Source organism: Ambystoma mexicanum, chromosome 3q, assembly GCF_040938575.1.
Source record: "Ambystoma mexicanum isolate Mex_15411 chromosome 3q, UKY_AmexF1_1, whole genome shotgun sequence".
In the NCBI taxonomy this organism is placed as follows: Eukaryota; Metazoa; Chordata; class Amphibia; order Caudata; family Ambystomatidae; genus Ambystoma; species Ambystoma mexicanum.
The window spans coordinates 656,878,458-657,022,636 of record NC_090926.1 but is presented as its reverse complement, the minus strand read 5'-3'; positions in this window follow the sequence as shown (position 1 = coordinate 657,022,636).

The following is a 144,179-nucleotide window of genomic DNA, read 5'->3' as shown; positions in this document are numbered from 1 at the left end:
CTAACAGCCATCTTTTTATTTCATCATCAAGTCAAGACCCTTATGTTCTGACCCTCTTCCTATGGCTCTTTTTAACTGTTCTCCTCTCAGTTCATTAGGGCCATGATGCCTTGATTGGCAATTCTTTGCGCTTTATTCGTTCGGCTTAACAAGCTTAACATAAAGAGAACAACTCTCCTAGAAACAGATACGATTACACTAAACTGAAATACTCAAAGCAAAAGCAAGCAACAACCAGAAAGAGATGGTCAGCATCACCAATGAGCTAAAAAAAACAATGCAACAACACACCCATCCCTCCCAGAAACTGTGTGATGGCCTTGCAAACCATTTAAAAAATAAAATCAAAAACATCCAACAAGCCATCAAGAGTATGCCCAGGAACACCAAAGACAACTTCAACTCCACCAACCAGCCCATGCCTGATCTACCTATAAGACTTAATTACTTTACACCAATGTTTTACCAAATCATTTGTCAATCTAGTGAATCAAAGCAAGAAAGCAGGATCACCGGCAGACATTTGCCCACCAAGCAAGATCACCCTAACACAAGAGACGTCAGCAGAATACTTCTGGAACATCATTAACCATTCAGTGGCAACAGTAGCCATACCATAAGGTTTTTAAAGAGGCATGCGTTAAAACACTCCTCAAATTTTGTTTTATTTTATTGTTGTTTTTTAACATGCTTAATACCTGAGTTTGATTTCAAAGCGTTGACCTGGGATTGGAATCTCTGTTACTCTGTGTGGTCTTGCTTCCAAGACCAGCCCATTGCCCCTGTCCTATCCTTGGGAAACACAGAAGTCCTAACCAACTTCCAGTCCATTTCAAACATCCCCTCCACCAGGTGAAACTCCAAGTAACATAGTATACAAGCAAATCCTGGAACATGTAGAAAGCAACCAGATACTAGACCATGCGCACATCGGTTTCAGACTGTTGAGAGGAACAGAAACAGCATTATTATACATCTAGGAAAACCTAAAGCCAACACCAACATCACTCCCATAAATAGGGATCAGCAACAATGCCTTGTATGGTGGGTACAATCCTTTTTAATAGAAAGAATGGAGAAAAAAAAATAGCTAACCCACCCCTTTAGCTCAGCACTACACACCGCAACTTGTGGGGTTCCATAAGGCTCAACCCTTTCGCCATTACTCTTCAACATCTATATAAGCTCACTCATCAAACTCATCAAAAGACATGATGGGGCTCAATACAAGTTCGCTGGTATCCCAGAGGTATTACCAGCGGGATACTCACAAACTCTAAGTTTCCGCCACTTGGTCTGCCGGAATTACCGGCAGATACCAAGTAGCAGAAAGGCCAATAAATGCCCATTCCATGGAGTCCCATAGGATGCCATGGGGGGATTTGTTAGTATTACTGTCAGTAGGGTGGTGGATATACCTTCAGCTCAGAGCTGTAGGTAAATTGATGACCCTACCAACAAACCTGGAGGGTACAGGTGCGGTAATGTGCCGGTGTGCAGCAATACCAACACATTATTACTTCCCCGATACACTCTTAATGAGGCCCATGGTCTCCCTTCATACAACTATACAGATGACAAACAGATCACCTACAATATCAAAACCACCGGAGAAGCAGACCAAACCCTTACCAGCTGCCTCTCACAAATAAACAAAAAGATGAGCACTAACAACCTAAAACTCAATCCAGACAAAACAGAATTCGTGCTCATGGCCAACTACCCATCAAACCAGCATCCTATCCCATGGCTGTGCGAAATGAGAAATTCACCGGAACCAGCCAAAATAGTGAAAAATCTTGAACAGTAATGGACACAAACCTAACACTGGAATCAAAAGCCAGTGGAGTAGTAAAGAACTGCTTCTTACACATATGCAGAATCAAACGTTTACTGCCTTTCCTCACTTTACCACGCAGACCACAAATGGTAATCTCCATCATCAACAATGCTAAAAGCATTCTCTTTAGATTTTTAGACTACCTCGAAAATAAAAAACGACAGCAAACACAGAATGAGTCAGCACGGCTTCTCTTCAGATTCACTAAGAGAGGACACATCACACCAGCACAGAGAACCCTACACTGGCTCCAAGTAAAAAAAGAAGGATTAACATCAAAACACTCTGCATAACCCAAGAACGATTCACAACCAATGAGTAGAATGCATCCAAGAAAAAATATCCATCTACAAACCAAAACAAACGATGAGATCCTGCAATGACATTTCCTTTAAACCAAAGCAATATTCGAAACTGAAATATGGTGGATCAGCCTTTTAATGCATCTCTGCAAAACTCCTAACAACAAAAGAACACCTAAAATTTAGGAAACTCCTCCAAACCTCAATCTTTCACTGATCAATCTAAACAGAAAGTAGTATCCAGGAGGAACACCCAACACGACACAAGGAGGGCCACCACACCACAAACTGTGATACTACGAAAAGTGACTGAACTGATTTGGGCAGGCCAAACAGAAAGAAAGCTTAATATCGCCGACCACCATCCAATGGAATCGAAGCCTAAACAATTAACACACCACTCAGTCACCAAATACAACACAGGTACCTACCTCTAACACAGCACCAACTTGAAACCGCACAGAAAACTGGACACACCACCACAACACCCTAGACCTCCAACACTACACCAGAGACAAGCAACCCCATACAAACTCATGCACCAAAAACAACACAAGCCCATACCGTCTAGAATCAAATCCAACACACAGTGACTAGTTTTCCAAAACTGAAAACTCCCAACAGCACAGCAAATGCTCTGTTGTGCTCTCCCTCTCCGTCCCACTAAATAACCCTCCTTCCTTTTCTGATCCCCTTGAGCACCTGGAGAAGATACAAATGTTAGTGGTGCGTGGTATACATCTCATTAGCGTAACATAACATAACATAACATAACATAATGTGTGAAAAACCGCTAGGTGTGAATCAAGGATGTGAACTCACTGCTTGATTAGTTGCGACTAAACTTAGTATAATGTTTTTAAACATGTAATATTGTGGGTTTGTGTGGTTTACTAAATCTCCAAACAGGTGCCTCCTAGCACGGCCATCAGTGCAAAGGAGCGAACACATAGAAAAGAAAAAAAGGTAAGAATAGATTAGAAAAAGACCAATGGGGGTTTGGAGCCAATTCATCAACCGAATGCCAATAGTTCTGAAGATTTACTCTTCTTTTTAATCAATAATTATTCATAAAAAAATGAGTGAGCATCCTTGTGGGCATATATGTTCCCTGTCGATTGCAGACTTTCATTAGAAGGCGCTGGTGGAATGCCCCCAGTGACTTCATAAACCTCCACAGCCTGGACGGCCAGGCAGCCGCCTCGTCTTAGACAAAAGGCCTTGTGTCACTGAAGAAGCCCGGCAGGGGCCAGGTGGAATTCACTGGCACCAGGTAGACCAGCAGCAAGGCTGTGCAATACAGGAGCTTCCTGTCCAAGCTCAGGCCAGTTCGGGTTACAGAGATTTCAAAAGGCACAATCGCACATTAACATCAATCACCCAGGGACGTGGGGGGGTTTAAAGAGGAAGAAAGAACCTCTGATTATAAGAGACGGCCAGACCTGCGACTGACTCCTTCCCAGCCCCAGTGACCTTTTATGTGCATCAGAGATGGAGAGAAATTTCCCATTGACCCATTTTATTCCATGTAAGGAAGGAACGAACGTTAACTGGCTCAGTATATCTGACATTGGATTTGAAGTGTCCCTGTGGGAGCACAGCTGCCATTTAATACAGTCAGATAATGTGTGCCAGGAGGCGACCTCTCCAGTGACATGCTCACAGATAGATATGGTTATCTTGTCAGGCGTCCCGATGCATATGACAGGTGACCAGTCTTGGTTTCCATAGAGAATGGGAGAGAGAAACCTAACACTCCTCTTAGGTTTGACAGGAGCGAATGGGCACAAAATGCCACACGGCACTAACTAAATCCCCTGCATTGCTCGAGGAATTTTGCTCAGTTTTAAGAAAATGTTCTGACCCTTACTCTGAAACACTCATTTGAAATGGCATGCATGATGTTTTGAAGTTCTTTGATACGCTGCAATGACATGCGTGTTCTGTGGCTAGGGAAACACGTGAGCACACTATCTGTAAAAGGTGCGTGTGCATTCTGTCAATTACTGGATTATGGATTTTACTTCACGAGATACCATATCCTTCTGAAGTGCGGTAAAAACTAAGTCCATGCTCATCCGTACACACTGGAAAGACCCAACTGTTCTTGTTGGTGATTCCATTTCAGAACTCTGCCACTTTCTGGAAAGAGAATACACTGTTAATCCCCCATTCCAAGGGCTGGAACGGCAGACTGGGGTGCAACAGCCCAGGAGTTAGCGCAGCGAGAGTGGATAAAGAGGGTTTTGGGCCATTATCCCCCGTTCCAGCCATTGAAATGGGTGATTAAGGCTATTAGCACCCCAGGTTGCCAAGGCGGTATTTTTCTTTGTTCCACGGGAGGTCGCATGCGTCATGTTGAATGAAGGAAAATACTTTCCCAAGATGACTGCCATGGAAAGGGAACAAGGCGCTCTGTACGGAGCTCCCTTCACCTTCCATTGTGGCCAGCATGAACCAGAGAGAAGGAGCGGCTGCAGTGGCGGCACTTGCCGCCACAGAAATACAGTATGTGGCAGGTGGGAGGATGAGCAAAAATTGACAAAAAGGTATGGATGGAGTGGGAAGATGGCAAGGGGGAACCGGCCATCAGGTGGCATGGATCGCAGGCTTTCACCGGCAGATTAAGCCCACGCTCCTAACCACCTGATTGGCTTGCTCCCCCCATCAGGGTGCTAATTGGTATTTCAAAATGCAGATTTGTTCAAGGAAGGACAAGTGACAAAAAAAACACCCAAAACCAAACATTTATCAATCCCCTTTTCCAAGTGCTGGAATGGGGGATTAGTGCTCTTTACACCCCAGGTTGCCAAATTGGTAACCCGAGGTGCTAAAAAGAGGATTTTCCTTCGTTCAACAGGTCCTGCGCACGTCCCGTCGAACGAAGGATAATACGTTACAAAGATGGCTGCCATGGAAAGGAAGGCATGGCTCCATATGGAGGCCCTCTTCCTTTTCCATGGCGGACGTTGGGAGCAGAGCGGAGGGTGTTTTTGTGGCAGCGACTGTCGCCGCAGGTGAAATAAGTTAAGTATGGGGGAGAAAAAATATTTAAATAAATGGGGACATAGGGTGGTGGGAAGATGTTGTTGGGGGAGCCAGCTGTCAGACAGCATGAAACACAAGCTTTCACAGGCTTTCACTGGCGGTTCAAGCCAGCGTTCCCAGCCACCTTGCTGGCTGGCACCCTCCGCCAGGGTGACAATATGGCTTTCATTCGCCCTTGGAGGATGGACATGGCTGGTAACGGCCCACCAGCCCAAGCCATGGTAGGCCAGAGAGAAGCAAGTGCCTTGGCTCAGGCTTTTGCCTGTTACCAGCCATGTCCGCCCTTCCACCAGTGCATGAAATACATTTGCACACTGAGGGTCATACGGGGTGTAACTGGCTTTCTTTTAATTTCCTCTGGAGATTGGCTCCACAAGCAATGCCAATCTCTGAAGGAAAAAGAAAAAAAAAAGAAACAAAGATGGCCATCACCATAGGAAAAAGGGATTGAGCCGGAGGTGCAGTGAACCGGAACTCAAAGATTTGGCCCCGCAGGTAAGTGGGGAGGCTGGGAGAGGCACCCTGTTGCCTCCCAAATGAAAAATAAAAAATGGTGTCACCCGGGGATGGCCCTCAGGTGGCTAGCACAGCGGCCGGAAAATGTACATTCTCGCCCGCTGAGTGTGTTCACTCTTGTGAAGTGTGACTCGGAGGCGGCCCCTTTCTCTTACTCAAAAACTCGAGAGGTGCGGCTTGAGCCCTTGCAGCCCTTGCAGTCACGCGAATTACACGTACTGAGGTCCCTTCCACAAAGTTTTCCTGGGCTGCGTCTTGTGAGCCCTTGTGAGCATGCGAACCCGTGAGCCCACTGTGAGCCCTCTGTGATCTGAAAAACTCAGATATTGAAATGTTTATATTGACAGAGAGTGTCACTGTACCACTGTCCGATTGTCACAAGCGGAGAATAACAGATTACATGCGCACGTGTTACATGGGAGTGACTGTGGACATATGTATTTGAGCTCCCATGACTCATAGGGTGTTTTCACCGAATTGCTATTTATCTACCCACTTCATTACATACAGCCATACCTCATTATAGCTTTAAAAGACATTTGTTCCCCTCCCTACTGCTTACTGCCTAAAGTAGTACTGCCTAAAGTATAGGGCCTAACGATTAGGGCAAATAATCTTATTGCCTAAAGAACAGGGCAAAAGAACTAGGCAATGACCACAGTGCCATTACAGCTGTAATATAGCTGGTGGTTGCAGCCTGTAGATTATAGATAAGCCCTAGACAAGCCCTAGTGATTCTTGCTTGTTGACATAATAGCTGTAGGCCCAAGTCTGGATGAAACTTTGGGAGAGAGCATAGACATCAGTCTTGATTCGGAGCCCATTATAAACCATCCGGTAGAGGCTGAAGTTGAAGTTTATCTGCCCTAAACACTCTGGACCCCGAGAGGAACCTTGAACTGGAACAAATGATTGAAAAAATATTCCTCCAATGGGGCTAGGCCCAGAAACACTTCAAAACCAATTAACCTGATCCAGGGGTGATCATAACAGAGTCACAGGAGATTATGGGCAGTTGCCCCATGACTCATAAGGACACAAGTACCATGGGCCTTACTCAACCTTCCAAGGGGACTGCCATCACCATGGAAGAAGATGACGATTTGCCCATGGCCGTTCCACCCTGTGATATCACTTCATCCATTGATCCATCAAAACCATTGGTGCCCAAGTCTTTCAAAAACTCTAACAGAGGGGCTTCGAAGCGACAGGCATGGAAACCAAGTGGCTTAAGCTTTGGAGCCCATTTTGGGAACCTATGTTATTCGCAAAGTGAATCCCCTTTGAGATCTCTACTCACCTCGTTATCCACTGTTGAGACACATTGTTTAAGTAAAAAGGCAGGTACGCAACATTCACGGAAATGCCAAGAGGCTTTTCATAGAAAAAACAAGGCAAACTTCCATTACTCAACATATAACCATAAATAGTGCAGAGTAAACTTTGGGCAACATGGGCTTAAAAGCAGCTCCCTCAACGATTAACTCAAAGGCTCCTACTTCCCCTCCGCGAGCAGGAAAGAGAGTGAACAACGATGAAGAAGATGTAACCGAGCCCTATGGGAGGATGAAGAATATACCGGCAGTGAATCACCCAAGGCCCTCAGATTCCCAGCTTTCAGTGGGGGCAAGCTGCCCCAGAAAACATTGCAGGCTATCCACATCAGCGGAGGCCGATCTGAGAAACAACGAGTCAATATCTGACGAAAATGTATTATTGGACTTGATTATGACCCAGGTTGAGGAAAAGTCCTCATTGAGTGCAATCTTAGATGCCAATATGATTGCAGCATTCTCCGTTACCATGAGCCCTTTTATGAAATTGTATGAGAACATTGCTAACCAATTAAAAGACCAATCCACCTTGATTGCTATGGTCCATACTAAAATGATTTTTGTGGTAGGATTCTTTTTGGCACTAACTGAAAACAAACACAATCAAAAGGAACGCATCACCAACTTCTTGAAGACTATCTTGGAACATGTGATCAAATAAAAAGATAAAAGGGGGCTATCCATGTCAAGTATTATTCCAAATAGTCCCATCTTTGACGTGAACTCAAGCATTACCCAGGCAAGTCTTGGGGGAAACAATATGAATTTAGGTGCTGCACCACTTCCGCTGACCACGGGATCAGATAACATTAATGGCACTGATACATCCCGTCTGGAAGGAAATAAGACGTCCTTAAAACAATCAATGGAATCAATGGAATACGTAAGAAAGCATACCATGACATCTTTATGCACCCCCCAGGGGAATGGAGTCTTGTTGGAGTAGAGGATAACCAGGTCCCGGGGACCTCGAAGCAGATTCCCTCCAAGACACAAAATGAAGGGTGTAGTGCTGATGGGAGAACTCACAAAAAATCACAGGTGATCGGGTCTGCTACGCTCAATCCCTTGTCATCTAGAACTATGGAGGTCACTGGGGCATCTGCTGCAGTGTCTTCATCGTCCTCTAAAACCTTTGACATTTTTTATAAAAGGTGACATGGGAAACAGCTTCGGCAGAAGGTTTGGCGCCGGCTCAGGAAAGAAACTTACTCAGTTCAACAAACAAATGAAACATGTGAACTTTGCGAACAAAAATGAGAAAAGTAAACAACATCCATCTGCAATACTAAAGAACTTCAAGGATCTGGCTCACAAATAGGTCACTAAACAAGAGTCAAAACAAATACACCAACAAATGAAGACTCTTTTACAAGTGTGGACTCTGACGAAGATACTCACGAAAACAGAAAGTCTGCTATCGTCTCAAATAAGACAACTAAGCCTAAAGACGCTTCAAAGTCAGAGGACTTTGAGGACCTAATGAACCTCTCAGTATATTCTGCGGACTAGGGCGAGGTCCTCGAGATTGACACCTCGTTGGACGATCGTTTTAAAGCATTGATAACCAACGATGCTTGGGCATCTTCACCCAGCATTTTATTGGAAGCGATCAACTTTGAAGGTATCGATGGTGAATCTTCAAGTATTTTTTGACTGTGATGACTTCCAAAAATTGCCACTACACAGTATTTCTAAACCTCGATTCAAAACAAGAGTTGTATCGAGAGTCCACACAAATAGATCCTTTAGAGAGGAGACATCGCCACTGGTGGGAAGGAGATTTATGATGCTTGAACAAATTTATAGGGCTAGAGACAAGCAATCAAATTGGCCGAACAAGAACTACAACGTGGACAACATGCATCAAGAGAACAGCTCTTGGAAGGAACCTACTTCAGCTCCTATTTGCATGGAGTTAAATAGAATCCTTTGCATCAAAGATAACCTTGTTCTAAATAGAGCTAACATCTTGAGGCTCTTTCATAGCATCAACACCCTAAATACAAAAGATCTATCGCTAGTAGAGTTTCAGGATGAAGCAAATTATAAGTCATTATGTATCTTGCATCCATGGACGTGAAAAAATGTACTGCTGCAAAATAGTGACGTGCTGAAAAACATGGGGTTTTCACTAAAAGCCATAGCAACCTTGGACCTAAAAAGAAGAGACGAGGAAAAATCATATGTCCAGTTGCCCGTCAAAATTAAGCAAACCAACAGCAACAACTCAGGCCCGGGGAGTGGGAAGAATGGTAATGGTGATGGTAATCCATATGCAATGAAGGGCTGAGCAAGGGAAAATTCAGAATCACGATCAATAACCCTAAACTGTCAAAGTGTACATCTGGTGTGCCACGAGGGCCCCTGGGCAATAAGGTTGGGGACAACTGGGACTGGCTGGCCAGTTAATTGGTTCAAAGATCATAATGCCAGAGCCCAGGAAATAAACATCCCCTGCCCTTTGTCCATTTTGGCTGTTGGAACATGCGTGGCTTTAAACATCTCCTGGGAGGAGGTAGCATTCGATTTGGAGATTTATATGTCATTTGTCTCCAGGAGACATGGCTGCGTGTCCAACCAACTATTGAGGGTTTTGTCATCCTCATCAACCCAGTAACAAAAGGAGCAAAGGGTAGACCAATGGCGGGCCTACTGACTGCATTTAAGGAAAGCTACGGCCTAAGAGTAGTCTGGAGAAAGAACATTTCATCATTAATCCAGGTCAACTTGCTGAAATATCAAACTGGCAAAGAGGATGGCATGAGGCGGATCCTCTTTTATAATCTGTACTGGAACTGCAATGACCCAGCAGCCAAGAACTTCATGAACCAGTTGTTGGAAGAGGTCAACACTGCTATGATCCATGACTTCAATTTGAATGTGATCCTATGTGGGGATTTAAACATCCATTGATTTAATAATTATAATGCAAGCAAATTACAAGATGTTGAAAAGCGAGGACTGTCATTTAGGAAGGAGTTCCAGCTGAAGAACATCTCATCATTAAATGGCATAACACTGGGGGATACTCTGCCTAACCCCACTTGGAAAAGGGGGTCTGAATCCAATATTCTAGATTACTTCCTTGCCTCCGATAACCATCATTCTAGAGTAGTAGCTTTGATGGTCATGGAAACCCCACAGAGCGATCACAACATGTTGAAATTAAGCAATCAAACTGGGTTTGATTACAAAGCCTTCTCTAGATGGAGATACCCTGGAAGTACACGCAGTCGTTGGACATCTATAGTGAAAAACCTGGCCCGGAAAACACAAGGGTTTTTGCCACAAATATAACTTTGACCATGAAGTTAACACAAGAAAAAGGGAATTAAAAAAGATACAAAGAGTGCATAAGAAAAGTGTTACGAACATGACATTAAAACAACATCCAAGGGAATGGGCAACATTTTTACATCACCTATTTTTACTGGTGAAAATAAAACATAGTATCCCTGTTACTTGGACAAAATCAATCATTTTACTGATTTTCAAGAAGGGTGATAGGTCTGTAGCAACATACTACAGACCTATCACCCTCTTGGACGTTATTGGTAAGATTTTTTGGGGCCTTGATTCTGAATCACCTCACGGCCTAGAGTTGGGATTCCAAACATTGGGACAGCTGGCACACTGGTTTTGAAAAAGGAATTGGTACATCGCTGAACCTTTTTCTAATCAATTACCTGAAACTGAGAACTGCAAAAAAGAACAGCAAAAATGTATATCTCGCATCAGTGGACTTGTCACAAGCCTTCGACTCAGTCAATAGAGAGAAGCTTTGGAAGAAGTTAAAGGACTGGGGTTGCCCTGCTGACATAGACGAGGCCATGGAGGCCCTTCATAATAACACAAGTATACAGACCAAACTAAGCCAAAAGGGTGACTTATCAAACCCTATTAACACAGGAGTGGGCCTCAAGAAAGGGTGCCGACTAGCCCCAGCTGTCTTTATACTGTATATCTCTGACATGGGTGATGCCTTTACGGGCATTAGGTGTTTTCCTCCATATATTGCGGGCTTTCCAATGAACAGACTGTTGTATGCAGATGATGTCATTCTCTTGGATGAAACTCCAATTGGGCTTCAGTGCCAATTAGATGCTCTGGCTCTTTTTTTGTCTTCCAACGATCTAAGCGTTAACGCTACTAAATCCATGGTGCTCATTTTGGGGACGTCAAGGCGTAAATCCATGAAGTTCATGGGTTGGTATATAGATGGTGACCAGATTTGAGAGACAACAGAATTGTTCTACTTTGGTATACCGATCAACGCAAGCTACTGTGAAGCCCCAAGAGAAGTAGTGCTGAGGCGTAAACTGAAGATGCTAACTGCCCAAGCAAGGCTGATCAAACTCAGATATTGCAAATTTACATTGGCACCCATGCTCCGCTTTTACACTATGAAGGTAATCCCTATTGTGACCTATGGGGCTGAGTGCTCTCTCCAGTTGAGTTGGAAGACATGGAAAATTCTAGAGGGTCTATTCTGGAGAGCTGTACTTGACCTCCCTAACTGCATGCCTATGGCGGTGATAAGGAAAGAGTTTGGACTGACTTCACTCATCACCTATGTCAGCTGGAAAACCCTATCTTTTTATCGTAAATGCTTACTGCTGCCACCTGACAGCGGATTTGGGTTGTTGGGGCAGGCACTTAAAACAGAAAAAGAACCCTTACTCACTGAATGGAGCACCAAATGCTTGGGTTTGTTGAACTCGATCGACACTACTGAGAAACTACTCATTGAAAATCCAGATTTCATGAAAAAAAGGCTATATGAGTATGATTGGATCGAGTCCTCAGTGCTGGCGCAGTCATCCAAACTCTATGGTAAATACTGTGTAGCTCTAAGCAAGCGTCGATCACCTCTGCTGTATTTGAGCAAGTTTCCTTCGGCCGTGTTGCGACAGCAATTTCTAAGACTTCGCTTTAACATCTTTCCAACTAAAGAAATTCTCGAAGCCAGGAAACGGAAAAGCATGAGAGACTACAAATGCCGGCTCTGTGGTCACCCTATGGAAACACTTTGCCATCTCATCATGAGCTGTCCGGTTATTAAGGACAATCGATGTCATCTATTAGGCAGATTTTTTGTAAACAATCGAACTTTAACAAAGAAAGATGTTTGGTTACAACTGCTAAAGGGCTCAAGGCTATCTGTAACTTTTGCCTTGTTAGAGATGGTATCAATCATCTTCAAAAAGCTTGAAGGAGAAATGTAACAATGAAGTTTACCTCTGTATAATTTGACAGCAGGAGCTGCTAATTCTGTTTGGTTGCAGTCTCTTTTCCTTCTTTTGCTCTTTTCTTATCTTCCTCCTTTTTTTCTTGCTGTATTAATTGGTAGAAACGGTTGTATTGTATGCTGTTTCTTTTTCTTTTCTTCCTTCCTTTTTGATTTTTCTTTTTTGAATTTAAACTATTTAAACTGTAACTGGTAAAAAGCTTCTTTTGAAGCTAATGCTAATAAAATAATAAAACAAAATATTCTCGCCCGCTGTTCCAGCTACCGGATTGGTAATGGCCCTTCCCCGGGTGCGAATGGGGATTTCTCGATTGACACTCAATCTGAGTCAGGGGAAAACCATCAAAACAGGTGACATTGCAAACAGCACCCGTTATTACCACCTACTTAATTATGGGCCCTTTGATATTTGCATCAAGTGGCGTACAGCAGAGTACAGAATGCAGTATATTCCACATAAAGTCAAGTCAGAAATATGCTTGGAGTTTCCATACATCTTTACTTCCACCCAAAAGTCACAGGTAAAAATGTTACTCCCCTCAGCAAGTTAAAGACCTATTGTACCTCATTATGAATTTGGTGCTAATTCGGTGGGAAATCAGTGGTGTTACATTTATTCTTACTGCACAAGTCTCCATGTCATGTTCACAGGTTACAGAAGGTGGTATGGCAGTGGCCACCTTGAAACTTGAAGAGAACCATCTCCGGTTCCGGAAACACCTCAAGACCTTCCTCTTCGCTTCCACTTTTGCCTCTCTTCTCCCCTGCAGATCTGTTTTCTCTTTTGGCACCATGCACCTGGCCACCCTTCTGTCATTCGGGCAAAGGTACCTGCTTACCCTGCCACCCTCTTGCATTGCCTCCTGGCAAGCCCTTGCACTGGGGTCTGTATCTTTACCCATACAGCCCCCCTCAAACTTTTCTTCTGCACTTATCAAATATGCCCTATCTGACTAATCTAGCACTTGCCACTTGCTGGCTGCACTACCACTGCTTTTCACATTATTTATTTATTTATTTATTTTACTTCTTATTTATTTATTTTTTCTCCTCTGTTCCTGCACTTTCCACTTCTCCCCGCTTCCATGCACTTTCCCCCTTTTCCTTTTCCATGCACTTGCACATTCTTAATGTCACTGGGCCTAGTAAGATTGTTGTTTTTGTTCCTCTCCCTTTGCCTGGTCGCGCTCTGAAACACTTTTGTATGAGCACGATATAAATAAAATATCATATCATAATACATCTGCATTTTAGGGGCATTTAGGACTATAAGTGTTAATTCCATGCAATAAATCCAATGTGTTTTTGCCATGTGGAGGATTTTCATCCAGCTTCTTGCGGAGGAAAATCCTCCACTTCAAGGTTTAACTCAGAATTCGATGGTGCAGTAAAAGTTTGGGTAATTCTGCTAACACCCATAAATCGACATTAACAGAATTAACACCTCTTTTTTTCCACACTGCCTTGCTCATAATGAGACTTATCCCTTAGACAAAAGGCTGCCACAGCTCATTCTTTCCTTAGGGGACACATTTTTTTTATGTTTGGAAAAGGAAGAATTGTCTACTTATTTTAGCAGAGGGTAATAGTGCAGAAACATATAACTCTAACTAGACTAAGGGACTGGGTACAGTTGTAACAGAATATACAGGCAGCATTTTAGAAATCTCCTGTTTTTCACAAGCACCCAATTATGAAGATGTAGGCATTTATCAGACAAAGTATGTTTGAAACACTGCGTGTTGTAAATACTGCATCATAATTGGTTGAACTACAAACATCGAATGTACTACCCCATAACTGCGAAGGTAAAACCATTTTTTGAAACTGTATGTTATTTTATTGTAATTTTGTTATTATTTAACGAGCAGGCCTAGCAGTCGAACGCTGTACAGAGACACAGTTTGTCCTGTAAAGGAAGGCATTAGTTTGACACATTTCCTTCACTTTCGGCACAAAAGATGCAAAGTAGATATAAAGGGAGGTACATGTGATTGTCTCTGATGTTAACACTGTGGCGGTGGGCAAAAGGGCTATTAATGATCTTGTAGAGAAGGAGCCAAATCCCCCCACCTCAATCGACCCGCCCCTTTTATCGACAAAGAGCAGAATATGGACTCAGTCCAGCGCCAATAAAAGAGCCAGTACCTAAGAAGATCTGGGAGCCAAGGTACCCATTGTGAAAACTTTACCGGCATAAAAAGAAATATGATGGCCATCTGAATGAGATTCCTGAAGAAGCAGAACCAATAAACGGCAAGGATGAAAGGTAGTATTACTAGCCATTACCAATTATATGTCCTATGGAGCTCAAGATGAAGTACATAAAAAGATGCAGTGATCAGAGAATGCAGATATTCCATAAGGCATCAAGAAAGCAATAAGGATAAGTAACATCTTGGGCTCAAGGTGAAGAAACGTATGCCACAGAAACAGATGAAGATATTAAATCATTTTACACTTGTACAGATGCAGATGAAACGCAAGCAGCTTAAGTAATCGTGAAGCGCGCTCTAATCTTATAGTAAAATAGATTGTGGCAAGCGCCAACGTATACATACATAGGAATGAGAGAATTATGCATGTTTCCATTAAACGTATTAAAGCAGGTTGGACATTAGCAAAAAGGACTCTGTTTATGTGTCACAGTTAAAAAAGCAGATATTGACTTACAGAAGGGGAGCTTAGAAAGGGGAGGTTGGGTGAGCCCCAAGAAGCCAAGATCTTATCAAACTGTAGTGAACTGACTTTGGATACAAAATCATTGTGAAAGAACAAACCTCCTGTCGAGAAGGAGTGAACATAAGAAGGAAGACATCGGAGCTCTATTGGAATCAAATATTAAATACACAAAAAGGCTTGATTTTATGGTCTCTAGTCGCATGGAAGAAAGAAGTTGGATGACCGAGATGATCACACCTACGCATGGAAACAGACTGTGGGCCTCATTACACGGACGGCGGTAAGGGTTAACGGTCACCGTTAATGGCAACGGTGACCGTTAACCCTTACCGCCGTACTACGAGGTCCCTTTGCGGGTTGGAGGATTTAACGCCTGCTTCTTGCAGGCGTTAAAATCCAACCCGCTAAGGGACCTCGGAGCTAATTACGGCACCCACAAAATTGCGGTGCCGTAATTAGCGCCTTCCCCATTTCCATAGCGCCCTATGGGGCAGAAATGGGAATGGGGAAGGGCAATGGCGGAAAGGGGATTTACCGCCCCTCCAACCTTGGAATGGGGCGGTAAATCCCCTTTCCGCCAAGGCGGTGCCGGTATTTTACCGGCATGAGCCATGGCGCTAATAGCGCCATGGCTCACCGCCTACCGTGTAATGAGGCCCTGTGTCTTTAACTCCCTAATTATCTCAGAGCTAAGAACACTCTCAAGGATGAAGTTCAAAGGCCTAATTGACAGCAGACCAATGAGGTGATGATGGATTGATATGCTAATTGGTGGGAAGCTAACGTTAAGTCAACCTCACCAGCATCTGAATGTCCAGCCTGCAGGCTGCTAAAGTAGGTGGAAAAATACTGAAGATGGATAGAGTGCCAACCAATTGTAGAGGACCTGTGTATTCAGGGGTCCTATTGTGTGTAAACCAATGGGACGTCATGTATTTAGTGACCTTCATAGAGGTCATTTTTAGAGGAGGGCTTAGTTGCCCACCTGATGTTATGTAACCAATCACATAGTTACACTTTTTAGACTAGTATGGATCATATACTTAGATATTCACTTAGAGCCAAGCACTCCATATGTTAGGTTTCTGTAGGTTGCCATGTAGGATGACATTGGTAACATGTAGCTTAGACGTCAGTGATGACACATTTTTATTATAAACGTACAGTTTTTTTCTTCAATGCTTTGGTTTGAAGATGGAGCATTTGTGTTGATGTTCGTTATGTGCCCTGTTTTAGATAATTGACATTAAAACAGTCTTCCTTTTGTCAACTTCCTGAGCCAGCTTATTATTTGGTGTATGAGTAAGATCTGCATCCCCATCCACCTCAAGGGTAGTTGCTGCTCATCAAAGGGCTGGACTATCCAGTTCAATCTTTCTGTGTATTTCTTCAGTATGACTTTACTGCCCTGTTTGGTAATTCATGCATGTGGAATTTCTGAGAGAAATACCTCCCAACTCTTAATGATACTCACTTTTCCTTTTTGCTAAAGCCCACATACAACCTGTAAATATGCCACAAATCAGACCTCCCGGTTTCGTGATGAATCCTTTGTTCTTTCCCTCTGCATCATGGAGGCACTGATGTTTGGGCTCACCCTAACCATCTTATGGAGGTATGCAATGGATTGGTGAAATATGTGAATGTTTCTTCACACTCCGCAGATCTTTCTTTTCTTGAAATCCTACCTAGAAGCTGTGGTCTGGCTTATACATGAATTGGCATTGTTTTAGACAGTAGGGTGTCCCTGCAAGGTCTGTATGGCTGGGGCAGAGTCTGACTCGTGACAGGTTGTGTCCAAAGTCCACTCGCCCTCCAGCTGGACTGTCTGACAGGAAGTATCTCAGATGTGCCTGTCAGTCAATTCTGGAAAGGCAGGCATTTCCTCTTCTGAAGGTTCTGGAACAATTTACAAATATACAGTTGTCATTCCGAGAAATCATTTAAGTAAGTGACCGAGAACATGCTGTGCATTTCAACAGTGGCTAAATTCGGAAGAGCCTGCACATCTCTTACCTGTGAAGAAGTGGATGGTACATGTAGACTGTGCATGTGCTCAGAGGAAACTAGAGGGGTTTTTAGATTGCTTACTTATAGTAACCATAAATAATTCAAAAGCAATTCACAGAAAGCTAAATCTCTAGTAAAAATACAAACGTAACACTAAGTTGAGCCTTCCCCTGTCAAAGACCTATAATTGAAATTCAGAATCTTTGTAAAACTGATTCTATTCTTTCATGGAGATCTGTTGTTTAGTTGCATGTTTTGTTTATTTTATCTGCAAGCTTAAATGCCACTTGACAAGCAACCAGACAGTTCCCATCAACCATGTTCACAATGTTCACATATGAAGACTGTACTTCCCCAGAGAAGGGCTGCTCCAATGGGATCTTGAGCCCTCCCCCACTTGACTCCCGATCAATGCACATGTTTTCAAAAACATAATCCCAGGTACTGCTCTCCAAAGACATGTCTGTATCCAGTTCCTCGTTGTGTTCTTTATTTATTTGATGTCAGTCCATCTTCTATACAGGCACCATGTTGCCATACCTAATTCTGAATAAACTTGAATAACCTACATCCATCATCTTCTTGGAGAGAGGTATTGTATTGAAGTTCTGATTTATTTTGCACCTTTTAACATTATTATAGTCTCAATGTGCTAGTGGTGGCGACGCCCTCGGGGACCAAAGTCCAGAGTGTTGGAGATTACGGAATAGATTAGAATGCGCGTGTGCATTTGTCCAAATAAGGTTTAGCAGGGCTGGCCAGGCTCTGGTAAAAAGCAACCCATTATGTCTAATGCAAGGATTACCAGCATAGATCTGGGGTGAAGGGTGGGCGAACATTATAGGTGCAGCACAAATTACCATTCCCAGATCCATTTAATGCATACACTGGCCACCCTTCAGAACTTCAATTACTGTTTTTCGAAGAGCAATACATGTGTCAATCTAAGTTCTTCAAGTGAAATGAGACTACTAAACTACACTGTACGCATTTGCTAAACTTCAAAAGGCTTCACAATCCATCTAAGTGTATCACATTACTAGTCTGTCACAGACAATTATAACACATTTCCTACCCCAGCAAACGATCTAAGTGTAGCACAATTCTAATCCCTCACAATCTAAGTATGACACATTCCTCTGACAATCCATCTGAATGTGTAACACATTTCCTGACCCAGCAATCCATCTTAGTGTAACACATTTCATACCCTCGAAAATGATCGAAATGTAGCACATTTCCTACCCCCAATCTACTTAAATATGGCACATTTCCGACCCCCAGCAATACACAGATAACTCAATACATCTAGCATTACTAACCAGGTGGTGCAGGGTCAATCTACACACTGTTGTAACATGCTAGTGGTAGAGCAGGGTTTTAAATGTACATAATAATGACTGTGCTCACCGCCAGTAACAACCTTACATGGAAAATCACTCAGATTCAACTGTGGCAGTACTATGAAAAACCACCTAGAGTCCACTTTAGCTGTGCAATGGAAAACACTCATATTCAACATTGGGAGTACAATGAAAGAGACACTCAGGTTAAACTTTAGCACTGCAATGGAAAATCAAGCAGATTCAATATTGGCAGTACTAAGAAATACCAACTAGATTCAAATGTGGCTGTGCAATGGAAAACATTCAGATGTTACTTTGGGAGTGCAATGAAAGAAACACTCCGGTTCATCTTTAGCTGCGCAATGGAAAAACACCAAGATTCATCTTTGGCAGTGCTATGAAAAACCACTTAGATTTGTGTTGTAAAGAGCTTGGCATGAATGCTGGAACTTGGTGATGTCAGAGAGAATGTTGGGGGTGACTGAGAGAATGTGTGCAACAAAGGTTCTAATGACAGCCAGTTAGCCCCTGCCTGGGTGATGGGAGCTAGTGATGTTCTCACAGAGTTCTCTTGGTGTAACTAATATGGCTGAAATAAAGTAACTTGCTGGAACCTACCTGTTGTGCCTGAGGATCCTGCTTTACTTCACTGGCGACGATCTGGTCTTCCTTGAAGACTAGAAACGGACCTGTTTGGCAAGAACAGATGTTCAAGGTATCCAGTCTGTTGCTGGGGTGCAGATAAGGTAGAGGAGGAACCACTGCCCCTCCCCCCAAGTAAGTCTCATTACCCAGGGCGAAGAAATCTGAAGAGACATAAGATTACCCTGAGTGAAGAGAAGGGGGAGCTGCAGCCCGTCGGATAACCCAGGGCCCAAAGAGTAAAGAAGAACAAGCTCCCAAAGTCCCCAGGGCAAGAAGTGGCTGTCAGGCCAGGACTTTGTAGAAGGCAGTGGGACAGTGACCAGGCTCAAGGGAAGAGAAATGCCCTAGGCGTAGTGGATTTATGCCTCACTAGAAGACTATGAGAATGCAAAGAAACAGATGATGTTTGTCCCAAGGGCACAAGCAGTTTCTGATACATTTATATGGTATAGAGGTGGAGAAGCACTGGCAAGACCCATCAGGAAGAAGTATTGCCTGCGATTAAGTGCTGTTTACCTGGTGCAGAAGCAGCTGGATTTCATGTCGTGACATCAGTGATGCAGTGGAGGGGATGGAGAATGGCCGGAATGCCGATCACAAGGAAGTGTGTGTTCCTCTGCTCACAGATTCATTGTGGAGAGTTCCGTAAGCAGATACAAGGAAAGGACCTTGCTGCGCAACTAGGCCATGATGTTGTCACTCGGGGAGGTGGAGCAGTCATGTGCTCCATTGGGATGGTGAATCAAATTTCAAAAAAATAATGTTTATCTTTTTATTGTTTATTTATAACATGCTTAATACCAATAATTGAGTAAGATCTAGAGTGGGTTTTACCATACATATACTGTGATCTGAATAACCCTCTGTTGTGAGTTCCCCAAAGCCAGATTGTTTTCTAGTGCTATAAAAATAAAGAAACATCGTCACTTTTGTATACTAACCCCACAGTGTGATACGTTTTTAAACATGTCCTGGGGTGTCCATGAAATTTGGCAAAGAGACGACAACCATATTGCTTGTTGTAATACAAACAGTTTTTTATAAACTGGTATGAATATAAAACTGTTTTTTTAAAGGATTTCTGTCAAAGTTGCAGTGGAATTTTTCAACCATAGCACATAGCATAGCGTAACATCCCAAAGCATGGGAAAGGAAGGGGTAGCTTGTATCCTTGTTTCTGTCTTAGTGTGCCCCAAGGATCCACAATGTCATCTCTTCTATCCAACATGTAAATTAAACTTGACCTGATCAACGGATCTGGAATCACGTGCTAAAACTAGAAAATAACACACCAATAATCTACAAATCTGACAACAATTCATCAATATACATTCCAGATATGAAGACATGACTTACACATGCGGAGCCATAAGGATAGCAAGCAGACAAACACTGATTTCTTTCACAATAACAGAACAAATGCTCTGCAATCCTACATATTTTGACACCACCAGAATCTTTTGAATTGATGACATAGGTCCATGACCAGTAACATCCACACAATAAGGAATCTTGGAACCAGAATGGAAAATAATATCACACTTGAACCACATTTCAGAGCTATCATTAGAATCTGTGTTTTATAACTCTCCACTCTTTGCTGTATCATACGGTACAAAACATTTTCCCACAGAACCATGGTCGTGGTTTCACTGATAGGATCTAGACTAGTCTATTTCAATCTCCTAGACTACCTGATGAAAAAACTACAAAGAGTGAAAAGTGCAGCAGCAAGATTACTTCTCAGAATGAAAATATTTATACATAGCACACTATCACTAAGTATTTTCCATTGGCTGCCCGTCAAAAAAACGTTTTAATTTCAAAACCGTGTCCATTGCCCATCACTCCTACCATGAAAGTTACCTGCATCCCTCAGAAGGAAATTCCAGCACTGCACTCTTTCCAGAACATTAATGTGCAGTAATGCTACACTGGTTGTAGTGCCTAACTTCAATAAAAGAGGATAAGGGGAAACAGGATACCTAAACATCTCCACCTGGCAGTGAACTGACATGATTTGTATCCCCTCTACAACCAAGGCCTTTTCTCCAGCACAAAGGGATTTTGTTAGCCCTCCCCCTCCCCAGTATGGTTTGTGGTGGTGAAGAGGTAGAGAAAAGCAGATACCTGTATCAACAACTTCACACAAAATTCATTTTTCTTATGAGAATAAAAAAATCATAAAAAACATTGCATTTATTATTGTGATTACACATAACACACTGAATATAATAAAGCGTATTAATGAAAAAACTGCTTTAATTTTCTAGCCTATCTCCCTGCTTATAATAAGTCAGTCATCTATGCAAAGCTTAATTAGGAATGCTCATATAGTGAAAAACTCCCTAAAAGGCAATGGTAATGCTAATTAGTTATCACAAAAAAGCCTCATGCTTATTAATGACAGCTTAATTGAATTGTCTCTTACAATACCTCGCCTTTAATACGGTTTACCTTTCTTGGTATGATATCAAAGCAGAAAAAACATATCTCTCATACTCACACCACTCCTCTATAGCAGTAGAGAGTTAAAAGCTATCAGCCTGAAGGTGGGAGGAGGTTTGAGTTGCACAAACAATCTTCAAAATATCAAATCCAAATGAAAAGCCACCTAAAAAGCATTCTCGTCTTTAATGGCTATAACAAATGCCTTAAAAGAAATGTGGTGTTAATTGGATTAGCCATAATACAAATATAAGCCAAATCTGAAGGATATAGTCCAGTGGGTTTGAGATGCTGTAATTAAGTGATTGGGGCTTCCATATACAGCACAACAAAACAGGATGATTCTCTCAAAAAGTCAAAAGAGAAGCTTTTTGAGCTTCTGCAATCAAAAATACAACGTCAGTGTTGCAACGTTAGTGTTGCAAAGATCTAGGTCAGAAAAAAGATCAAAAAAGGGCCCCTCGTTTCTCCTTAAACTAGAATGCAGGCAGCTATCCAGCTTGGGTCCTTGGGAAACCTCTGCCTGACAACGTTCCATGATGGTCCCAGAGAGCACTCCCTTAACTCCTCCCAGGAGCTCTCTTTTTTTAAAATGTGAATGTGTTACAGTCATATTACAATCTACTTTTCAATCTAAATTTCACATATAAAAGTAAACATATACATGTATAAAATCTAACATACATACATCTCCAACTAAAATTCTAGTACATTCATATGACTATAGCCAATCAAACAAAACGAGTATTAATAAAGAGAATGTGTCCATGCATTCATCTTCTTTTCTAAATAATTAATTCTGGTTCAGAATATATCTCTTTACCCACTTCAAATGGGTTAAAATAACCCAACTCCATCAAAACGCTCAGAACTTCCAAATTTGAAATTGGTTCTTTACCTTCAGAAACTACACCAGAATTCTCCAGTGCCCAACCAATCTGCACAATGTACAAAATGATCAAAATGCTCGGATCTTAGTCTCAATGTGCCTGCACAGTCAATTAATAAATGGTATATAGATTCCAACACATTTTGGTTACAGAATGTGCAGTCTAACACTGATTTAGGCAACATATGGTGGTACACCAGGACCTCCTTAGTAGGGAAAATGTATCCAATGCAGAAAAAATATTGTGCATCTTTAGCACTCTCAAAGAATAAATTGTTTCAATCCAATCAGCTCGCATTAATATTTTTTTCCTTTATGAGGTATCGCCACTTAATCAAAGAAACTTGACATGTAACTAACGATTCTAAGACCCTTTCTTCTAAGGCCTTTAAATACAGAACTGGGCCCTGCCACAGATTTTGTAAGACATTTTAATATAAAGTATTGGCCCTCGGTATTATAATGGACCGATACAGTTGTACCACCCTCCAGTCCAAATGGCATCTCAAGACAATCCCAGCTCCTATCGCAGAGAGAGCATTGGGAGACACTGGGGCAATCCCAAAACTCTTTTGCACAATTTACCCTCTAGCCTTGACCAATTTAGGTTCCAAGCATGGATCTCAAAGTCCATACAGTAAAGCTTAATGAGTATACCTTTACCCACGTAGAATTGTATTAGGGGAGTCAATGAGCATCTAAAGTATTTCCTTTTCAGGGTTCTCATCTCACTTGGGAGCTGATCTATTTTACATCTCAACCTTTCTTCCACCCCCACCATATTCCGATTCTGATGGGAGTATAAGATCAAGCCCAAATATATAATTTCAAATGCCTGAATGATTATCTCTCTGTTTAATTTCCAGTTTGTACGCAGGGTTCTCTTCCCAAAGTTACTGATGACAGGTGTCTTGACCCACATTTGAATCATTATGCTACAACATTTGTGCCGTGGGCTTAGAAAATCCAAGATGGCCGAAAAGCCCACATTTGCGCCAGAATCCAGGAAAACCGCACAGTTTTTGCACACACCAAAATGGTTGCCTGACATGCCACCCACTAGTGTGAGTGTGAGGGGCCAGAAGCGCCATGAGTGAAATGTGGTGCCGAAGGAAAAACAGCAGTACCTGTTAGCTCAAAAAGCGCTTTGAAATCACCTTTTTTTCTCTGAATGAAAGCTCAAAATGCCTATTTCAAACATTGCAAGATATTCAAAAATCTTACTGAACACCAGCAGACATCTGGCAGAATGAAGTCTTGTGTGCATACACAATCTGGAAAGGTGAAGAGCCTAAAATAATGTTCATAACAAAACTGGCTGAGCTGTGGGTGTCAGCAGCTTAAGTGAAATTGGACTTAAAGCCACTAAAATCAAAATGTTTAAAATAAATGAGTGATTTACTTTGGAGTGTCACATAGGTTGCATCTGTTTAAATGTCATAGTTCTGAACTTAGAATCAGCGTTCTAGCTGCATGTGTCAAAATTGTAAGTTTGATTTGAATGAAGAAAAATGGGAACAAAAGTGACATTTGGCTGAAGCCTGGCTTAAAGAGATTGAATTCTGCCCGGCAACTACCCTCGACAGGAGTTGAAACTAGCCCAGCAACTGCATTCACAGGCCTGGCTGCATTCTGCTGCCCCCACCAAAAAGAGATCACACCTCTCTGTTTGAATTAGGGGAGGGGTACCTGAGATTGCAGGAAACAGAACAATGAAATTTCCTTGGCTCAGGCAAATGCTAAATTAGGGGGTCGTAAATGGCTTCCTCCCGGAAGGAAAAGGGAGGGGCATTGCCTCTTTGAGCCAGCTGAGCTTGGAGGAAGTGGACAAACCAGAAATCACCCATGTGCTTTGGGAAACCACAGCCCTCTGGGCCAGAGCATAATTTTAGAAAGATGGATAATTCATAGTACATAATTGTCAAAATTATATCAATAATATCATGATTCATGTGATTTTTCTGTGCACATTTTAAGAGGTGTTAAGACTCTGTGGTATGTTCTGGGGGGGGTAGTAGCGGCAAATAGGGTATTACTCCAAATGTATGTATGTTAAAAATCTGACACTTCAACATCTGATGCCCATATTCCTTGCGCACATTTGTGTAAATTTTGGAAAAGTTTAGAGGTTGTGTTCTGGATGAAAAGGGCAGAATTCTGTCAGAAGTGAACACAACATCTTACAAAGAAAGGGATCGGATGGTTTGGCGCTACAGAAAATATATTAACTGGACATATAATATTAAAAAAATTGTACATAGATACATATGCATTTAAGTCAAAAATAGATTTGTGTGCAAAGTGACAAGGGGAGTGTTCTTTCTGTGTGCCATAAAAAGGATGCCGGATGACACACAACTCTGTTCCCCAGTCAGGCGACAGAGAATCCTATAACCTATCAGGATCCTCAGAGGGTTGTGCATAGAATGTCAGCCTTCCCACCCATTTTCAAAAGACATACAAAGACCCACTGAAACCCAGGTAGGGACTGCTCTTTCCACTTTCTTGCGAAGCACTTTTACGGATGACTTCAAATCCAGACACTATTCAGAGACCAGAACTTAGAAAACCAGACTCCAGATTCCAGAACTTTTAAGCAGAAAGACCTAGTCCACAAGCTGAATCCTTTCCAGAGGCCTCAGAATCCAGCAACCTAACCAAACTATTCAACAGCCGGGCAAGCTGTGTGATTCTGGCTAGAACCCTGTGCCAAGAACTGTTGCCAGAACCGCAGACCAGACCAGATCGCTGTGCAGTGCCGAGACCAGAACCAGAGATCCAGAACCGCAAACCAGAGACCCAGACCAGATCGCTGTGAGCAGAACCGGTACCAGAGACCGTCCGTGGTGAGTGAAGCCCAACCTGACCAGATCTTGACGGCCTATTTCAAATTTATAGTGTGAGTACCCACAGAACTGTGCCAACCAATCTCTTAGCTTAAAATAATCTAATTCAAACCATTTTAACCTGTCCAGAACTGCATCATAAGAAATTGTGTGTCCATTCTGTGATTCAAACCTGTGAAAGTGTCAAATGCCATTCTGAATCATTATTTCCTTATAGTTTTTCCGTAATCGTGCTTGATGCACTTGGAAAAAGTGCAGCGAATTGCAATTTAACTCAATTTCTCCACCTGTCAAAATCTCTGTCTTTTGCTTGCATTGCTGAAATTCGTTTTCAACCTGATAATCCCTCATGAATCATTGCTAGTGTTGACCTGAACTAATTCAAAGTAGCTGTCACCTTCCCTGAAACTCCTATAGGGAATTAAAATAATTTTAGCATATTTTTCACTTCTTTGCTAAGCACATTTAAAGTATTTTTGCCTATGTTTTAAAATCATCCCTGTTGCTCTAAGCTTGCTAGGGAGGAACTGAATTGGTATTGCATTTTATTCTATTCCTGAAAATTGTGTGTTCTCTTTCCATCTCCTTATATTGCATAGGTGGGGAGTGAATTGTCAAAAGAAAAAGTGATCATATTATCTCTTGGGGAAACCATCTCAGTTATTTCTGTGCTGCATTCTTTTCCATCATTGCATTTCCTTGAACCCATAAAAGCATTCTCAGCTACTTTATCCTCTCTGTACCAACTCATAAGTAATTAAAAAAAGTGTGCTAGTGTAATATTTTCCATTGTTGATCACTGTCATATTCATAAGTGTACTATCAAATATTAATTTATTTATAAAAGTGTGATATATATATATATTGTTTAATTTGTAAAATAAATCTTTTAATCTGCAAAACAAACCTACTTCTTGGCTCAGTGAGGTTAGGGGGATTCAAAGAGAGGAGTGTTATACAAGGGTTTATCATCCAGATCTATGAACTTGTCATAAAAATATATAATTAAGGGCTTCCCTTGGGCATCCCAGACTCGGCATTGACTTAGTTGGAGTGCTGAATTGAGGTCACTTAACACTAAAGCAGATTATGAAGGAATTGGTAGAGTTAATCATTAAGTCATTAGCCTTAGAATAATCTTCCAGTCCATGCAGAAGTTGATGTATGCTTCTTGGTCTGTGATCCATAAGCAGAATATCATTGGCACAGGTCAACGTACACAATTTGTGAGAGCCGACTATTGGACTTGTGTAGGTTTTAAGTTCCAAACGTCTGTCACATCTGATAAGTAAAGATTAAAGAGAAGAGGGGCTAACTTATGTCCTTGTCTCACCCCCCTGTCAGCAGAATTTATGGAGGAAAGGTGACCTACACCATCCAGTTGGACACGTATTTTAGCATTACTATGTAATGCTACCAGTATGGACATCATACCTGAAGGAATACCCCCATTCTTTAGCTTTACCCACAGTCTATTTCAATTTGCTGTTTCAAAGGCTCTGGATAGATTGACAGATGCCACATGTAAGGGTGGACTGCCAAACATCCATGTCTTATCACGCAGCAAATTGATGACCAATCCATTTAGAGCGGTGGACATGACCTTTCGAAAACCGCTCTGAGATCTCAATAGAATTCCCTCACTTTAGCTCTCTTAATATGATTTCTGGATTGCTTATATTTTATATTCCACTGGCTTTCAAAACATACGGACAGAGCTCATTAACAACATGTTCTCCGATCTTCACTACACAGGACTTCAGACTTCCTAGAATACCCAGTCTTGGCCAGGTGACATTTAAGATTACCTTGCATTTAAGATTAGTAGCTTGCAGATCAGCCCAGAACTTTGTGTATTGTTTATGGGAACATCAAGGACTATTTGCATGAGCAAAACAACCACTGGATCTCAGCCTGCAAAAAATATTCACAGTGTTCTCTTGTGTACCATAAACACATGATAACCTAGCTTGAAGCCCAGACTGAACAGAATACATCAAATGATTAATCATTCATTTGCGCACATTATATGAATACAATTCATATGCAAAACCAGGCCTAGTTTTACTGAAATTCTGCCTGCACAATACCTAAATATTTACGATTGTCCTATATATGTAACAGGACTGCACAGTTTGTGAAAATGCTCATATCTCATGAATCTATTTTCTTCTGTCTCAGTTAAAATACATGACAGAACAACCTGATATTAAGAAAATAAACAGCTCAAGACTTTAAATTTCGACCATCCAACTTAAAATAAACAGCAACAGACCAAGTGCTATGCAACAGATATCCTTCCATCCAAGCGCCACAGAGAGTAAATGGACATAGGGTATACCATGTCACACAAACATACCATACTGTGAGGGGAACATACTTTGTACCACCCAATAGTGAAGAGCATTCACACCCAGGTTCCTCCCTCCTTAGTGGAACTAGAGGCTATCTTGGCCAAAAATATCTCAATAAAATGTGCACTTTAGCCTTTGATTTGAAATCCTTTGCAGAATCTTGTTTGATATAAATCAAGTAATCCACTATAGGCTAGGATTCTTGGGATACGCCATTGATTTCCAGATCCCCTGATGTGGGGCATTCAAACACAGCTGAACCTCTTGAATAAATCTACAACCAAGACCGAGATAGTGACAAAACCCTGACTCTTTCCACACCATCCAACCATCTCATCCTTCAACTGACTCCGCATTATTAAAATCTTGCAACCTTATAATTCACTCACTCCCATTAGATGATACAACAGGTCAGGTGTTACTTAGAGACTCCTATTCTACGCATTTCCTATCAGCAACAACTCTGAATTGATGCTTTTCAACCAAGAGTCTGCCATTATGGATAACTTCCACTCAAACATGCTCATCACAAAGAACAAAGAGTTTTCGTATCAGCACACAGGTAATAGGTACTTGCAACCTGTACCAATCAACACCACAGGTTTTCATCATCTACCTTGCAGCTATCTGGCTGGCACCCCACTTGTCTTTGTTTCAGTGCCATGCAGATTAAAGCCAACATTGTTGATTGAAGGGTGCTGTACCTTTAGCTTGGAAACAAATACCAATGGAGCTGATATTCATGGGCAGATTACCTGCCTTTAAATACATTTCTTGTAGTTTGAAACCAAAACGCATTAACATGAGTAAACACAGCTGTTCTGCTTATATTCCATGCATTGCTCCAAGTGGCATCTTCATAGAGGCCTGGATATTCTTTAGAGTTACTATTTCTACCTGAACACATACATTTCATTTCATTTAAAAGTTACATTAATGGTTTTTTGCCAATGTAATAAAGAACAAGTCCAATTTAAAGCATGTTTAGCTGTATTAGTAACCAAAATATTGTGTTTTGTATTCACATATAATTTTACTTTTGATGTGATGTATTATGAATATGTTATGTATCATTTCAAGTTGTTCATTTTAAAGTTTGTCATTCAATAGCAACACGAATGTAGGAACACATTTGAATGTCATTTTTATTTCAATACATTCTACAGCACACTCACACTACAGGCATGAAACTATCACAAATTTCCTACACCTCAAATACGTTCATCTCTGTACAAATCATGCATATTTGTTTGACTGTGCTCACACTTTGTTGTCTCCCTCCATTTGCGGCCATAATACCATAATATATTCAGAAGGTCTGGGTACTGTCAAGGGTTTTGATCCATGTTGAATCAATAGACTGGGTAGATGTGGGGATGAGTTATCGCCGCCCATTATTCTATCCCAGAACAAACTAAATCAATAGACTGGGTGGATGTGGGTATGAGTTATCGCCGCCCACATTCACGCCAGAATAGGAGAACTGCGCAGTTGGCACGAGACCACTCCAAAGATACAACCTTCTTGTGGGGGGTTCCACATCACCACTCTACTGTAAGGATGCCATCAAAACAATTTTAAACAAGGGTCCTATACTATCAAGCAAAAAACCACTCTATTGAAATGCAGTAATTCAAGACAACTCAAAAATGGAGCAGTACCGACAAATTCCCCAAGATGGCGATAGCGGTCTAAACTCTGACAGGGAAACTGTATTTAGGAGTTGCAAGAGGGGCAGGGACTTCAAAGCTTGTGGGTTAATTGAAAATCTAGCCACCTGCTGTTCCCAGAGGCCAAGAGGCTGGGAAACCTTAACATCTCAGAGATTCCCACACTAGGAGGCAGGATATCACATGACCCTGTTGATTAATTGAGGAGAGACTTCCAGGCAGCCTGCTGGAGCCCACACAAAAGGCTCTTTCTGTTGAATGGGGTATGTTAATTTTGAGTGTTTCCTGTCAACAGCCCTCTGCCAGCAAGAAGAGACATGTGATCACTGACCCACCCAGACTTCTGGAGGCGGACCCAAACACTTGGGGGGGTGGAATTGCAACAAATATATATTTTATAGAAATAGTGATAATTTATTGTAACCAAATGACAGGAATGTACAACTTTGAGAGTCTAAGTTTGAAAAATGCCCTCACGATTTGAGTCCAAACTCCAATTTGTACCATGTTCTGTGGCCAAACCCCGCTAATTATGATTATTGTAGACAATTTGTTTAAGCTAGAGACATGGAAAGTTACTGGAAGGGAAATGTGGAAGGGAAATGTACCTTTGTATAATTTTTGATGAAAAACCAATGTTGCAAAACCCACTAAAATTGAAAATAAGTTGCCATTTTTGAATGCAAGCTCCTAGAAATGCCAGAGTCGGGACAGGGGCCATCTTTAGTAATATATGATGTGTGTATGTGATGTCAAACAACTGTGTACCTAGGAAATATGTATTTGGGTCAGAAATAGATTTGTGTGCAAATTGACCAGGGGAGGATCCTCTGACCCGTAAACAGACCTCATCATGATGACAATCCATTTCCTTCCACCAATCATGGGAGAGGGGAGAATTGGGCCAATGACAAGTAGAGAGGGGCAGGCTTAGCTAGGCCTAGGCACACACCCATTTTCAAAACACATAAAAAGGGCCACTGAAACCCAGGTAGGACAGTCAATTCCATTTGCTGCGGAGCATGCTGACCGACGACTTCACATCCATCAATCTCCAGAACCTGTAGCAGAAATTAACTCCAGAATTTGTAGCAGAGAGGCCTGAATCCACCAGCTGAATCCTCTTCAACAGGCCTCAAAACCAACCAAACTATTCAACAGCCGGGCGAGCTGCTTGAATTTTTGCCAAGAATTTTTGTAAGAACCTGTAACAGTATCCAGAAAGCAGTGCTGTATCCGGAACCCGAGAGAACCACAAAGCAGACCGTTGTGAGCAGATCCGGTGCTTGACAGACCCACAGAGCAGAGCTGACCCAGATCGCTGTGAAGTGCCGAGACCAGAACCGGAGTCCAGTCCAAAACCTGACCAGATCCGTGGCGAGGCCCATTCCTGCCCAAAATATATTGTGAGTACCGCCAGAACTGTGCAGAACCCAATCTCTTAGTTAAATTAATCTAATCCAAGCTATTTTAACCTAAGTAGAACAGCCTCCTAGAAATCGTGTCATCTGTCATTTTTAAAGCTGCACAACTGTCACCTGTCAATTCTGCAGCTGCAAGCTGTCACCTGTCATTTTGAGTTTTACTTTAAATCCAAAAATCTACCTTTATTAAATCGTCCGTATCTCTTGAACCATTTGGGCTAGGAACGAAATTAAACTTTCATCTGAAAGCTTAGAATCTAGGCTTTCCAACGAACCTACTCCCTATACTTTCCCCATAATCGTGAGACACGCACTCGCGAAATTTACCATGATTTGCGATTTGGCCCGATTTCTTCATCTGTAGAAATCAGCAGCGTTTTGCTTCTCTTTGCTAAAATTCGTTTGCTATCTGCTAATCATTCATAGAGTATTGTTAAAGTGAGCCTGAACTAATATAAAGTAGCCATCACCTACCCTGAACCTCTAGAGGGAATTAAAAGCAATTTTAGCACCTTTTCACTTCCTTGCAAACCACATTAAAGTAATTTGCCTGTGTTTAAAACTCATCCCTGTTTTCTCTAAGCTTGCTGGGGGAACTGGAACTGTGTATTGCATTATAAAGTGTGATTTGTTGGGATTCTTGAAGACTGTGTGCTCACCTTCCATTTCTTTTATTGCATAGGGGGGAGTGAATTGTCAAAAGAAAAAGTGATCATATTACCTTTTGCTAAAATCATAGCAAGTTATTTCTGTACTGCATTTTATTCCACCTTGCAATTCCTTGAAGCCATCAAGCATTTTCAGCTACCTCAACCTCTACACTACTCCTAAGTAACCAAATCAGTGTACCCCTGTAACATTATCCATTGCTGATCACGGTCATAGTCTGAAGTGTGATATCAGTTATCAATTTATTTATAAAGTGTGATAGATATATATTGTTGAATTGTCCAAATAAACCTTTTAATTTGCAAAACAAACCTACTTCTTGGCTCAGTGGGGTCAGGGGGATTCTAAGAGGGGGGTGTTATACAAGGGTTGTCATCCAGAGTACTGAACTGGATATAAAAATACATCAATAAGGGTTTTCCTCAGCATCCCAGACTAGGCATTGACTTAGCTGTAGTGTTGATTGAATATCGCTTACAGTACCTCATGTTGAGGTAAAATAAATAACTTTCCTGACATGCCTTTGCACTGTTAGACCCCCTAAGGTGGTGACTGGTGACTGGTGCTGTATACACATTCCTTAACAAAACATAGCATAACATAACAGCAATTGTCTGTTACATATCAAGGAGAAGCCTTTTAGAGGTCTTAGGTTTCAACCTCCTAAGTTTGCAATCTCATTGCTTGAAATCACCAACCATGTTATTCACTTAGATGCCTTCAGCTGGACCAGTAAGCTTTAAACAACAGGGCTTATATTTATCAACACCTCAGGATAATTGGTTGTTTTAATTTTCATACAGCTAGAAGGCAGAGGGGGAAATCAATCAGAATTAACCAACTACTAACAAAAAAAAGATATTTTCTAGGATGAAGATACTGGGGCAGCTGCATTGTATTTTAATGTTGCCCTGCCAGCAGTAGGCATTTGCATGGTACTAGCTCTACGTCGAGTATCATAAGCCAACATAACTATTTTTCTTTCCCTCTATCCATTGTCTCTTTATTTCTTTGTCTCACTTCAAATCCCCCCCACTTCCTTTCTCTGTCTCTCTATCTCTTTCTCTGTTTCTCACTCTCTTTCTCTCTGTCTCTTGATTGGGAAGAGGCAGATATGCCAGAGCCAACACAGCCATTGCTGCAAGAAGTACAACCAGAGAAAATTGGATATCTTGAAGTAGGATGTGTGATTTGTTTGTTATGCTTGAAAGCAGAATGATACCATCAGTGACAGAGGCATCGCCAGAGGTGAGGTCCAGCCTGGTATTTGGAGATATCCCTTGTCATTGTGTCATTGGGCCTCATTCCGAGTATGGCGGTAAGGGATAGCGGCCACCGCTAACGAGAGCGGTGGCGGTAATCCCTTACCGCCATACTCCGAGTTCCCTTAGCGCCATGGTGCTTTTAACACCTGCTTTTAGCAGGCGTTAAATACCATGGCGCTAAGGGACCTTGATGTTAATTACGCCACCGTAATTTACGGTGGCGTAATTGACGCCTTCCCCACTCCCATTATGCCCTATGGGGCAAGAATGGGAATGGGGAAGGGTAAATGGGGATTGGGGAATTACCGCCCCGCCAACCTTGGAATGGGGCGGTAATTCCGCCAACCACCAAGGCGCTGCCGGTCCGGGTACGGCGTCAACCAAGGCGTTAATAGCGCCATTGGTTAGCGCCGTACTCGGAATGAGGCCCATTGTGTGTTTTCTGCAGGGATGTTGCCAGCACACTGAGGGTCGATTGTCCATACAAGAGGAGTTGAATGGGAAATGGATTGCACTCTAGGGGATGATGGGGCTCTGACAGACCTTGCAAGTGACTGATAGATCCTGCTGCAGGATTTGGGTGTACTTTACCAAATGCATGGGTTCAGTATCATTATGGACCAATCAGAAGGAACATTGCCTTGTTGCTGACAGAATAAATAGGTCTATGGTTTAATATGAGCATTACCCATTTTAAGAAGGATGGCCATTCTGAGTGGAAATATTGGTGTGGGTTGTTGGCAAAAATCAATTAAAAAGTAAATGATTTTCTTGCACTTCTATTGTAAATGTGTTCTTGTTAAGAATGTGCAATATTCTTTTCTAGTGATCCATTGCAGTATATAATATAGTCATAATACAAACATTACACTTCCCTTACTGAGCAAAGCAATTTTTTAAAGACTTGAATAATGATATAAATTATTTTCTGATAGAAGCTTATTATTCAAAGATGGACGTCTGGTAAGCCGCAATTATATTCTTTCCAAATAACCGTATGACAAAGAGAAAAATTGCCCCAATTAGGGTTCCTGCTCCTTTGCATCAAAGAACAGTTTGCCAACATATACTTGGCAACAGATCTTCATATTTGACAAATATATCTGTGACAAAAGGATTGTACGCTTGAATCACTAAGTGCATAATGCACACTGGGATTGTTGATCATTGAATTGTTTTGTTACACGGATCACAAAACTAACATGTATTTTCATGTGTTATTTGTATTTTAACTGGGAACCATATATACTCATTTGGCCAGCCTCAGGATTGTAATGTGAACAACAAAGTTTCCTTTCATCAAAACTGGGAGCCTTGTATGAAGCTTAGAGGAGGAAACAATGTCTGTTTTGAAATGTGGCTGTGCACATGATCAACACTGATGGATGCACAGGCACCCTTAGTGAGTTATATATGTATATATATATATATATATATATAGGGTATTATCATAACAGTGCCATCAGCCCGTTACTTAATGTCTTACTTCATCATGGAATTCCTCCCACCCAATAAAATGTCCTTATTTGGTTGTCTACTAAGCTAGGTGTTGGAGCCCTTCTCTCTGAAACTCATCAACACTCTTGCCCTTTCCCATCTCCCCACCAGCTCTTTAATTGTCATTGATATGCCATCATGCACCGCCAAGTTGTCTTTTTCATCTTCTAATCTGTTCCGGAGTTTTTGCATTTGGGGGTGCAACTCCATTTCTCCATATGTTGGGATACAGTCTAGTATTGCCCTGAAAGATGTGTCTTCCACCCTTCATGTATCAAGGGAGTATGTTGATTGTGGCCATAGAGTAGATACATTCTTAACAGATGTGTAGTGATGCAGACGCTGATTGCAACACAACATGTATTCACCATCATCGCAGGTCACCACAGGGAGATGCCAACCAGAAGACAGAATGACAAGCACTAGAAAATGAGTAGTTTGCATTGTCCCTGGTCTTCCTGGGGTGGGGATACAGTCGGAAGATTTTATTTGTTTGTTCATCTGGTGTGCTCCAGCTCCCTTTTGCCTTCCCTACCTTTCTGTCTCTCCGAGATGTCTGTGCTGTGTTGGGAATAAGGGGATTCTCAGCTCCCTGCTGTTCCCTCTACTCTGTTTTTCAGTCATGTCAACAACTGACACATTTTCCCTCTCTAGTGCTGGTTTCCGCAACATGACCTGTGACAATGGCATTTTGACTCACTTTCTGTTTCTATTTTTTCACTTTACTTGGGATTTTTATGCAGCACCCAGTGCTTGCCTTTGGTTGGCAGATACAGATAATTGTGGAAAGTAGAGGAGAATGTAGGGTAATAAGGAAAATAAGGTAAGTGCGTAAGTAAGTCAGTTTACAGTCAGGAACTGCAGAGCACGTCAATGCTCTCCTAAACTTCATGCGCTCAGGTTCAAGGCAGGGATTCAGTGGAACTCAGGTGCAGAAGAAGGTGCCTTGATAAAAGAGAGATCTACCTCCATCTTGCCAGGTGCCATTCTTTAAGGTTTTGAGGAAGCCAACTCTAGTGAAACTGACTATCAGATAGGGAATTAATTTGGTGATATAGTGAAGCACCTAGTCTTGGAAAGCTTCATGAATCAAGTTGTAGATGTTAAATCAATGGGGGTTATTATGAGCCTGGCAGGTAAATACCAGCACGGCTGACGCCGGAGTCATGAATTTTCCGGCACCCAGGAATGGGCAATTACCACTGCATTACAGCCCCGGCGGACCTGGTAATTTCCCATTCCCGGGCGCTGGAAAATATTACTCCCCCTTCCCAATTGAGTCCCATTGGACTCAATGGAAATGGGGAGGTTGGATGCACCAGCACCATTTGTGAAGGGTGCCGGTGCAGCCGACTTGGTCTGCAAGCGGGTGCCGTTCCACCACCAGGTCGAACCCTCCGTGTTGAAAGGCACCCACTTGCAGACCTCGAAGTTTGCCTGTCCGGAAACAATGGTACCGGTAACATTACCGGTACCATTGTTTCTGGACCGGCAAACTCAAGCCCGCTTGATGTCGGTGTCCTGGGGTGATGAGGACATAGTCGAGCTTTTAACAATTCTACATCACACGGGCAAAGTGTAAGTGATCAAAATAGGTCTTGTCTCATGCTGCACTCCCGGTTCCGGGTTGCATGCTTGCTTTACTACTCCTGCCTGAAGCTGGGCATCATGGGTTCCTTGAAAGTCAGATTGAGGAGATCATGCAGATCACCGTCGACAGGTGTCTCTTAGGACGTGGATGTGAGCTTGAGCAACCCACCTTCTGGCAGTGATTAGATTTTGACTTGTGAGACTAAAGCACATGCACGCTGTTTTGTTATCTCCTAAAGTGTGTAGGGGGTTTACATAGAAAGTGATAAGGCGGGAAGGCCTGAATTGTTTACTGGTAATATGCATTACTCTCATTCCCCCCACTTTGCCACAGTCGATACGCCCTTCGATTCCACTAGGATGGCATTTAATCTTTGATCTCTGTGAACAGGTTTGACATAGGAGGAGTTGCCTGAGAAGTAGTCCATCATGACCCATCAAACTGAAGGGGAGGGGCATAGTATACGATGCTGGTTTGAATTTAGGTATGGCAATGGCCTGTCCCGTAAGTGGGACAGACCTACAGTAGTGACTGAAGCAGCAAGAAGCAGAGAATCAGAGCAATGATGTGGTCCAAGGAATAATTGTGGCATTCCTGGTAGCGCACCTGCCACAACCCCCACCACTGTGACTATGCAGCATGCCCTGTACCTGCCACCTGTATGCCACAAGCCCCACAAGATATCCAAGCTACTGGTCAAGAGATCATCTAGTTTTGGCATTTGATCTCCGGGGTGCAAGCAACACTGCCCCCCTAACTCTCTGCATGCCCATTATAAGCAATATATTATACACCTGAGGATATTTAGAATGACTCGTTCTAAACTATTCATGGTTTTCCTGAATCATCTTGCCCTCCCCCATAAACATCAGCCATTCATGGGGTGACATCTCCAGACACCAAGAGCTATTTGGACAGACGGCGATGCAGACATAAATTACTGTGGTGTGAAATGTTTTGAAGTCGTGCACAATGTGGTAAGACAATATCCCAGCTTTCCTCCATAAATATTAGTCAAATAGCAAACTATGACGTGCAGAGGAAGCAAAGGGTCGGGTTGCTGATTTACTGCGCAGTTTATATTTCTCTAGCACAGACCGGATGTAGAGAGAAGGAGCAACACACATTCCGTCTAGTGCGCTGCGACGAGTACAACTTTTCTCTCCTTGCAGACATGCCTATTGAATTCGAGTAAAAACAAATGCTTGTGGTTTGACCTTTCCTAGTGTGAGTTATTAGGTGCGGCGATTGAGGTCAGTTATTGCCAGAGAGCTGTGGTGAAGTGCCGGAGAAATGTGATTTAATTCCCCAAATAACACTAAAAGTATGCTTAAAGTGTACTCTTAGCCGAACAAATTATTCGTCGCCCCTTGGGTGCAACTAATACAAAGAGGATACGAGTTATGAGTGAATGCTCGGTTAAATGATCACTTCTTTGCCATGGAAGTGAACAGTGTGAGAATATGCCACGTGTGTGACTGATTATGTGTCAGCCTGATTGAGGATGCTCGCATGCTGGATCAGGCCGGGAATGTTCTGGAAGCCAGCGCCCAGAAGGGTGGAATCGGAGAGTGACTTGGACGGCGCAACATTAGAATGCTTGTAAGTTCGTACTGCGAGTGTGTCTGTGCTTGAACATTGGCCGGAAGACTGCTTTGGGGGCTGCAGTAGGCGAAGACCGGTGAAAGGGCAGATATAGGGGCGGTGAGGCTGAGGGGGTCGCAGCTTCCTCTTGAAAAGATCCCAGGGCTGCTACAGGTTACTAGAGAGTGCTGAGTCATTGGAGCGCATAAGTACTTATACACAGCATAGAATATTGGACTCGGCGATGTTGGTCCCGTGCGAGCATCTGTCCCGGAATACCCTGAGTACCTAGTGGATTTCCTAATCTTTACCAAATGAGGCGAACGGGACGAGCAAACCATTCTTCAATGTTAATAATGTCCCTGTATTTCTGTGTAGCCTGCAATTGAGGAATACATGACTCCTTCCTCAATGTAACATTCTGTTTTTACCAGCGCATACACGCTTTGCAGACTAACGAATCAAACGCCCACCACGACCTAGAAGGTTCTATAGGTCTTAAGGACCGAAAACTTTAAGTGTAGGACTCATTGTAAGGAAAAGTACCCCCAGGACATGTGGGCTCTAGAACATTATAAATTATCTTCTTTAAAACCCCAATTTCATGCGGAATATCAAAGAAATCCTGCAATTTCTACCAAGAAATGAAACATCACAAACACTTAATGCTGCAACACCCATGATTCTAAAAGAGTGGTGCAAAATAAAGAATTAAACAAAGAAATAACAAAGTTGCTTCATTCTCAGGGACCAGACTGACCTCAAAGTTATCCACTGAGCTCATGCTGGAAGGCATGTGCACATAACATGATTAAGCCTTAGGGCAGGGCAGTGATCCTAATAACCTAACCAATCATCTAACAGCAACCCAAGATGAAGCGATTGTCACCCATATGTAATCAGTAGAATGTATATAGGTTGTAGGCAATGTGGGTGGGGGATGAATACTGTATATCGTGTGCATCACAGACTTCTTTTTTTGCAGAGGACTTTTAAATACCCTGTCGCTCTTTCCTTTTTGTATACAAATAAAGTTCTTCCTACAAAAGGAGGAAAAAAAAGTGGTGCAACACGGGTTTGAATCCCGATCCCGCGCTTCGAAACCACTCGCTGGTATTAAGTGTGTTATAAATGAACAATAAAAATAAATAAAATAAATTCTGAGCAGGCATTTTTTTGACTCCGATAAGGGAGTTCTTAATACACTCTTGCTAGATGGAAGTGCAGGAGGGTGCTCATGCAGCCAGATTGTAAATGGAAATTGAAGAAGTGTCCTGCTCTTCCCAAGAGGCAGTGATGCTGCAATCTGATAGCGAGTTAATGCATCTACCTGAGGAGAGCTCAGGTGCACTTTTATATGCACTGCATGCTGTGTCTTCGGAGTTGTTTGCAGCAACCACTGTTGCGCGTGGCTTCATTTTAAACCCTCAGAGGCGTGTGTAAATGCCCACGATTCATGCCCTGAATCAAAAGCTCACACTGCCACTTTGCAATTAATGAAACAGACACACCATTCAGTGCCTATAAAGGTGCACCTGAGCTCGTACATTGATCCCACTGAGCCGTCCTTGCTTATATCCAATACATCGAAGATCAGCAGCGTCATTACTACTGCACAGACATGGGTGAAAATTAACAGGAACTATATCACTGCTCAGCCCTTCCATGGGACACCATACACGAAGGAAATGGATACTCAGCATTTAGCGACTAGGGACATGAGCACAGGCCTGGCTTAGTGTTAACGTAGTGTTAACTGAGGTAGTAGTCCTGAAGAAGCTCCATGAGTGAAACATGTGTAGATCAGACACACATATATATTTGGTCTAATATCCGGAACTCATTCATTTCAAGTTGTTCATGAGAACAGCAATTAACATGTAACTTTCATTCAGGTGAATAACTCCTTTGTAAGCATTAATTTTCGATCAATGTGTATAATGCTAGTGCATAGTTAAATAAGATATGTTCAAATATATTTTTACTTGCCATCTAAGGGCATACATGCCCATTCTGTGACCCGTGCAGCAGTATTAATAATTGTGTGTATTGTGACAAAGTGAATTTTATTTTCCCGCTCCCATCAGGTGTACCCCTAATTCCCCTCCTTTAACTGTTCATACAGCACTTTAACCAAAACGCTGCCGACCAAAAGAAAACAGAGGAACAGAAAATCGAAGTTTATTGGTCCTGCATATTGACTAAGCATATGCACCACGATCTGTTAGCCCTTGGTCTGGGAACGAAACCTTTCAGAGCAGGACATATATGTCAATTGTAAGAATCCAGAAGTGTTCTGTTTTATGTTGAATCATCATGTAAAGGAAATATGAGCAAAGGTGAGAATATACAAATCACCCAACCCAACATGTTTTTCTTACATGGGATGGGTGCTGCTGAGGGGTTGTAGGGGCAGCTCTACTCACAAGCAAAGCATATTTCCTGCATCCAGTACAGAAAGTGAATGGCTTTCGTTTGATCGTGTGCTTGCCATTACTACCAAGTTATCTGTCCTAAGAAAATGGTCTCACCTGGCAACGGTTCTGGGAAAATCACTGCCAGCACCCTCTAATTCAAATAATGACTTGGCTACTTGCTTGTGGTTCACAGCCCTTGGGTGATCTGTCAATGTACAGCCCAAAACCATGCACCTAAATCTGGGGTTATCAGTCCAGGAATGTGTGGCCTGAATGGAATCCTTGCTTGAGACACTTTTGAAGCTGAATCTGAATCAGACTCTTGGAATCACTTGAAGTTGTATCCTAGAATTACACATAGACCATGTCAATAATAGCTTTACTTGAAATCGAACCCAGGGAATACATATGGTAGGCATGAACATGTCTGTTATTTTAGGTTAGGTTATTTGGCTTGTATTCACGCTCAGTGCCTTTTGTGAGGTCTCCTGGAGCTCTGGCCGATCTAAAAAGGGGAGGGGGTAAGATGTTTTGTGGGAGAGAGGAACACATCACAATAGTTTAATGCTGAGTCATGTGCAGTTGAAAAGTACTCAGTTACTGTGAGATCAATTGAGGAATCTGCGCCCAGGCCTGTGGTACGAGAAGCATTTGGTGGTACTGTAATATAGAAGTTGGAGAGGTGTAGCATTGCAATTTTAGATATCCTTTGGGTGTGGTGTTCATTTGCCATCTGAGGGTGGCTTTACTGGTATGTGTTATGTGTTATAGAACAGAGAATTTGAGCGTGCAAGTGCAGGGAGTACCCAGTGTTGACACCAGTGGGAATTTGGATTGCCATCCAACGACAATATGGCATATGGGATAAATAGGAGAGGCCGGCAACCACACTCTACTTTCAAAGTATTGAGTATGCACTCAGTCATGCAAATCTAAACAACATATGAGTGCACCTGTTAAAACAATCACAGCTAAGGAAATGAAAGGTCTTTCCTACCCACTTTCGGTAGCTGAATATATTACACATGGAAAAGCGCATAGGGTAGCATACCGGTAAGTGACCTGAACAGCCCTCTACTGTACATCAACTGTGCTTTCCAAAATATGCATTTGTTTCCCCACATCAGTTATCTGCTGGGCCCGAGGCAAATCTTGAAAAGATTCAGGAACCTATGGGGTTACATCATTGAATAATAAATAGGCATTTCATCTTTAAGACTTGTGTGCAAAGCCCTGGCTTTTGTTTATTTTTAGTACATCAAATCATGCCGGTGATTCCTTCTCCAAAGGGGAAATCTGCTAACTACATTCCCCCTTTATCACACTTGTGCCCTGCTGAATCAGTAGCTTTATCTGCAACATCCGCTCTGCTCATGGCGCAGAGCAGGTTCAAAGGTCACAAGATGACGGCTCGACTGCTGCAGCAACAGCCCAGGGACGTCATTTAACATATGTCCCATGTACCCAAACTATGATGATCAGGAGTACCCCATGATGGTGGCAGGGTCATCTCTAAAAATAAGCTGTGCCTGAGATTAGGCATAGTGCACAGTGATCCTTATGATCATGGCTGACATGTCTCAATTGGTATTGTGCATGTGTCTGCTCCTATGGGTCAGCTCTGCTGTAAAAGTGACTGTGTAGTTGGGTCATACGGGCCAATATTGCCACACGGCAGAACAGAAACCCCGAGGGCTCAACCTCTCTTTGATTTTCTTTGGAAACCCACTCCCCCATAGACAGACTCGCCAGTAGGAGGGAACGGGCAGGAATAACATAGGCAGGAGTACTCTGGACACTGGAAGAAGCCTTCGACCACCTTGTTTCTCACTGCCTCTCTTTCCTGTCTCCTCCACTTCCTCTGGAGTAAAACACTTTGGGTACAAAGTCTACTCCAGCCATGAGCTGAGCATGTTCCCCTAAAGCTGGCCAGCCCTAGACACATCACCTGAGGACTTGTGCCTTTAAAGGAAGGAGTCTTGCATCCCTTCAACAGAATCTCCTCATTTCCAGGAGGATCCTTTAAGGCCGGAGAGGCATCTGAAGGTTATCACCCGCACCTCCTTTGTGACAGTTGCATTGTCCAAAGCCCTCCATGATCCAAGACCGAAGGAAGATCTGTCTCCTAACCACTCCCAGGGAACATCAGGAATGACCGGTGTTGTGGACTAGGACCAACCATTCTGCAACTGATCTCAGACCCTGAACTGGAGTACCCTGTCCTTGAGTCCTTTGCGTAGGCATCACAGCAGCTGGAGGGCCAGACCAGTTGATGCTCCCTGTTCTCCAGCACCAAACCAGTCGCTCAATGTAAACCACATCCTGAACCATAGGGAAATCGCTGGTGCTGGCGTTTGTGTTCCTCCAACCAGCCAAACGATTGTACTGCATCTAAACTAGCTTGACACTGCATTGTGTCCTAGTAAAGTACGTCACCTGCTAGGCCTGGAGCATCTGCTCAACACCGGAAACCAAATCGAATCTCTGAGGGTTGCTTGCACACTCTAACAGTGCTTTACCAACATGGTTCGGGCCAGGTGCCTGAGAACCACTTCTTCATTGACTGCCCATCAATGCATCCTCGATCACCACTTCAACGACTGTCCCCTACTGATTCAATCCACTGGTGCGTCACTCGCCAACCTCTCCCATTGGCTAAGGCTCGACTTGGACAACTGCAAAGTGTTCTTGGGACCACCCTAACCTGCATCACTTGAATCGCCACTGTTCAAAAGTTTACCGCACCCACATTTGCACCAGCTCGATTGCGTGCTGATGGGGCCTCCATGATTCTAAATGCTTTACTGAGCCTGATCAGATCCCATCAACATCCAAACCTGGGTCTGATGCATCAGCCCACCAAGAACTGAATGCAGGTATTGTAACAATAAACTGTCCCCACAGTCCACTAGAGACTGGTTAGATCATGATTGCTCCTGTTTTCAACCCAATATCCTTTCTTTTTGTACTTTATCTACCACCCCTGGAACTACGCTCAGAGTGCTAGTTTCTCCAGTCTATTGCATCTTCACTGTTCATTCCTTTGGGGTGGGTTTTTGCACTAACCTCTTTTTGATCTACTTGCAGATGGTGTGTTTTATTAAAGTGTTTATATTTTTATAGAACCTTGATTGGACATTCCCTTTACTTTGTACCGTGATACTGTGTTTGTTGGGTCACTACTTGTTGACCTTCAGAGCCCTCTATTGTCTTCCCTCAGCCTGTGTTTCCATGAAAGGTGAAGGAGGTGTATCTCTTGATTGTCATTGTTTTACCTTAATGATTGCATTGTGTTTTGGTTTGTAGAGGTTTGAGGGCTGAGTGGGCCATTTTACCTGTGCTCATCTTTGCTTTCCTGCGAGGCAGAATCTGATTCATCACAATTACCCAGACGCATATTTTATTTGCAGTGATCCCTCTGAAGACAGCCCATTAGATAATTCCTCCCCACACATCCTATTTCATGCAGCAGTCTCCCTGAACAGTTGACCACTGCTGGGCTGATGCTCGTTGTGACTGAGGAAAACTGGCTATGATATTCCTTCAAATTCCCACACTAGCAGGAGGAATAAATACCAGTCTGAATTCATTGGTAAACAATGCCTTAGGGAAACCCAGTTGTGAAGACACATGTATAAGTGATTCATTTAGGTTAAGATCAAATTCATGCTGCAAATTATATTTCCAATCCTGTGCTGAATCAACATTGATTTATTTTTGTGATGGTACATGTGACCCACAGTCATCTAGAGATGCGTGTATCTGGATCTCCCTCACTGGCAAGGATATTTGCTAGAGAGTTTGAGATTTTGCTGAAAAAAATTGAATCTGAGGAATCTCTGATCAATAGATATACAAACTGCCAGAGCTGATTCACATTTTCCAAATCTCTGCCAATGCCAAGGAGGACAATGCATTGGCACCTTTGGTTAGGGATCTTGCAGCCCTGCCGTTGTCATGAAATTGTCTAGAGCCACCATCAGGGTAATCCGCTGCACTGGTTCCATCTTGAAGAGGTGACAAATTATATGGTAATTAATCCTCTTCAGGTCCATTACTTGACAGAACCTCCTCTGACACATGGACCAGGAAAATAAAGTATAAAAAAAAACATTGATAGTCACTAGTGCTAAGGTTCGGGTAATTCTAGTTGATCTTTCTCCCCTAGAACAGCTGTAACAGGTTGTATGACACGGCACACTCCAGCCAGAGACTTCTTCCACTGACACTGCAGGTGACACACAATAAAACACACCTTTTTATTTTTATTTGGACCCTGGGTTGTTTGTTTGTTTGTTTTATTATTTATAATGCGCATATATACCCAGGGGTATCAAGGCGCAGCATTTACAAGAATATGCAAAGCTTAGTTACAAATATAGAAAATACATATAGGCAATGGAAGTATATACAGAGCATAGTAAGGAGAACAAGCAATATGTACAGTATAGGTGCAAATACAGGTGGGTGCACGAGGTTACACGGTGTGCGGGTAGCAGGAAGTTGGTAGCCTTGACACCTAGCTATCTTAGTGGTTCCTTGTTTTCAGCCATGAAACTACCATGGAACGGAATTTCAAGTAGGGGATATCTACTCTCAAGTTGGGAGGCAGAGAGTTCCACAAATTGGCTGCTTTTACCGGAAAGCTATTACCTCCTATAGTGGCAAGTTTGAAGTTTGGGACAGCAAGGCAGTTTTTGTATGCAGTTCTAAGGGGTCTATCGGAAGCTTGTCTGTGGAACCTGTTGATCAAATAGATCGGTGCAGCATTGTTGAGAGATTTATGAGTTAGAGATGCTGTTTTTAGGAGGATTTTGTCTTGAGTGGAGAGCCAGTTATACTGTTGGCTAAGTCCTGAAATGTGCTCTCTTCTAGGGATGCCCAGGGCTGCTCTCAGGGAGTTGTTCTGGAGGGTTTGTAACTTGTAAGTGATAGCCTTGGAGGTTCCCAGGTAAAGGGCGTTGCAATAGTCGAGGCGGGAAAGTATAAGGGCTCTAGCGAGTGTAAGACAGCTAGTGTCAGACAGAAATGGTTTGGCTGAGCGGATTGATTTGCACGTGTATGCAGTTGATGATGCCAGGGAGCTCAGTTGTCTTTTGAAGGAAAGGTTGGAGTCCAAGTAGATACCCAGTGTTTTGACCTCCTGACCGACTTTGATATTATTCCCATCTATCATAAAGGAGTTGTAGGCAGGGCTAAGTTTCTTTAAACGGGCCTTGTACCCAGGATGATAAGCTCCGTTTTTTCATCTTTCAGGCATAGTCCGTGAATGGCCATCCATGCCTGAATGATGATGTACACCCTATTTAGCAAGTCCAAATCCTTTTCATAATCTCCAGAAAGCGGAAGGAGGATCTGGGTATCATCTGCATAGTTAGTGTAGGTGATATCGAGATGATCCAGATCATCGAAAAGGGGCTTGGTAAATATGTTGTACAGTGTGGGGGAGACGCAGGAGCCCTGTGGGACACCACAAGTGATAGGAATGGGGTCTGCTGCAGCAGTAGGGGAGAAGACCCTCATAGTTCTTCCGTTGAGGAATGAGGTTATCCATTTGATGGCCTCTGGAGAGAAGTGTGCTGCTGAGTGGAGGTGTGAGCATAGGACAGAATGGTTGACCAAATCGAAAGCTGCAGATAAATCGAGGAGGAGGAGCAAGGCAACTTGCCCTTTGTCCCTAAGAGTATCAATCTGAGCTTTTAGGTCGATAAGTGCAGTTTCAGTCCCGTGTTGAGGGCTGAACCCTGATTGTCTAGATCCTAGGAGGTGATGTTCCTCCAGGTGCTTCTGTATTTGTACATAGGCGACCTTATCAAGGATTTTTAGTAAGAAAGGAACGGTAGTTATAGGTCGGTAATTTGTGGGTGTGGCTGGGTCCAGAGTAGGTTTTTTTAATAATGGAAGTACCCATGATTGTTTTAGGTTGGAAGGGATGGAACCAGTGTTGAAGGAAGCGTTGATCAGTTTGGTGATGAAGGGGGAGAGGTCACGGGCGGCATCTTTGATAAGCTGTGCTGGGCACAGATCTCCATGGCAGTTAGAAGGTTTCAAAGATAGGATCATCTTTTCTACTTCAAGGGTATTGACTTTGGAGAACTTGAAGCGGGTAGGATCTATGGTCGTATGCTTATCCTCACTTTTGGAGGGGAGAGTGTCTTTTAGGGCAGATTTTGTTTTGAAGAGTCACGATCTTGTTTGCCAAGGCATTTTGAAATTCAGAGCACCAGTTTTTATCTTTGGTGCAAATGTCAGGGGGGAGTATGGAGGTTTCTACTTCTTTGAGTTTAGAGAAAAGTTGTTTCATATTGGATTTAGCTTGGGAAATGCGAGAGTCAAAGGAGGTTCATTTGGCCATGTAGATTTCTTTTTTACAGAGTGTGGATAGTTTGGAGAGTTTAAGTTTGTTTTCAGCCGAGGGGGATTTTTTCTAGGTGGCCTCGCATTTTCTCTTTTGCTGCCTTAGGTTTTTGAGGAAAAGGGTGTACCATTTGTTGAGGTGCGTTTTCAATTTACTGGATCTGAGTTTGAGTGGGACACTGAGGTATAGCGAGGAAGCCATACCCTTGTTATATTCTTCAACCAGGACCTCTGGATCTAAGTTATCGGGGAGTGTGTTAAGTGTAGGGAGTAGATTCGGGATGAGTCTTTCTGGAGTAATATTCTTATTATTTCTGGTGAGAGTAGGAGGAGCTGTGGTGTTAGGCAGAGGTGGGGGTCTGTCCGTGGACAGCAGGAACGATACCAGGTGATGATCGGTCCAGATAAGTGGAGTGGTATTTGTGATTTTTGCTAAGCAGTTGTGGTCAGCCACCCAGTCAAGTATTCTACCTTTCGAGTGAGTGGGTGCCATGCTTCTTTGCGCAAAGCCAAGTTCAACAAGAGTGTTAGCTATGGTGCTGGCTGTTTGGTCTGCCGGGTCGTTATAGCCCAAGTTAAAGTCCCCCAGGGTGAGAACTTTAGAGGAGCTTTTGAGATTGCTAGATAGAATGACATTAAGGTCTTCATCATAGGTGCCAATGGGGCCTGGTGGGTGGTAGATCAAGTGGATATTAAGGGTTTGGGAGTTAGTAAGAGGGACTGTGACTGATAATGTTTCACAGGAGAGGACATTGGAGGAGGTTGCTAGTCTCATGAACAGACTGCATTTGTGTATGATGGCGACACCCCCTCCTCTGGAGTTAGGGCGATCTTGCCTCAAGATGGAATAGTTGTCTGGGACTGCTAACATGAGCATAGGGCCTGCAGCAGGGTGTAGCCAAGTCTCGGTAATGGCGAGGAAATCAAGATCTTCTTTGAGGATCAGGTCTGTGGCATGAGCTACTAATGATCAGGCGTTGATCAAAGCTCCTTTGATTTTAGGGCTGACTCTATTTTTAAGGCTGACTGTATTTTTAGTGGCAGTTGTATGGCGTTTGTCTTGTGTAGATTCAAGAGTGCCCAGACTGGGGAGGTTATGAGTGGTTCTCGTGGTGAGGTTGTAAGGTGGACTGGAAGTTTTAGTAGAGGAACTGGAGCGAGGAGGCTGTTCTTTGGACTTCTGTAAGGTGGGCAGTGAACGGGCGAGAGGCTCAACGATTTTGGCTAGTCTCGCTCTAAGTCCTAGGTTCCTATCTATGATGGTACGAGTGAGACTAGTGGGTGATAGCTGAAGGTTATTTATATCTGGATGTGGTGCCTGGTTGATGAGAGTAGTAGCAGGAGGCATGTTGGGTAAGTACGGGGCCATCTTCAGTTTAGTTACACTGTTTAGGATGAGGATGACGACGCAGGTGAGCAGGCTGGTAGTAAATGGACGCATACTAAGTAGTGGTGAGGAAATTGGTAGGCTAAGGATAAGTTTGGGAACGCTAGATGGGTCAGTATGCATTTGTGTTAGGGACCTAGCCCATAGGACACCAGCTAGATTCAGAATGTGGCAATGAGGCTAAAATGCATAGAACACCAACTAGGTACAGTATAAGGCAATGAGGCTAGAATGCATAGAACACCATCTAGATTCAGAATAAGGCAGTGAGGCTAGAATGCATAGAACACCATCTAGATTCAGAATAAGGCAGTGAGGCTAGAATGCATAGAACACCATCTAGATTCAGAAAAAGGCAATGAGGCTAGAATGCATAGAACACCATCTAGATTCAGAATAAGGCAATGAGTCTAGAATGCATAGAACACCATCTTGATTCAGAATAAGGCAATGAGGCTAGAATGCATAGAATACCATCTAGATTCAGAATAAGGCAGTGAGGATAGAATCCATAGAACGCCATCTAGATTCAGAAAAAGGCAATGAGGCGAGAATGCATAGAACACCATCTAGATTCAGAATAAGGCAGTGAGGCTAGAATGCATAAAACACCATCTAGACTCAGAATAAGGTAATGAGGTTAGAATGCATAGAACACCAGCTAGATTCAGAATAAGGCAGTGAGGCTAGAATGCATAAAACACCATATAGATTCAGAATAAGGCAGTGAGGCTAGAATGCATAGAGCATTGTCTGAAATCCAAGTGGCGGTGAGGTTAGGATACATGGAACAATAGCTAGGTTCAGATGTGGCAGAATGGCTAAAATACATGAAGCACTCTCTGAGTTTAGGATTTTAGCAACTGAAGTAGGTTGCAATCCAGCAGGGCGGGCCTAATCTGGGTGCACAAGTGTGATGGATGCAGGAGGATTGCATGCAATGTTTAAGGTTACACAAAGGTTGGTTAAAGGGAAAACAGGCATGCACACTGACAATGTGTTTGTGTTCATATGAGCTTGTTTGGAGACAGTGATAGTTGTCAGGTTTCGGATGGTGGGATAGACATAAAGTTACCTTAGCAGAGGTAGAAGTGAGCCGTAAGGTCTGGTAGACAGGATGGCAGAGGCGGCAAGAGCAAGCAGAGAGCGGGTAAGTGGAGCTCCTGCTCATGTGCCGGCACGGGCTAACAAAATTGGATAGAGCACTCCTTGCTGCTCCAGGATGCGAACAGGGGCAAACAGGGCCTTTGTACGGCCTTCGTGCAGGCCGGCTCTTTCTTGAGAAAGCACCCAGCCCGTCTCATACCCACCTTGACAAATACCCCATGTCACAATCGACCATGAACCAGGCCGGTGTGTAACAATGAAATATTTATTTATTTTTTAGAATTAGAATGAAAAATCAGAGCAAACAAAATTTAGGGATGAGTGCCACCACAGAGTGGCAATACAAATGCAAAATCTTATAATTCAGTTAATTCAACTTTCCAACATCATCTATATAATCCTTTATTAGAAAGGGAAACAAAATCACGTTTTCTCACAATCATAGAGGGCACATAGGTTATGCACTCCCCTTGCAACACTTCCCCAAAAACCTGCTGACAAAATTCTGTGTGGATGGAAATCGGTGGCAAGGAGTTTGAAAGAAGAGGGACAAATCAGTTTTTAAATTCAACCCACCACCCCAAGATGAGAGGCCAGAAATGGAAATGAAAACCTTCAAAAGGAGCAAACTGATATACTCGGATTGACTGGTTACTAGATCAGTTTACACTTGCAGTAGGATTGCTAGGATAAAGATTCATGTGGCTGCACTAAAGGGACAAGTAAGCTTACAGGCTACTAAGCAGGGAACTAAAACAGCGTGAAAACAGGTGAGAAAAATCTATTTTGGGAGGAAAACACAGCAGCAGAAAATACATGCAGCAGAATTGCAATTTCTTATTTCACACAGGCTTTAAACTGGCACACAGCTAAGAAAATGGGCTAAGCAGTCAAATTGGTTTTTGATATGGGGAAGAAAGGCACAGAACAAACAGGATACTGAAGGGAAGGGATGACTCTTTATAGGATGATAGTATGGGATTTTCTATAGGAAATGCAAATCGGATTTTAAAGAAAAGCAAAATAAACGGGCAAATTCAGTTTTGGTTACACAATGACAGGTTCTTCTAAGACTATATTTTACGGGCTATAATTATTTAAAGACTGGTACTTGACATGAGGTGGTTGAGTTCGAATTGCAATCAGCTCATCGTGAATCTCTTTATAGGGGAATTAATTAGTTTATTTTAAAAAATGTTACTAAGGACTTACACAGATAACTGACATAATTCTAAAAGGAATACACTAACAGATATGGACTAACACAGATTCTTATAAGGAAAGTGTAAACAGAGGATACTGACAGTTTGGGATGTGACCAGGGATTTTATGGGATTTTTATAGGATTTGAACAGAATGCAAGGTAAAAGAGTGGGATATGCAATTTTTGGGTACTGGGCGATGTGATACTTAAAAGGTACACTTGAGTTGGGCAATTTGGACAGCCAGCAAGGCCTCTGGACAGCGGGGCCAAGGATATGGTCACTGAATTCTTCTAAAGGGAACAGCTGGGCAAATTCAGTCACTGTGGACAGTGGGCTGGGTCAGCTGGGCAAAGGGTCTGGTCACTTGATTCTCTAAAGGGGATCAGCAGCCTTTCCTCCTTTCTCCCTGGATAGTTCGGTATGCCTGTAACTAGATGGGTAGTTCTGCCTGGATCTGGATGGTCCTGCCTGAATGGGATCAGCACCTCTGGATCTGGCTTTGGAGTCTTGGAATCATGAATGTCAAATATTGAAAGTCCCTGTGTCTCCCCGACTCCCACATTAAATACGCAGAGTGACATCATAGAATTTACAATCTGGGCGGAAGTCCTATCCTAGGATAGGTCAGCCTATCGGTCCTCCAACCTCCCATGGGCTGTGGGGTACATTTACCAGCCCAGCACAACTTCCCCTACATCACCAAACTGCATTTTCAGCAGTTACAAAAATAATGGCTGTGCTTTTTCTACTGAGCACCTATTCCCTAGCACTAGAACTGTGTTTTGCAGTTACGAAAACAATGGCTGCACTGTCTCTGCTGAGCACATATGGGGCAAGATGGAACCTGGAACACCCTGAGAATGGTTGCAAGTATTTTCTTCTGTGCCCCAAAGAAAAGTATCCAAAGGCAGCGCTGCTATGCTGCCAGCTCAAAACCTTGCACTGAAAAAGAAAATATTCTGTGTTTAAAAGGACTTTGCACTGATGCCATTTCCATCTTTTTAACAATACACAGTTTGGTTCCAGTAAGACACATCCATGTTCATCCATATTCAGGTTGTACACTAGCAAATGGGGGCATTCCTCACAGAATGACATGTTGTGTCAAGCAAAATCTGTGAAAGAGCAGAGAAATTTGTTTCTGGCCGTACGACAAGCGTTTATTATGGCAACAAAGTAACACAGGACAAACACTTCACAAGAAGCTCTCTCCCTCCCTTTGCTTATGGCAGCTGCAAAGAACCCTTCTGTTGAACAGGTTCCTGTGTATTAGAAATTAATCAGAGCTATGGAAATGTTCAAAATAAAGATGCGAGGAAAACTGCATTTGTAAAATGACATCCTAGAAAAATTAACCCATGTGTAAAACAATGTTTTGCCAAGCAGAAAATGCCTTTTGAAAGTGAAATGTTAAAATCATGCCCTGTGCTTGCACAGAAATATGATGGAAGATGGGGGTTTGCTCTAAAATATACATGATATTTATTCCCAAAAAGACTTGGTTTCCGTTTTAGAAAGAAAAAGAAATAATAACTTTGAGACCAGCAGAACAGGTTTGGCAGGCTCTAACTTCAAAGGTGCCTTGCCTCCCATGGGAACACAATTACTTTCCCCAAGTGGACCAGCCCCCTGGGCACATGAAAGGAGCCAAGGTGGAGAATCTAGCGGGTTTGTCAGACTGACTCGCAATTCTTCAGCTGGGAACAATGGATATGGGTAACTGGCCTTATCAGACATTTGTATTCCTCTGACACCTCTCCTCAGATTCAACTGCATAGGATCAAAGGCAAATCCATGGCAACCCTGGGCAAAGCTGACCAGAGCATGACATCTGGCTGGAGGGATCGAAAGGACTGCATACTTGTGGAAACAAAGCTGGCCCATATGATTGAAAATACTTTTTATATCAAAGTATTTATTTCAGTAACCTAAAGAATCAGTAATGTAACATTCTGACCACTTTAATATAATTTTTGCACCATTAAAATGAAACAATGGGTGTTATACTAGCATGTAGGGGACACAAACACCAGTAAAATGATATTTCTGGAAAAAGCGTACATGACACGGTTATGAAACTTAAATGCAAATATACCCAACACTGTGCGGCTCATGTGTATCTATTTGCAGGATGTTTGATAAAATATTTTCCGAGGAAATTGCGAAAGAATGCCAGAAGAACAAAGCAATATCACACAAACCTGGCGTTTGGACAGGAATGTTCCTTGTGAAGTATGTAATCTAGTTTTCCTGATGATGACATTTGTGAATATAAGTATTTTGCTTCATAACTGATCTGGCAAAAGTAACTTTGGTAGAAAAAACACAGTGTAAAAAACACCCACACTAAAACTGAGTCACTTCCTTCAGTCCAATGTGCTTACAGGGAGGAGGCGACATCCACAGACTGACCTATCCCTTTTTAGAGGTTGGTCTGGCTTAGTTCTGCCCACATATTAAACATCCTCTAATGTCCTACGGTTTAAAAAAGGAGGAAGCTTAGGGGGAGTCAGGACATTCAAAAATCCAGACATTCAAGACTCCTTCATTCAAAAATCCACATCCAGAGATCCAAACATCCCACATTGATCCTGCAAGATTCCAGTTTCCAGTTTCAGGCCAGAGGCCAGAGGTTGCAGATCCAGGCAGAACCACTGATCCAGAATTAAAACCCTACAAAAATCCCAATAATTCAGGGAGAGCCCAGCTGATGCACCCTGCTGTCTACTGTGACCAGACTCTGGTTGCCCTGGTTGCCTTGCTGTGTCCATAGAGGAGAGCCCAGCTGTTGCCCACGTGACCAGATCTGTGTCCCGTGTCCCGAGGCCCAGCTGTTTGTCCAAACTACCCCATTGAAGTGCTTTTTGTAAGTATTACCCCTCCCCAATATCAAAACACTGCATCATTTACTCTGTTACCTTGCCATTTGCCCAACCCTATAAGAAACCCTATAAGGAATACTATAAGTGTCCTAGTAACTTCTTAAAATTGTTAGAATCCTCTGTGTATCCTGTCCTTAGAAAAATCTGAGTTAGTCTCTATATGTAGGCGCAATTCTTTCCAACTCATTCAGTTATGTGTTTAAGTCCCTAGTATTATTTGAAGTAAATCAATGAATTTCCCAGTTGAAAATTCACATTCATTATTGTTGCTATTAGAAAACAACAATTTTGTTGAGTGTTTTTACAAATTATAGTCACTAAAATAGAGTAACAGGGAGGCCACCAGGGGGCGCACAGGCAATGGCAGCCTGAATCCCGTGCTCCGTCAGCGACCAGTTCAAACTGGGGATTGAGCCCCCCCGAGACTCCCCCACGGAGAACGAAGGAACCGGCACGGGCAGTTAACCCTCGGGGCCCCCACCGAGAGAAACAGCGGCATCAGAGGCCCCTCGGCAGGCTGGGAACCAGAGCCGCGGCCTCGGCGGCAAAACCGCCTACGGAGAGCCGGGCGGGGGAGGAGCCATGGGCCGCCTAATCCAGAGGCCTGCACCCGCGCCGTGCCTAGCGCCCCACGTGAGAGGCCTGAGGAGCAGCTAATCCATCTCCCCCCGCGGACCGAGTCCATCACCTGCGGACGCGGCGATGACCTCCTCCCGCGGCTCCCGATCGGGTGGCGTGTACCGCCGGAGACCCGCGGAGGAGGGGCCTCACCCACCTTTCCCCAGGCCCGATGACCGTCCCCGCGTGGCACGCCACACACCACAGGCAGGTCGGAGCATCGGCTCTTCACCCCGGAGGGAACGAAGTGCCCCCCCCTGGAGTGCGCAGAGGACCCCAAAGGCCCCAGAACCCCTGCTCTGGGTGTGAGGCCCCTGCCAGAGGGCGGCGGGGTGTGTGCCCGCCCGACAGCGATCGCTCAGACACCTAGGAGGCCCAATGAAGGGAGAGCGAGTTACCAGCGGACCCACCAGGTGACTTTGTAGCCCCCGCAGGAGCGAGGCACACTCAACGGTAAGCGGGGGGGCAATCAGATGGGCTGGCAGAGGAAGCTACAAAAAAATTGTTACCAAGCGTCCAGTCCCCGCGCTTTCAGCCCGCCCCACTACAGTGTAATAGCCTAGTCTGAAGGCTCAGCGCCCTCGGCGGAGGCAATGTAAAGGGGCTTCGCCGCCTTTTTGCAGGAGATAAGAGACATGTGCTCGACTTTGCCCAAAAGTTCGACAAAATGGGCCAAAGAGTAGACAAGGTGGAGGACAGGCTCCTTCAGGTTGAATCTAACCAGTCATCCTCAGTGACCCTGGAGGTGGAGATGGACATGAGGTTATCCGCCCTTGAAAAACGGGAGGAGGAGAGGTCGAGACAAATGGACGATTTCGAAAACAGGGAACGGAGAAACAACCTCAGATTCTTTGGGGTCCCTGAGGCGGAGGGGGAGACGGAGAGAGAGGTCACCCGTGTGGTGCGAGACATTATTGCCCTCCTCTTTGGAGAAGAGATGACCACTGAACTCATATTTGATCGGGTGCACAGGGTGGGGGGATTGGTGTTTTTGAAACGATTGCCTGGCCGAGGAAGGCGGGCTGGTGGTCCAGCCAAAATGCCAGAAATGGTGGAACTATCTGGCTGGACGCCGGGGTGGGGGGAGGGGGAGTACGAACTAGTTGGGGTTTGTTTGTTGGGGAAAGGGTTTGGGGGGCAGTTGGGGGAAGGTTCTGAAAGTGTGCAAAAGATGAAACAAGGGGAGCAAGAAGGGAGTAATGATGCAATGACAGTGGCTAACAGAGAGGGAAACATAGATCATGGCTGATGCCCGGCCGGCCCTGGGTGTGGGTACCCTTAACGTGTGGGGGCTGAACACCCCCATGAAGAGGTCCCTTGTTCATAGGGAGTTTAAGAGGGCGAAACTGGACCTGCTCTTTCTGCAGGAGACACACTGGGCAAAGGGGGAAGAGCCTCAATGTGAGGGGGGAGAATTGGGGAGGTCTTCCACGCCTCCCACAAGGCCAAAAAAAGAGGGGTGGCCATATTGGTGGCAAGGGACATGGACTTCGAGAAGGAGGCCATCCACAGAGACCCCGAGGGTCGGTACCTGATGGTGCGGTGTTCCTTGCAGGGCTCCCCTTGACTCTAGCAGTGGTGTATAGTCCTAACGAGGGTCAGGACCAATTCTGGGAGGAGCTAGGGGACAAATTGAGGTTCTTCGTGCAGGACCCACTGGTGGTGGGGAGAGACTTTAACATGGTCCTAGACCCAACTATAGACAGAAGACGGGTTGACCCCCAGAACCTCAGACCCGCGGATGAGGCCATGGCGCAGCACTTCCAGAGGGTTAATGGGGACCTAGGACTGTCGGATACAATCCCATCTCCCAGAGTAGGGACCCCTTCCTTTACCTACTACTCAGCCATTCATAACTCGTTCTCGAGAATAGACCTCATCTTGGTGGACGAGGTCCTCATTCCATATGTAGCAGGCTATAGGATAGACCCAGTCCCCTGGTCGGATCACGACATGGCCCGAGTTACCTTAACGCTGGGTTGGTGTGAAGAACGTAGAGGGCGCTGGAAATGCAATGATGCCCTTTTAAGAGATGAAGTACTAGCCCAGGAGATCCTGGACTCCATAGCGGAGTTCTTTGAGTTTAATGATAACGGAGAGGTGGCCATGCACACACTTTGGGATGCCTTTAAGGCAACCCTACGGGGAGTCCTCATAAAAATAGGCTCCATGCAGAAGAGGGAGGGGGAAGCCCAGGAGAAAGCCCTGCGGGGTAAAATAGCCTGTCTCCAGCCGGGTGATCGCCGGACCAGGCTCTAGAGCATGACGGTGTGGCTGCACTGGAGGACTACAGGCTCCAACTGAAAGATCTGCTCCTTCATAAAACCGAGAGGAGCCTCTTAATGGTAAAACAGAAATACTATGAGAAGGGGGACAAAGCGGACAAGATCCTAGCCTGGAAGCTAAGGGAGGTCCAGAGAAGCAGAAGGGTGTAGAAGGTGAGGGATACCCAGGGGCATTTTGGCCGTGACTCCTCCCATATAGCAGAGGCCTTTCGCCAATACTACAGAACCCTCTACTCCTTGGAGTATGACGGGGATGATACCCAGATAGAGGATTTCCTGAACTCCATACAGATCCCATCCCTCTCGCGGGAGATGGCAGAGGGGTTGGAGGGCCCGGTGACAGAGGATGAGATTGACAAGGTGATAGGTGAGATCAAGGTGGGTACCTCCCCCGGGGATGACGGCTTCACCGTCTATTTCTATAAAAGATTCCGCTCCACCCTGGCCCCGTTCTTGGCAAGAGTCTTCAATGCTGTGCTGGGGGATGGCATCTCCCCGAGTCCATGATGAGGGCCATAATAGCAGTTCTGCCCAAGGAGGGGAGGGACCCCGCAGAATGCTCATCATATCGTCCCATATCTCTGTTAAATATTGACGTCAAGATTCTGGCCAAGGTGGTGGGGAGGCAGATGGAGGGAATTATGCCAAAGCTAATCCATGGCGGCCAAGTGGGCTTTATTACGGGAAGGCAAGGGTCGGACAATATACGCAAGAAAATAGACCTGCTCCACTTTGCCCAAACGTCGGGGCTAAACGCATGTGTCCTCTCCCTGGACTCGGAGAAGGCCTTCGACAGGGTCGAGTGGCGATACATGGGGCTCCTCCTCCAGAGGATGGGCTTTGGGCCTCACATCATGAGCTGGGTTTCCGCCCTCTACAGGGCCCCCACGGCAAGGGTTCAGGTGAACGGGAGCCTGTCCGAACCATTCCCCCTCTCCCGAGGGACAAGGCAGGGATGCCCTCTATCCCCCCTGATATATGTTTTCACGATGGAGGCATTGGCAATAGCAATTAGAGCTCACCCGGACATCAGGGGGATCAGAAGGGGTGACGTTGAATTCAAACTTTCCCTGTTTGCAGATGACATCTTGGCATATCTGGTGGACCCTGGCGCATCACTTCCCCCCTTCCTGGCGCTGGTGGCCACGTTCGGTCGCTTCTCAGGTCTGAAGATAAACACCGCAAAATCTGTCTTGCTCCCTATGAGGACAATAGACCCGGGGCTCGACCTTCTGGACTGTGTTTCACGGGATTAGAGTGGAGAACGCCGCTGTATGGTACCTGGGGGTAGTCCTCACCAGAGACATATCGAAATTGAGCGCCGCTAACTATGACCCCATGATGGCAGAGATCAAATCAGATTTGAGGAGATGGGACAAGATGATCCTATCGTGGTATGGCAGAATGACTGCAGTAAAAATGAATATATTACCACAGCCTCTCTATCTCTTCACGGTTCTCCCAACCAACATCACAGCTCAGACTTTTAGAGAGCTACAAAAGGGGGTTCGGGACTTTGTGTGGCAGGCAAAAACCCTGAGAATAGGAAGGACCACCTTTACTCTGCCTAGGGAGGAGGGGGGATTTGGGCTCCCGGACTTTCACCTCTACTTTTGTGCCACCCAACTGCGCGTCCTACTGGAGCATATGAAAGAGGGAATGGGGACGTATTGGACATACTTGGAAGACATGGATGCCCATCCCCTGAAGGTCCGAGACCTCTTGTGGGCCCCTCGCAGGTCGATTCCGCAACACTTAATGTCCCACCCGGCCCTGGGAGTCCTCTGGGACATTTGGAGAGAGGGCCGCCGGACTGCTCACCTCACCACCTGGCTGTCCCCGATGACCTCTCTCTGGGGCCACCCCCTTAGATTGGTAGGCAGGGGGTTCCGGCACTCACAGGAATGGTCATATAAGGGAATGGAATGGGCGGGGCAGTTGTTCAGAGAAGGGGAATTCCTAACCTACGAGGACCTGAGGGACGCTCTTGGAAGAGATTCACTATCCATCTTCGAATACCTCCGCCTGAAGGGCATCCTCTGCAACCCGACATGGGGCCCGAACCTGAGGAGACAGCTGACCCCCTTCGAGAAACTCCTCGACCTGGCGACCTCAAGGAAGGGGGCGGTGTCTAGCATGTACAAAATCTTAAACACCTACGACCTTCAAGGCAGAAGGAACTTTCGTATGTTTTGGAACAACCTAGTAGGGGAAGAGATCTCCGAGGACTCCTGGGCCAGAATCTTCAAGATAGCATTTCACGGAAACTTGTTTACCTCGGACATGGAACATAACTTTAAGGTGTTACAGGGGTGGCACAGGGACACCGCGAAGTTGTCGAGGATGTTCACGGGGGTCTCGCCTAGGTGCCTGAGAGGAGGCGGACAGACTGGCACCAGAGGACACATGTGGTGGCTCTGCCCGAAGGTTCAGGACTACTGGGGTTCAGTGCGGGACTGGATGGCGGAAGTAATAGACGAACGTTTGCCACTAAATCCCTAAACAATGTTGTTGGTCTCCCCCCGGAGGAAACAGAGCTATATCGATACCCTAAGATGTGGGAAACCATGCTGAGGGTGGGCAGAGTGGCCCTTGCCCAGAAGTGGAAAAGCCCCGAGCCCCCCTCCAAAGAGGACTGGCTGCTAAAAGTGAAAAATATGTTCTTGTTGGACAAACTGACTGCGATGGTGAACAAAGAAAGTAACACGTTCCTCACAAACTGGTATGGTGTGCAGCAGTCTTGGGGCTGGGACGTTCATTGATTTTCATACCAGGCTTCTGGCCTGAACGAGCCAGGATTGACCCCGAAAGGTGAGACAACACAGCAGGGAACCCACGACCTGGGGAAAAGCGGCATCTAACCAACAGATGAAAGGCCACAAATCGCATCATCTCCACGGTACAGACGAAGGACTGAACATGGAAATTCTCCCAAGGCAAATATAGGTTTCTGAACACAGGGTAGGGGGGTGGGCAGGGGTTGGGGTGGGGGGTTGGTGGGGAGGCAGGTTTTTTTTTGGGTTTCTTGAATGTGTTTGTTGTATATAAAAATGCTAATAAAAACTAAAGTTTAAAAAAAAATAGAGTAACAGTAGAATAAATCCTTTTTCTGACCAAACCGAGTTGCCTGTCAAAGTGTTTCCTATGCAAAAACCGTATTTCCTTTCATTTAAAGAGTCCCATACTGTAACCCATCAAAATGTCACCCTTACACTTTCATATCATACCTGCTATGTGCCTTTGTACCTTCGCTTTAAAACCGCATTTCGATTGGGTCAGTTTAGCTAATTTTCCAAGTCGTTTTGCTATTATAAACCTGTGAAAAGTAGCAATTGAAAATTTGCCACGTGTGATTCTTGCTGCACTGTTTTTTCCTTCCCAAGTCGATTTCCTAAACTGTATGTTCGTTGTTTAGTACCTTGTCTTGTAGCTTGTGAGTTTTCTTGCTTCTTAGATATAGCCACACACGTTCTGCCTTCTCCGTTCAACCGCACATGTAAAATCCCCATTCAGTAATTCCGAGCGCCATTTTGCTCATTTTTCAATGGAGTTCAATCTGATTTTTGCCTCCCATTAAGGGGTGGTAGGTTGGATTTTCATTCCGATTTTTGCCCAGTGTACCTGACACATTGTTACTCCTCTCCACCCACACAACATATGGTTAGCAGGGGCTTGTGGGAGTGTTGCAGGGGAATGCCTAACTGTGGTGCTATCTCACATACTACCCGAAAAGTAATATTGCTTTCTTTCAATTGTGCATTGTGTCTCTTATGTTAGAAGGTTAAACTAAGTGTATCCTATCATTTGTTGCGTCATTATCACCACACTGGTGATTGCTGCCCTATATTGAATGTGTTTGATTTTTATTCAAAATTAAAATAAAAAAATATTTCATTATTACACACCGGTCTGGTTCACGGTGCATTACCACACAGAGTGTCCGTTAAGGAGGGTGTGAGACGGGTTGGCTGCCTTCTCAAAACTGAATCCAAATTCATGAATTTAAAAGTGTTTTTATTGTGCACCACATCCATTACCAGTGAAGTGAGTCCTGGTCTGGAGCGTACCGCATCTTTAAAATCCTTAATAGGGCTGATTGGTTCAAGGGAAGTGACCTCATTTTATATATGTGCATTGTATGACTTGCTTTGTCTCACCAGTCTATTTTTTGCTAAACTGAGTTATGGAACAAAAACTTCATATTTACATTAGTCACCATCATAAAAATCAGATGGGCAGATCCCATATTTCACAAGGAATTGAATTGTCTGATTGCCAAGTCTGCGCCAGGATGCATTGCTTTGGGGCACAATTTCGTCTTTTTAGAAACAATATAATCTTTACAATTCTGCAAATGGCTACACAGTTGCACATATTTGGCATATTTTCCCCAAGTTTAATGCTGTGCCATTTATGCTTCACCCAGAAATGCCTTTTTCCTGCCATTCGAGTTCACCCCGTGCCAGAAAGACGCACCTGGTCTCATTTTGCTTGTTCAAAAATCACATTAAATACTGGCATAATATCACATTGGTGCTTATTCAGATGGTGGGGAAAAATATCTTAAAGTATATTTGGCCTCATTACGGGTAACACAGGCACGGCTGCCGCCAAACCCGTTATTATCGCGGCACCCCGCAATGGGGACAAATGTTGGGATTCCGACATTGGCGGACCCGGTCCGTCCCCATTGCCGAGTGCCGGTAATAAGGTTGAAAATAGTTTCTTGGTTATTGACATGAGGCAAGAGAGAAATCCACGCTTTAGCTTTCCTTTGAAGTACTTTGCGTGTGTTGGTTTATTTCAAAAGTGAATTCTAGACGTGCGGACTGGAAGCAGAATTCTTTGCTCTTCATGGATTTTATAAAGGAAAACAATATAATTCTGGGAGGGGTGGCCTTATTTTATGGCATTCAAATGAAATATACAGGCAGGGTTGTGTTTTAACAGAACACGGATCTGTGATGTTTAAAATGAAAGGTGGCACCAGTGCGATGCCATTGGATGAATGTCATATTATTGTGCAGCCTTGAGTTTCTAAATGACAGAACAGCATTGCACAGCAATCCTGATTGTAAGTTATTTTCTCTTGATTCACGTGAAGAAAAACAAAATGCAGGCATTCTTGGGGTGGCTGTCTTTAAGTCTCGCCCCACATGTGCTCAGTAGAAAACATCACAGCCGTTTTAGAGCATTATTTCCGATGCAGTTTTTGTTGTAGGGGCGTTCTACCTTGGGCCTTAAATGTACCCCACAGATCCCCCAACCCCCGCTCTGCTGTGACTTCTTGTTGAGGGAGAGTATTCCATAGTGGGGTTCATTTGGTGAAGTTCTCTTTCACCAGGGAGCGGCACACCAGGATTTTCCTTCCATCTTTCGGTTGGAGGGTATGGAGTGGCCCCCTCTTTCCTTCCTTCCTTTTCCAGGTCCCCGGGGAGGTCCTCACCAGCCTAGGAGGTAATGGTGTTAATCATCTAATTGGAGCTAGATAAAAACAGGTTTTAGGATATTTAAATGAAAGCAATCCCGGAAGATTTACAACAACGGAACAATGATTACAGTCACAGTTTTCTGTGGCATTTTCCTTACATTTGGACAATAACATCAAGCAAATTACTCGACAGAACAAGGTCCACAATTTAACTTGTACACCTTGGTTTCATTTTTCTAATTACATCAAGCAACTTACTCAACAGGACCAGGACACAATTTGATGTTTAATTTTTTTTTTCTCCATTTTACAGTAACACTAAAAAAAATGCTCCCTGTTATATAAATATACCTACGCAGCTACATACTGCCTTCTGCTTTTTCTTTTTCTTTCATCTCATTCTTCCGATGATTCCTCTGTTTATTTTCCTTTGGCTCATCCATCAGCTGTAAAGTGTGTCTGGGGTGACAACTTTTTAACTGATTGATGTGGACCCATTTCTCTTCTGACTGCTCTCCTTTGGGGATGCAGATCCTGTAGGCGACAGGTGAAATTGTGTCTACAATTTCAAAGGGACCACGCCAGAGGGGAGGAATTTTCTCTGCTTAGTCTTGTTCCTCTGAAAATTGTACAAGTAGCACCCTGTCTCCTACTTGGTATTCTTTTTTAGTTTTTTAAGTCGTAGTGGGTTTTATCCCCTCTGCCGATTTCTCCAGATTCCGCTGAGCATACGCAAAAGAATGCTAAAGGATTTTTTCTTAGATTCTCAACATATTTATGTGTTGTGGAGGCGTTTATCAGTGTCTTCTCTTGTGTTCTATAGAGCAGATGCTGAGGTAGCACAATTTTTCATCCAGTCATTAGCTCAAATGGCGACATTTTAGTGGCAGAAGATGGTGTAGATCTGATGGCCATCAGGACAAGCAGTAAGCAGATGTCCCAACTAGGCCCAGAGTCTGCCACAAACTTCTTAAGAATGCTCACAATGGTTTTATTGCACCTCTCCCCCACTAGTGGACAGGTGGTATGCAATATGAAGTTTGCTTTTTACTCTAAGTATCTCCTACATCTTTGACATCACTTTGCTGGTGAAGTGTTTCTTTGGTCTGACTCAATCCTTTGGGGAAGGCCTCCATGCCAGAAGATGTGGTTGATCATCAGTGCAGCTGCTGATTCTGCCTTGCATTTGTGGGCAGGAGACATTCCACCAATTTGGTAAAAAAGCATATTACTGTTGACATGTACTTGTTCCCCCCAGAGGAGTGAATTACGGGCCCGATGAAGTCTATTTGTAAATCTGACCAAGGCAGTGTCATCCCCCTCTTTTGCAGGGGAGCTCGGTGTCTGAGTGAACTTGGCTGAAATTGTGCACACACAACACACCCCTTCAAATATTGATCGAGGTCCTGCCCCATGTGTGGCAAGTATGCAACCTCTCACAAGATTTCTAAAGTAGTATGAAAACCCTGAATACCGGCTGTGGCTGCGTCATGGGTGTGACTTAGCATCAGGCTTTGGAATGAGGTAGGTACCACCCACTGGACACATCCAGAGATGGATCTCCTTACCAACAAACCGTCTTGGATTCAGAACATTTTGGGAAACTTCATCAACACCTGGAGATCCTCTTTCTGAAGGTAATCAGTTTCCGTCAAAGGAAAGTTCACAGGGTCCTCAATGTGTTGGTAAAATTTCACAATAATCGGATCCCCTTTTTTGTGCCGTGATTAAAACAACATCTGGGGTCTGCTTACTCTACTGGGCAGTTGAGAGTTCATTGTGAGCAAGTGTTTGGGACCTGGTGACAGCAGTGACCTGGATTTCCCCCAACAGGGACTCGATCTCAAGGATATCCCTCTGGATGGCTACGGTTTTGGCCAAATGATCATGTCATAACGCACACGACGCACCCATTTTGGTCTTCCTGTTCTTTATCGCAATGGGCCATACATTCCCTGACACTCCCAACATGGCCGTCCAGCGTGACATGCCATCCGCGGTCTATACGTTGGACGTAATGTATTCTACTAATAGACCGCACCCCCGTGGCTCCGCGTGTCTCAATGCTATTGCCAAGTAGTGATCACACGTGTGCTCCGTAGTTCGCAGTATTGTTTTCCTGGTTCCTAGCTTTTTCTACTTCCATTCTTGCCCTTTTCCCTTTTCCTCTTGCTTCCTGGACTAGTGCGCCATCAGCACGTCTTCTTCATTTCCCGGATCCCCGGATTGCTGCATCCCAGAATCTTAAACGCACGCTGGAGTCGGAACAGACTCGCTCAGCCTTATTCAAGTCCAGGTCTGTCCGCAAGAAGACACCTCCCACGGCGTCCAGCAAGGATTGGTCTCAGGTGAGAAGGGGCAACTCCGTGACAGTTTGAGACACCTACCAACCGCACTCGAAGTTGACATGGAAGCAGCCGTCCAGGACCTGATGCGAGGTATGCAAGAATTAACCACCGAGGTGCAGAATTTAAAGGCAGAAAACGCTGCTCTCAAGCAATTAGTTCTATCTCGTGATTCAGCCACAAAAGAAAGTGTGTTACTGGGCAGCATTGTTGACAAATACCATGGGTCGGCAAAAACCCTTTGTGGATTCCTGGACTCATGTTTGGTTAACTTTACATTTAAGCCCTATTACTTTTCCACTCCCAGGGCTAAGGTGGGGTTCATAATCTCTCACCTTTCCGTAATTGCTTTAACCTAGTTAACTCCGGCGATGCTCCCCTAGATGGCTACGATGGTTTCATATGGGCCCTAAAGACCATGTTTGATCACCCAGAGAAGGTCTTTAGTGCCCAGGAACGCCTCTTAGACTTTCAGCAGGGATCCCAGGATGTGCTCACATATGTAACCCGCTTCAAGCAATTGGTCAAGGAAGCTGATTGGTCTCTGGAGGCAAGTTTTACCCTTTTCAGGAGAGGACTAAATGAGGAGATTAAAGATGAGTTAGCCAGAGTGGCCCGACCAAACTCATTCCAGGCTTTATGGGCCTTGCCAGGCAAATAGACTTTCGCATCCAGGAAAGGAAGGCAGAGAAGAAAAAAAATCTAGGGGAAACCCTCCGAAGGTGTCCTTTGAGAGTACCTCCAAATCTGACACAAATCCTGGACCAGTCACCGAACCAGAACCCATGCAGATAGGAGCCTTCCGTGGACCCATATCCCCGCAAGAAATGATGAGAAGGATTAATACGGGATTGTGCATGTATTGTGCCTCTGACAAACACTTGGTTAGAGAATGCCCTCTGGCCCCTCCACGGCGTTCGGGAAATGCCAACTCCTGATCCTAGATGGAGCACGGCTTCGGGAGAGAGATGTTTGCTCCACATCAATTCCATTCTTGAACTCTCCAGGACAAAACAATCTAGTGATACTACAGGCCTTCCTATCAACCTCCAGGAATAAGACCTATCCTGTTTTGGCCTTCGTAGACTGCGGGACTATGGGAATATTCATTAATTAAGATTGGGTTTTTAGTCACCACATCCCATACGAAACACGAAGCATCATGCAGCCGGTGGAAATGATCGATGGAAGACCCCTCACTTCGGGGCCCATAAGCCTGCAGACAAAAGAGATCCAGCTTTCAATTAACCACCACCAAGAGCGGATTCGATTCGACATTATTAAGTCAGCAGTGATTCCTTTTGGCAGGATGTTCATCCTTTCCGAACCTGAGAAAAAGGCCCTCCGAGAATACTTGGATACCAACCTTGAGAATGGCACCATAAGACCTTCAAAATCTCCAGCCGGAGCTTCATTGTTCTTTGTTCCTAAGAAGGACACTAAGGAACTCAGACTCTGCCTCGATTATCGTGGATTAAATCAATGTACCCTCAAGGACCGATCCCCTTTACCCTTAATCTCGGATATCCTGGAAGCAGTCAGAGGCGCTGTGATTTTCACGAAACTGGACCTCCGGGGTGCCTATCATTTGATTCGTATCCGGGAAGGAAACAAATGGAAAACAGTATTCAGAACACCCTTTGGTCACTTCGAATATCTGGTCATGCCCTTTGGATTAGCGAATGCCCCAGCAGTCTTTCAACGTTTTATGGATAGGGTGTTCTCTGACATACTATTCCTCTTCGTCATCGTCTACCTGGATGACATTTTGATTTGATCTAAGCCGGTCAAGTGGCACAGTGAGAAGAGCGCACGCTTTGACATCCGTGCAGAGTCTGCTAACGCAGCTTCGAATCCCGGCGGGGCCAAACTCAGCCTTTCATCCTCCTGAGGTTGATAAATGAGCACCACACACCGTGGGTAATAAGCAGTGCTCAGATACCTGAGGGTTCGTAGCGCTATATAAATGCCAAATTATTATTATTATTATTATTATCTACTCCAAGGTCCTTCTAAAGCATGAAGAGCAAGTAAAGGCAGTACTACAACGACTCCGTAAACATAAACTCTTAGCCAAACCCGAGAAATGTCTGTTTCCTGTTGCTTCTGTTCATTACCTAGGATTTATCCTTACTCCAGAGGGAATTGGCATGGACCCTTCAAAGGTAAAGGTTATATTATCCTGGCCTGCGCCCACGTCCGTGAAACAAGTTCAATCCTTCCTGGGGCATGCCAATTTCTACCGGAAGTTTATACCCACCTTCTCTGAGATTGTTCAACCGATTGTTGCACTCCTGAAGAAAGACACCCCCTTTGTCGGGTCTATTCCGCAAGATAAGGCATTCCAACTCTTGAAGACAAGATTTACTCAAGCTCCCATTCTGGCCCAACCCGACATTGATTGACCATTCCTTGTGGAAACGGGTGCCTCTAACTATGCCATTGGAGCGGTGTTGAAGCAAGAATTTGAGGAGAAACTAGAACACCCCATTGCTTACCTTTCACAAACCCTGACTCCCAGTGAGACACACTACTCCGTCGTGGAAAAATAACTTTTAGCCATCCGCCAAGCTTTCACTGAGTGGCGACATCTACTCCTGGGAGCAAGATATCCAGTCCAGGTCCGCACGGACCACCGAAATCTTAAAATTCTACAGTCATTAGAGTGTCGGAACAGTCGTCAGGCTCGTTGGGGCTTCTTCTTTGCCCAGTACCAGTTCCACATCACTCATGTTCCTGGATCACAAAACTTGATTGCTGACACCTTATCTCGACGGCCTGACTATGAAACTACCGAAGATAAGGCCTATCCTAAGATGTTTCCCCACACGATTTTTGTAGCCCAAGCAGTCAACCTCCTGGAAGAAATCCGAGTACAAACCCAATCCTCTGAACTCTGGAAGAATATTTCAAGAAAGAATCAATGGAACCTGAGAGTCAAGGAAGGATATTTGTTCAAGGACAACCCTCTGCTCATTCCTACACAAAAATTACAACAAAGAATAATAAACCTCTGTCATGATACCCTTCACTCCGGACATCGTGGCATCACCAACACCCTCCACCTCATACAAAGACAATTTTGGTGTCCTAAAATGAAGACTGACATATAACTATACGTCCAAGCCTGTGCAATCTGTAGTCAGAATAAACATGACAACAAGAGGCCGTCTTTGTGGGTCTTCAGCTACAACCCGTACTGCCAACAAGGCCATGGTAATTTATCACTACAGACTTCATTGTGGAATTACCGCCTTCCGTAGGGTACACCACCATCATGGTCACCATTGACTTGTTCACTCATATGGCTCATTTCACACCCCTCAATAAGCTACCATCCTCATCTGAACTGGCTGGAATCTTCCTGGAGCACATATTCCTCCTCCATGGAATTCCTTCCAAGATAATTTCCGATCGAGGACCTCAATACGTCTCACAATTCTGGAAACACCTCTGTCAAATATTAGGAATCCAATGCGCTCTTTCATCAGGTTATCAGCCTCAAACCAACGGGGCCACAGAACGTGCTAATCAAACTCTGGAACAATATCTTCGATGTTTTGCTACGAAGGTTCAGGATGACTGGTCGCTCCTGATACCCGTGGCTGAATTCGCCCATAACAATTCTGATCATTCAGCAGTTAAGACCAATCCCTTTTATTGCAGCCAAGGATTCCATCCATCAGTTCTGCCCTCTGTTCTTCCACAACCCACACCGGTACCTACTGTTGACTCCTGGATTGAAACACTCATCAACATACATAAGGAGACCAAAGAGCACTTAGAGAAGGCCAGAACACAGACCAAGAGATATGCGGATTCCAAAAGAAGACCCGGGCCTTCTTATTCAGATGGAGATCAAGTCTGGTTGTCCTCGAAATTACTACCCCGACATCTACAGCCAAAACAATTGACCCCCCGGTATTATGGTCCGTTTTCCATCAAGGAAATTATAAACCTAGTCTCATACCGGCTCAAGCTACCAGAATCCTGGAAAAAGATTCACCCGGTTTTTCACACCTCCTTATTAAAACCTTACATTCAATCCTCCCGGAAATCCTGCAGACCCACTCCTGTGGTGGTGGACAATCAACTGGAATATGAAGTGTCCCGGATATGCGACTCCAGGTATAAACGGGGTCAGCTTCAATACCTGGTTGAATGGAAAGGATATCCCCCCAGTGAAAGAACTTGGGAACCACTTTCTAATCTGAATACCCCTCGACTGCTCAGAAGATACCACCTCATACACCCAGACAAACCTCACGGAACAGGTTTTCGGAGGAGGCATGCTGTTATGACCCACAGGATGCGCCCCTTTTGGTCTTCCTGGTTCTTATCGCAATGGGCCTTGCATTCCCTGACACTCCCAACATGGCCATCCAGAGTGACACGCCTTCCGCGGTCTATGCGTTGGACGTAACATATTCTACTAATAGACCGCACCCCTGCGGCTCCGCGCGTCTCAATGCTATTGCCAAGTAGCGATCAGATATGTGCTCCGTAGTTCGCAGTATTGTTTTCCTGGTTCCTAGCTTTTTCTACTTCCATTCTTGCCCCTTTCCCTTTTCCTCTTGCTTCCTGGACTCATGCGCCATCAGCACGTCTTCTTTGTTTCCCGGATCCCCGGATTGCTGCATCCCGGAATCTTAAACGCACCCTGGAGTCGGAAGAGACTCGCTCAGCCTTATTCAAGTCCAGGTCTGTCCGCAAGAAGACACCGCCCACGGAGTCCAGCAAGGTTCAGTCTCAGGTGAGAAGGGGGGGACTCCGTGACAGATCAGCCAGGTCGTTTCCATTTTTGTCTGGTCCCTCTATTCTGGAATGACCCTTAATCTTTTTCCAATAGATGGTCATCCCATTAGAGGTGACCAGATCATCAACATTTTGCATGAGTTTGCCATTCTTGAGTGGTTTATTGTTTGCACAAAGCATGCCTCTGGTTTTCCAATTGATCAGGTGTTCCTCGAACCCATTCCAGGCATAATCTGAATCAGTGATTATGACCGGTTCGTGGAGTTGGTGTTGCACGGCAGTGAGGATGGTCTGGTGAACTGCCATCAATTCCGCCACCTGCCTGCTGCAGGGACCGATCTTGTACCCAGCGGAGCATTCTGGGGCATCATCCACCCAGGCATTCCCAACGCCGGCTACCAGTTCCTTTTCCCTGTTGTTGTCAACATGGTAGAAGCACCCATCCACATAAACTGTGGGCATCCCCTTGCAGGTTTCTTCTTCATAGAGCTTGTGCGGGGAATTCAGGTACACCTTCATGTTGGCTCTGGTTTTGAGACTTTCGTCCTAGAGACGGTTTTCACAGGTACAATCATGCAAGTCAGCCAACTCTTGCGCCAGCTGACTCTTCTTGTTTGGGCCATATCTGACCTCGACAGGAAAGCCTTGAATGGACAGAATCCAGGAAGTAATTCTGGAATTACTTGCATTTCCTGCCCAGAATCTGTCACTTTGGAGATTTTGCAATGGCTGGTGCAGAGTCTCCACTATGATGTGCTCCCACTGGATGAACGGGTGGTAATTTTTCAGTGCCCACACCGTTGCCAGGAGTGCCTTCTCACAATCGTTGAATTTTTCGTCCACAGAGGATAAAGACTTACTTGCATAGGAGATTATTTGATTGACCTTGTCATGCTTTTGGTGTAATACTGCTGTTAAGTATGTATTTGAGAAGCCCATCTCTAAGAAGAACTCCTTGTTTTTGATTGGGCAAGCTAGATAAGGCACTTGTGAGAGGCTTCTTTTAAGTTTTTTCACAGCCTCAGCGTGTTATGGACCCCACACCCACTTGACACCCCTCTTTAGCAAATGGACCAGGGGTCTTGTGACCTCTGCGTAATCCTCACTGAACTTCCTACTGTAATAAGTCAGTCCAAGAAGGCTCCTTAGTTCACACAGAGTTGTGGGGTCTTTCATTTGTATTAGTGCTTCCACTTTCTTCACCTGGGGACACAGACCATCAGGGGTGATTTCATGGCCCAAGACGTTTACACGGGTCCTACACCACTGTGCATTCTGGAAAGACTGGTTTGCTCCGGCAACTTTCAACTGGGTAAGAACATAGTGGATTTCCGCTATGTTTTCCTCCACAGTTAAACTTTTAATCAGAAACCTCATCCACGTAGGCCTGGTTACCCCATTCACCCCAGTCGGGCATGGCCTTGTGTAGACAGATGTTGAATTCATTGCCGGAGTTTATGTATCTGAAGGGAGTCCGGGTCCATGTGTGTTGCTGCCCCCCAAAGGTGAAGGCCCGCTTGTAATGGTCCTCCCTACTGACAGGTACTGTCCAGTATCCATTGGTCAGGTCAACGGAGGTGTACACCTTTGAACCCTGGATCTGGGACAGCCCCTGTTCAATGTAGGGAAGAGGTCATCAGGACATGTGGATCCGTTTGTTCAGCTCTCTAAGGTCTGCTCAAAGTCTCCATTTGCCATTTGGTTTTAAAATCCCCAGTACCGGATTATTAAAGGTACTGTGGACTGGACAAATTATTCCATGGGACTCTAGGTTTTTTATGATTTCTGTAAGGGACTCCATAGAGGTGAGTGGTAAGCGATATTGCCTCACAAATACAGGAGTCATTCCAGGGTCTGTGGGAATTGAGGAAGAATGTATCTCGGTGCGACCAGAGTCATACGAGTCCAGAGCAAAGATATGTTGAACATCTAAAAACACCAGTTTCAACTTTTGTTTTTGTTCCTCGGTCTCACAGGCATCAATGAGGTTGACCCGTTCTTCAACCATCTGTCTGAAGCCTGGGAAGACCTTGAGTTTCGCGATCTCAGCAACCTCTTCCAGTTGTGTGGACAGATCTCTGGTGAGGTTGTTGACCTGGACAGAAGGTTTCAGGTAGGAGAGGAAGTCATTGTGGACTTGGAATATCACCTCATCCTTCCTTGCAGGGTGAAGATCCTTTCTGTCGGTGAGTCATTGTCACAGTCATAGCAGTCATTGGGGATTGGTCCTATGATTTCATTTGCTAAATCCATGGAAAAATGCTGGTCATCAACCGCCATTCCAATAAAGGTGTCTGCACCGAGAGTGATACTCCTAGGGTCACTGTTATCCACCCCTATTATAATGGTGTTGTGCTATAAGTCAACTAATGGTGTTGGGTTTAACCCCAACCCCTGCTGTTGGAGATGGTGATTCAGGTGTACATAAGCGTCTGGATTTTGGAGTTTCTGTCCTCTCGTAATTTTTAAGTAAAGTGGGAATTTGTCAGGTCCGTCCTGGGATGCTTACGGTAGCAATTGGGCTGACCAAAATGCATTTTCAGAATTATCAAAGCCCATAGGGTTTCCCCCGAGTCTGGACCGGGCCTTGTAATTTATGAGGTCCAAATTAATTGCGAACCGATTGAGAATGTCACTGCCTAAATAGAATGCAGAGGGGACATCTTGCACAACCCAACAATTATGATCTATGCTTTTATCACTTATGGACATTTTTAGCATACACCTGCTAGGCAGGAGATGTTTGGAATATTGAGTTTCCAGGCCCATTTCCCACTTATCAACCAATTTAAATGTGGGAATGGTTGGATCTTTTGGGAGTTTCCTGAATAACGCTTTGATGATGAAGCTTTTTCCATTATTCAAGCACACTGGTGAGAACAGGCTCCCTCCCCTCATTTAACGGAATTGGGAGGAACAGCTGTTCATCTAATTTATAAATATCAGCCAAGCTTTGAGCTGGTTTTTCATCACTTTGTACTACAGAACTTGGCTTTTCAATTTGGGAATCAGTATAAAATTTCAAGGTATTTCCTTCCAGTGTGGAATGCCACTTAAAACTGGAAGGAAGGTTGATTTTCAGGAATGTAGAGGAGTTTCCATCACCAGTTTGTTGTCCTACAGCAATTACAATAATGTCAGGATTTGATTGTTTTGAAAATGGAACTGAATTTGGTCAGATCGTTGTTCAACCATGTGGCATGTTCCATTTAAACTGACATAGTTGAGGCTTTGTTTTAACTTCATTGGCCGGTTAGCCTGAGTCTAGGGGACCTTGTTCATGCTGTCTATTAGGGGAGATCAAGGAGGTAATTTCCCAATAGACAAGGGGTCCCACGGGAGTCACAACTATAACTGGATGTTTCACCTTGTATCTCCCAATTTTTATATCCAGATTCGCAGTCCCCTTGATGGGAATTTCATTCTCATCTAAGTTCTGGAGTTGTCCAGGAAAAGGGGTGAGAGGGATCTGGTGTCTCTTCCCCCCTTCCTGAATTTAGCTGCTCAAAGGCCTTTTTGGACAAAAGAGTGGCTTGGGATCCAGTGTCCACCAGTGCTAAAATGGCTATCAGGGATTGACTTGCCTCTATTACCTTCCCTTGGGCTACTACCTGGCTCTGGTATCCCCTGTTCTCATCAGAGAGGGTCTCCTTTCTTTTCTGGGCCTCTTGTATTGTGTGGGATCACACAGACCATTATTGTTGCAGGAGATATATCTCCTGACTCTGTACATTTCTGGCCTGGGTGTTCTCTTCCATATTACCTTCTACTTGTCTTGTGTGCCCCATTAAGTTTTCACATTCAGTTTTTAGGTCAGTCAGCTCCTGAAGGTCTGACTCTCTTTTCTGTAGGTCTGTTTTTAATTTGCATACTTCCTGATATAGGGCATCTTTTTCCTGATACAGGGTGCCAACCTTTTCAGTCAATTCATCTCTTTGTTGTTTTATAGCACTTAGCATCTGGCATTCCTGGTCAAATTCTGTTTGGGAATGTAGTTCCTTGATGATTAACGTATTACTCTCCTCTTCCAATTCCTCAATCTGATTTTGTAAAGTGTTTTTCTGCCCTGAGCAGACTCTATTATTTTATTTGTTGGTTCAATTTTAGTTGAATCCCTTCCAGAAAGTAAAACGTTTCTTGGAACTCCTCTTTTAATGTTGCTAATCGTGCCTCCTGTTCTGAATTGGTTTGTTGTTGTACTGTCAACACTTCTTTTAACTATTTGATGAGACTTCCTAATTCTACCTCAGAATTTTGTCTCTCTTGTAATTTTTCTTCTACCTGTTTTAATTCACTCTGGGTTATGAATTATTGGTATTTTTCATCTATAACTACCATGTGGAGGTATATGAGTTGGACCATTTTAAGCTGTTCCTCTTTGATTTTCAGAGTCATATACAACTCAGTCAAGGCTTGATGCATCAGGCCACTGTCCTGCCACACATCCATGTTCATGGAGGTGACCTGTTGCATTATGCTTGATAGTCAGACTTCCTGCTCTGCCCATTCCCCTCTAATGAATAGTTTGGACAGAAGATGCTGCCTACCCATGTTTATCTCCACTGTGGTCATTATGAAGAGTGTTCTTCCTTTATTTAATTATATATGCAAGGATACATATGTACTCTGCTTTTGTCTAGTTCAGGGTTAAATTTACTTTGTTTTTACACGCAGGCCTGATTCTTAGGCTATGTGTTTTGGGGTGGCACTTTTACAGTGTAACACAGTTTTATAACCACAAAAAGGATCACTAACTTTCCTGGGTTAGCCTGCTGTGTTAAGCTGTCACGGGTGGAAACACATGCCTCAATCCTGGCAAATGAGCCCCCCACTGTATAACGGCTTTTATGACACGGCACACTCCAGCCAGAGACTTCTCCCATTAACACTGAAGGTGGCTCACAATAAAACACACCTTTTTATTTTTATTTGAACCCTGTGTTATTTCTTGAGAAGGCACTCAACCCGTCTCACACCCACCTTGACAAATACCCTGTGTCAATGGACCATGAACCAGGCCAGTGTGTAACAATGAAACGTTTATCTATTTTTTAGAATTCAAATCAAAAAATCAGAGCACACAAAATTTAGGGCAAGGGCCATCATGGTGTGGCAATACAAATGCAAAATCCTATAATACAGTTAATTCTACTTTCTAACATCATCTACATAAATCTTATTAGAAAGGGAAACAAAATCACTTGTTCTCACAATCATAGATGGCACATAGTATATGCACTCCCCTTGCAACACTTACCCAAACACCTGCTGATTGAATTCGGTGTGGATGGAAAGCAGTGGCAAGGAGTCAGAAAGAAGAGGGAAACCTTGTTTTTAAATTCAATCCACCACCCCAAGATGAGAGGCCAGAAACTGAAATAAACACCTTCAAAAGTAGCAAAATGGCATACTCAGATGTACGGGTTACTTATAGTTCAGTTTACACTTGCGGTACGATCACTAGGATAGAAATATGTGTGTGGCTGCACTAAAGGGACAAGGAAGCTTACAGGCTACTAAGCAGGGCACTAAAACAACGTCAACACAGGTGACAAAAATGTTGGGAGGAAAACACAGCAGCAGAAAACACACGTGGCAGAATTGCAATTTCTTATTTCACTCAAGCTTTAAACTGGCACACAGCTAAGAAATCGGTGTTTTGAGATGGGGAATAAAGGCACAGAACAAACAGGATACTGAGGGGAAGGGATGACTCTTTGGGCTTTTCTATAGGAAAAGAAAATCGGATTTTAAAGAAAAGCAAAATAAACTGGCAAATTCAGTTTTGGTTGCACAAGGACAGGTTCTATTCAGACTATATTTTAAGGACTATAATTATTTAAAGAAAGGCCCTTGACATGAGGTGGTTGAGTTCGAATTGCAACCAGCTCGTCATGAATCTCTTTATAGGGGAAATAATGAGTTTATTTTAAAAAAAATGGTACTAAAGACATACATAGATAACTGAAATAATTCTAAAAGGAATACACTAAAAGCTATGGATTAACACAGATTCTTCTAACAGAGCGATAAACAGAGGATACTGACAATTTGGGATGTGACCAGGGTTTTTATGGGATTTTTATAGGATTTGAACAGGATGCAAGGTAAAAGAGTTATGCAGTTTTTGGGTACTGGGTGATGGGATACTTACAAGGTACACTTGAGTTGGGTAATTTGGACAGACAATAGAGTCTCTGGACAGTGGGGCCAAGGATCTGGTCTCTGGATTCTCCTAAAGGTAACAGTTGGGCAAATTCGGTCAATGTGGACAGCAGGATGGGTCAGCTGGGCAAAGGGTCGGGTCACTGGATTCTCCTAAAGGGGATCAGCGGCCTTTCCTCCTTTCTCCATGGATTATTGAGTATGCCTGGCTCTAGATGGGTGGTTCTGCCTGGATCTGGATGGTTCTGCTGGGATGGGATCAGCGCCTCTGGATCTGGCTTTGGAGTCTTGGAATCTTGAATGTTGAATATTTAATGTCCCTGTGTCCCCTTGTCTCCCACTTAAATAGGCAGAGTGACATCATAGAATTTACAATCTGGGCGTAACTACTCTGGACGTAGTCCTATCCTAGGATAGGCCAGCCATTCTGATCTCCCACCTCCCTCCGGGCTGATTGGTTCAGGGGAAGTGACCTCATTTTATGTATGTGCATTTTATGACTTGCTGTGTCTGACCAGCCAATTTTTACAAATTGAGTTATGGAACAAAAACTTCATATTTACATTAGTCACCATTATAAAATTCAGATAGTCAGATCCCATATTTCACAAGGAATTGAATCATCCGATAGCCAACTCTGTGCTAGGTAGCATCGCTTTTTGGCACAATTTCATCATTTTTGGAAAAAATATGTTTACAATTCTGTAAATGGCTAAACAGATGCATACTATTATTTGGCATATTTTCCCCACATTTACGGGCCGATTAAGCGTGTGAAAACATGCAAAAGCATGCGAATCACAGTGCCAGTGCGAAAATCGCAGCGAAACTCGTGCACAGCGATTCATGGAAGTCCGTGCGAGTGGAAATCCATGGATGTGCGCTAAAATCCTGCTTGGCGCACGCTGGCGCACACATCTTCAAACAGCGTGCGCTAAGCGCACAGCGAAAGGGCACATAGCACGGCGCACACAACAAAAGTAGGCGGAATACGGGGTGTGACACGCGGAATGGGGAACAACATGTGAAAATGTGGCCGTCACGGGGGAAGTACAGGAGGCAAGTGCGCGGAACGCCCACACACTCACCTACAACACGTATTCATCGAATCGAACGGGGCTAACGTGTGCGCCAAAAAAGACGTGCTAATCCGGAAACACGTACGCCAGCAGGAAGCAGGCGTACGTGGACCCGCGCAGCATAAAAGTGCGCACAAACAAGCTCAGACGCCAGGATGAATATACCGTTACTAGCAGCAGTGGTCGTGGGATACCGCAGGAGAAGGAGGAGGATAGTCAGGCCCAGAATTTTTACACCCAGAACCAGCATTTGTGGGATGCCTGATGACCAGGTGTATGGGAGGTACAGGTTTCCACCTCACATAATACTCGACCTGGTCAGTGAGTGGGAGGATGACCTCATATCACCCACCCTGTGCAGGGGGACATGGGTGGGGGCCTGCTGGCAGCTGCCCTGCACTGCTAGGGGTTGGGGGTGCAGGGGGACATGAGTTGGTGATCAGTAGTGCAAGCTGACATGTGGCTTGGCTGGGGGGCATGCCCATGGTGGATGGGCTGCCTGCAGAACATGACCAGGGGTGCAGGGTAGTCCCCTGTGGTGTGGGCTGCCTGCAGGGGCCGTGGAGGGTGTAGAGGGAACACCTGGGAGGACCCACACTGCCAATTCATGTGTAGGACTCCCCGCGCACCCCCGAAATACACGTACCCTGCTCATATCGCGTGTGAAACTTCCCACAAACCCCAGTAATACATGTAGCCCACTCGCACAGGGCCAATCGCGTGTGAAAATTCCCACAAACCCCAGTAATACACGTACCCCACTGGCACAGGGCCAATCGCGTGTGAAACTTCCCGCGAACCCCAGTAATACACGTACCTCACTCGCACAGGGCCAATCGCGTGTCAAACTTCCCACGAACCCCAGTAATACACGTACCCCACTCGCACAGGCATTTCGCGTGTGAAACTTCCAGCGAACCCCAGTAATACACCTACCCCACTCGCGCAGGGCCAATCACGTGTGAAACTTCCCGCGAACCCCAGTAATACACATACCCCACTCACACAGACCCTTTTGCGTGTGAAACTTCCCACGCACCCCCTAAATACACGTACCCCACTCGCACAGGGCCAATCGCGTGTGAAAATTCCTGCAAACCTGCAGTGCTGGTACAGGGTTAGCGCAGCCCTTTGCGCTGGATTGGGGATTTTGATGGCTTTTCCCTGCGCGAGGACCGTTCTTGGGCGCGTAACTGGCGCTGCTGCAGGATCGCTGCGCCACTGTGCGCCACGGCTGATTTTGGTAGCTAAAATCCATGAATACGCTGTGCGCAGAAATGGATTTTAGCGCACGCGGCTGGCGCAGACATTCACACACGCACACTGTGCGCCAGCCGCGTGCGCCACTTGTGCGCTAAATTCTATGAATTACCCTGTTAATGTCTGTGCCTTTGATGCTTCAACCAGAAAGGCCTTTTTCCTGCCATTCCAGTTCACCACATGGCAGAAAGATGCACATGGTCTCATTTTGTTTGTTAAAAAATCACATTAAATACTGGCATAATATCACATTGCTGCTTATTCAGACAGCGGGGAAAAATGTCTTAAAGTATTATGTCCTTTATTGTCAATGAGGTAGATTTTCCCTTAATGTGGGTGGTACTACAAATCCCCATTGCAACTGTCTCTGACAAGCTTTGGCTGCCAACAAAGAACTTTTATGATGTATTTTGAAGTTGTTGACAGTTCCCCCGTAAGAAGGATGATTGAGGAAATCGCACCTCCCTGTCATGTCCAGCCCAACTGGCCTTCTTTGTTCATTCTGGCAGGGCTGCCGTACAGTCTGACGAGACAGTGAACCTCCACACTTCCAAGCCTGTCATGTACCCATGGGGGGCTGGTTCACTTGTGGAGGTTATTATATTCCCATAGGGGGAGGAACACCTTTGAAGTGAAATGCCAGAGCCAAACCTGTTCTGTTGGTTTCCCCAAGTTTTTTTTTTTCTTTCTTTCAACAGAAACCATGTCTTTTTGGGAATGAATATCATGTACATTTTAGAGCAAACCCCCAAATTCAATCACATGTCTTTGCAAGCACAGGGAGTCATTTAACATTTCACTTTCAAAAGGCATTGTCCTGCTTTGTAAAAGCATATTTACACAAGATTTTCTTTCATGTTAGTTTCACAAAATGCAGCTTCTGCCACACACAGTTTCCTTTGCATTAACTTTCTGAAAGTCTTTTAAATGTATGGTCAGTTTCTGGACACAGAGATATGCCTAAAACAGTTTCTTGGCAATTGACACGAGGCAAGAGAGAAAGCCATGCTAGAGATTTCCTTTGAAGTACTTTGCGTGTGTTGGTTTATTTCAAAAGTGAATTCTAGCCATGCAGACTGCAAGCAGAATTATTTGCTCTTCACAGACTTAAGAAAGGAAAAAATGCTGTTCTGGGAGGGATGGCCTTATTTTATGGCATTCAAATGAAATACACAGCAGGGCTGTGTTTTAATACAACAAAACTGTGGGATGTTTAAAATGAAAGGAGGCACCAGTGCAATGCCATTGTATGCAGGTCATTGTCTTGTGTAGCCTTGATTTTTTTAAATGATATAACAGCAATGCAGAGCATCCTGAATTTATTTTCTCTAGATTCACATGAAGGAAAACAAAATGCAGGCATTCTTGGGGAGGCTGTGTTTAAATCTCGCCCCACGCGTGCTCAGCAGACAACAGCACAGCTGTTTTAGAACATTATTTCCGACACAGCTTTTGTTGTAGGGGGGTTCTGCCTTAGGCTTTAAATGTACCCCACGCAGCCGCTTCCTGGGAAATAGTTTGTTGATGAGTGGCCTGCTGCAGGAGGTCCTGTAAATGAATGGAAATTAGACACTTACCCTGTCAGTTTGCAAGGTAAACATACATAACTATAATTATTGAGCCTACAGTAATTAATAGTATTAATATTGCAATCCAATATAACTTTATAAAATGATTAATACATTTCACTAGAATTAAAGATTTTGCACAGGATACATGCCCACGTTTGTTACAGACGTGCTTCTGGAATTCATTGCTAAGAAGAAACATTGTAATGGAGAAAGATGATAATAAATAATGGATGTGCCCAAAATGTGATAGTTGCATGTAACTTTATTATGGATAATATAGTTTGGACTGATTCTTTACTTGAATGCGTATAAGAATGGATATATTGTTGTTTGATGCACTGTATCACATTTTGTTTTGTTACATGTTATTATCTGAGTGCTACCACCTGGAAGTCAGCCTTAACTGTGGCAGGAAACTCCTTACACAAATCCTTCAGGGGGGGTCAGGCTCAGGTATAAAAAAGGCCTCAACTTCAAGAAAAGATTAGCAACATTTCTGTTTCACAATTTTTAAAATGTCATAACCAACTGAGCAGTGCTTTGGGGAATATTTTAGTCAAATGTGTGTCAAATAGTGTGTTTTACAGCACACTGGGAATGCAACTCATTTGAAACAACCATCTACACTCTTATTGACTCAGCTGACACACTTTAGGCTACTGACCTGCAATTTGCTATTTTTCCAGTACATTCAATCTTTGCTTTTTTGCCCTTCATCATACATTCGAAGAGCAATTTTTTGCCAAAAAATGTAGCAGGATTGTCTCCCTCCTTCTAGCTCACCTCGCTCGTCTTGTGGGTTGTATGCTGCACAGGGAAGTACATTTGTGTTTTGCACTTTTTGAAAAGAAATCTCTTTTTTTTGCATTTCTGGTGGTTAGTGTTTGTGCCGTCTATATCCTTCACATTACTTGTCGCAAATTTCCCGAACACTAATATTGGGACACGTGAGATATTCTCACTAGGGCTGAGCCATACCAAAGCGTGGGTTCACATCATGATGAAAGTACTGTGGCACAGACGGTAGAAACAATTGTTATGCAATCTGTAACCTTGAATCTGTAGCCTGGAGCTAGAATTGACCTGGATAAAGCTAGCATGTATCCCTTTATTTGCAGAGGAAGAAGGATAGGTGAAACATTGATATATATATTACTGAATTTGATGTAGGAATCCCAACAAGTATGTTCTTCCACAATATAATAGTCCACTGGCTAGTGAATTGAAATGAAAAGCAAGTTGGGGTATAGACGCACACCTAAATGAATTTGTTATATTTAAGTCAGAATTCTCATACCAGACTAGCTGGCTTTTAGGAATTTTGAGGTGCAAGGGAGGAAATAAGGTCTTGGCATAAAGGCCCCGTTATACACATAGAACAGAAAAAAGATCCAACAATAGTGAATTGAAATGAGCAGAAAGAACACCGGGAGACAGAGATAAAATGATAGTCTTGTAAAATAAGCTCAGAATCCTGAATCTAAAAGATAGGTCTGAAAGTCCCTTCTTAATTGTTAAAGCTGAGTAAATATGATAAGCTATTGCATAGTATGTCATTATGTATGTATTGTGGCCTGCTCAGGAGGGGAGACCTTTTTTCCTGGCAGAGAAGGGCATGGAAGGGTTAGCTCCACAAACTATGTTGCAGTGCTTTAAGTAACTCTTTTATCAGGGCATGCTGACACCAAAAATGGAAAATGATAAATCATGCATATGGTGAGCAAACTCAGAAGTATTGGATTTATTGTAAAGGAAGTGTATGAGACGGTAGAACTTTTATAACATTTACACTGGATACCTAGAAAAACAGGGCATTGAATACTATTGCATGCATACACTTGCAAGACTGGTAGTGATTAATGTTTGAATTTTATGCCATTTTATATAGTGAGTAGAGCTGGGTAACATTATAGAATTCTGGTCCGCCTGCCGCAGAAGTGAATTTGGAAAGATTTCTTTCAGTTTCACCAAAATCTGCCATTCCGCCACACCTGCATACTGAAAAGACTGGTGCAAAGTTGTGTGTGCTGTCTCGCAATGCGAAACGAGCCGCGCAAAGTGTCTTGTACCATACCGTACACCAAGCACGAATCAAAAACATCAGCACAATGTTTCTCGTGATTCTCAATGAACCCACCACAAATCGAAAACAGCAAAACAAAGTTTCTCGTGCCGCTGCATGAACCTAGTATGAGTTGAACAAAAGCTGTGTGAAGTTCCTCATGCCGCTATTGAAAGTATTGCAAATCGATAACAGCGGCTCGAAGTTTCCTGTGCCATTGTGCAAACCTGTGAATGCAAGTCCCTGTTTACACTCACGCTAGAAAGAATAAAACCCTCTTTTGGGAAAAAGGCCAAGAGATTGCTTAGAAGGATAACAAGGTTTAATTGTAAAAAATGCAAAGGGGTCAGCAGAGGACTCGAGTGCTCGAGAAACTTCTGGCCCTAAAATGATCATTAGCACATCATAAGTAGTTACATCATCACTACTGCCGGCATACATAGGGTCTAAACCTGCACAACTGATTGGTAAAACAATATACATGGTCTTCGCCTCCGCCATCTGTCTCTCTCCACATGGGTCAGCTGGGCTCATCTCTGTAGGAACTGAAGGTCAGGCTCTTCACATGTTGATGTTCCAAGGCTGCTCAACATCATTAATGCATGCACCTGCAAGGCTTATGAAATAGCACCAGGTGAAAGGGGAGAAATACAATCAGGCTGACCCACACATTCTGTGCCCTGTCTTTATCTCACTGCTTGTACCCAAGGCTTCCACCCTCATTTTGATCTATAATGTATTCCCTCAATGTACCTCACACTAAAAAAGGGGTGTATTTATTGGACAAGGTGAAATGGTTGAATGTATTCAGTTCTTTTATGGCCATTGGATTTATGGCTGGTGGACTGGGGGTCACTCACTATCGTGGAATACAGGGATTCTTGGACTGCGTCAGTGGTGGGTATTTTCATTCCTGGTGGGATGGGTGGGGTGTTAGAGATCTGCTGTTGGCCAGGTTGTGATGAATGGCACTGAGAGGAGCCTGGTGCTGTCTCATGGCCTTGCAGGGAGATTTCCTCTCTGAGGTACTAAATGATTGCAACAGTCAGGGAACAAGGGGAAGTTTTTGTGGGAATTAGCAGTGGGGGCACATCTGTCCTCAATGTTTGGGCCTGTTAATGCGTCTCCTTTGGGCCTTCATTTACCGCGCAGCAATGTAGGGTTGCATGTGTCTTCCATAACTATAATATGGAATCTCTTTATATGCATCTATAATGACTGTGATTTGGTTGTCGTCCTGGGTCTCTTTGACACGGCTCTTTCCCCCCTAGCATGTTGTGTGGCTGTCTATGGGATGTGCCTCTCTCTAAAGCGCCTAGAGGTGTGGGATAGACTCATTTCCATCCAAGCAATTGAGTGTGCAGGGGATGCGAGTGTTCCACAGAAAGTGGAGACCATTTCTTTCTGATCTGGAAAACTGCAATCTAGTGTCAGATTTGCAACACACTCCCCCGCACCTTATAGCCTCACAAAAAGATAAGTCAACATAACATTCAGGTGTGTGTCTGTATAATTCCTTCCACATGTAACAAAACACCATGCACCATTTGGAACCGCATTAAACCAGGCAACATTTCAGTGGTGGGGAGAAAGTATTGCGATTTCCCGGTTCGGGCAGAATCGGAATGCACTACGGATTCTGCACTATTTGCTTTGCAAGCTGAAATTTCACTCACCCTTAATAGAAAGATTAGTGAAATAGTTTCTTCCCAGAAAAATCAAGAACAGTCACATTGTTAGAATTACAGACACCCAGCTAGCAATGAGTAGCGAAAAGCACAGTCTCTCTGATCTGAATACCCCCTTAAGAATCTTGTCAGAGAAACAAAGTTTGCACAATGTAGTTTGCAATGTAACGAAGGACAATTATTGCACTGCAACATTATAGATGTGAAAAATCTGATGGTGTGAATTTCAGAGGTGGTCGAGCAGTGGTGAGAAAGAAACTGAATCCTAAAATAAGATACACAATCTACTCCCTTGACTATTCCTGCTTTGCTTCAGTTTGGGAGCACAAACGTGCTAAGCCCCTTCTTCATTTCTAGCATATTCAGGGGTTGCAATTTCGTCTTGCCTTAATTAACCCCCTCCAAACATAAAGTCTAAACACATAACCACCAGGACATCAATTTCAACTTGTAATTTTGAGCACTGGTATAAGGTATAATCCATTTGTTGGTCAAAATTAAACACTGTACTCTCTCATAACAAGGGAAGTGTGGCAGCATCTATGTTGTGACAAATATAAAACAACATACGATTACTGTTAGGGAGAATTATCAGAAATGTGCTAATTCCTAACTACCTTAGAGTCCCCCATCTCTTTTGCTGAACTTTGGGACTTTGTACTTTTAATTCTATTTGTTTTCTGTGTTTTCCTTTTGTTTTTGGAGTCTGACAAACTCCATGGGCATCTCTTTACATTGTGACACACAGCACCTTCAGTGCAGTGACACAGGGAAGTCTTTTAAGATTTCCCAAACGTTTAAATACCTTTCTCTTTGATAACTACTGTTTCCATGAGCAGTGAAGTGAAATTGACTTTACTCAGGGGTCAAGTCCTAAAAATTAAAGTGAGGGGCTCATCAAATGCAATGGGATGTGACGTTGCCAGAAATTGGCATATCGAGGTTAAAAATGCCTATTTCATTAAATTGGCTTTGCATAATCATCCAAATTGCACAGGACGAATGGCAATTGCCTTTCATAAAATCAACACACACACAAAACAAAGAGGATATTTTCTTCCAATAGTGTTTTTGAAAATCTTAAAAGGTGTGCATGTTTTAAACTCCAAGAACCAATATATATGTTTTCCCTGGAACTTGCAGTACCGAAATGCGACATTTTACCTTTAGTTATTTGTTATTTTTTGTCATGGAATATACTGCAGTGATGAAGTGTTCGACCTACAAACCTGACAACTGTTGTTTGATTCCCAAGGTTGGCTTTAGTTCATAAATTCAAAAAGGACTTTCAATGTTTCTCATTTTAGCTGGGGGGACTGAGACTACCCTCTGAAAAAAGTGGGTGGACTCCGTCCACCCGTGTGTACCCTCGACTTGAGCCCTGACTTTACTTACATTTTTAACTTTCTAGAACCAGCACACAATATCTTACGATAGAGTGCTGGAGGGGTTACTTAGTATCCCCTTTTCTAGCTTCTCATGTAACAAATTTATGTTACCCTTTCTGCAATTAATGGCTGGAGGCAGTGGTTTGCTTTTTACTACCGTTGTGTATTTTTACCGCGGGCTATGTTTGCAGTTGCTTTTATTGCCATTTCTTTGTGGAAAAGTCCATCTTGAGAATTACTCTGCTTGCCAAACCAGGTTTGGTCCCTTTGTTCCTTTTACCTTTGGTGGGATTCATGAGTGAAGCCCACCTCTGGATCCACAGTGTGTTTGGCAGGGGTAAAAAGTGAGGGAGGTGCCCAAACTCCCTGTGCTTAATCCCCTTGATTACAGGAATGCACCCAAAGGTGATTGGCCAGCTGGCTGTCCGGCAAAGCCAGCCAACCTGTTGACTGGGAGCTAGGCTAGAATGAATGGAAGAAAGCTGCATAAAAGGTGAGGCTTTTTGGCTTGAAAGGCAGAGTTGACCACTGGATGAAGGGATCCGAAGAAGAACTTGGAAGAGACGCCTGCTGCAACTCCCGGACCGTTGGTTTGCCCAGTGGAGCCCTGCTGCTGTGCCGAAGCTCCAAATTCACCTCAACTAGAGAAACCCTGCAAGGACGACTTCTCCCCTTGAGGTGGGACCAATCAACTCCAAAGTAAGCCCGTCTGGGCATCCTCTCGAGGCTGGCTGTATATCCACTGCAGTTGCTGCTGGAACCGAAGAGCCAGGCAGAGGAACACCAGAGTGTGTGCATTGCTTTTAAGTCAGACCCGAGCTCCATGAAGATCCTCTTCTCTCCCAAGAAGCAGGACTGACTGAGCATGAGCCACCTCAACAGAGTGCTGGACCCCAGATGCGAGGAAGGTCTGAAGTGGTATCCGAGAACCGCTGTGGTGCTATTTGCAATAGACACAAGAAGCTGAAACACCAATGTGCCACTGATTTGAAGATTGGGGGTGGCTGTCATTGACCATACAATTGCAGTGCAAGAGTCCCCAGAAGTCCTCCCTCTTGTCCCCACAACTGAGGCCCATGAACAACAGAATCTGAAGATTTGCACAGGTACAGAAGCCAGCTGACACCATTTCCTCCAACCAAAGGTACTGTACAGTCCAAGAGAACACACCTCTTGTTGTGTTGCCTGCTTTTTTCTCAGTTAAGACCTGTCTTGGTTCCTCTGTAGAGTTGCTTGCATCTTCTAATACTCAGAAGCCTAACATTGATTCTTCTTTTCTACAAAGACTTCTAAAACATTGTGCAAGACTTTTACTTACCAGCAAGAAGTGCTTCAGCTCACCTAGACTTGTGCTAACTTACCATTTGCTGTCCTGGCTCCCTGAATGACACTTCTCTCCTCTGACAATGTGTTGTGCCTATACTTCCAGTAAGGGTTTAACTTACTTTGCATTGGGGGTTCAAAAAGTACTTACCTGCTTCAGAATGTTTGTGTGAACTCTTGTATTATTCTACTAACTTTTTTCTATGACAGCCCTCTGAGTAATGCTTTAAATGTGCCAGTGATATATTAATGTCCACAGTGCCCTAACTATTTAAGTCACCTGGGGGTGTAGGAAGTGTCTGTGTGCCATTCCAAATGGGTATTTGATGGTTTAGAGAAACTAAGAGAGTGTATTGTGAAGTGTATTTTTCTGCTACTGTGATATTGCTCCCTTCTGAAGAAGGCTTATTCAAACTGACTGTTAAATAAATTAATAATTGTTTAATCAAGAAACCTTGAGTATAAGTGTTTATTTGGATACTTGTCACTGTGAATCTCTGTGTAACTACCCTACTGCTCACATTGACCCCTCTTGAGATAAGCCTGGCTTCTCAACCGCACTTCCAACCTGTGTAGTACAGACTTATACCAAAGATTTGGTTCCTATTGCAATGAGTTCCAGGTTGTTGTAGTGCACCCTAAGGGTACCGCTCCAAATCTTGCATCTGTTAAGAAAATGCATAAAGTCCTTACAATCACACCTAAGGAAATAAGTTCCTTCCCACTTTCAGTTGATAACCATTTTAGATATGAACGAGTGCATAACATACCGGTAAGAGACCTGAAAAGCCATCTTCTGTACACAAATTATGATTTCTGAAATATGCATTTGTTTAAATAAATCAGTTATCTACTGGACCTGAAGCAAAACCTTTAAAAGATTCAGGAACCTATGGAATTTCAGAATTGAGCAATTGACAGGCATTTAATATTTAAGACTTTTCAATCTATTCCTCTCCACTGGCCATATGTTCTTGTAAGGGAAAACCTCACGAGAAAACCTCAGGGAGTGGCGTTAATCTTGCAGGTAATTTTAATCTGATTTAGGTAGACCAAAATGTCTAATGGCCTAATCAAAGATTTTATTTGGTGTAGAGAACTGTTTTGTTTCCATTGTAGCTTCTTACATTTGAGAGTTTAATATGTGAGGTGTAATTTTTACATATGACCATTAAAACTAGATTCTAACTGTCTTGAAAAGAAAAAGTTCTTATAAGTGATACTTTGTGTACAAAGAACAAAGTTAATGCCATGGGAGGGGACACCACATACCCATACAAGCATGGCAGGCAGATTTTAATTGTTCTGAAAATGCAGCCTGCCATGCACGCATGGTAGGCAGCGTTTAATTGTAAACACTGCCAGCCATGCAAGCATGGTAGATAGCACGTTCAATGTATCCCTATGTAGCCTGTACGCTTTATGTGAGGCATAAAACCGGCGGGCTCTATAGGGATCGCCAGCATTTGCGCTGTCATGAAAATGCATGCCGGCACAAATGCTGGGGCATTTGTATGGCGGAGAGGTAAGGAGGCAGCTGAAATACAAGTGGCGTCCCGCCCCTTCTCTCCCCATGCAAATGCATAAATGGGCCATAGCATACGCAAAATGCTTTAAAGCCTTTGCACAAGGCTTTATGCACTTTTCTTACTCTACGCCCAGCCAGAAATGCAGAAATGAGCCCCACATTGTTTTTCAGACACACAATCTTCTGATGGGCAAGTTCTGAATTATCGGAAAAGATCACAGTGCTCATTTTACAAAAAGTGCTGATTGTAGGTAGGGGCCACCATCATTAGCACGGCCATGCTGTTAGATGCCCTGCAGGAAATTATCTAATTTTGCAAAACTTGGGGGGGGGGAGTAAACAGTAAAAACAGGCCAATTTGCCTTTACGCTTTACCTTTGCTCTCAATTTTGTAAAACGATGTAATTGCCACCTGCAAGTAACGTTTTGCAGATGGCATTTACAATGGGGATTGTTTTAATGAAATTAACATTGCGTGCAGTGGTGGATCACCAACATTTGCACTTACGTGCTCTTGGGTCCCCTGCAAGAAATGTTTACACGTCCATAAAGCATTGGAGAAAAAGGAAGAGTAGAGCTGGCCCTATTTTGAATTACTCTTCAATTTCCCTCTTCATCTTATAAAAATAAAAAAATACTGCCTCAACCTGTGCTTTGCAGTTGGTTATTAATGGTTTGCTGTGGGATCTGTCTGCTCTTTCCAGGTGCTATAACAAGGTGGATTCCATAAAAATCAATTGGTTCCACGCCTGCCTTAAAATCTCATGCACGTGTAAAGCTAAGAGGTTTTGCAAATGAAGTGGAAACCACGAGGAGGAATCAATGTCCCCTTCTATCTCTCACTCCTCATGTACAACTCTTTTTAAATTCCCGGGTAAAAACAAGTGTGAACACTGACATAACATTTTGCTCCGTTTGTCTTTCAACTTTTGCAGTTTACAGTTCATTTTGCAATGACCCTTTCAGAGCTACCTGTAAATCACATGGCTAGTATTCATGTTCTACTGAATATTGACTAATTGGTTTAAAACAATCTTAGCAGAGGTGGGAGGTAGAGCAAGCAGACCAGTTTAAGACGGCACCTGTGTTTGCACTACCTGATTGAAAATTCATCAATCACCCCTGACACATTCTCCTAAGCAATTGACAGCAAAAGACAGCAAGTAGAAGTAACCTCAAGTGGACGTTTCATAAATACTCCATTCAGGGCCATCTTAAGCACTTTTGGGTCCTTGGGCACGGACATTTTTGGGGCCCCTCACCAAACCAAAGGAATTAAGGGATCAAGAATACTGGTTGCGCCCCCCGAACCCCACCCGTCCCGCTCACAACCTATAGGTTGATATGCTGTCTCCCAGCATAATAAGCATGTTTACTCCCTTTAAGTCCCCTTACCTTCTTAATTCTTGCACTAATCAGAATGACAAACAAGTAGCATTTGAAGACCAACATTAGCAGTCTATGAAGAGGTTACTGTTCTAGTGCATACAGGATACACTTTATTAATAACATCCAGGAAGGTATGCAGCCTGTAGTATTAATGCAGGACCGTATGTAAAAGGTACATGTAACCTATAATAGACAGAGAACTCACATTAGCTGCCTCACACAATGCAAAAGTGCTCATGCATGGATAGAGGAGACCAATTGAAAGGAAGGAGAAAGCTACACATACCGTATGTATGGTCTGCTGGCAAATCCAGGATACAAGCATGATTGCTTTCGTTCCATAGTCTTGAATTTGGATACTTATTCACCTCTTGGACTAACAGTTTATGCCATCATTGGAGGTGATTGCCTAGGTTTTACAACATCCCATCTGAATAGACCAATTTCTAGACCTTCTCCATACGGATGATATGTTTGTTTTTAAAGTATTCCCTATCTGGTGCAGGTACATCGCTGATACCAGCAGATGTTGTTCTGCAAAACCAAGTACATATGCAGGCAGTTTTATAAACTTCAGACACAGGAAAGGCTCAGCCAGCCTTACTGGAATGTTTTATTCTAATTTTGCATATGAACACATATCTCAGCAAATGGTGCTTCACACACTGAGCTAACTTCTGAACCATTGTGGCATTCAATTAATCAATATGCATTTCACTGTTGCCTATTGCACATGATCAACATAATTCCAACAGGAATGAAATAATGCTACAGAGATGTGCCGTAAGGAACACACAAACTATGTATACCACAGTGAACACAGAAAGCAATACATGATGAATTGATCAAGGCAGAATGTACTTGTCAAAACAGAAAGGCAATGAGGTTAGAGCCTCAGCAGCACCCCATAACATATCCTGACGTGTGCTATTTAAGACTGGTGAACAATGGAATATTACTTCTTCAGATCAGGCAGCCTTGTGGGGCCCCCCTCCAAGGTAGGGGCCCTGGGCAAGTGCCCCTTTTGCCCTCCCTTAAAAACGTCTCTGACTCCATTTTATAAACTCATGGTGTATTTCCTCATAGGAAGTTAGTTCATAGTCTCACGAGTTAGCAATGCAATTGTGTACGTAGGGTGCAGGCACTTTATTGCCTTCTGAAACACACAGAGGGAAGGCACCTCTATCTCTCTTGCCTTGCATGGACCCAAATAGGGTGGAGGCATGTAAGCGTTTTTCTTTTTGCACAAAGTCCCTCATTATTTGGACAACCACAAGTGGACCACTGACCAACACATATACAGACAGATATTCCTTCAGACAGCCATTCCAACCTTATCCAGTGAATGTCTTTATAGATACAGGTGCCTCAATGGTGATTATGGATCTAAATGCCATAATGGACAACATTGACTAAGTGCTGAGAAACCACTGTGCTGATGTCATTAGTGACACTGTGACATAGCTGTGTTGGTCATGAAGCACACTCGCAGCCATACACGAAGAACATGCTTACACAGTTCTGTGGATAGAGGACAGAAACATATACATACTGTCAAAGCTTTTATTATTTTCTCATTAGCCAAATGCAGCAAAGCAAAATGCAAGGCAACAAAGAGATCCAGAGCAAGTTTGCAGATGCTTATAACAATTAACCCTATGGAACTACAGGAGTATATAAGGAGCCTGGTAGGACCAAATACAACAAACCTATAAGAAACATAGCACAATATATGCGTGTATAAATCATATTAAAAGTCTAATTAAAATCAGAGAAGGCCTCAAGCCACAGGGCAAGGGCCGTAGGGGAGTAGAACCGGGCTTCACAGAGCAGGAAGGCCTTAGCTCACAGCCAAGTTTAGAGATCAACAACACATTCCAATCTTCAAACGACAAGGGGCCAGCTGCATAAAACCGGAATAAATCCTCATAATTGCAGACCCATTGAGCTCGATTTTGTGGTCTACAATGTCGTGATATGGCAGAGCTAGACAATGGGTATTCACCCACGGTAGGAAGACAAGCAGTTCTCAGAAACCCAGATGAGAAGTGAAACAACTGTTGCAACTTGGAGCGCACTCCCATAGACAAACGTGGCATTGATACCAGATAAATTGGGGAGACAAAGTTATTTCACATCACCTTGAACAGGAGCACTGAGGGCTGATAATAAAGCTGGGTCCCAGGCCTGGGGAGACCAGTTCTAACGAATCAGGAGACAGAAACCCAGGGGTGGATGCCAGGGGGGAAGGGCCAATGGTAAGTATGCAACCCTGCAACAATGTAATAGATTGTTTCCTGGGGACGGGGCAGGTCAGCCACCAGACACAGAAGGACCATAAGAGTTAGATGTGTATTGCCCATCCGTAGGGTCTACCACTCCAAGCACTCAATAGATATGAGTGATAGGTTTTTGGGGGAGGGCACGGGTGATGATGTAATTTTGTATCAAAACAGGGAGACAAGTCTTTGGAATTGATGATTCTGGAAATCTGTGGTTGTCCTGTACGATCTCTGTCGGATTTTTGTAATAAACAACAGTTCTAACTTGCCCTTGTCTGGGTCCTTCATTCATTCTGGGGAAATGGGTGTTGGGCCCTTGGGAGCTGAACGGGTAGGCTTGTAGCAATCCCCAGACCTCTCGCATACCACTGTCTCCTCCAACACATCCATGAATGCCATTAGCCAGGAAAGCTGCTGGTGAGGGATTGGCACATACACAGAAACAAAATTGCTCAGCAAGTTAAGTTCTCACCCCAGATATCTGTGTTCAGCTTACAGGACAGCGCTTTGAATTCCTTTATTGCTCACAGCGTCTTTCATCCTTCCGAGGTTGATGTATTCAGTACGATTTAATTTGCTAATACTTGCTGTTTCAGTATTTACAACGGGGAAAAATCCTGCAAGATACACTATACAAAACTGTGATATTATTATTATTATTATTTTTATTATTTTGTGTTATTAGATATTGACACAATACACTTACATTATTGCATTAGTGTACAGATAGGGAGGATTGGCAAGTGAGTGCCACACAACTTGTAGGTGTTGTTTGGTTATTCAGAGCTGCCAGAAGCATGGAAACTGCTCTCCTGAACATCTGTGAAGAACTGCTCTCCAGCCTTGATTCCAACACCCCGTGCGTCCTCATCCTGCTTGATCTTTCTTCTGCCTTTGACACTGTCAACCATGCCATCCTGCTCAACCGTCTCCGTGATAACCTGGGTATCACTGGTCAGGCTCTGGCGTGGCTGACTTCTTTCCTCTCCGACCGACCCTCCCAGGTCCAACTTGGGTACTTCCTCTCTGATATCCTTTTCTCCACCTGTGGTGTCCCCCAGGGGTCTAACCTCTCTCCCTGGCTGTTCAACCAGTACCTGGCACTCCTTGCCCACCGCATCGCCTCTCTTTGCCCTAACTTTCAATGCTATGCGGATGATACCCAGCTCATTTTCAGGCTACCCTCGGCCTCCTCCTCTCGTTCCCTCATCTCTGACTGTCTCTCTGCCATCCATGAGTGGTGTGCCGCCAATGACCACTGCCCTAATGCCAGTAAGACTGAGATTCTACTCATCGGCACACCCGCTCCCTCCTTCCCCACAGCTCTCTGGCCAGCCTCTCTTAGCCCTCTTCCTGCTCCCACCTGCAAGGCAAAAAACCTTAGCGTCATCTTCGACTCCACACTCTCCTTCTCTCCTCACATCTCCGACGTCTCTAAGAAGTCTCACTACCAGCTGCACCTCCTCAGAGGTATCCTTCCTTCCCGCTCCTTCCCCCAGAAGATCACTGTCTCCAGAGCCCTGGTTCTCTCTAGGCTGGACTATTGTAACAGCCTCTATCTAAATCTGCCTACCTCTACTCTCCGCACTTTGCAACTTATCCAGAACAGGACTGCGAGACTTGTCCTTGGCCTCAAGCCCAGGGATCGTATCTCTCCAGGACTTAAATCTCTTCACTGGCTCCCAGTGGCTGTGAGGATTAACTTCAAAACCCTCTGCATTGTCCACAATGCCTTCCGGGGCCTGGGGCTGAAATACCTTCAACTCTCTCTTCCTAAATATCTTCCTTCTCGAGCTCTTCACTAATCCACATCCAACTTCCTCAGGGTCAGTCGCTTCTCCAAGCAACAAGTTGGTGGTAGATCTCTCTCTTCGGCAAGGGCCTCCCTCTGGAACAGCCTTCCTGTCTCCCTGAAACTTGAGGAGAACCATCTCCGTTTCTGGAAGCACCGCAAAACCTTCCTCTTTGCCTCTGCTTTCTCTCCCCCTCTCCCCTGCTAAAGTATTGGCAGATACGGCACCGGTTTCCCTTCCTGATTCTTGGGCCCAGGCCCTGCCAGTTGCCCACCTGCACTCCCTCCGTTGCTACCCCAGCACCTGGGGACTGTTTTCTTTATCCCTACAGTCCCCCTACCAGCACTTATGTCTGCACTTACCATGCACTTGCAACTAACGGCCCTTTTTATTCTTTTTTATTTATCTTATTGTATCCTATCCATTGTACTGCACTTCTCCCCTCTCCCTTCCCCTCACACTTTTCCCTCTCCCCCTCCCCATGCATTTGCGTGATCTGAATGACACCTGGCCTAGTGCGATTGTTTTTCTGTCTTCCCTTTGCTCCCCCCCGCCTTGTTGCGCCTTGAAACACCTGTGTATAGGCACGTTATAAATGCCTTATCTTATCATATCATATTATATCATTTGCCAACCCATTGACTGTTCAGGTCCATTCTAATCCCTATGGCCATGGCCACCTAGTTCCTGCCCCTCCATGCTCACAACACTTCCTCATGGGAACTAATTGAGCTGATTGTATTCAAGCCTTACCATCAAACATTGCACTGGAGGTGCCTGCCAGTGTTTTTTCAAATCCGTCATCTAAGAGTTAAGGACTTACATTGAGTTGTCAACCCTCTACTGGTGTAATAAAGATATCTTAAATAGGTCTCCCTTCATTGTATAAGCACACTGTGTGTCCTTCACCAAAGTGATGTTAAAAACAAGCATTGACAAAGCCAACAGTTTTTTTTTTTTTTTTTTTATAAGTATCAAGTTTTATCAGGCACTGCTATTAGATGCCCAGGTACTCACGTCATTTTGCACCTGCTACCATCAATGGCCAGTCCACCACTACAGCAGCAAGTGCCTTTCCCATGCCTATACAAAAAGCCCAAACTATTGTCATTGCCAATGCGTGTCTACGAGAGTGCCACGAGCCATTGTCCTCATTTTTTAAACACGCAGCTCCTGCAAAACAATTCACAGCACTCTTGAGTTGCTTAGTAGGACTATTATAAAGGAGAAACACAATAACGCCTCATATGGCTACACAGGGCGTTGCAGTTGGGAAATTCTATCACCTGCCTGCCCAATGCTGTCCCCAGGATGCTCACATTCTCCGACACCTATGCAATCGCTGCTGTTCCGAATAATCGAATCCACCAGAAGAGGCAGGACGCACTGGCCGTGTCTCGCTAATTAATTAGGTAATCGGAAGGTTCTGCTGTTATGTCTGTCATCTGGCACACTGTCTGTTATGCGAGGCTGGCCTCCCCTCTCTGCTTACCTCACCACACCAGTATGTGGGTCCCCGCCAGCGGGATGCAATCCGAGCTGGCATGGACTCTGTCATCATCATTTTAATCAAGCCTACACCGATTGGCTTCATGCGGGAATTCCACCCCTGGAATATCTTCTGCGGCCATTAACTTCCCCTTAACGCCTACCATCTGTGGGCCTGTTGCTGAGCGCTCCCCTCGGACTGCTTCTGCGGGCCAGCTCGGATGCTCTCGCCTCGCCGCCATTCCCTGGATGGCTGCATTTCTCAGCGATCAGGATGGCTCATAAATCCTCTGGATGGAGCCTCACAGACTCCGAGAGCAGCCGCCATCATGGACGGGCAGCCCGTCAGCACCTGCGTCTTTACGCTGGGTCAGAGGACATCATGTTGAAAGAGTCGCATGTTCGAGCCCAAGGGCCTCGTGTTGCCCTGCTTCGCTAACACGCCTACGAAAAAGAGGGCTGCTTTGAGATTCCCCTGCAAATAGCAGACAGCTGGTAAGATAGCTCAGTGGACTGAGCGCCAGTGCAGACATATTCATATAATCTGCACGTCACAACTTCAAAACAAGGAAAGCACCGCCGCCCTCTCAGACACCTGATAAAGTATTGCTATTTACATGGGCAATAATAACACCTACTTAAGCCACATTAGGAAATACTGAGAGTAGGGTGTGTGTATGTGTGCGTGCAGAAGAAGTATTCGCTATTATATATGGAATAAACAATATACCCGCAACTGCACTCACTAAGGATATTACACATCATTGAGGATTTCCATAACCAAAAAAATTCTCGAGACTGCAGGCCGAAATAAATATCTAGTTGTGTTTTGATTGCCTCGTTGGTACAGTGGTACAGAAAAAAACAAAACAAAAAAAAAAACATGTGTGAGTTTGTTGTGGTAAAGTTGAAAAAATGCCTTTGGCGTCCTTATGCTGTTTAGTTTTGACTCATATTTGTGGACTTCCATTTAACACGACAATACGTTTTGGAGCATTTATGGTGGGTTTCCACCACTGTTAAAATATACATGGGACTTTGTCAGCAAGAAAATTCTTGACTCTTAGCTGGCACTTTAGTAGAACACATCGTTTCGCCTCATAAATGGAAATGGGGTTTCAGCTCTACAACTAGTTTGATTTGATTCATAGATGGCCCTTAGGGTCCAGCATTTTATGTGTGCCGTGGATGGTTTTCTAGGGCAGCAGAGTTAGTTTCGGCTCATAGGTTGCACATTGGTGCCACAGTTAGTTTCAGTTCAATAGTGGCAGTTTAGCCGCACAATTCGTTTGATCTCACAGGCCGTGGATAAGAGGCACAATTCGATTTTTCTCATACATGGCACTTGCCATCAGCATGCCGTTTAGTTCATGAATAGCACCTTGGGGACACAATTCGTTTTGTTTCATAGCTGCTGATTTAATTCGGAAGTACCATGAGCGCTGCGTTCATAACAAGATTCTAAGTGTGATGTGTGAGGAGCATTGTGGGCCTATGTTTGCAGTGTTGGTGTGCGTTGGCCAGGGGCTGGGTGTGTGAGTTGATGTTAGAGGTGTACTGTTGTCTTGTTTGCAGACTAGGTAGAGGTGCATTTGAAAGCCATGTTTGCGTGGCTAGATTGAGTTTGTGTTTTGTAAGGTGGAGAAATCGAGGGTTACTCAACAGGATGCGTTGTTGGTCTTGTGGGGGTTCCTTATAGGGTTCAAGTACATGACGACATTGTTGGTTGCGTTGGTGTAAGGCGAGTTGAGCTTCTCCGTAGTCATATTGAGGTGATGTCCTGTGTTCAGTTTTTATATTAAAGAAGAAGTGGGAAGCATACTCTTAGGATTTTAGTGGTGCCCGAAGGTGTTGGCGTACTCCATTCATTGGTATGTTTCTCTAGGTGACATTAGTTGGTTTGGGAACAGGTAGTCGGTAGCTCATATGGCACTCCCTTGGGATGTGTTTGTGTATAGGGTTTGGTCAATTGAGAGTGCTGTGTCCGCTGGTTCATTATTGGTTAATGTCCATTAAATATGTAATGCAAAACCAATTATTTAAATCTTTTTCTAGAATTTCAAGCATAGAGGGAAGAGTAGAGCATTAAAGGCAGCTTTTTGTGGTCCTCAAGTGGCTCACATAAGTTCAACGGAACTGAAACAAATTCAAAGCCGTTTGGGAGACAAGGCAGCTTCTTATGGCTCTGGGGTGCTGTGAGACATTCCACTGGGCCTCTCAGAAAAAGTAAATGTGTGTCCTGCTCTTTCCTGTCAGTAACTTTGCTTGGGACATTTTTAGGGATTGGCCTTAAGCAGTCAGAGTCCTTGGTACCTGTGTCCAGTAACATTCGGTATTTATCCCCTAGCTTTTCACATCAAATGTACCCATGATGTAGTTAGGAGATGGGTCTAACTCTCCTTTGACGTCATTAACTTCACTCAGTGGGTGGGACATTTGCTAGCCTTTACCTCAACAAGGGTCCAATGCAATCCGTTTACGTGCGTCCAAAGATGATTCAAAATGATTCAATTAAGGTGGGGGTTCACCCTCATACATTCACTTTGCCACGGTGGTTTCATCCATTCCAGGCTTTCTGTAAGGACCTATTCTGGTGGCTGTAACAAGGGCTATTCCTTCTGGTGTCAGCTCCCAGAGTTACTTGTCTGTAAGAATTTAAAGAGCAGTGGGTCTCGAAAAGGAAGTGTGGTCTCAGAATATTTAAGACAGCAGGACTCCTTTCCAGTGTCGAGGTCCTATCCTAACTACACTGTCCTTCGTCATTTCCCTGTCTGACTGAGATCAAAAGGATTTCAGTCATTTTCTCCTTGGGGTGCCTTCTCCATTATGTTTCAGATGCCCCTTTGAGGCACCCAGCTCCTACCTTACCCCTAGGGAAGTATTTTTTATTCTCCCGCAATTTGTGAAGCTTTCCCATTGACGAACAAAGAGCATCCTGTGGAGGTCCCCGGGGTGTTGTGGGTTAGCCTCCCAGGCCAGATGCACTACACTGATGGCTCTGCAGCTGCAGAGGTCAAAGCAAACTGCGGATGATAAAAATGACATCAGATTCGGTTTTGACAATTTTTACTGTAACTCCTCATAGGTCATGAAATCAAACTGAAAATATTTGTATTTGTTTAATCAAACACATTACTTGCAACAGCCAGACATGCAGTTATGAATCACGATGGCCACTGTTAGAGGTGACCCATGTCTGCTGCAATTCATTTTACTCCTGTAGGCTGTTTCAGGAATGCACATGTTACTCTATAGAGGCCATGTTGGCCCAATCACATTGCATCTGCTGATGTGTCGGTAGAAAGGGCTAACAAAGTACATAGGTGAGCACTATACTTTTTATCATGGAGCATTGGAAAGTGATGCCTAATTAGCAGAGCTCACTTTCTTAAAGAGAAAACCACCATCAGGATTGCACAACCTCGCAGATGGTGTTCGATTACATGGGATCTGTAATCTTTGGTTCGCCAGATATTTTGTACTAGAACCCCTATAAGTGTATCATTTGTAGGGGGCACCATAATGCTTATCAAACCACATCTAGTACTTATATTACATTTGGTGCTGAGTTAGCTGTGTGTACACCAGTAAGGAGTGATGCTGCCCATGCACCACCCACAACTACATCAGTACCCAAATGGTAGCAAAGCACAATCATGCTGTGTCAGTATGTCAATGGATCATGCCATCAGTATTGGCATACATTATTTGGTATTGCATATACAAATTGAGTTTCTAATTCTCCAAATTATCATCATCAATTTTAAATGTGCATTAGCTATGCCGTAGAATAACAATATTACAGCCAACATCCATTTCGACTTTTAGGGTTTTCTCAAGGCCAAAAAAGATTTAAGTATTTCTTCTGATGATTTAATTGATAAATTGCAGAAGAACCATGAGCAAAGTGCCTTGCCTAATGGCTTTCTTTGCTTGCCTCGGCTGCTTCTGATAACCAGATCTTGTTAGACGTTTGTTTGCTTCTTTACTTGTTCTGAGTTTATGTTTGCCTCCTCTCTTCCCTCCTCATGTCCCTTCCTTGTTGGTGTATGTAGCGATCTGGCGTATATCTATCTCAAATGATGCCCCCTGAAAGTGTACATATTCTGCAAAGTTTTCAGCGTATTTTTTGTAACGGTTTTTTATCTAAAAAAATGCACTTTCCTAGATTGATCACAATAGGATTTTTCGGGGCAAGCACTGGTTAATGGTTGCACATCAGGATTGCGTTCTTGTTCACTGTCCACGTCCAAGCTATCTGTGGATAGATTAGGGGATATTTCTAGTGAAATTACTCTGTGTGTCGTCATACTTGGGTTGAAAGTATATACCCTATTCTCGCAGTAATCCTTATCGTCCCAGAAATATTTTCTGGACATTCTGATCTTAATGCAATTCTGGTGTAATTTCAAAATACCATACAAAGTTCATTTTTGACACTTTAGATCCACACTTACTTTTTTGTTTTCTCATATGTGGTGCTTTGAGCAAACTGTATCACTTTAAGCACATGTAGATCTCTGAGATCCTCCCTGGGATCCGATCATTTCACATAATACACATACCAAGTTATTAAAGCAATATTGCCCCGAGCCTAGGGTACTAATGCCTGTTAATATTTACACTCTAGGTTGAGGGTAAAAGGAGTTGCCTGAAGTGAATGAAAAGGGTGGCAGAGTGGAAGGCTGAGTTGGAATCCGGTAGCCAGAAGAAATATGAAGGAGCTAAGGTTTCAGGTGCATGTGAAGGTGGAGGCTCAAGGGCTGAGTGACGAGGGAGGGGGGGCAGTGGCAGCATAATGGCGGCACATGGAAGCCTCAGTGTCACCAGCATCCATGGCAACACCAGCACCTATTGGCTTTCAGAATTGCAGCGTTCCATCCAGGGTGCGAATAGATGGTACTTTTCACTAATCACACTCATTAGCTAAGACCCATCACTCTGTACCTGGCCAAGCCTGTTTACAATGGAAATGGATGGGTCCCACCCAGAGTCCCTACTGCTTACCCGTAATGGGCTATTGCATTCACCTTTTACAAAGTCTGTTCTTGAACCTGCTATCTCCTGTTGGACTTGACAGGCCCACAGTGAGTTTCCTTAGGCTGGTCGTAGTGACAATAAAACCTATTCTAACAAATAAGCCCCCACACTAGTACTAAGACTGGCTACTAAGAAACGATTCTCACGGCAGTAGTACTGTTATCACAGATATCATGAGAATTGGCCGCAATTATTAAGCATCTGATCAGTTATATGCATCCAAAGTATCACAAACATCATCCCCTCCCTTATCTTGTCTTCCCCTCTTATCACATCTGATGCTAATTTAACATGTTCTTGCCTTGTTCCCTCCTATACCCCCTATCTTTTGTTTTCCTGCAAATACCATGTTCTGTATACCCTTGGTGGAGCCTGAATGCACCACTTCTCAGACAAGCCTTGGCAATGTGAGATGACAAAAGTGGTGTTCTGGCACAGCACAAACGTGTTTTAACATAGCATATCAGAACTTAAACTAACAGTTGTTTGTTTTACATAGATAATGCATAGCGCCAAAATGTGTTTTGAGTTGTAGGTGGTACTTGAGCACCAAAGTAAGTTCTGGTTTATAGGGCAGGCACACAGTTTTGGATCATAGATGGCATGGTAGCTACACAATTACTTTAGGCTTGTAGTTGCTGAGATATCCCCACAGTTTTAGTTCAAAGGTTGTGCTTTATTACTATAATTAGTTTGAGCTCATGGGTGTCTCTGCAGAACCGCAAGTACTTTTGAATCCTACTTGTTGTTTTGCATTTGTATTTATTTTTATTTATATAGCGCTTTACACCAAAGCGCTGCAGATTATAACAACAGGATACATATGAAATAACATTATAACAGTAACAGTAGAAGCAATTAACAATGAGAATCAGGCCAACAAAACAATAAGTAGAGCAATTAACTGGAAGAGAGAAGGAGAGTAGTGCAGATGAACTGAGAGGGAGAGGGGGAGGTGAAGAGGGGGAAAGGAAAGGAAGTGGTGAAGGGAGAGAATGGTGGAGAAGATCAAGGAGATAAGGCAAGGAGGGAGGGCAGCAGGAAGGGGGAGGGGATTCAAGGCGGGGAATGGAGAAGGAGAGATTTGAGGGAAGTTCGGAAAGAGGAAAAGGTGGAAATGGAGCGGAGTGAGAGAGGTAAGGAGTTCCAGTGTAGGGGGGCTAGGAGATGGAAGGAGCGGAAACGGGATGAGGCACAAAGGGAGGGAGGAACTGTGAGAAGGAAGTGGTCAGCAGAGCGAAGGGAGCGGGAGAGAGTGTAGAGCGAGAGGAGGGGTGAGAGATAAGGGGGAGAAAGACTGTGGAGAGATTTAAAGACTAGGCAGAGAAAATGAAATTTGAGATGGGAATGAAAGGTAAGCCAGCCAAGGGATGAAAGAGAAGCAGAGATGGAGTCACAGGGGAGAGGAGACAGAGGGGGCGGACGGCAGAGTGGTAGATAGATTTAAGGGGGGCGAGATGAGAAGCAGGAAGTCCAAAGAGCAAGGAGGAGCAGTAGAAGAGGCGAGAGAAGATAAGGGAGGAGATTAAGAGTTTGGTAGCATGGAAAGTGAGAGAGAGGCAGACTTTACGAATATTAAAGAGGTGGAAGCGACAAGCACGAGACGTCAGAGAGATGTGATGGGAAAAGGTGAGAGAGGAGTCAAAGTGGATGCCAAGGTTGCAAGCGTGGTCAGAGATGGGGAGGTTAGAAGGTGGAAAATTAATTAAAGGAGGAGGAGAGGGAGGGGGAAGAGAGTTGGAGGGGAAGAAAACTACTTCAGTTTTATCAGTGTTAAGGGAAAGGAAGCGAGAAGACATCCAAATTTTTATAGCAGTAAGGCAGGAGGATAGTTTAAGATGGAGGTCAGTAGAGAAGGAGGAGAAGGAGAGGAAGAGTTGAGTATCATCGGTGTAGAAATGGTGAGAAATGCCAACTGAGGAGATATCTGGGGCAAGGAGGGAGGTATAGAGTGAGAAAAGGAAAGGGCCAAGTACCGAGCCTTCGGGTACTTCGTATTCCAGAGGCTGGGTAGGAGTGGAGCGACCTTCCCAGAAAACAGTAAAAGAGCGGGAGGAGAGGTAAGATGAAAACCAGTTAAGAACAGAGCCTTTGAATCCAAAGGAAGATAGAGTATTGAGAAGAAGGCGGTGATCGACAGTGTCAAAGGCAGCAGAGAGGTCTAGAAGAATAAGGACAGAGGATTGCTTAGAGTGTCGAGCTGAGAGGAGGGAGTTAAGGATGTAAATGAGGGCAGTTTCAGGAGAGTGTTTAGGATGGAAGCCAGATTGAGAGGGAGGAAGGAGAGAGAGATTAGTGACAAAGGTTTAGAGTTGCTGGTAGGCGAGTTGCTCGAGAAGTTTAGAGAGGAATGGGAGAAGTGAGATAGGACGGTAGTTGGAGGTCAGCAGGGGGTCAGCAGAGGGTTTCTTCAGAATGGGAATGATAGTGGCATGTTTAAAAGCAGAGGGGAAGATAGCAGAGGAAAGGCAGGTGTTGAAGAATGAAGTTAAGTAGGGAATAAGAAGAGGGTAGATCTTAGGTATTAGGAGGGAAGGGCAAGGGTCAGTCGGAGCAGAATAGGGGTGGGCTTTGGAGAGGAGGATGGAAATGTCAAAAGGGGAGACAATGGAGAAGTCAGTCACGCAGGTAGAGGGGGAGAAGGGAGAAGGGGGGGGGGAGTAAGAGGAGCATTTAATGTTTTGCCGAAGGGCAAGGATCTTGGAAGAGAAGAAGTTTGCAAAGTCAGAGGGAGAAAGGGCGGAAGAGGTTGAGGGATCAGGGGTGGGAGGAGAGAGGAGACGAGAGAGAGTTTAGAAGATGCGGCGAGGGTGGGAGGCTTGGGACTGCAGAAGGTTGGAGTAGTAGGAGCGTTTTGCCGAGGAGAGGCAAGGGTCATAAAGAGAGTGATAAGAGAAATATGAGGTTTGGTTGGAAAGCGAAGGGGATTTCAGCCAGAGTCTCTCAAGACATCAGAGAAGACGCCTCATGGAGAGAAGTTGAAGAGAGAGCCATGGTTGAGGGGGCTTTTGGGTTGGTCGGAAGAAGGAAAGGGGGTGAAGTAGATCAAGAGAGGAGGAGATAGAAGAGGAGAGAGTAGAAAGTGCATCATTGGCCGATAGTGAGGAGAAATCATGGAGAGAGGGGAGAGAAGAAGAGCAAGTGTCGAGAAAAAGGGAGGGATCAAAGTTGCAAAGGTCGCGTTGTGAAAAGATGGAAGGGGAAGGCTTGGAGAAGAAGGGTTGGGAAGGGGAGTAAGAGAGAAGGAGAGTAAAGCATGATCGGAGGGATAGATTGGAAGTGTGGAGACAGGGGAACAGGAGTAGGAAGAGTTGAAGATGAGGTCAAGAGTGGAGCCAGAGGAGTGAGTAGGAGAGGAAGGAAGAGGGGAAAGGAGGTAGGAGTCAAGAATGGCTGAAAGGGGAGAGGAGATAGGGGGAGAAGGGAGGTGAAGACTGAAGTCATCAAGTACAGTAAGAGGAGAGGGAGAGATTAGAGAAAGGAAATGATCAAGGTCATCATAGAAGGAAGAAAGAGGGCCAGGGGGATGATAAATGATTAGAAAGGAGATGAGGTGGGGATAGGAAAAGGATTTTTTAAAGAAATTCGAAGGAAGGGAAAGAAGGAAGAGATGGAGGGGAGGAAGAGGGAAGATATTTAGGATGGAAGAGGAGGCCAATTCCTCCACCACGGCCAGAAGGGCGCGAGATATGAGAAAAGGAGGAGGAAGAGGTGGAGAGGGAAGATTAGGGCGGAGAGAGAGGGAATGTGAAGAACGGGTAGGGTGGAGGAGGGGATTAGGGAAGGGAATGGACATGAGGAGGAAGGAGAGGGTGAGTAGGAGAGGAGGGGGAAGGTGGGGTGAGGGAAGGAGGAGAGGGGAGGGGTGATAAGGGAGGAGAAAAGGGAAATGGCAGAATGCATAACAGAGTGAAAAAGAGAGAAGAGGTGATAGAGTAAAGTGGTGGGGGAGGCTGAGTACGGAATCTGGATGGAGGAGCTGGACCATGGACCTCTGCCTGTGGAGGAGTGGGGGGAAGAGTCTTGAAGACTGGTGGGCCAGCTGGAGAAAAGGCCTGGTAGTAACAGGGATCAGGGATCCAGTTGGGGAGCCTCAATGGAAGTCCCGGCCTGAGGAGGAGGGCGGGCGGACATACAGTGGACTAGAGATCCTGTTGATGAGAGGGACTGGAGGAACAGAGGATCGGAGGAGAGGGGAACAGCGATTTTGAAGACTGGTGGCAGGCTGAAGAGGAGACCTGGAGGTTGCAGGGGCCAGGGTTCCTGGAGGTGGATTTGCCGTTGGATGCCTCCGTCCGAGGGGTGAAATTGGACACAGAGGACCAGTGTGCAGAAGCCACACAGGGGACAGGGCTGGGTACAGCCGAAGGGGGGGACCAGAGATACTGATGAAGTGGATGACTGGAAGGAACAGAGGGGGATAGATGATCAGTGGAGGAAGGGGGGCAGTGAATAGGTGGCCTGTGAACTGGCTGTGGAGGGGGCCTGGAGGTAGCAGGGAACCGGGATCCTGGAGGCGGATATGCCGATGGATACACCCATCCGAGGAGTGCAGGTGGACACTGAGTACTAGTGCATAGTCAGCACAGGGGGCAGGCTGAGTTCAGTCAAGGGAGGGCCCGAAGTGGAAGAAAGTCCTGGGAAGCGGACACAGAAGGTCAGAGTACTGAGGCAGCATAAGGGGGGTCGGGGGAGGGCTGGGTACAGCGGACGGGGGGCCCAAAGTGGAATGGGTGTCCTGGCCTGTGGTGAAAAGGAGGTCAGGCGAAGTGCAGGAGGAACTAGTGGAGGAGTCCAGGGTGCCAAGCTGGGGTCGGATGATGTGGAGCCCACCGGGGATACAGGTGGTCGGCGGAACAGTAGCAAAGCTAAGCATGATGAGGGTTTTGCCATCACAATTACTTATAGATCATAGGTTTCATCAGGTTTAATCCCACTATTTTGTAAAGAAGAGTCCAGAATAGGGCAAGTTCCTAGTGAAGAGTTCCAAAACAGAGGACACGAGGAAGTGTCGGGATCACAGGATACAATGTAAATTTTTCGAATGCAACATAGGATATTTACAACACATCCAGATGTATAGAGCCAACACACAACCATGAAAATGAGGGGATATGATACTCAGATCGTGGTCCAACCGAATGTGGCGCTGGGTGTTTTAAGCAAGCATAAGTGTATTAAGCAAGATTAAATGAGTATGTGAGGTGAGTGACTGAACAAAGAGATTTAGCAGAAGATTAGAAAGAGAGGAAGTCTGAGGTTATCCACAAATAAGGGTATGAAATGGTGCAGCGACGTGAGGACAAGACACATACTGTCCCTAGCCAGAAAGAAAATAGGAAATGCAATTAGTACCTGGTGCAGGGTTATGTATTTTCTAAACACGTATTTCATTGGCCGCGGTGCAGGCATTATCTGACCAGGAATCCCTCACACCTAAAACGTTCCTTCCCTTCTGTCCCTTCTGACATTTTAGTTGTTTACTTTCTCACACTTTTTTTCAATGGCCGCCATGGAAAGGTAAAACTGACTTTGTTTTCCCTTCCATGGCGGTCATATTTTGACATTTGTTTCTGTTCCGAAATGCCAGAGTTATTTTATTTATTTATTTATTTCATTTGTTACATGCCCAGACCCTTAGGTATCATGGCAAGGTTTTAGACAGCTTAATATTTACTTATACAATGTTACAATGATACAGATAAAATGACAATTGGCCAAGTGGCTAAAAACAAAATAGTTACAAAAATTAGAAATCAAAGAGAATTTATGGGAGGTCCTGCATCGTTCGTAGATATAGTGTGGGCCTATATTTACTAGATACAGACAGGATATCTTAGTCCATCAGTATTGGTTGAACAACCATGTTTTCAGCAATATTTTGAAGCTTACAATGGTTTCTTCATTTTTTATTCTGAGTGGAAGGGAGTTCCATAATGTGGCGGCAAGGACCTTAAAACTACTCCCTCCTGCTTTGGTACTTTTATAGCGCAGAATTTCTAATAGAGCCTTGTTGTTTGATGTGAGTGTTCCGTTAGTCATTTATTTGTTTATAGCATTCTTGAGGTAGCTGGGGGCTTTGTTAGAGAGGCATTTATATACAACACATAGCGTTTTGAAAATGATTCTGGCTTTGATAGGCAGCCATTGGTTTTCTCGCCTGATGATAGAGATGTGGTCTGATTTCTTTGTACCTAGTGCGGCTCTAAGGGTTTTATTCTGTAACAGTTGTAGTTTACTTATATTGGTATTGGAGGTTCCTAGTAATAGGACGTTACAATAGTCAAGCTTAGTTAATATCAGTGCTCTTGCTAGCGTTATACAATTGGAGGGAGTAAGGAATTGGGAATTGACGGCTTAGAGCAATGAGTTTAGCTGTGCATGCTGTGGAGGATGAGAGTGCTGAAATATGTTTACTCATGGTGAGGTTGGCATCTAGATAGACACCAAGGGTTTTAACTTGCTTGAGAACTGGTATCAAAGTGCCGTCGATATTGATATCTGTGTAATCTGGATGAAGTGAACCTATTCTAGATTGGGATCTTACAATGAGATCCTCTGTCTTTTCATCATTGAGACAGAGGCTGTTTATGGCCATCCAATTTTGAATGATTGCATAGATTTTGTTAATGGTCTGGGTATCTTGGGCGTAGTTCCCAGTAATGGGAAGAAGGATCTGGGTGTCATCTGCAAAGTTTGTGTAGATGACAACCATATCGTCTAGTGCTGAAAATAGAAGTTTGGTATATGCGTTGTAGAGGGTGGGGGAGAGACATGATCCTTGGGGTACTCCGATAGGGTGCAGCATTGGGGTCTGCTGCATCTTTCCCAATTGCGACTGTAAATGTACATTCAGCTAGAAATGATTTGATCCAGAGAGTGGCATTATTAGAGAAACTGAAGTCTTTAGCTAATGTCTGGCAAAATGTGTCATGGTCTACAAGGTCGAACGCTGCCGATAGGTCTATCAGCAGTATTATGGCCAATTTTCCGGAGTCTCTAATGGTGTCTATTTGAATTTTCAGGTTGATATGCGCAGTTTCGGTACTATGGTTCGGAATGAACCCGAATTGTCTAGCTCCAAGGAGTTTGTTTTGTTCGCGATGGGCTTGTATTTGGTTATATGCTATTTTATCAATAATTTTGGCTTCTTTAATTCTTGCTGGGACTAAGTTAGAACTGAATGATGCATTAACAAAGTTAGTGATGATAGGTGTAAGAATTGGGGGCACATAGTTTAACTAGATGGGCAGGGAAGTTAACCCCTTTGTAGTTAGAAGCGTGTAGTTTACCTATGGTGTTAAGCACTACTTCTTAAGAGACTGATGAGTAATGGAAGGTTACATACTATGGGATTCATGGTTAAGTCCGTCATGGTATGTATTTCCGCTAATATTGTTCTTTTAGTGGTGATTTCTTTTTGTAATAGCTTGATTTTAGTGGCAAGGGCATTTTGGTTGTAGTTCACCATCCTTTGCTAGGTTGAACAGTATTGATAATTGGGATGTGGTTTTCCAACTCTTTGAGGATAGAGAATTGTTCTTTTTAGTCAGAAGAAGCATTACTAATGCTATTATTAAGCGTATTTGCTTTGTGTGCAATGATAGCTGCTTTCTAAATCTTGTTTGCAGAGTGGAAGGCGTCATCTGCCTTGGGAGTATGAGATTTGTTATAGAGGTGGTGATACTAGTTCCTCATTGAACCAGAAAGAGTTTTTTTTTTAAATCTGATCGCCTGGTTTTAGTGACACAGGGTGCTAAGATATCTATTGTGTTTGTGAGACAGCTATGGTAAGTATCTGCAAGGGAACATGTGTTCTCGTTGGTAATCAGTTTATCTGTGAGGGTGTTTTTTAGGATTGGATTCAGTTTCTCAGCTGAGAGTTTGCGAATATTCCTAGTTACATAAAAATCTAATGTATTGGGTTTAGGTAATTCCAGTTCATTACATCTAATGGTAAAATGAATGCTGCAGTGATCTGTCCAATGCAGTGGGGTAAACGTTTCTATGGAGATTGGGTTATTAAGTGATAGTGCCCAGTCCAACATTCTCCCTTTAATGTGGGTGGGCAGGTTCACAAGTTGTGTGAACAGCATATCTTTAAGAGCATTATATAGGGCTTCTGCTTTGTGGTCTAGGCTGTCATTGAATCTGAGATTAAAATCACCAACGACGATACATTTTGTCATAGGTTTGATGAGTGGGGTTAGTAGTAATGGTATATCTAGTTCAGGCTGAGAGTTGTTGTTAGGTGCTCTGTATATAGTTACTATGTTGATAGTAGTTTTATGATTTGTTGCAAGTTTAGTAAGTAGGATTTCATATCCATCTACATTATCAATGGGGCATGCTCTGAGTTTAAGGTGGCTTTTAGCGATAATGGCTACTCCCCACCAACTTTTTTGGTTCTGTCTGTTCACAGGATGGTATAGTTTGGTGGAATAGCAATGGTAAGAATAGGTCCAGAGGCTTGATGTAGCCAGGTTTCTGTCAATATGAGCATATCAAGTCCTTGTTCGATGATATAATCATGTATTTCTGGGGCATGGGCAGCTATAGACCATGCATTGATGAGTGCTAATTTGAGTTCGGTCAGGGGCTGAGACCGGGGTGTAAGTAATACATGTGTGTTGTTGCCATTGTATGAGGCAATTTGATGCTTGGTGATAATAGTAGGGTTTGTTTTGGTGACAATGGGTAGGTGGTCCTCTGTGGTGTTATTAGGGATGGTTTTGGTTAGAATAGAGGCATCAGTATGGATGCAGTGCTTAGTTTGTGACCCGAGCCATTGAGTTCTAATGCTTAGCTGCAATGGGTTCAGTTTTAGTTGTTTATTTTTGGATTGGTCTATATTTGGGTGTTGTAGGATGGTGCATGTCCATGATCTGAGTCTGTCCCGTCTCCCTGTGCCTAGACTCGGGTAGGAATTCCTTAATAGGTTTTTTTTTTCCGCAGTGAAAGTGCATAGTATAGTGGCAGTTCTGGATTTTTGGTTGCTCTTCGATTCAGTAGGGCAGTGATTTCAGTCCTGGAGGGGTTGGAACGGGTTTGTATTAGGAAGGAATGGGGTAGGGCAGGGGATAGGGTGGTGTCTGGGGCATGTTAGTCTACTAAAACAATTTAGATGGTATAGGAAATGAGATCCTGTGCATGGAAAATCAGTGGGTACAATACAGAATGGGAGCATAATGAGAGTTAACTAACCTGGCATAACTGCGTGTTGGTAGTGGATTAGCAATGTGTTAATGGAGATCTACTAATACATCTGTTGTATATCAGGATAGAGAGCTTTGTGTAGCATGGGGGTAACCTGAGTTGACTAGCTTTGCAAAATGATTGCTTAAAGATATACTGCAATGTTTCTGCAAATAGATTTCTGGACACGGTGTGTTTGTATACAATCTGAGTAATGGGACATCCTATAGAAACATTTAAAGGGTAAGATTTGGCCTATGAATTTCCTGATTGCATGCACATTATTTAGTTGATTGCGTAGATACCCCCGTAGTGGAATGGGAAAAGTATTTAAGGCATAACCGGAAAAAATGCTAAATACTTTGTCACAGGCTTGAGGCACATAGTTTAGCATAAATCCATTCTAGTCACTTTGATTTGTTCTTGGCCTACGCAAGTATAATGATCAACTGCGTTCATAATGTATCTTAAGCAGAGTCTCATTATCTATATTACTATTGGTAGTATACAACAAATGAATAGAGCATTCCTAGATTTAAACATTCATATTACTTCACTACATGAGTTACTTGCAATTTAGTTATGATGGCCCACATTAGACTAACGGTATGGAAATAAGGAATTAATGTATTGCTGAGATCAGGGGAGAGCGGCTCCTTCGCGGCCACACCGTGGACAGCCGCAGACAGGCCCATAAGACTGCGGCCCTTCGGCCAATCAGCTGCACTAGGAGGGAGGAGCAAGAGGCTTCAGTATACTTTGGGCCATTGAGGCGGCCATTTTCAAAAGTCGTGCTCGTTTCTGTAGCAATGGGCGAAATAGTGTATGTGCAAGTATCTATACACTGGCAGAGGAGTATCTTTGGGCATATGGTAAGACTTACTTGCAAAGCAAAAGAAAACAAAGACAGCAGCGTTGATGATCCGTTCCGTGATGATCCGTCTCGGATCCGATGCGGGAGGGACGTCACCTGTGAGGGGGAGGGCTCCTGCCCTGCCCTGGATGGAGCGTAGAAATTCATCTAACAGCCGCAGACAGGCCCTTAAGACTGCAGCCCTTGTGATTAGCGGCCGGTTTCCGGCCCCGGTCAGAGGATCGGGGGAAAGTACTGTGGTGTAGCCAATCAGCTGCACTAGAAGGGAGGAGTAAGCAGCTCCAGTATACTTTGGGCCATTGAGGCGGCCATTTTCAAAAGACGTGCTCATTTCTGTAGCAATGGGTGGAATAGTGTGTGTGCAAGTATCTATACACTGGCCGAGGAGTATCTTTGAGCGGGCTCGGATTAGATGCAGGATGGACGTCAGCTGTGTGAGGGAGGGGGGAGAAATGAAAAAAAAATGCTATAAATAAAAATAAAAAGCTAAATGCTTTAGTACCGCTTTCTTGTGGACCAGGGTACTAATAGCAATAGGCCCCTCGCAGGGGGGGCATTACCACTTCAGATAATGCCGCAGGCCCTTCTGTAACTATGTGCTCCGGGCCATTACCTGAAGTGGTCATGCCCCCCTGCTCGTGGCCTGTTGCTTAAATAATTATTGTTCCAATAATGCCTTGCTTAGTGAGTCTGTTGAGGAGGAGATCAAACAGACATATCAACACTACAGGCAGATCAAGAATAACCAGTCAGCACCACAACAAATCCCACATTAGAAACTGCTTTGATACATTTTAGCACAGTAAAGCGCGGGGACCGCCTTCCCTGATTGTTATATTTGTTTCAAGTAATTCTTCCCATGCCACTCTTCAAAGCAATGGGTGTGTTACTTTTCTAACTTCTCGAGAAGGTTTGTACCCCTCATGTTACCCTGTCTACATTGAAGCACCATTATGATCTTTAATCTCTATTGTTCAGAACATCTCCAAAAAGCAGTATCATGGCTGTCTTAATTTACCTGAGGAAATCATCCGTAATACAATGCCTCCATCCACCTGACATAATTTGTTGTGGGGATTGCAGAATGAGGTGGCTGACTTGTTTATTCCTGTATGGATTGATTTTGTGTCACCCAAGCCCAACAGCAGACTCCTCATCACAAGTCTGGCAGTAAGCCTGTGCAATTTCTGTTGGCTCAGGCAGCAGTATTAGCGCTGCATCACAAACTGGCCTGAATGCGCCAACGACTCTGGTGGTAATGCTGTTAGCGCCCAGTGGTCATTGCACCAAAACAAGGGTTACGAACAAGAAACCAACACTAATACTACCAGCGATCCTGGGCAAAGTACTTTCAGTGGAAATTGAGTCATCACAGGAACGGGAAGCATTGTGGTAGCCATTTTGAAAAACACAATTCATTAAATAAAACTATCTCCACTTTCTGCAGCCATCCGGTCCTGGAAAGAAGCAAGAATGTCCCAGGAGAGGATTGCAGGCAAGGTGGCAGAACATCCCCTGTGCAAACCCAAATCTAGTGAGGGGGAGCTGGTGGTCCTCACAAATGAGGTCATTACCCACTGTGAGGAACTTTATGGCAGTTGGCAGCGGAAGACCACTGAGCAGCGCAGGACAGACAAATGGAATGCCACCTCCCAGAAGGTGACATCAGTGTCAAGTGTACCCAGTGATGGAGAAGACTGCCGCAATCGGTGGAATGACCTGAGGGTCAGGGTGTGGGGACTGCTGTCCCAACACCACCAGGAGTCCGTGGCGACTGGAGGAGGCACTGTGGAGCCACTGGTCCTCACCGCATGAGAGAAGAAATGTAGTACGGTGCTAGACATCGAAGGGATAGAGGGAGTCGGCAGTGTGGAGGTGGGTGCCAGCAGCCACGAGGCCGGGGGTGAGTCAACTGCCCCCCCAACACTAGTGCATGCACAAATGACAACCCTACATAGGATGCCCAAGTGGACAGGACACATGTCAGCAGATCCAGAAGCTGGGCATACCAACAGGGCAGAGTGACAGGGTGGCACAACAGCCACCCTCCAACATAGCCATATGATAGGACACAAAGGGCGTCCCTGAGTGTCACAGCAGCGGGAAGGGGTGGCAAGTGACCAGAACAAATGCCATGAGCCCCACAACCATAATGGCGCACCCTGTGTCAGGCAAATTGAGGTGCATGAGGGACCACAACACCGTGCAGCATTCACACCAGCATGTTGCGGGCCCAGTTGGCCTATCCTTTGTTGGCATGGCAGAAAAGCCACAGGGAAGTACATGTCCCCCACACTAACATTTGCTCAGCCATGCACCCCTGCAGTGCACTATATAGGCATGACAGTGACATGGACTAAGCCACCACCCCACCATTTGAGTGCCAATTGGTGAGGGGATTTGGGGGCAGGAAGGACCACAAGCATGCATGCCAGACATCAGCTGCCCCAGCATGGTCTGGTCACCCTGCCCACCCCACATACAGGCCATAGAACAATTGGCCATGTGTCACACACTCATCGCTACAAGCAACCCCATGATGCTGGGCCCACATGCAATCTCCCCTGACCAACCATGCACATTTGTCCATATGTGTGAGGTCCCACTCTGTACCATAGCAAATGTGTCTTGCATGCCAACACACGTGGGGGAACCATACTTGACATTCCCTATGTCCCCTACAGGCACTCATGCATCGCCAGAGGCATCAGAGCAGGAGGACAACATTTCAGGCCCATCTGTGAGTGGAGCATCCAGGCACTCAAGGTCTGCCACAACCACCACTAACCCCCTATAAAGGCCCACTCAGGCTACACTGAGGCAGATGTCCGCCGTATAACACCGGAACACAGAAGGGCCAAGCCAATGCCCACATCACAAGCCACCAGGAGCAGTGCAATGCACACTGCACCCGCAGCCAGAGACACAGACAGAGGCCATACCTGCTGGCAGGGCAACTGAGGAATCACAGGGGGACACCAGCCTGGTGTCACCACCTGCCAAAGTGGCACAGAACTCGGAGAGCCCTCCATGTTGCCAACGTTCACACTCCCAGGAGAGCCCTCCACGCCACAACCATCCACATTCCCTGGAGAGCCCTCCACACTGTCAGTGTCCAAGCTCCCCAGAGAGCCCTACACACCACCAGCTTTCATACTCCTCGTAATGCCCTCCATGCTACCAGCGTCCACACTCCCCAGATCGCCCTCCACTGCGCCAGCGTGCACTTTCACCTGAGCCGGACTTTGATACACCCTCATATGGCTCCCCTGAATACAACCCGGGGCCAGTGCTGAGCCCCTCAACCACACAGCACACACCAACAAGCAGAGTGATGTTACAGAGGCTTGAGAACATGGAGCGCAGACAGTGAGAGATGAGGCAATTGGCCACATGCACTTTGAATACCTGCAGGCCATTAGGGACAATATTCAAGTGGCCATCTGCTGGATTGTACAGGCCATCGCGCCGAACAGTGCTGAGACACCTTCCAGCATGGCCAACCTGCCACTGTATGCACAGAGGGTCAGGGATGACTGAAGGAGTCTTTGCATTGGCAGAGGCCATCCGGCAGAGCACAGAAGTGCAACACTAACAAAACCTGAGGTCAGGCTCTGTCCCTTCCACTTCAACCACAACTACAGAGGGGGCACATCAGGGCATGCAGAGGCATCAGTCACAGCTCATTCTGCGTCCAAAACCACTGGTGCTGGCAGGGGGGTAAGATGCCACGGTTGTGAAGGACTCTGAGACAATGATTGTCATGGGTGTCCATGCTGGAAGTTGGTGGTGGGAGGGAGAAGGGAGGATAGTGTGATGGGGAGTTGGTGGTGGGAGGGGGTAGGGGATAGTGTGATTGGGGAGATGATGGTGGGAGGGGGATAGTGTGATGGGGAGTTGGTGGTGGGGGATAGTGTGATCGGGAGTTGATGATACGAGAGGGTGGCTGTGAGGGTGGATAGTTGGGGCACTTCATTGCATAGCAACCATTGAACTTCATCAATGCGAGGACATTCCTGATTGTGTCATTATCGTGTTTATTGATTGAGGTGGGTTCACACAGTTGTGCATGGCTTGTGCCATGTGCATGAGTCAAAAGAAAATGTCTATCAGTAGCTTGCATGCTAATCTCCCATTCCTCATGTCATCTCTGGTAATGCATGCATTTGTCTCAGCCACAGGCCCTGCATCCTCATCCTCTGGGGGTGGCATGTCCACATCAAGGGGTAGTGGAACATTTCTCCTCAGGCAAATATTGTACAGCATGGCACACATAAGCACAATTGTACCCACTTTCTCTAGAGCATATATCAGGGCTCCACTGGTATGGTTGAGGCAGCAGAAACATGCCTTTAGGAGTCCGAAGGTATGCTTAATGCATACACAGGTCCTGCTGTGAGCGTGGTTGTAGGCAGCCTCCTGCGGTGCTTGTGGAACAAGCACAGGGCTCATTTTTCAGGGCAGCTGTGGGTATCTGGAATCTCCTGCATAGAGGAGGCATAGGCATTAGACAAGGAATAAGGTGTGGTGATGGAATTGCACTATATCAGGACAATGCACTACTTGTGCATGCACAAGGACCTTCATTTCACAGCATGTGTCTATTCTATGTCTATGAATGCAGTGCCACTCGTGTCATGCATTGTTTGTGCTTCACAAGCACCCTGTTGCCTTGCAGCATATGTTGTGTATGTCTGTTGGTGACATGTGCAGTGGACATGGTGGCTGTCATGTGGCAGTGTATTTCCACTGCATATGTGGCATGCTGGGCTCCCCATGATCCCTCCCTGAGCATCTGGTGCCAATAGGTGGGCATTGTGGGCTGGCCGCACATGGATGCATGGCTGTGGTATTGGCAGAGGTGTTGTTGTATCAGGCAATGTGGCTATTTGTCATCATTGATTTGGTAAGTGCATGTTGCATTTTGGTACCTGTAGTCATGTTGGTGTATATGGTTGCTACTGTATGTGTACAACTGCTTCTCCATGCAGGTAAGTCTGACATGTGTAAGCTCTATGGCCTGTACTGTGATTATGCTGCAGGAGGTGGTGAAGTACAGATTTCCCATTGGCTTGTCATGGCATCCTTTGTGTAGTCTTTCACACCCCACTTTGGGCATGTGCATTGCGGCTCTTGTGTACTGGCTTTTCTACTCACTCACTATCCAGGTCTGTTGTCCTCTGTGCCTCTCCATGTATCCTGGCAGTGTGCTGTTGCATAGAACCATGACATTGTGGGTGGAATCAGTGTCGTGGGTACAGCAGTGGGTGATGTACAGGCTGGGGTTGCAGGTCACCTTTACATTCAGGGAGTGGTAGTGCTTGCGGTTTTGGTACACTGCTTAATGGGCCTGGGGGTCAAACGCAAAACAAGTGTACTGTTCAGGGAAGCAATCAAATTTGGCATTTGGGCAATGGCATAGAACTGCGACTTGATGGTATTGACCTGGACTGGGGTGGTAGGCAGTGAGATATGGCATTGCACATGCCACAGGACTGCTCCAAGCACCTTGCCCAGCACTGCACAGAATATGGACTCTGCCATGCCATCCATCATGGCTACAGAGTGCTGGAAGGTGCCTCTTCCAAGTAATTGTAGGACAGACACTATCTTCAGCAGTTGGAGCACAGCTGACCGGAAGTTAGTCCTGCTCCCTATATCATCCTGTATTGTGGTGAGCAGCTTTTTTATGGTCTCCCTGTTGAGGCATACAGGGTGCCCAACTGGCTGTCAGTGAGGGTCCAGGTTGAGGGCCTAACCCTGGGGATCGGTGCATGCCTTGCTTGGGCTCTCCTCCTCCTCTTCTTCCCCACACCCTCTGTACTCCCTGTGCCCTGACCTGGTTGTCCCGCCTCTCTAATTCCAGGTGCAACATGAGCAGCTGCCTGTCTGAGCTCACGGTGGCTAGTGGCAGCATGGTGTGGGAAACAGTGTTTGTGGTAGGGGTACGCCTTATGTAGCCTTGTGGGGTGGATTGGAATCACCTGTCTCTTCATTTCAGGCCCCTGTGCTCATTTACCTCCATTTGTAAGCTGGCTGGAGGTGACTGCATCGTGTTTTGGCGATATTAGCACCAATTTCTGGCACTAATTACACTAGACATGGGCTTGTGATGGGGCTGTATTTGCGTCTCGTCTGGCCGGCTGTAACAGCGCTGGCTGCTTTTGCAGTGAGCAGTGTCTGCACCCGTTCATGATCCGGCAGATGAGTATTGGGGGCTTTAATTCCGTTACTGCCGCTTTTAAGTGTTACCTCAGATTTGTGTGATGAGGCCCAGTGTTATCTAAATTCACATATAGCTATTTCTGATAAGGCTAATTACATATTTTGAGTTGTGCAGCCTTGGGTGAGACAAGGTATTAAAATATCAGGCTCCCTTTAAAGGGATAGCAAATTTCTTCTTCAATGGGAAGTTCCTGATTTACTCAGCATTGTTAATTGTCATTCGTTAGACATGATTGGTTTTAATTGACATACAGCCTGGGCATGAAGGGATGGTGGCTCTTAATGAGTTGGCAGATGGGGGAAGAAAGATGTCAGCATTGTAATGAACAGTATCCCCAAAACCCTGTTTCGTTGCATTGGGATAGAAATGTGGATATTGTTCTGCCAGAGCATGTTTGGAAGAATGTGTTTTCGCCATAAGAAGGCATTCGCTATGAATGCTCTTTTCAAACTGGCCCCTTTTACATTTTTGCAAACAATGTTGCTGTTCCTGCTGACCGTAAATATATGTATTCCTGACAGAACACAACCATGTCCCACCTTTAATTTTTCACATAGGGTTTTGTTGCACCTTTTACATTATTAACTGGAGGGGCATAAACATATGCTTTGAATATGCAGGAGTGATGAAGCCTAGCGTGGAAGCCCACACTAATCAACGGAGATACAGGAAGACAGCTCTCCCCCTGGGAATCCATTGTTTATTTTATTAATAATGGGTTAAAATTGTGCATTGTAGTGCACAGTTTCTGTGAAAAATGTGATAAAAAGCAGCACACTTTACAATCAAATGTGGGCGATATGACATAAAAGAATCCATTAGATTTAAAATAACCAACAGTGGACAGGAGCATTTTCAACAATTTTGAAGATACTTTTGCCCACTATACGTCAGTATTTTGCTGGTGTGAAATAATTTTCATTCTGACTGATTCCATGCATGTTCATGCTGGCTGCGCCAACTTATGCTTGTATTTTCACATAAGAACATTCCCATGTTTGCTTTGCCCATAATGTTAGTAATTGTATTATGAGTGAACAGATGCATGCTGGTTCTGCTAATAAATGCCAGTATCCCTGCGTAGGAGCATATTCCTGTTGGCTTTATCCTTAATGCCAGTACAAAATGTCATACTACAGTGAGAAAACATTTCTTGCTTGATACACAAATGCTTCCATGTAAAAACAACAACCTTGTTTGCTTTGCCCTGAACACCAGTATAACATTCCATGCCTCAGTAAGAAAACACAGAAATAACGACTGCACAAATGAGCCCCCCATCCCTGTAAGGAACCTCATCATTTTAGCTTTACCATAAAACCAGTAAAAAATGTCATGCAATAGAAAGCAAGCATGTCCTTGCTGGCTGCACACATGTCTCGTATATAATAACACATTCCATGTTAGCCTTGGCCTCACGAAAAGTAACAAATCACATGCCAAAGTCAAACAAATGCCTGAATGCCGGCCCCTATATACCACCTTTCAACATCCCAACTACTCTTCACGTAATGCCACCTCATCAAGTTGGCTTTTCTAAAATAAAATGTCATTGAAACATACCATGACACTGTAAGAAAATGTCCATGCAGACTTTACCAATGCCCTTGGCCTTTCAAGCACACACACATTCATAAAGGTTCACATACCCAACCATGCACCAATAGAGCTTCTCTCTCAATCAATCATTTAATCGTGTAACCAGAACATTCACACTTGATTCTCATTCACATGCAGCCTCACACCAATACACAGCACTCACACTGCACTCATTAATGCATGCACTTAGACAGACACCTCCTTGCACGTGCACATACATATTACCATACATACATATACATGCACCCAGCATGCACATATTGCAAATGTATATGTTTTCTTTCTTATCTCCTCTCCTCTGTAGCAGCACCAGACTCGAAGCAGCCTCCTTGTGTGCTCTCCAGAGATCTTGCTTACAGGTAGGTACCAGAATCTTCATATTTCCTTACATGCAGGTTGGACCTTGATCAGCTCCATCTCAATGAATCAGGAGAATGTAATATGTGGGGGAGCACAGATGGACTCCCAATGAACATGTGGGCTGCTTTTTCCAAGAATGCGGGTCTAGTGGGCCATACAAGGCTAGGGCAGCCACAAAGTCCAGCCTTGAAAGGCCCATTGAGCATGCTCACTAAATCTTAATAATATAACATAACATAAAATTATATTTAAAACAGTAAATCAAAGTCAAAAAGGCTGTCACAGAACTTTTATGCTGGGGAAATCACCCACGATATTTTTAACAAGTCATTGCAGGCCGTTTGCCTACATAAAAGAAGGGGGACAAAACAGCTGAAATTGCCACACTATTTGAAATCAATACCCACAAAACACCCATTAATATGCAATCACATCTGAATGACTATTGTAGACAAATACATAGATTTATCTCAAAAGTCTCATTAGAAATGTACAATATGTATATCACATAGTAGTTTCATACACCATCGACAAGTATTGGCATCAGATAAAAACATTAATTAAATGTATTTATAACTCTCTTAATCTTGGTACAATTTTAAAACAGGTGTGGGGTACTATTGTTTTCTATTGTAGGCACACGTGCAAAATACAGTGTGTTATGTTTGACTATTCAGCTTACAGGCTTAGGTTTGAGGATAGACGTTTACAAAATGTAGGCTTATTTAAAGGGTCACACAAGTATGAGATTATAAAAATGTGGATAAAAAAGGAGACCATACTTAATTTTTACTTAGCATTAGCTGTCCATTTAATGCAGATTCCTTTCATTTCTGTGCAATGCTATTTGGAAAAGTGACAAAGGACATTTAAATTGACATCATTTTCTAAAGAATGAATTGTACAAAATATCCTTCATCCTATGCACCATACGATCTACTTAGGATTTCTCTTTTTATGTCAACTATGGTTTCCACAGATCAAGAAGTTGCATACTTTCCAGCAAATATGTGAATATGTGATCCAGTCCTTCACAGAAACAGAAATTAATCCTCTGTAAAGTCTGGAATTCATTATGTGACTGCTGTCAGACCATATGAAGTACATTGCATGCCTATAAACTCTGAGGCACACTGATTTTAGTACGCTTATACATAGTTTCCCTTTCTGCCAAGTCTCCATTCAGTGATCTAGCTTGTGAGCAATTCTCCTAAAGGACCTTCAATTTGTTCGCAAGGGTTTTCATGAATTCCTGGGTCATATTTCTTAATGCCCAGGGATTGGGATTTTCACCTTTTGTTTGTCTTTTAAATATGCTGGACAGGTAGTGAAATGACAAGCTCTGGGCAATTCAGCCAGTGAAGCTCTGGTCCTGTCTTGGGCAAGGTCTCTGCATCAGGCTCCCTCTGGAAAAAGTCTTCCTAATGGGGACTCTCATTAGATACAACCAAGGAAGATAATCAGTTATCATTTATGTCGGACAGCTCCCCTTGTAGGCAGATTTCTCCAAGAATTCTTCCCATTTTCAATGCTTGAGCTTAGATAACTAATACATTCCTCCCATACAGCATCATTTGATGCAACAGTGTCTCACTGCATGGGCCTTATCATTAGTTCTCTTCAGATAGCAACACTTCCAATTAGTATGCCTTTTATTTTGATTGGCCTACCGTATATTATCATGCTACAATATGATGATTGTCTCCTCCCATCTGGAGTTTTGGGTCAGTTCGAACCCAGGTCAATTTATTCCTCATAAGTAATGTTATGAATTTCTCATATTATCAAGGCTGACATTTTTGAAATCACAAGATAATTCTGAATCCGAAGATATCTTACATAAATCACCACCAGATAACTGCTGGTGGAATACTAACAAGTGGTAATTGCTATTAGTTTACTATTAGTGGTAAAATAAATATTTATCAGCATTGTGTTCAAAGCCACAAATATGGCAATACAATAGGACAATAACAAACAAAATGTTGTCTCTGTTGCTTGGTATCAGACCTTTGCAGAAAAAAAATATTCTCCATGATTACATGTGTGTTGTGTGACGACACCTCACAAAGGATTAATTGCTTCAGATGATAATTAGTAAGAGCTGACGTTGCTTTTGGTGGAAATGATCGCAATTTTTAAACTGCATATTTTTATGTTTTATTGGTTGTTGGTTGCACTTGTTTATTATCAGCAATCGATCTCAGAGTCCGTGTGGGAATGTATTGGGTGAATCGTGCAGCTAGGTAAATGGGGGCCAAGTTATTTACACATTTGTATGTGAGTGCCAGTGCTTTGAAGGAGATCCTTTGGGAGACCAATAACCAGTGAAGGTTCTTCCTGGTTTCTGAGATGTGTGCTGATCTGGGGAGGTTGAGTGCCGCTCTGATGGCACTATTTTGTGTGATCTGGAGTTTGTTGAGGTTCCGTTGATTGGTGCCTTGGTATAAGGCATTACAGTAGTCCAGCTTGGACATAACCAATGTCCTGGAGACGGTGATGCAGTTTTGTGTGGTGAGGAAGGGTCGGCAAGCTGCAATCAACTTGCAGGTGTAGGCTGATGCAGCTACAACTGCATTGGTTTGTCGAGTGAGGGAGAGTGTGGAATCGAGGTAGATTCCTAAGATCCAGTGATCGGGGGTGAGGATCACGCTTCGTGGCTGCCGCAGGGAGAGTGTGCTTAAAGATGGCCAAAGGACTCTAGCCGGGAAGTTCCAGGCCCCAGAAAGCCTTTTGGATGATGCAGCCTTGTGATCCTTGCAAACACCAGGAGCCAATATAGAGATATTAGGGCTGGATGGACGCTCTCCCTGGGCTTGAGGCCAAAGGATAAGTCTTGCAGTCCTATTCTGGATTAGTTACTGGGATATCAGGCAGCAGAAACGGTAAGCTGAGGTAGCCGGCAACCTCCTAGTGTTTGTAAAATGTATTGCCCATATGTGAAGGAGGTCATAAGAGGAACTGGCTTAAATCCACATTGCCAACATCAAAGCATTTTAAAAGTGGGAAATAACTATTGTCAACATTTGGTTAATGCGGAAGTAGGGAAACAAGAGTGGTGGAGGGCTATCCTTTTGACAGGAGAGATTCAGGAGGTGTTGAGATAACCTGCAGTGTGTGTGTCAAACACAAGAGTGTAACAAATAGCATCAGTGTTTTTCTTGTTTTCCCAGAAAGAATACTTAAATCTGATGTTGTGCAGCAAAATACATTTTTTTTTTGTCATGGCAGAATAGTACCCCTGCACAGACCATCTTCTAGTAGTAGGCCTGGCAGGTGAGGGGGAGTCCACAGTATTGTGGTGTGGTGGTAGAATGTTGTGAAGAAGAAGTTGCAGAACCGTTAAATGTTTGTGTGAATTGTTACAGAATTATCCTTACAGACCTATATCGCTGAAGCAAGTGTTGTGAACTACTGCAAAATCATCTAATATTGATAAAACAAGTGTTGTGTGAACTGTTGCTGAGTAACCCTGACAAAGAATTGTTGTGGATCCTAATGAAATAAGTAAGTATTGTTGGTTTAGGAGAAGGAGTTGTTTTGATCTTTTTATCACAAGTGGTAAGAGGAGAACCTTGTTGAACAATTCTAAACTATTGGAACTTTTGTTGTCGATTTGGAATCAAAAGAACATTGGAACTTTGTTACAAGACAGGACTACCTTGTTGAGTTGGTGTATTTAAAAGTGTGAGGGACACAAACCTGTTGTTAGAGTGTTTCCTTTAGTTTATTTTAGGCAGGGAAATCCTTGTCAGGGTGGGGATGGTGAAGAGTTTAGCCAACCTTTTGAGTTAATAAAATGGCATCTTTTGAAAAATCTTCACAAAGTTTTCCGCCTCACATGTCTGACCCCTCACACCACCCACGCAACCAGCAGTGATCCCAAACAAAAAGGTGAAACAAGCCCAGCCTGAAAGATACACCTTCATCACCCTACGCAGTAGTGCAGGGCGAGGGCATGCAATATCCGCGTCAGTGGTGTGAGCTGATAATAGTAGCAGCCAAACGACATAAGCACAATGGTTCCAAAACAAATGAATGTCCAATCAAGTCTCTATAACAATAAAGACTTTCAATTAAACACTAAAATGCAATCAAGCCAAACAGAAAACACTAAAGTAACCCATCCCTGCAAAAGAAACTTAGAGAAGGCAGACTTTTGTGAAAAGGCACTCTAGGTAGATAGCCATGGCTGTTCAGGCACTTCATTGGCACAATGCAAATATTCAGGAGTAAGTCTATGCAGAAGAATGTAGGGAAGGGAAGCTTAAAAGTCACTATGGTCCCAAAAGGTGGATACAGGGACACCGCCCTTTCATAGTACCTTACTTCTTGTCTTTGGGGCGCAGCAGCAGTGAGGCCGGCTTTCGGTGTAGAACAGGGTGCCTGGGTGCTTTTGGTGCCAGTTTGAGCCGTGGAGTGGTAGCGACAGTTCCCAACAATGAGTTGATGTTCAGCAGTGGCGTTGGCTTGCATGTTGATGGTGCTGGGAAAAGTATGCAGTGTTGGGCCGGCAGTTCTGAAAGACTAGGGAAACTTGCCATGGGACGCAAGCTGGCTCTGCTGGCTAAAAACGGCATTGGGGAACTCAGTGGCTTGGAGCTCAAAGAAACTGGTAACCAGGAGGCAGTGTTGAGTTGGAGATACGAAGACTCAACAGGTCTCAGATGCACAGATGGCAGAGTTTCAGCCTCAGCATCGACCGAAATCAGAAATGCAGTTCTTGTGCAGCAGTTTGCAAGAGAGCCCTAACAGAAATTGAGATGCTGGAACACCCCTGCACTCCTACCTTCCATCTCTGTTTCTCTAACTCCACCCCCTTCCCACGCCTGATAGCCTCAAATACGTTCCAGTGATTAGAACCCTGGTGGAAGGATGGCTTTGCGATGTAAGTCCTGCTCTGAAGCACTGTTTATTGTTCCAACCCAATTGCCTGAACTGCATTTCCTAGTTAGGTTAACAGGTGGCATTGCAGAGTCCCAAGACAGTCTTCAGGCCCAGAATTGAGAGAATGGACCTGGAACAAATATACATCTGTTGCAAAAATTGATCCGGGGGAAATCTGGGGAGCTAATTTTAAAAACAACAGGCAACTTTCCGTTAGGTAGGTCTAGGTCCATGTGGCAGCTGTTGAATGGTTGGGATAGTGATTACCCAGTAGGTGGGGCCCTTGGGCCTGGGTCGGCTAGTGACATGGTCAAACTGGCACTGATTAGAAGGCTGTGGGCTGGTAAGAGGCCGCAAGTAGCAGTAGAGTAGAATCGGGAGACATTCGGTGCAGGTTGAGGCTTGTGGGCCACCTGATATCATTCCCAATGGCATGGTGGGGTGGGCCCATTTCTTTTTATACATGTAGAGTATTCCTCAATTGTCCACTCTCCAGCATACTTCTGGATTACAGTCTTAAGTATGAGGCCCAAGATTCACACAGTGAGATGATTATTTAGGACATAGAAGGCCACATTTATTGAAATTCAACAAGAACAATGTATTCAAAACATTTAAAGATTTCTGTCAACCCTGATTACTACATATATCTGCGCCATAGCAGTGCAAGGCAGGGAAATGCCTATGTGCTGAAAAATTCAATAAATGTGTTTCAGAAAGTGCATGCTGAGGACCAGAGAGTGTGTTCTTATTAAAAATATATCATTTTATTCTGTTACAATTTCATAAAATACATCATTTTTGAACAATTATAAGACAACAACTCATTTCCAATCAACATATATTTTTGTGAACAAAGGTTTTTTTGTGCAAATAGCACATTTTTGTGTAAACATTTCTCCTATGTGTATATCACTAACACACCATTCTACCATTCATCTTCACAATCAAATCTAATTTGTATAGAGACATTCTAAATTAGTTTTACAGTAGTAATCTTCCTACTTTGACAGTCCACTATTATGTATCAATGGATACATAAAGGAGGCCTTGCCAGTGGTGCCTGGGGTGTGGAGGTGCTTTTTTGCTCTAAATGTGCAGCAGCAACTTTCAGAGATATTAGCAATCTAAGGGGCTGAACTGCAGGAGGCCCTGTTGGGTCAACCTCAAACCCTCTGTCAGGACTGGAGCAGGTGTGGGGGTAAATGCACTCATGGTGTGCTCTAAGGGTGGAAAAGGAGCCAGAAAGCATCCCACTAGGTTTTCTAGGCATGTTCTCCACCCCTTCTGTAGGACCGTGGCCCAGGGATGGAGAACAGCCCGGAAACTACACTTCCCAGCAGGCCATCCTTCAACTGGGCCTGCGCGAGGGAAGATCGCCACGCCCCCGACCGCGCCCGCACGAATGCGCATGCACGAGCCGCACCCGAGTGACGCCGCTCGCAATACTGACCAGCGAACTGGAAGGACTTGTTCTGAAGAGCTCCGGAGGCAAGCTCACGCGGGTCGTTTCTGCCCAACGCCTGCAAGACCCCAGGCCCCGCGTACAAACTAAGATAAGTGTATTACTTACCTAGCGCTGACAGCCTGTAGCATTCGAGGGGCCACGTAACAGGAGCGGTTCCTACTCCGGCCAGCCCGCGCTTAGCTGGAAGCGGGAACGCACCTGGAGGGGACGTTAGATGTCATAACATCATTAACCCTGCATGTGACTTGAACTAACAAGCCCGCTTATGTTTAGACTATAGTCACGTGGATCCGGAGCTGCTGTTCCGCCGCGTGGATAACTTCTAGCCCAGAACTCAGTCGCACACACATTCCCCACCCGTATTGACTCGATTCTTGCTTATTGCAGAGACAGTAGAAACTGGTGAAGATCGTGGCCAACCAACACGAAAAGGGCCAGAAAAAAGCCACAGGATTCTGGCAAAACAAAGCTAAGTGCTTTTCCTGGTTATTTCTGGGGGAATCACAATTGTAGCTGCATGAAGTTAATGCAGTGTTAAATCCTCGCATGAAGTAATGTGGGGGAGATAAGTCGTGCATGAGTTAATGTATGATTTCCTGCAAGGCACATACTTGTGATCTGTATTTTCAGTGAAGTCTGAGAATGTCCTGGTGAGGGCTCCAGCACAAAAGCCCCGGGTGATAAAAGCACACACAGTAGAAGAGAGAGTGGAGGGTGCAAGTGTGAAAGGGCGGAGTATTCTTGGAACTGGAGCCGAGGAGCATGTGACCCTGCTATCCCCTCTTCCCATCCACAACCTCTACCTATCCCTTTTACCGGTGTTCCTAACTTCCCGTACCTATCCATCCAACGGACCCTAACCCTCTTTCCCTGAAGGGTCAAGGTGGCCTGTGCTGTCAATTCCCAGGTGCTAAAACCTAACGGGGAGGGAGGTGTTCTTGCTGCGTTTGTGCTGCCTCTGCGCCAAGAAGAAGCAAGCTCTGACACCCTCATACAGAGTATCAGCCTCCCAAACAGGGTTTACAGGTGCACACCACTGCATCCAACCTAGACCAAACCTTTTGGTTCAAGAAATCTAACACCATACACATTGTGGTCACTATGTAATTTCTCAAGTAGAATTTATTCTCGGTCCCATTTAAAATCCAAACATTCTGATGAATGCTTTTGAAACCAATTTTGATTTTCAACATGCACCTGCCCACAATTATTTGTCCCAATTAAGGGTCATCCAGCCCAAAGATTTGTTGATTTTTTTTATTTTAAAACTTGATATTTCCTGTCTGTCAAGTATTTGTTTAAACACACTTTCATTGATGAAACTCTTTTCTTGTTCAAGGGACAACACTGCCTCAATCATTTCTGGATGCCCATTCACATGCACAAGGATCCAGCCTGGCCTTCTTCCATTGTATCTCTGCAATTGTTTAAATGCATTTTTCCTGATCTGACTCTGCAGAAATGTTTGGTTTGCAATTTTCCTCATTAGATAAAAACACATGTTTTTTTATTAATCTTTGTCTGTCAATTTTCCTTGGGGTCCAGAGAAATCTCTATAGATTGCTTTTCCTTTTCTCCCTGCATTTCACACTGGCAAATGAGAATGACAGTGACACTAGGCACAGAGCTATTTTGAAGATACACTTCCACCGCACTTTCTGTGCTGGCAATGTTGTGACATTCTGCACTGTTGCTCTGGCTCATTGCCTTTTCAGGTGTTGGAGGTTTTTTGACCAAAGACCACAAGACCCAATTTACCCCATCAATAAGATGTGACAGTCTCCTATGGCAATTTGCTCCTATAAGGAATGGTATCTCATCTACGGGTGTGATCACCACTTTCTGTCTCATTCTATGTCTCCCTATCTTGATGTCAACTTTAGTGACACCAACCACTGGTATTTCTTTAACATTAAAGTTATGCACAGGGCCTCCACACTGTCTCAATATCAGCATGGTCTGTGGGGATTTTCCCTCATTTATGCTTCACATTAATTTCTGGGACATCACGGTTGCCTAGGCACATGCCTCCATCATTGCAATGCGTTGCACTTCTCTTCGATAGTAATAGGAGCATGATATCTGTCCTCGCATTCATGTAGTATACATAGGAAATGTGAATTGTTAATGATTTCAGTACTTACTATCCTTAGGCCTGCCATACTTCTTGCTTTGTAAAGGGGCATATGAAATGACACTTCACCCCCCTTTTTGACCATCTCTCTTTGTAGCTCTTTGTTTATCTTGTTGGGCTCAGAACCCGTTTGCAGCACAGGCAATAACTGCTCCCCTGTATCTGGACCACCAGTGTTCACTTCCCATTCCACTACTGTTCTTTACCCGTTGTTTGGGTCCTCTCCACTTACCTCCATTCTGGAACCTATTGAATCTATATTTTCACAAAATTCATGGGCAGCATGTCAGTTTCTGGTGTGTGAAACTCATCTACATTTTGTACAGTACCTGTCACTTTGACCTCCTGAAAACTCTGTGGTTAAAAATATTATTCAAGTGGCTGACCTGCATCTGTTTCTTGGGGCATTTTAATTTCTGTGAAAGCATGAATAGTATTTTGATTATCAGATAAGGATAGGTCACTTGCTCCTTTCTCTTCATTTATCATTTGCTGAGATATTTAGTGTACCGTTACCCCTGAATTTATCTACTTTGTCACAAACCATCATTTGCTTGACAGGGAGTGTTTGATAATTTTTATATTGCACATTATTTTTAAATTGCCTTCTCACACGCTGGTCTTATGGTTTTTCCTATTCATTTCTGTTTTCCTGTTCCTCATTTTCACACACCTGAATGGTCTGGTTTAAGTCTAAGTTAAACCACACACCATTTTGCATCTTGTCTGCTCATTTGTTTTCTTGGATTTAAATCACTAAGATACTCAGTGTTTTCATTCAAAGGTAAATCACAGTCATCTGTGTTGTCATCATGCCAAAAATGACTAACTAATCACTTCACACCACACTCAAGGTCACTCCTGTCACATCCTGCACTTTCATGTGGCTGCTGTTTTTGTACTGCACATAATTTCCCTATTTGCGCCTCTAAACACTGGAATCTGTCCTTGTACTTAAACAAATCCCTCTGTGCTCTAGTCCGGGAATGGTTGAATTCACCTTGATGAGGCCTGTTCTGGTACCTTTCAGGAGATTGATATCTGTTTGTCTTTTCTGAATTTCTGTAACACAGGCAATGGGGACCGTGCGGTGACAATCCTTTGATCATGGTCAACCTGTGGTGGGTACTGACTACATTGGTGAGGTGTATAGTTCACATTCTGTCTTTCATTTAGGTGTGGTTGCTCTCTGTGCTGATTTCCATTTTCAATGAACCTACCCACATACCTTGGTCTTTCCTGATGGCCATACACCATTGTGCTAGGGTCAAATCTATTCTAGGCCCCTAATGCTTGAAATGGGCCAATTGTACATCTGATTATTTAGCCCTGGCATATCATAGTGAAATACTGCATTGGGAGCAATACCAACAAACTGAGGACTAATGTATGTATTTCTGTCACTGGGATCTATGGATTGGAACATAGTATTTTTTTTGGTCGTGCCCTTTGGGAGGTCCCACCCCTCTCATTTAGTGGTGTGTCATTCTTTGCCTGAATATGGGCTGTTTCTAGTGGCATCTTTACAGAGTTTACCTCTAGAACTGCTGGTGTGGATTCTTTAGCTTTTGGTTAAGGTTCTCTACTCTTAGCTGTCACTTCCTTCTCGTTAGATATTACCTCATAGATTTTAGTTGCCTTTTCAATGATCCATTCTAGTGGTTTTCCCTGTCAAATTCACGGATTAGCAGAGATATGATATCTTGCTGGAGCCCATAAAAGTAAGCATTCCTCATTTCTACTGAATGAGGGTGATGGTCACATCAAAGCGTGAGTATGCCCTTTTTAAATTTCGAAAGAATTGGAGAGGCAAATTATTTGGCTGGGCTGTCATACTATAAGCAGCCTTGTTGGCCTGTTGATACAAATGATTGGGAGACTGTTGGTGTCTAATGTCTTTCTCAAAGTCCTCCCAAGACAAGTTCTGTTGTTCATCTAGGCTATGAATAACACTGGTAGATGCAGAATCAAGTGTAAGATTAACATATCTGCCATAATGTGCCCTAGGAAAATGAAGCATCTGTAAAATCTTGGTAATGACTTCAAGATGATCTTTGACACAGCTATCTGATCCCTTTTTGAATGGATTGATCAAAGCCTTGATAGACTTCATTATCTTTAATGCCCTGCCTGGTGCATTGTGGGATGTGTCATTTCCCCGCCCTGTTCTTTTGAGGAAGAGCATGTGGTTGAGCAGTCATGGGTGGTTAAGCCTCGAACACTGGACCATAGCCAGGCCTTGTCGAGTGAACAGATACTGGCAAGTTTCTCTGACTAGAGCTGCGATTAAATTCAGCTGCAGTGAACATGGTGCACTGTCGCTTTTCTTGAGATTCAAAATGTGAGAAACCCCTTGCAATTCATTACTTTGTGTCTGGTAATGATCTTCTGTTTTGGGTTGTCTCTCATTTTCATCTAACAGCCAAAATATTGAATTTTCCATTGCTCGAAATTCCTTAGCCTTTTCACTACCATCCTTCCTAGGTGTCTGAACTTTTGAAGTTGCCATTATTCAATCTTTTTGGACACTGGACCTCATTCCAAGTGTGGCGGTCTGGAAATAAAGGTGCTGGTACAGGCACCCTTTCCAGACCACTAGACTATGAAAATGTCCACAGAGGCCGGTGCTCCTGGCAGGTTTGTCCTGCCGGTAACACCGGCCCCTGCAGGCATGGTTTGCACGGAAGCACCGGCACCGTAAGCAATGGGTCAGCAGGGTTAGCGGGGGAAGAGAGAGGCAGAAGCTAAACCTAGTTGTTGAGGGTGTAGGGTAAGATACATCTGTGAGTGGATAGAGCTGGTCTGCAGGAAAGACAGTGATCTGGAAAGGGAGTAGGCTGTATGCGATATAAGGCTAATGATGATTTAGTTCATGCAGTGAGCTCTAGGCAGCTCCACTGTGTTTAAGCTTCTATGGCCCTCATTCCGAGATTGGAGGCAGCCATGGTGCTATTAGCTCCATGGCTGCCTCCAATACGGGGTCCGGGTCCGGTCTGGTTGGATGGGGACTTACTGAGTCATTTCGACCCTGGAGGACCCGGTAAGTCCCCATTCAACCAACCATTCCCCATTCCCATTGAGCCCCAATAGGGCTCAATGGGAATGGGGAAGGTGCTAATAACGGGCCTGCGAATAGCAGGCCCGTTATTAGTGCCCTGGTCCCTTAGCGGGACCCGCAAAGGACGTGTGGTCAGACCACACGTTCTTTAGGGTTCCTGCTAAGGAACCTCGGAATTGGGTGGTAAGGTTTTACCGGCTCCGGTGTCCTTACCGGTGCCGGTAAACCGTTACCGCCCAACTCGTAATGACTCCCTATGTCAGAATCCCACCTGTTGAAGGATACACCAATAAAAGGATGCTTTTTAGGATGAATTTGTGTGACTTTCAATTGTTGGGATTGTGACAATTTCAGGCGGTTTCACCGCTGACTCATATGAGAGCAACTCTCTGATTTCACCTCTGATTGCCCTTTTTCTCCCCTCCCTTACCCTTCTCACCTATTTCAATTGGGAGATATATCCCTTGAGCCCCCTTAGACTCCTCCGCCCACTCCCTTGCCATCACAAATATTACACCCACCCTCCCAAACCCCCACACACAGACACACATACATCTACCTGTTCACCTGCAACCTCTGCATTGCGGTCAGCACCTGTCAACCCCTGTGTGCATTTGAGTAGGACATGCGGTGGCGCTTAGCGGGCTGGTGGGCTGGCAGACTCTGCTAGTCAATCTTTTTTGTCCGCTATCAATAGATTGCGAGCAAAAGACCTAATACCGTTTTTAATGTGTGGATGGTGATGCTAGCAGGCTTAAACCCTCAAGTGCCAAGGACAAGTATGCTCGTCCTTTTTAGCTGCAGTATAGATTTGGTGTCCGGCAGGTAATTAGGTAGGCTTCTGAGGAATCCTGCCGTATGAAAGTTATAGACTAGACATAACTAGTAGCATTTTGTAATTCCATCGGGATGCAAATAGATTTCAGTAGTATTAGTATTCACTGGACATCCGAGTACTTGTAGTTAGCAGTTCAATTCATATGATGATTGATGGGTGATGATAGTTTGGGACAGCCTTGAGCAATCAGGTCCATATAGTGTACAAGTTAGAACAGGTCCGGCTCCAGGAATTGACTGAGTTTGAAGACCCTTTCATTTGGGACCCTGGTTTAGAGTTTGAGGACAGCAACCTGGTACAGTGGCAATATAGCCCTCTGCGACTTCAACACCATTCCGAGAGTCAGGGAGCAGACCAGGGGGCTCCAATATACCTCTTTAATAAAGTTTTGCAATGTTAGATCCGACTCTACTGGAAAACACTAAAAGGTGGTGAACACCAATGACGGCCTACCCAAAAGATGTTGCCTCTTTGTCTTCAAACTCTTTTTCAGAGAGCCAATCTGGTGTCCTGCTACTAGTTCCAGAGACCTGAGTTAAGAACCCCCAGGCAGTTTGTCCGTGGACTTGAAGTCAGAGTATTCACTGAGTTAGCGATAGGCCCAAATATGTGCCTGCAGATTCAAAACCTAATTTTCAATTTTTCCTACGTTTAACAGAAAGTGCTATTTGGACTTGCACAAAACCACAAAAGAATCATGAATCAGACTCGTCCAAGCTACGCACACAGATTTTATGCAAATGCTACTAGTGGTTGCAGCTGTTGGGGTGAGCAACAATGATTTCTAGAGAATGAATGGGATAAATACATTGTGGGAACCCCTTTACCTTTTACCCCCCCGCCCCCTTGATGAAATTACACAACATTTTACAAAAGTTGGGGCTATATTGTTTGTAAAATGTATTGTGGATTTGGTGAACAGAGCTAAACATACACACTTTAAAAAAAATGCTAATGCGAGTCCAAATAACAAGAATCAGATGTGGCTATCATAGACTCTGTAAGATAATGAATACATTTCGGATTGCAATGTAAGTATAAAAGCTGGAAAATAATTTCCCTATTTCAGACTATACTGACATCACTGCTCACCTTTAATTAAAAAAAATGCCAGCACTGCAGTGACTGTAATAACCTATTCATATGTTGTGACTTTGCAATGATGGCTGCTTGAGCAGCCTAGATCAGAATTCCTGAGTCCAGTTGAGCACGTAATTAAAGTAATGAGTAGCATTTCCAAATACCTTTAGTCTATAAAATATGTCTATGCTATGAATTCATTTCTAAGGTACTGTTCCTGCTCTCTATGTTTAGTTTGCGCACTTCAGGAGTTTAACAGGAGCACGAACGTATCTCATGCTATCACTTATAGTAAAGCCAAGACTTTTCAGTTCATTGTATAACAATGCTTCATGTTTTTTTTTTAAACACTGTACACGCTTTATATTTGTGATTTCTTTTCATGTGAACAGATTTTACATATATTATATGTAAGATGACGGTTTGGCCAGTTTTTATAAGGAATAACGCCCACCACCACATACATAAAAACGTTATTGCAAGTCACAGTTCTGTGACCTTATATAGGGACATGACATGTCTCTCATTCCTGGAAATGTGGCCTCAAAACTACTCAGGGATTTGCAATATCCTTATATAGCTCGATCGTGGGTACATTATCACTTATATATGTAAACAATCTCATCATATCTGTTCACGGTTACAGACTAATCGAGATTTGCGGTAGTGATATACAGGGTAATTCATGGAATTAATGTGCGCTGAAAACAGGGGTGCAAGCGTGAAAATCGCAGCGCACGTGTGCGAAAGCCGTGCACGCAGCCATTTTGTCGATTCATGGAAGGCGCCGCGCGTGGCTTACCTGAGATCTGCCCTGAATCCGCATGTGGCGCAAGCGTCATTGCGACATCCCGAAGGCGGTGCGCGAGACGGCCAGTGAAGGCGCACACAGGGCAGCGCACACACCTAAAAAGGGTAGCGGAACACGTGGAATGGGGAACAACACGTGAAAATGTGGGCGTTATGGCGAAAGTACTGCTGCTAAATCCTTGCAACGCTCACACGTGCGCTAACGACACGTATTCATGGAATCGAACAGGGGAAACCCACGCGTCACAAAAGACGCGGTAATACAGAAACACGTACGCCAGTCGGAAACTGGCGTAAGCAGCCCCGCACAGCATAAAAGTGCGCACAAACAACAAAAAAAAAGCTCATACACTACGATGAATATACCGTTCCTCGCAGCAGTGGTCATGGGACACTGCAGGAGGAGGAGGATAGCCAGGCCGCACATTTCTTTACCCAGGACCAGCCTTTTTGCGATGCCTGATGACCAGGTATATGGCAGGTACAGGTTTCCAGCCCATATCATCCTAGACCTGGTTGCTGAGTGGGAGAATGACCTCACATCACCCACCCTGTGCTCCCAAGCACTGAGACCCTTGGAAAAGGTGCTCAATGTACTGCATTTCTTGGCCACTGGGTCATTTCAGCTGACAAGTGCCATAGTTGGGGGCGTCTCACAGGCCTCGCAGTCAAGCTGCCTACACCAGGTGTTGGCAGTCATGACTGCATGCCCCTCAGTCCACAGGCACATACACATGCCCAGAACACCCACAGAAAGGCAGGCCATGGTCCAGGACTTTTACGGGGTGGCACACTTCCCCAAAGTGCTAGGTGCCATTGATTGCACCCATGTGGCATACATCCTTCTAGGACCACTGAGCACATCTATTGCAACCACAAGCACTGTCATTCCATCAACGTGCAGGTTGTATGTGATGCCAAGGGAAACACCACCTCTGTATATGCCAACTATCCGGGATCCAGCCATTATAGTTTCATATTCAGAATGTCACCCCTAAACCGGGACCTGGAAGCTGGGAGGCATGGAGACACATGGCTCATTGGTGAGTACAAATGCCTCTGCACATGCATGCATGCCACACACAGAGAAATGGCAAAACCCAACTAATGACAACCATTATCAACTCCCCAGGGGACAGTGCCTACCCTCTGAGCACCTACATGATGACGCCAATACGGAACCCCAGCACACCACCTTAGGTAAGATACAACGCAGCCCATATTGCAACCCGTGGCATAGTGGAGCGCACATTCAGAGTGCTGAAGTCACGTTTCCGCTCCCTTGACCGCTCTGGTGGCCATCTGCTATATACACCCTCAGTAGTGTGCAGGGCCATAGTGGCAGCATGTGTCCTGCACAATGTTGCAACCCGGTGGGGCATGCCGGTGGACATGGTGGTGCCCCCACGTCCCCAACCACATGCATGGCTGCTGCGCATGGGAGGGGAAAGGGCATGTGGCGACACAGCCCTTACCCAGCTCCTGGCAACATTTGTCACCTAAAATCCCACCCCTGAGGAGTGCACACAGGCCTGGCACATACCAGCTGACAATTGATGATGACAAAGGGACAGTAAACTGTCACAAGCATACCACCCTGAGATTGTTTCCCTGGAAGTGCTACATTGTGCGCATCCCTAGCTACTTAAACAGACCCAATGCTGTGTCTGTAAAAGGCACACATTCATGCTGCATGAAGGACTACCCCCTTGCAAAACAGCACACCCAAATACTGATATGTCACCCAACCCCTCCCAAACCCCATCTCACCCACCCAAGACACCATGGCATGACATGCAATGTGAAAGAAACCAAATGAATGCCCAACACATTACACAACTGTCACAAAGTGCACCATCACAAATGGAAACAGGCCACAGACAATTCCCCCTCACCTATGAAAAAGAAACAGCACACATGAACAAATACATACCAGCATGACAAAACATGAATACAGGACCCAACAGTGGCAACGTCTGACAGTAACAAATCACAATAGTGCAAGTGTGACAATCTGACAAAGGCAGCACATCCACCCCTTCCCTCTCCAGTGTGTTTCTGGTAGGTAAATGTGGCCGGGTACTGCATACAACATGAACTGCATCTGCTATGGAGACAGGGAAGGTAGACATGAAGAAGCTACATGCAAATATGCATAATGAGCAATACAGAATACACTAGACACATCAACCATGCAGTGGAGAAATCATCAGTAATCCCCACTAGGGGTGTATACACAGTTTGGACTACAGACTGGCCACACAACTGATGGAAGCCCAATGCCTCTGTGTAAGTTACTGTCACACGGTACCACCCTTGCGAGCCCATGGAAAGGCAAAGCAGGAGTGGCATGTGTGTCTGGACCCCAAGCTTCAAACACAAACACAAGACAAGCCTGCATGGGCCCAGCTGGAACACACAGTGGATGCCTATGGGTGACACACAAAGTAGCACACTGTAACATGATTGCACAATAGACAAAAAATAGGAAAAACAAACATTTAAAAAAAATATATCAAAAATGCCCATGGGTCAACCAGGGGGTGGGGCGACCACCCAGGAGGGAGGAGGTGCAGGTTGCACCCCAACACCCACATGCGTGGATGTTGAGAAAAAAAAATACCTTCCATGGGCTCATGGCCTTCATGGCTACCCGATAGTGGGAGAACTGCCGTTGCTGTCGTCGCCCTCTGGTGCTATATTAGAAGGTGTGCGTGGTATGGGAGGCAGACCAAGCAAAGCCCTGGCATGCTCCTACATGGCAGCAACCATGCAGGTTTGAAAGGTTTGGTTCTGCAGGATGATGGTCCAGAGGCCCCTATGCAGCACCTCACAGGTAGCACAGACTTCTGCCTGCAAGGCCTCATGTGAAGCACGGATCTTCTCACGGGTTGCCTGGAGCTCAGCTGAGATTGTGCGTGTTAGCTGCTCCAGCTGCTGTTCTGACCGTGTACTCTGGGACACCTCAAGTGCACCCAGAGTAGCTCTGAGGGAGCTGTTTTCTTCCCTCAGGGCATCCCGTGGGCCCGTGCCTCTGCAGATATGGCTGTGCGCAGAGCCTCCAGTTCAGCCCGTCGATCCCTGTTGGTGGCCAACATGTCCTCCCTGTATGAGCAGCATGTGGACTCTGTTGCCTGCTTCTGGAGCACCACCTGCCTTTTGGGGGGGAGAATGGAAGTGGCCACCCTATCCACGGCCTGAGCCATCATCTCACATGATGCCCCTTATTGTGCTGCAATTGCATAAATGGAGTTCTCCCACACAGTATTGCCCGGTGGCGCACGGCCACCACGTTGCCGGACACAACACCTGTTGGCCCCGAGGGAATGTGCACCTTGCTGTGCTGGCACTGCATGAGGCTGCAGGACTGCATTCCTCCTTTGATCTGCTGTCCCAGGAACAGGAGTAAATATTTGTGAGTGTGACCCTGCATCCGTAACCGTCACAGGCAGACATTCCAACACTGAATGGGCCATTGAGCGGTCTACCCCCAGTGCAGGTGCGTTGGACAGAACAGCATCCTTGCCAGTAACACACATCTGCAATGGGACGTTTGTCTCAATGTCTGATTCAGCACCTGAGCCATAGAGATCATCGGAGGTGTACCCAGAAGCACCCGTGGACAGGATGATCTGTAGGACCAATGGATTTTTGTGCAGCACCACCCCACGTTCTCCACTGGTGCTTGGAAGGAGCTCTGAGTACTCCTGCACCGGCACCATCTGCTCCTCCTCATCAGCATCTAGTGCCTCATCAGAAGCACAAAATGATAAGAAAAGCAATGAAGACACGCGTGAACAGCATAGCCGACACACATAGGCATCACAATGTACACATCCAATACATTAATCAGACATGTCACACATGACACAAACCCAGCCATGCAAGCAGTGGCAATGAAGTGGAAGGGGACCCTGAAAGCAGACACTGATGACTCCAAAATGGAAAAGCAACACATGTGCTGCATGGTGCATAGCACCTGCATCACACATTAGCCTGTGGTGGCATGGACCATCCAGAAATATAACACATGCCAGCACACAGATGGCATGTAGCATAGCCCTGCCAGAACTGACAAGGACACCCAGATGGGAGTTAATCGCTACTGTCCCCCATCCATGTCAAACGCATACCATCAAACAGAACATGCAAAAGAGTGGGACAAAACACACATGTGTCACACGCTGCAACAATGCCAGTGTGTTCAAATACAGTGATGGGAGGCACATGGATACATCAATGGTAGGTCACTTGGACATGACACAAGTCAATTGTCATGTTGAACATTCAAACAGGGCTCAGAAGTGATCGGGTGCAGTGAATGTGTAGGTGCACAGCAGTCAATCAGCCTGATTGATTAAATCATTTGCGTAAAAAGTGCACATTTGCGGGCCTTTGTGGGGGAAAATTCCTGTCTGAAGTATGGTTAATGTGGGGCAGAATGGCATACAATCTGCATTTATTGTGCAAATGATTCCATCAATCAGGCCGAATAAAGAGCAAAAACTGTATTAACAATGTCATGGCATGATGGCAGTTTAAGGGCAAGTGCAGTCATCATGTGCAAAGTGTTTGCAGCAGTCAGTAGGGATACAGTGAACCCCAAACTCAAGGGGGGAGGCTGGCTTGGAGGCACTACATGGGTCACGTATAGCAGTTATGACTACACAGCCTGACCTGGCACTCAATCACAACACATCACCCAAGCAACATACACATGCTCTTGAAACACACGCATGGGCACTCACCGGACATTGTCTAAAGATCTGGGAGGTCTCCCACGCTTTGGATCTGATCCTCTGCGATGAACCCCCCCACGATTGCCTCATGTTCTGTGAGTTCATCCTCCTCTGGTGGTGACCCACTGCCAGTCACCAGAGTAGAGGCGTAATTGGAAGCCAGCTTGTTTTTTGCTCGGCATTTGAGGTCATTCCAACGCTTCGAGCAATCATCAGCTGTGCGCTTCACAAATCCAAGGGAAATAATCTGGTCCGTGGTGCACTGCCAGTGGGCCCTATGCTGAGCAGTCGTAGTCTTGCACCCTGCCGTCACCAACATGTCGCGGCCATGTGCCAACATGTAGCCCACAAGTGGGTCTAGTTCCACATCATTAAGACTCTGCTTCCTTGAGGTGCCGGAGGGGCAAGCTGTGTCTGGGGTCCCAGCCTGTTCCAAAAGAGGACACTTCTTCCTCTTGAGAGGTGGTACGAACCCTGAGTGGCTTACGCCACTCTGGTCTGTAGGGGCTGAAGCGCAGGTGGACTGGCCACTGGAAGCAGGCACTGACACGATGACCAAAGGTCTCACTGCAGGCATTGGCTGATGGGTGTTGTTGCCAGGACCAAGCAGCACAACTGCCTTGGTGTGAGGGTCTAGCACCAACACTGTCCCGACTGGGTGACTCAGAGCCGGTGTGGATTGAGCTGCAGCTACCCCTGCAGCCTTCTCACCCTGGCTACTCAGGGGAGCAGATGACATTGCTGCCCCAGATCCACATGGCTTGGTGACAGCAACTTTCACCGCCACTCGTGGCTTGGACTTTGTGACATGGAAGTCGGCCTGTGAGTCATCCCGTGCCAGTTTGGTGACCAATCCGGCCTGAGCTAGCAGGGCCTGAGCTGGGATGGTGTCAGCTGCATCTCCCTGACCCACTGCGGTCGGGGGGGCATAGGTGTCCCTGAATGGTCCTGGAACACACAGCCCTCTTGGGCCACCCTGCCCCCGTTGCCCACCACTGCCACCTTGGCCCCCCTGCTCAACCTGGCCACATCCCCTACCGTGGCCACCTCTTGTAGGTCGGCCACCTTTGCCTCCCTTACTACTTGGTCGCCTCCCAACTATGGCACTGATGTACTTGTGTGAATGGGAGGTGCAGAAAACAATTGTCCTGGGCAATTGGGGTGCAGTGGGCAAGGTACTAGATGGAATACGTATCTCTGTGCTCTTGCAAGGCTGTCTGCGACCCCTGGGGAAAAATGACAGATCACGCAACGCTCAGGCACCCCAAAAACAAAAATATATGTGCATGTGACCCCTCAGTAGCCCACGTGCGTGGAATGAAGGACCCGCAGTATGCTGTGGCACCCAGAAACACAAAAAATGCATACACTTGGTACACGCATGCTACAATGACCTCTGAATGGGTATGCGACACACGGGGGCAACCACAGTGGAGAAATACGTGCGTGACTCACTGTCTGCATGGAAAATGAACGGAAAAAAGATGTGTGTGTGTGCACGTTGGCAACACCTCTGCCAAAAGAATAATTGAGCTCTGCCTCAGTAAACAAGGAGTACGCACTGCAACCGTTGTGAAGTAATCGCATGTGAACCGACAAGAAGTACAATAATACGCATTACTGTTTGCTCTGATTTGTGGTATACTAGGGTGCTTTTTCTCCCCTCGCAGGATTCTCAAACTTAGGTGGCCCGGTACCTAATACGCATTACTGTTTGCTCTGATTTGTGGTATACTAGGGTGCTTTTTCTCCCCTCGCAGGATTCTCATACTTAGGTGGCCCGGTACCTAATACGCATTACTGTTTGCTCTGATTTGTGGTATACTAGGGTGCTTTTTCTCCCCTCGCAGGATTCTCAAACTTAGGTGGCCCGGTACCTAATACGCATTACTGTTTGCTCTGATTTGTGGTATACTAGGGTGCTTTTTCTCCCCTCGCAGGATTCTCATACTTAGGTGGCCCGGTACCTAATACGCATTACTGTTTGCTCTGATTTGTGGTATACTAGGGTGCTTTTTCTCCCCTCGCAGGATTCTCAAACTTAGGTGGCCCGGTACCTAATACGCATTACTGTTTGCTCTGATTTGTGGTATACTAGGGTGCTGCTCTAATTGTGGTAACTTGTGCTTGCCGCTCACTTCCTGTCTGCGTGCTCTCGTTTCGTCTGTCCCCCCCCCCCACCTCCCTCCTTACTCCATGGTGCTCTCCGTCTCGCCTATCTTCTCTAACTGCTTCTCCATTGACTATCCTGCTTTCCTCACTAAATCTGGTAGGAAAAAGTTTAAAAAGGACATCCTGGTCTCCAACCCAGGCCTCCCTATCGCTGACACCTACACTAATGCCTGCTCTAAGGAAACTCTCACTGACATCCTCTTTTTCGTGCCTTCGCCTGACCTATGGACCCTTCATATGGTCTCTGTGCTCTCTCCTTTCTCCTCCTCTCCCATTAATGGTGGCACCCGTTGGGATGTCCTCTTGGCCCCCTTCCACTCCTCTAAGGCCATCATTAATGTCTACGCTAACGGGACCGTCTTGGTCCAAGGCCCTCAGGCCAACCTTCACCTCTTCGATAGACGCTTCCCACACCTCATCAACTTCCTCTCCTCTCCTGCTGTCCCCCCTCCTCTATCCGTGGCTACCTTGCCTCTACCCTCCCTCCCTGCCCCCTCTCGTGCTCCTTCTTCACCTCATGCTCGTGCTCCTTCTTCTTCACCTCCTTCTTCAATACCTCCGCAGGGCGTACCTCTGATCTGTACCCCTCCCCGGAAGTTCTTCAAGGATGGCAGCCTTCTCCACATTGCCACACTAAACACTCGCTCCGCCATCAAGCACTCCTCCAATATCTGTCACCTTCTTGAGGAACTGGACCTCGACGTCCTTTGTCTCACTGAGACATGGTTCACAGCCAGCTCTGCCACCAGCTTTGACACACTCCTACCTGACGGTTACAAGATCCTCTCCGTGCCCAGGCCCAACCGTGCAGGGGGTGGTGTTGCCCTTATCTTCCCTGAGTGGATTCCTGCCACTGTCACTCCTACGCAGACCTACTCCTCTTTTGAATGCCTTGTCTGCCGACTCTCTCTCTCTCCTAGCCATTCCCTTACCGTGGCTACTATCTATCGGCCACCTGGTCAAATTTCCTCCTTCCTCTCTGAGTGGGCTGACCTCTCCTCCGCACTCCTGTCCTCAACCACTCAACTCCTCTTTCTTGGCGACTTTAACATCCACCTTGATGCCTCCAGTCCCCCCTCTGGTCTCTTTCGTGACCTCTGCGACTCTCTCTCACTCTCTATTCTCCCATCTGGGCCTACTCACTCTGCTGGGCACACTCTTGATGCTCTGATCTCTTCTGACCTTCCCCTCTCCGTCCCTCTCTCCACTCCTCTCTCCTGGAGTGATCACTTTCTCCTATCCTCCCACCTCACCCTGCCTACCCCACAGGTAAAGCCACCCTCATCACTGCCACCCACCTTCTCGGTCATCCGACCCATGAAGCGTGTGTCAGTTGAGGCTTTCGCTGCTACCTTCTCGCCCCCCCCTGCCCCTTCGGCTGACTCCCACCCTGACACAGCCCTCTCCATGCTCCACTCTGCTATATCTGTTACTCTTGATATCCTTGCCCCCGTCATGAGAATCCGCCTGAAGCCCAAAGCCAAATGTAACTCCTGGTATGACTCGGATCTCGCCACCCTAAAACGCAAGTGCAGGGTTGCAGAGAGGAAATGGCGTGCTTCATGTTCATCCTCTGACAAACTGGCCTGCCGCCTGCTCCAAAGGCAGTACCGGCTCTCCGTTCTCACCAAGAAGAGAGCCCTTATCCAAGCCCGCATCTCTGCGGCATCAAACAACTCCGCCGAACTCTTTAAAATCTGCAAGGAGCTGGCCAACCCTGTTGCAGTCTCTACCTCTCCTGTCCCCTCCCAGGCCCTCTGCACTGCACTGGCCTCTCACTTCATCTCTAAAACTCAGGACATCCTGTCCTCGCTCTCCTCCTTTCACCTCCCTCCCTCCCTACCCGGCCCTTCCTCTGGCCCTTCTGCGGTCACCCCTCCTCCCTCTTTCTCTGCCTTTCCACCTTTCTCTGCTGACGAGGTTTCCAGACAAGTCCGATCTATGAAAGTCTCGTCTAAACAGGTTCACCCCTGTTCCTCCAAAACTATCAAGGACCACATCGACTCCCTGGCTCCTGCCCTGGCTGACTTTTGCAACCACTCCTTCGCCTCTGGAGTCTTCCCTTCCCCCCTCAAGCACTCCCTTGTGCACCCTCTTCTCAAGAAACCCTCTTCCGACCCCTCCTGCCCGGCTAACTATCGCCCTATCTCCATCACTCCCTTCCTGGGCAAGCTCCTGGAGAAACTGGCCATCTCCCAGCTTAACCTCCATGCTGAATCTGTTGGTAGTCTTCATGACCATCAATCTGGCTTCAGAGCTGCCAGAAGCACGGAAACTGCTCTCCTGAACATCCGTGAAGACCTGCTCTTGAACCTTGATTCCAACACCCCGTGTGTTCTCATTCTGCTCGATCTCTCCTCTGCCTTTGACACTGTCAACCATGCCATCCTGCTCAACCGTCTCCGGGAAAACCTGGGTATCACTGGTCAGGCTCTGGCATGGTTGACCTCTTTCCTTTCAAATCGACCCTCCCAGGTCCAACTGGGGTCCTTCCTCTCCGACATCTTTTTCTCCACCTGTGGTGTCCCCCAGGGATCTAATCTCTCTCCCTGGCTGTTCAACCAGTATCTGGCACTCCTTGCCCACCGCATCGCCGCTCTCTGCCCTAATTTCCAGTGCTATGCGGACGATACCCAGCTCATTTTCAGGCTACCCTCAGCCTCCCCCTCTCCTTCCCTCATCTCTGACTGTCTGTCTGCTATCCAAGAATGGTGTGCCGCCAATGACCTCTGCCTTAATGCCAGTAAGACTGAGATTCTACTCATCGGTACTCCCACTCCCTCCTTCCCTGTAGCTCTCTGGCCTGCCTCCCTTGGCCCCCTCCCTGCTCCTACCTGCAAGGCAAAAAACCTTGGGGTCATCTTCGACTCCACACTCTCCTTCTCTCCTCATATTTCTGACGTCGCCAAGAGGTCACACTACCAGCTGCACCTCCTCAGAGGTATTCTTCCCTTCCTCTCCTTCCCCCAGAAGCTCACTGTCTCCCGAGCCCTGGTTCTCTCGAAGCTGGACTACTGTAACAGCCTCTATCTTAATCTGCCTGCCTCCACTCTCCGCCCTCTGCAACTCATCCAGAACAGAACTGCGAGACTTGTCCTTGGCCTCAAGCCCGGGGACCGTATCTCTCCAGGACTGAAATCTCTACACTGGCTCCCAGTGGCTGCGAGGATAAAGTTCAAAACCCTCTGCATTGTCCACAAGGCCTTCTGGGGCCTGGGTCCTAAATACCTTCAACTCTCTCTTCCCAAATATCTTCCTTCCCGAGCCCTTCGCTCATCCGCCTCCAACTCCCTCAGGGTTAGCCGCTTCTCGAAGCAACGAGCTGGGGGTAGATCTCTCTCCGCGGCAGGGGCCTCCCTCTGGAACAGCCTTCCTGCCTCCCTGAAACTTGAGGAGAACCATCTCCGGTTCCGGAAGCACCTCAAAACCTTCCTCTTTGCTTCTGCTTTCCCTCTCCCTCTCCCCTGCTGAACTGCTAATTAATTTTCACTGAAACTGCACTGATCCTGCAACTGGACCACTCTAAACGGCCTCGGTCCTGGGCCCTGCCACTCTCCACTTGCACTGATGCCCTGGAACCCCTTTGCACTGCGGGACTGTCTCTGTATCCCTACAGCCACCCCCTCCCCCAGCACTTGTTCTGCACTTACCTCACACTTGCCACCAGCTGGTCCTATTTATTTATTTATTACGTACGCCACTTACCTTGTACTGCACTTTTCCCCCTCCCCTTCCCCCTGCACTTTTTCCCACTCCCCTACCCCTGCACTTGCGCGATCTGAATGACACCTGGCCTAGTAGGATCGTTGTCTGTCTCCCCTTGTCCCCCCCTCCCTGCCTCGTCGCGCCTTGAAACACTTGTGTATAGGCGCGTTACAAATACCATATCATATCATATCATATCATAATCACACGCTCGCTCTCCACAAAAAGCATGTTCAAGAAAATGGCATCCTACGTGGACCTTTAACCCCTGCGCACAGCAATGTCTACGCGTGCAATGTCACTTACATGCTAAGGGCTTTTCCTTGATTTTCACAAAAATGTGCTGATTTTGACGTGCGAATTCACTCTGCATCAAGCTGGCCACGCGACAACACACGGAAGACCACGCTCTTGCCCAGAAGGCCATTTTCCTGCCCCCCAGAGCCCTGAGCAGACTCCCACGACCCACCTGCTGCTTTCTGCCTGCCTGCTGGCCACGTGCCCTGCTATTTGGTGCCTGCACATCAGCCATCTGCAGGGATCCAGATGCAGTGACCACCCCTGCTGGAACAAAAGACTCCCTACTGCTGTTCCATCGCTCCACAACCCAGCCCCAGGACCCAGTTGCCCACCCACACCTGCCTTGGGGGTTGCCACGTCGGGGCAATCACCATCTGAAACCAGAGGCAACCCCTAGCCAGAGAGGCAGAGGGCTGTCAGCTTCTCAGCCACAAGTACTGGGGCATTATGATGCCCTCTTCAGACGACCGTGCCCTGACAAGGATAGATGGAAGAGAACATGGTTGGACATCGTGGTTGCCATCTACGCGGAGGGGGTGGCAACCCGCAACTTGAAACACGTCCAGAAGCGCTGGTATGACTCCAGATCCAAGACCCTCATGAAGGCCTGGCGTCTCTTGTGTGCAGCGGATGGTCCAACTTTCCATTGACCAGATGAGGGTCCTGGAATGCATCGACCCAGTGCTTCACCACCAAGTGCTAGAGAGGTAGACCTGTCTGGAGTCGAACAGTGAGTGTCTGGGCTATCCCATTCCACACAGTGCATGTTGAGGTGTGGCAGGAGTGTGCAGCTTGAACATATGTCTGACATGGCCCATGTATGGATGTGTGTGTGTGGAGGGACATGCCTGTTCTGCATGTGAGTTCAGTTATGTGTGATGCACATCAATGGTGTGTGTGTTCCAATGCATGATGCCCAACTGCATGTGGAGATGAACACATGTTTGCATTTCTGTGTATGTACTATGCCATGGTTGGGGTGTGACACATGGATGCTGGTTCCACCTTCATGTACATGCATGGTGTGTGTGTGTGTTTCACATGTGTGTGACTGTGAGATGCCATGGATGCATGTGACCCGAGATGTGGGTACCTGATTGGCAGATGTGACTTAGTTGCAGATGATTGCACTGTGACAGGTGGTGTAGATGTACAGATGCATGTCTCTCTGGTGGTGTGTTTGCATGTGATGGGCACTCCCCATGTTGCTTGTGACGTCATGCCAACCTTTTGTGTGTGGATGCTGATGCCTGTTGCACAATACCAGTTTATTTGTGCATGTGTGTGGGTTAAAATGAAATGAGTGTTGGGGAGTGTGATGTCATCTGTGAAGTTTGACACTGCCGCTCGTGTGCAACTGTCATGTGTGTATAAGACCATTGTGCAGTGCCCTGATGCCTGTGTTCTATCTCTCCCTGTCTGCAACATCAACTGATGAAGAGGGCAGAGACGGTGCTGTGGAGCACAGCAGCAGGAATGCCACCGCCAGCCGGAGACGCAAGGCCCAGCTCCCCTCCCAGGTACTGATATCTTCCGGGAGTGAGGAGTCTGGTGCCGCGTCCATGGCCACAGCTGCCAAGGGAAGGTCCAAGAGGCAGAGGTTGGAGTTGGTCTCCTCTGCAGCAGAAGTGGCAGCTGAGCCCCCACAGTGGCCTATGGAGGAAGACAGCACGGAGCCATCCAGGTTGGTGGGGGGTTTGGTTGAGGAGGAGGCCGTGACAGCCCCATGCACGGGGCCTGGAAGGGGGGATTCCACTGGTGCTAGTGGTGCAGTCCCGGGGCAGGGACAGGATGCAGCACAGGCCACCGCAGAGGTGCCTGTGTGTAATCCTGCCCCGATCCTGTGACTGTATCATCCAGCACCAGCAGGGATGCCTTCGTACAGACCCATTTTCAGGGAGGGGATGCACGAACAACAACTGGCCTTCCTCTCCCTGCATACGTGGCAATCTGTGACCGGATTGAGCCTGTCCTAGCTGGTTTGGCATTGCGCACACGTGGTATTCGGGATGACATGCAGGGTTCTCGTCAGGACAATGCACGTCATTTTGAATACCTGTTTGGGCGCATCGAACTACTAGGACAGGTCGTCGGCACTTGGTTCCTCCGTGTGCTGGATCTTTTTGTGACCCCCTCCTCAACTGAACCCCCTATGCGCCAGTCATCCTCTGTGCCATCTTCCCGCCCAAGTATCACCTGGGCCCCTTGTGGAGCTGCCCCTGAGCCAGCGGCCAGGCTGGTGGAGGACACATCCCTGCCACAGTCGGGAGTCGGAGGTCCAGCAGAGGTAGCCACCCCACCAAATGCACCCCAGCAAATGGAGGATGTGCAAGCATTAACAAATAGGGCACATGCACGACGGCACCCTGGGATTCCATCAGCCTGGATGCCGTTGTGGTGCCAGAGGCAGTTGCATTGGAGGCAGCAGCAGGCTCAGCGTGGGAGGCATCATGCCTCGGGCCCATCAACATCCCGGTTGCAGGCATGGCCGGCAGGCAGGAGGACCCAGGATTGGGAGTGTCTTCCATGTGGCAACGGTTGGGCCATCAAATGGAAACAGAGCAGCGGCGGGCGGAGACAGCCCGGCTCACAATGGTCAGGGCAGAGAATTCCATGCACCGGGCTTTGAGGCGGGCTGAGTGGCTCGAGGCAACTTACAGGGAGTTGGAGGATGCCAT